Raw genomic sequence first — 144,179 nt, 5'->3', positions numbered from 1 at the left:
GTATCACATGAAAAAAGCACCACGTATGTTAAACGTACGTTTTCACACATATGAATATCATGCGTGACACGTATGTGAAACATACGTATTGACTACCATACGTTACACACATGTTGCACACGTACGTTATTCATATGGTTCACGTATGAATAACGTACGTGCAACATGTGTGTAACGTATGTTTTTAGAAACATGCGTTTAACATGTTTGTTAAATGCACTGCTCATATGATAAATGTATATTTAGTACCATACATGTGCCAAACCATGGTTAAACATATGTTTTGACCACCGAACATTCTTTTTCACATATATATTGTAAACATAGGTGAAACAAAAATGATGTGCAATTAAAATATTCATTTCATGCATTTGACATAATTTTCTTCAGGGGCTTATTTTCTTTTCATCTGTTGAATGATCCACATTTTGAAGGTACATATCTGGATATCCTTCATCTAAAATTTCCTGATCCTAATTGCTCTTTAGGCAATCACAACAAAAGACATATTCAAATTTAAGCCAAATTTAATGTTGAGATGTTAACATCAATTCATTCTTCTGCAATTCCCTTTCATCTGTAAAGAAAAAGAAAATATTAAATGAATTTGCATATGGAAAAACACATAGTTTTTTTCAGAACATTATTATTTTCTACATATAACTCCTGGTTGACTCCCTTTAGAACTAAACTGGAACTGTCCAATATGGACAAATACCCCCCACTGGGTTTTTCAGAGAAGATGCCAAGTCACTAATAATAGTATTTTAGGATCTAAAAGGTGTTCAAAAATTATGCTACACCGGTAATTGCTCATTATATTTTTTTAATGAATGAAACTTTGGCATAGCCTAGTAAAACAGCAATACTAATAATAATATTGTTATACCCGCACTTTCTAAAGAAAGTTCGGGTATATTGTTGTTACTCATGTCTGTCCGTCCGTCCGTCCGTCCGTCCGTCACACTCTTATTTCTCAAACTCCTCTTACATTTTACACAGTAGCCTAATCATCTTTTGGGGGATGTTTGGTGGTGTCATGTAGATGTGCAGTAAAGTTTCGGAATTTTCATTTTCACCCTGGGGGTCAAATGGGGGTCGAAAAATGACGTTTTTTATGCAAAAAGCCCCTGGTTCCCTGAACTCCTCTTACATTTTACACAGTAGCCTAATCATCTTTTGGGAGATGGTTAGTGCTGTCCTGTAGATGTGCAGTAAGGTTTCGGAATTTTCATTTTCACCCTGGGGGTCAAATGGGGGTCGAAAAATGACGTTTTTTATGCAAAAAGCCCCTGGTTCCCTGAACTCCTCTTACATTTTACACAGTAGCCTAATCATCTTTTGGGAGATGGTTGGTGGTGTTATGTAGATGTGCAGTAAGGTTTCGGAATTTTCATTTTCACCCTTGGGGTCAAATGGGGGTCGAAAAATGACGTTTTTTATGCAAAAAGCCCCTGGTTCCCAGAACTCCTCTTACAATTTACACAGTAGCCTAATCATCTTTTGGAGGATGGTTAGTGGTGTCCTGCAGATGTGCAGTAAGGTTTCTGAATTTTCATTTTCACCCTGGGGGTCAAATGGGGGTCGAAAAATGACGTTTTTTATGCAAAAAGTCCCTGGTTCCCTGAACTCCTCTTACATTTTACACAGTAGCCTAATCATCTTTTGGGAGATGGTTAGTGCTGTCCTGTAGATGTGCAGTAAGGTTTCGGAATTTTCATTTTCACCCTGGGGGTCAAATGGGGGTCGAAAAATGACGTTTTTTATGCAAAAAGCCCCTGGTTCCCTGAACTCCTCTTACATTTTACACAGTAGCATAAACGTCTTTTGGGAGATGGTTGGTGGTGTCATGTTGATGTGCAGTAAGGTTTCGGAATTTTCATTTTCACAATGGGGTCAAATGGGGTCGAAAAATGAGGTTTTTTATGCAAAAAGCCCCTGGTTCCCAGAACTCCTCTTACATTTTACACAGTAGCCTAATCATCTTTTGGGAGATGGTTGGTGGTGTCCTATAGATGTGCAGTAAGGTTTCGGAATTCTTATTTTCCCCCTGGGGGTCAAATGGGGGTCAATTTTTAAAAAAAAAATATTTAACATGTTTAAACATCCTGGTTCCCAGAACTTCCCTTATATTTTATGCACTAGCCTTAAATCATGATCATTTGGAAGATGATTGATTTTGTCCTGTGGATGTGTAAAATGGTTTTAAAATTTGCATTTCCATGTGGATAGCAAATAGGGGCAGGAAAAAAATGGCCCTTCCCAAACCCATGGGGTCATGACTTGTACAAACTTGAATCTACACTTCTTGGGAATGTTTCCATATTAATCATGCTTTAGTTGTTCTTAAAAAGAAGAATTTTGAAGATTTTTTTTCCTTTTAAATCTCTATAAAACTTTGATCCCTTATTGTGGCCTGACCCTATCCTCGGAGGTCATGATTTGAAAACTAGAAATATGTCCATAGGACATAAATGCCCCGCCGAATGTATATTACTAATGCAACATGAAAATTTGTATGAGTGTATGAAGTTTGATGAGAATATCTTGAACAGTTTCTTTAAAATTGAAACTAAAATCTAAAAAAAAAATGGATATAGATGATAATTTCTCACAAAATTATGTATAAGTGCATGCTTACATAAAAATATCTTAGATTGTTTCTTTAAAACTATTTAGTAAGCAAAATACAAATTAAAGAGAAGGGAGGTCAAGGTCACAGGAAAGTGCAAGGTGAAAAGTTTTTGATGCAGTTGTATAGCTCTCACTAATACATATCAGCATATTAGGTTTGATAAAAATATCTTGAATGATTTATTTAAAACTGAGCTTAACACTTATTTGAGAAAAGAGAGGTCAAGGTCTAAGGAAAAGTTGAGGACAAAATGCTGATGCAGTTGAAAAGCTTATATCAGTATGTATTTACTATTAGCATAGAAGTTCAATAAAAATATCAGAAATGGTTTATTTAAAACGTAGATAAACATTAATTTAAAAAAGTAAGGTCAAGGTCAAAGGAAAAGTCAAGGTCAAAAAAGTTGATGCAATTGATATCTCTCAGCAGTATATATCAGCATACGAAGTTTGATAAATATATCTTGAATTGTTTATTCAAAACTGATCTAGACACTAATTTAAGAAAAGTAAGGTCAAGGTCAAAGGAAAAGTCAAGGTCAAAAATTTTGATGCAGTTGAAAAGCTTACATCAGTATGTATCAGCATATGACGTTTTATTGAAGTCGGACATGACAAACACTATATGCCTCGGCCATATTCATGGCAGGGCATAAAAAACTTGAATCTACACTATATGAGGATGTTTCCATATCAAAATGACTAACAAGCAAATTCAAAGAATTGTGGTCCCCTGCTTTCCGTGTCCTAGTGGATGGGATGCCATTATTTATGACATATTGTTTCAAATATGCAGGCCTTATCATATGTCATTCAAAAGTAATCACCAAAGTTAAAGTTTTTGAAAATTAGGTAAAACATCAAGGTCAAGGGGTAAAAAAATCATAGCATGCTTGGAAACATCTTGTTACAGGTAATGTACATGTCAAATATAAAAGTCCTATCTCTTCTCAATCAAAAGTTATAAGGAAATATAACATTTTTGAAAAGTAGGTTAAACTTCAAGGTCAATGTCACAGAGTCAAAAGTCATGATATATTTAGAAAGGTCTTGTCACAGGTAATATACATGTATAACATGAACGCCCTATCTTTTCTCTTTCAAAATGATCATTTAAAATAATGTTAAATTTTTTGAAAAGTAGGTCAAACTTCAAGGTCAAGGTCATGGGTTCAAAAATCATGGTATGTTTAGAAAGTTCTTGTAGGTAATGTACATGTGAAATATGAAAGCACTATCTCTTATTATTCAGAAGTTATGACCAAGGTTAAATTTATTGTGACAGACGGACAGACTGACAAACGGACAGACTAACAGACAAATGAGATTTAATGTCCCCTAGGTCCCTTTTGTGAAAACAGATGACAATAATGCCCTTGCTGTTCATGAGAAGAAGATTTATGATGGAAAAATCCCCTGCATTTTTCTATGTAAATCATTGGATCCCCTTATGTGGCCCCACCCTACCCCAGTGGGTCATAATTTTAACAAATTTGAAGCTACACTAAGTCTATGTAAAGAAAGTTTCAACTTTTTGGGCCCAGTCAGTGGTTCTTGATATTAGACTTTTTTTAAAATGATACCACCAAATTTTCACTAATTCTTGATTATCCCCCCTTGAAAGAGGGTGTGACCCTTCACTTGAACAAACTTGAATCCCCTTTCCCCAAAGATGCTTTGTGGCAGGGTTGGTTGAAATTGCCCAGCGGTTCTAGTGAAGAAGACAAAAATGTGAAAAGTTTACAGGCAGACAGATGGATGACAAACAAAATGTGATCAGAAAACCAGAAAAACTCAAGTGAGCTAAAAACTGATGATCACAAGTACTTGGAAAGAGTTACAGTATTTGAAAAGCAGTTTTGTTTTCAGAAGCTGAAAATGTATGACTTGTATCCATGTTGAAAAAATTTCACATTTCAGAAAACAGTATGATTAAAAATAGTTAATCAAGGTGCGTTGAGTAGCAAAATAAGCTAAACTGGTATAGCTAATTCAACTACAGAGCTTAGTGAATTTTAAAATGCACAACCTTTTCAACTCTTAATCATTCTTAAAATATTTATATCATCATTTCTGATTCAAGGGAGAACTAGAGATATGATCAGAAGTATATCTGTTGACTAATAAACATGTACATGTATATTGTGTTTTTTAAGTCATTAATGTTTGTTTGTCGTTAAATGTCCCTCTTGGGAATTTTTCACTCATACGGAGACACCACCACTTAAAAATAATGAAGACGTACAAGTCGGATTTGAGGTTAACATTCATTTTAGGAATTTTCAACAATTAAGACATAAAGAGATAACTCCTTCCCCTTGCCCCTTCCCCTTCCCAGACCCCTGTTTGTTCATGTATGCTAACTAGTCTAATACTTTGGTTTGACATAAAAAAAAATGTGAATATATACAAATAGTTTAATGGTCCATCTCTTTGAATGATTTTCATTCCTAATTTTAGGAGGGTACATGGGTTGACCCAAATTCATGAATGAAATGTCAAGTAATCTTATCATTGATGCACTTTTATTTAATTTGATGTAGTCATATTATGAACATTTCCAGTTCATTAAGAGAGTGGGGATGACGTCCAGGGGTTCATAACCTTAAACCATTAGATGTACATAACATAATAACACAAGAAACAAAATTATGTATAGTCAAATGGAAAAGTTTTCTACTATTTAGGAGTCACATGATCATTTGTCATTTCAGGGACAGGGAGCGGCTAGGGAGATTGAACCCCCCCCCCCCCCCCCTGGAATTTGCAGAGTTATTTAAAAAGGACTATTAACTGATTTACAGAAGCAAATAAAAAATGACTTTGGATGCCCTCCCCCTTTAAAAACATGAACCCCACCATCATTGTTTTTATTTTGTTTGTTTGTTTGTTTTTTTTTTTTTTTTTGCTCCTCAGGAAATTCTGGGCTGGAATTTTTTTGGACCGAGGTGTGGACCCCCCCCCCCCCCCCGGAAAAAAATTCCCGGATCTGTGCCTGTAACTGAATGTAATGCCGACAACAGGAGATAACTCATTAGGATGTGAAATTTGTCTATTGTGGCATCCGATGATCCACTCTCTACCATCGGCTCATACATTCAGTGTCAGAGAGAAACGAACGACAACTCTGCATGGGAGATTGCCGATGATCTTTGATCCTTTTTAATCTTTAACCTAACCATTTGCATTTCGGTTTATTTTACCCCAATCTATACTTAAACTTGTACTTACTGTCATAGGTCCTGTCAACTTCATGAAATATAATCCAATTAAAACACAAAATGAATTAATTTCCACTGATATACATGTAACACTGCACCATGTCACATGGCATGTGCAATCTAAAAATGATAATGGTAAAACTAGTACTAGTACTGGTAGGGTGACGCAAGCCCAATGTGATGTAGAAATTTTCAAAAAGGTGTTCACATACATGTACAGTACAGGAACAAATTTTAAATTATCATAACAAACGATGTTTTAACATAACTTTGCCATCTAGGCCTATTTCCAAAAACAGGCAAATTGTGTGTGTGTGTTTGGGGGGGTGACAAAATTGATTGGGTATGGCTTTTCAAGGAGGTTTTTGCCTAATCAAATACTAAAAAAAGTTTGCACATTTTGATAAATTCATCAAAAACGCTTTGTACTAAAATAATATTATTTGTTGTTGAGAAAATAAATTTAAAAAGTTCCAATTATGGGCCAAAAATTTATATCCCCCCCCCCTTTTATCAAAACCTAATTTACATCATTAATTAAATTCTGTTATTTCAGACTGGTAATGAATTAAGTATATGAAATGCGTATAAGAGGTTCATGGGTCACATGGTCACCTGAGCATTTTATGCTCGATTTGACGAATACATGTACTGTGTAAATTATAGAATTATTTGGACTTTTTCCTTGGTAAGCCCAATATGAAGGAGTGTGCATTTAGAGGCAAACACCTTAGTGCGGGTATTACTGTCTCATGACAGCATCTAGTTTTTTATTACATTGAAAAATTAATAACAATTTTTCAAGTATTTCTCTGTTGGGAAGTATGGATGCATTATTTATCCATTTTTTCTACAGTATGTGACTATAGGTCAGGATCATGACACACCCTCAGGTCATAAACAATCTTTGTGTGAAGTGGATACTCCAAACATCCAAAATTATCCTCCATAGTAAAGATACAGACCGAACACAAATTATGAACTTTTTCTGTCAGTGACCTTGAACTTGTCCAAATGACCTTGGGTCAAGGTCATGACACACCTTCAGGTCATAAGCAATCTTTGTGTAAACACGAATTATGATTTTTTTCTGTCAGTGACCTTGAACTTGCCCAAATGACCTTGGGTCAAGGTGATGACACACCCGCAAGCCATAAGAAATATTAATATAACGTATGGTTTTGTTGTTCTTGAGCAGAAATCTTTTAAAGATTTTTCCCTACATATGCCTTTGTAAAAACTTGATCCCCAATTGTGGCCTCTCCCTACCCCAGGGTTCATGATTTGAACAAAATTGAATCTACACTACCTGATGATGCTTTCATATAAACATGACTAATCATGGCTTTTCTGTTCTTGAGAAGAAGATTTTTTCCTATATATTCTATGTAAAACTTTGATCTCCCATTATGGTCCAATCCTGTCCCCAGAGGATCATGATTTAAACAAACTTGAATCTACACAGTCTAAGGATGCTTCCATTTCAAAATGACTATTCATGGCTTTGCTATTCTTGAGAAGAAGAATTTTAAAGTTTTTTTCCTATGTACTCCTATGTAAAATATTGATCCCCCATTGTGGTCCCTCTCTACCCCTGGGGGGTCATGATTTGAACAAACTTGAATCTACACTACTTGATGATGCTTCCTTATCAATATGACTAAACAAGGCTTTGCTGTTCTTGAGAAGAAGATTTTTTAAGATTTTTTCTTATATATTCCTATGTAAAACTTTGATCCCCCATTGTGGCCCCAACCTACCCCCGGGGCTCATGATTTAAACAAATTTGAATTTACACTTTGACATACAAGGTTTCCTATAAGTTTCAACTTTTTTGGCCCAGAGGTTCTTGAGAAGAAGATTTTTAAAACATCCCACTAAATTTTCACTTTTTCTTAATTATCTCCCTTTTATTGAAGGTGTGGCCCTTTATTTGAACGCCAGTGGTTCTGGAGAAGAAGTTGAAAATGTCAAAGTTTACAGACAGACGGACAGCTAGACAGACAGACTACAGACAAAATGTGATCAGCAAAAGCTCACTTGAGCTTTCAGCTCAGGTGAGCTAAAAACAGATAGCAATAGGTCATGACTGACTCAGGTTATCTAATTAGTTGTAACATTTTTTTGTGATCACATGTAAGTCAGCTCAGGTGCAAAATATTGCTTATCACTGATATAAATACAACAGTAAAGTTTTAGACATAACCATATGTCTGACAATTAAATTCTATATAATAATAGAACTTACCCTCAGCATAAATCTTTCATAGCTTGGCATGGACCTATATGTTTTTGTGTCTGTTTGAAGTGTATACTTTTTGTCCTTGGGGTAAAAAAGAAAATATATGTTAACAAAAACTGCATTTTAGACTTGTAAAGCAAAACAAACAATATGAAAAATTACTTATTTTACTGATAACGTTTAACATTCCTCCTCTTGTGATTGAAATGTAATGCACATCATTACATGATATTATATGTATTAAATTGCAAGTCTAAAAGCAATGGGATCAGAAAATTTGATTTCTTTTTTAAGAGTATTACCATAATGCTGGTTAAACTTTCAGAATCTGTTTTTGAAGTCCAGACTTGGCATTTAGGTGTTTACATAGGAGATGAGCTTCAGCCACCATCCTGGAGTGTACATTTAAAATCACAATCTCAAAATACATTATTTATATTCATAAGGACTGTATGAAAAAGACATCTGAAAAATAAATGTTACACCCTTATTGCCCTAAAAGATAATTTATATTTCCTCTACATGTTTTGTAAAGAAATTGTGTGGGTGGAACTTTCTCCATCAAGGGTTTTATTGCATCTTATTGCATGGTAGGCTAAAAAAATCTTACAATAAATATTTTTTTATAACAGTATGTTTTATACCTCACCTTAATTTTGATATAATGTGCCAGTGTTGATTCACACCTGGGCTGGGGTGCTGACCAAGACAGTTGACTGCGTCAATATTTTCTTACTTATTTGGTAAACTAAGTTTACATTATGTTATACACTAAAATAAAAGAAACACACCCGTTAGTTTACATGCAACACAGTCTGAAATATAAAGTAATTAAATAACTGTTGATGTTATATATTCCTCACCGTTATTCCTAGCCTAACTCCAGACACTGTCTTGCAGACGTCAGACTTCTTACCAGTGACGTCACCCATTAACGTAAATAATAATCGGAGGTGAAAATTCCGGAACGTACATTTTACATATTTAGTGTTATACGGACGCTAACAACTGTATAATTATGTAATACCTATTTAGGTGAATTCCATTTGAGTTCTGTTGTGAAATTATCGTGATTTTCTTTTTTTTCAAATTCAGCTTTTGCTCCTGAATTCGGAATGATTATATCTACCGATGATCGAGTTCAATTTTATGTGCCTCTACCGATATCCGATATACACATTACGAGATTGGTTGGTGTATTTGTATGTACTAATGTAGGCTATGTTTTACTGCTCTAAGAGTAAATTATACACCAATGCGAACTGATTACTCCATGTCAGACATGCAAGTGGACGTAAGGTAAACAAATAAATTGGAACATTAAAGACGCAAAACACGCACAACAAGTCAACAATGCACACACCTGTGAGCTTTCAGAGGTGATTGGGTTTTAATCATCATTATCATAGATCATGATATGATATTATTTTATTGAAAAAAAAGTTAAATCTTTAAAATATATTTCAGTATAATGATTAAAATCCACGCAACTTATGATCTAGGGTCCCGTTTTAAGAGGGATTTTATACTTGGACCAAGTTGGTCGCAATACTCTGTTTCATGAATTACAGGTTATTGATCAGGTCCAGCACAATCTCTTGATTAAGCTATATAGCTTGATTTAGCTATATAGCTTTATTAAGCTATTCAGAATAGCTTGATTTAGCTATTTTATCACACTTTTTTCTCAAATGTGTTATTTTCCAAGTATGTACAAAAAGTCGCACCTTGGTGCAGTGATGATATTCAACCTTGAACTCTTATGAAAATAATGCATGTAAAAATCACTCATCAAATTGCGTCTCCTTAAGAGACTTTGTACTCAAAGTTCTAAAAGTTTTGGGGGCTATATAAAGCAATTGATACAGTTACCTCTTCAATGAAATTATAAAGGAGGCCAATTATGGTCAACAAGATAATTGATTGGTAATAATTCAGTACAATGAGAAGCAATCATACTTATCCATGCCTCAACTCACACAAGATAGTGTACAGTTACCCAAACAATGGAAATTCATCTTTTGCTTAAAAGTATTCAAATGCTGCAATGTTAGAACTATCTTTGATTTGGGTTGTTGATTTGATAACCCATATTACATATATGAATAGTCAAATACTTGTGACTTTTTGTCTATTTTGTACAAATAACATTTTTGTGAAAACCTGCATATAAATGGCTTTATCAAGCTATTTTGAATAGCTTAATAAAGCTATATAGCTATTTCAAGCTATAAAGCTTAATCAAGAGATTGTGCCGGACCTGTTGATTGTTAAACATTATCTTGATTAGTTCTCCGAATTCACTCTGAATTATTAAGTAAAAAAAAGTATTTGGTCTGAGGTGTACTTTTGTACAAAAAGTTCCTGTTACTGTATTTGAAAATGTCACCAATTTAAGAATATTATATAGTCCCAGCAACAATAAAACTTTTAGGGATTTTTTTCACTTGTTGGCAAAAATAAAATAATAATTTTACTAATTAATTAAACGAAATTGAAATAAAAAAAATTAAAAAGGATTGAATTTAATTATATATAGTTGACCTACATTTATCGTACATGTATGTAAAAGTACCATTAATATAGAGAATATACAGCCTTCTCAAACACAGCCAGCTTTTCACACACATGTAAAACAATTTTTAGTAATCTACATGTAACATAGCTGGTAACACTCATACTTGTCATTAACGTACAAGTAATGTGTGGTTTTTAATACATGTAAACCATGCATAAATTAACATATGTGTAACGTGTGGTTGATAATAAATGTAAACCCTGTGTGTGCAATATGTGTAATGTGTTGTTTATAATACACATGTAAACCGTGCGTTTATTAACGTATGTGTAACGTATGGTTGACAATACATATGTAAACCATGTGTTCATTAACGTATGTGTAACGTGTGGTTGACAATACACATGTAAACCATGCGTTTATAAACGTACGTGTAACGTGTGGTAGCACATACCATATGTAACACGTACGTGAAACGTACGTAACACGTATGTGTATTCCAACCGCACGTTTCACGTACGTTATGTGAAACGTATGTTGTCACACGCATGTTATCCATACGTTATACCACGTACATGTAACATGCGGTTGGAATACACGTATGTGTTACGTATGTTTCACATACGTGTAACATATGGTATGTGCTACCATACGTTACACGTACGTGGCACAATTAGCTGTGTAGACATAGAGCCAAAAAAAGAAATAATTCTAATGGTTACAAAATCTAAAACCTCAGATTTCATGAAAGAAGGGGAGAAGAACTAAAATCGACACTTCTACAGTTATGTTTAAGAGGATAAAATTCTCGGAGGCTCTATATAACGTAACGTATTCTCAATTTAGTGCAAAATTGGCCTGTGCAAAAGTAAAAAGAAAAAGAAAAAAGAAAAGAAAATGTTAATTAAAGTCAAAATTTTGATAGATCATTTGAAGAATGAAAGTGTATAGTTATTAAAAATCAGAATTTGAATTACATACTTCATGCTGTGTTTTGTTCACCTCCATTGAAATGAATGCGGTTAGTTAGCTAAATTTACACCAAGATATTTACGTGATGTTGATGGACTACAATCTGAAACAAAAGTGATTCAAAAATATAACATAATTAAGACACACATAAAATGTTATCAACTATAAACATTTACGAAACAATTTAAGCATATTTGTAAGAGGAATGTTGATTCTATGATTTGATTAATAGTAAAAACAAGACATTCTTACACGAAGGATTGAATTGAAAACTTAAGCTTTGAATTATCTAAACATAAACATTTAATTAATGATCCCCTTTTTTTCCACCATTTAAACGGTTGATTGTTCAAAGGATTAACTGCTTGTAAAAGCTTTATCGAAACACACACACACACACATACACACACACACACAAATCTAATCTATCAATATCTTTAACTGCATGTTACAAGTTTTGTTTTTATATATATAGAGCAATAAAATGTAACATACATATTTCATACCATAAAATCATAGACGCATTCCTTCTGTGTCTAAGCAGCAATTGTAATGGTAAAAACAGGTAAACATTTCTAGCAAGCAATAAAAGGAAATGGATTCAATTTTGTTCTGTTTCTCGGCATCCAACACCCAGAGCCGTCTTTTTTTTCAACCGACGTGGAAGTCCCCCCCCCCCCTCTCCATACAGTGCCAATTCTCTGGGACGATATTTCCTACTAATAATGATATGGAGATGTGAGTGATACTGAGCTGTCTGGAGCTTGTCTCTTTCCATAGTTTTGCTCTTGATTGTGCCATTCAATGCCTAATCGAGAATTTTGAAAAAAAAAAAAGTCTTAAACAAAAAGTATTCATTATGGTAACGTAAATAAGTATAAAGTCAATACCTATTCAAGAAGTTAATTTTTTTTATTTCTCGATTCTGGGTTATTAAAACAGTCATTTAATTGATATATGATTAACATTTAGAGGCGTTGAATGACACAATCATGGTATTTTGCCAATTCTTTCTAAAATATATGAAACTTCATTAACAAATACTTTGTTATATAACGATTCAAATAAAATTGTTTAAAGTTCTTTATATGTATAAAAAATTTCTTGGCATAATGAAGTTTTAAAATTTGCTTTCTAATATTACAAATGTTTAGCACGGTATACAGTGTTTTAATTAAAACTTAAGTGTATAACTATTTTTAAGTTGACGATACACTTTCAGATCAAACAAACAGCAAAATATTAGTTTTTTAATCACAATTCTATTTATGAATAATATGTAAATTCAATTTTTAAACCATACAATTGAAAAAAAACAATTAAGTAAAAATTGTTTTCAACTTTCACTTCCATTTGTATTTGTGCACTTTTGTTCCAGAGAAAAGCAAATACCCAGTGTAAGGAAACAATGTATTTCACCCGCAAATCTGTTCAACTTTAGAATTTAATTCTTATTTGAATTTAAATCAAGGTAATATAAATATCGGTATCGTAAATATTTTTATGAGCTTCATCATATCTTTTAATGTTGTTGTTTAAATTTTCACTGTTAATTAAAGGCATATTTACTGCTTGAGTGTAGGTCAATTTGAACCATAGAAAACAGTGTTGCTCTCTAACGTAATTGTGAATAAATATCATTGAAATCTATAACCTCTGGATTTTTATAATTTAAAGGGAGCAATATTTGATAAATACAGATAAACAGTGTCTTTTGTACCATTACATATACATGCAACAGCATTACTGTTCTTGATGTTAAAAATGTTTAACTTAATCATATCGCGTCATTTCAGCAAAGCTACAATTTCATTTCAGCTAGAAAAGTAATTTATTATGCCGCGACATCAAAATTCTATAATTATTTTAAAATTTTTACAAATTTGTGTCACGCATATCTGTGAAGGGTGTACTGTTCATAAAATATAGCTCAAATGTAGAAATACGTCTGTAATGATTTCAAGCTTCTTCACAGTTCAAAATAAAAACTACGCAACGACAGTAACGGAAATATATAATTTTCTGCTATAAAATGTGATATTCTTCTAAGACAATTGTTCTTAAAGTTACAACAAGCAAATGTTGCAATTTAATCAGCAACAAACAATGGTTCATATGACCATAAGAATGATGAAAATAAAAATTCTTTGAAATGTTATATTCCTTAAAACACCGTACATAGTTTAAAGCTTATTGAGACTATACTGAGAATCGGCGATAAACGAAAATGAAAGAAATAAATTAATGCAGTGTGCTCAAAAACCGGTAACTAAAATCAGCTTTGCACAAGAAAAAACTTTTATCATTTAGTAACCTTGACTCTCAGTGAAAAATATCACAAATAATTATTTCTTAATTATGTCAAATTCTCTGGTCCTTATCCAGAATGCAAGGGTCTCTCTGCCGGTCCTTACCATGGAAGCAAGATTCTCCTCTGGTCCTTAGGCCAAACAAAAAAATATGTGTGGTTCCGGTTACACCTTAAAAGAAATTAAGTAGGTAGGTAGGGATTTTTTTTTTTAAAACAAAATGATTTTCTTAATTTTTCTAAATAATACTTATCACTACTTTGCAAATGACATTTAGATGTGGTGTGATAATATACTAGTCAATATTGGTAGGGGACACCTACATGCTAGCTTGCTTTGGATTTAACACTAATAAACACTTGCACTATGTTGTGCAAGGGGGCCGTCATTGCTGAAACTAAAACTTAAACCGGAGCCATTGATGGAAATTGGGGAAAATTCCGGAAAAAATATGAAAATTGCCAAAAAAAAGTTTAGGGTCGGGGGTATAAAACAGGGACGGTCGGGTAACCGGAACCACACATATTTTTTTATTTGGCCTTACCAGGAATGCACGTGTCTCTCCTCTGGTCCTTGCCAAAAATGCAAATGTCTTTCCACCGTCAAGGTAGCTCAGTCAGTAGAGGGTTCGCTCCATGATCGGAAGGTCATAGGTTCAAGCCCCTGCCGCGACAAATCTAAGTCGATTAAAAAAATATAGGTAGTAACTTTTCCTTCGCGATGCGCTCTGCACGTGGTCTTTAAAGTTGTGACGATTCATATGGGTGAAATTATCTTGCAAGGAACGTTAAACAACAAACTATTTAACAATCAATCATCCAGTCCTTTTCCGGTATGCAAAGGTCTCTCCTCTGGTACTTATCAGGGATGCAAGTGCATCTACTTTGGTACTTAGCAGGGATGCAAGGGTCTCTCCTCTGGATCTTACAATGGATGCAAGTGCCATTCCTCTGATCCTTACCCAGGATGCAGTAGTCTCTCCTCTAGTCCTTACCATAGATGCAAGTGTCTCTTCCCTGCGCCTCACCTGAGATGCACGGGTCTTTCCTTTGGTTCTTACCCAGGATGCCAGGATTTCTCCTCTGATTATTTATCAACATATAAGGGGCTCTCCATGGTCTTTACGAGGGATACATGTGTCTCTCATCTGGTCTTTACCGAATATTTAAGTGTTTTCCTCTGGTCCTTACCCGGTATGCAACTACCTCATCTCTGGTTCTTACCCGCGATGCAAGTGTCTCTCCTCTATCCTTATAAGGGATGCAATTGTCCTTCCTCTGGTCCTTTCCAGAGATGCAAGGGTCTCTCCTCTGCATGGTCCTTACCATAGATGCAAGTGACTCTTCCCTGGGCCTCACCGTAGATGCAGGTGTCTTACCTTTGGTTCTTATCCAGGATGCCAGGATTTCTCCTCTGATTTTTAATCAGCATATTAGAGGCTTTCCTTGGTCTTTACAAGGGATACATGTGTCTCTTATCTGGTCTTTACCGAATACCGGTATTCTAGTGTTTTTTATCTGGTCCTTACCTGGTATGCAACTCTCTCTCCTCTGGTCCTTACTCGAGATGCAAGTGTCTCTCCTCTAGTCATTACCCGGGTAGAAAGTGCCCCTCCTCTGGTCCTTTCCAGGGATACAAGAGTCTCAGGGATACAGGTGTTTCTTATCTAGTCTTTACCGAGGATGCAAGTATTTTAGTCTGGTCCTTCACAGGAAAGCAAGTGTCTCTGAATTGGTCCTTTCCAAGGATGCAAATGTATCTCTCCTTTTGTCCATACCAGAAATCCAAGCGTCTTTCATCTGGTTCTTACCACGGCTGCAAGATTCGCCCTCTGTTCGATACCCGAGATGCAAGAGTCTCTCCTATGGTCCTTAGCATGGATGTAAGATTCTCTCCTCTGGTTCTTACCCAGAATGGAAGGGTCTTTCCTCTTATCCGTTCCCTGCATGCCATTGTCTCTCCTGTGGTTCATATCATGCATGGATGCCAGTGTCTCTCCTCTGGCCTATATCATGGATGCGAAAGTCTCTTCTTTGGTCCTTACCATGGAAGGAAAGGTCTCTACTCTGGTCTTTATCAGGGATGCAACTACCTCTCCTCTGATCCGTGCTAAGGATGCAAGTTCTCTCGTCTGGTCTTTAAAATGGAAGCAAGTGCTTCTCCTTTGGTCCTTAACCGAAATTCAATGGTCTCTTTTCTGTTCCTTACCAGGGATGCAAGTGTCTGTTCCCTGGTCCTCTTGACCCTAACAATGATGGAAGAGTCTATCTTCTGGTCTACACCATGGATGCAGATGTTTCTCCTCTGATCCTTATCAGGAATGCAAGTGTCTTTCCTCTGTTCCTTAGCTGGAATGCCAGTGTCTCTCTTCTGGGCCTAACCATGGATGCAAGTGTCTCTCCTCTGGTCCATGCCCAGGATGATAAAATGATGGGCAAAATATGAAGGGGAAAATTTGAACACTTCGTCAGACTGGATTAAGTCTTTTGAACATATATTAAGGAATCCTTTCTGAAAGTTAAAAAGCAATATGTAAACCCATCCTCACAATGTGAGGGGTTCTCCTTGCCGTTGGACTTCTGACAAATTTAATTTGATATCTTTCGGGCTGACTGCAGTGGCGCCGTTCGGGAAAAATACAAATCTTGATTGTTTTTCTTATCTCTCAACCAATCACATTAGGTCTTTCGGTGATAAATAATGCGTAACGCGTGCATTTTAAATGTCAACTGATTCCTTTCTGTTTATATAACTGTCTATTTCAATTTGATTGGTGCTTCTCAATGAGAAAAGCAAGCCCGAAGTTATCGAAAGAAATTTGTCAGGGGTCCAACAGCAACGAGTTGACATAAGACCCCTGACGGTTGGAGGATGTATATGAATCATATATCCTTCTGTTTTCAATAAATTGGAAGTGATAAAAGAATTAGAAAGATATATGAACAGTATGTTATGGTTCCAGCAGACAAGACTTGTAACCGAATCATCTTTGTTTGCAAAGCTCATCTTTACAAACTGTCTTTTAGAAGAACTATGTTTTAATTCTACTCTTTAATTCTGATTAAAACTTTTACTCTTTTTGCCTCTGAAATGCCCAGGTGCAGAGAAGATTTTTAAAGCATTAATGTATTTTCACTATATAATAAATAGAGCCCCACCCTAATATCAGAACCTCTGATCCAGGGGCCATGAAATTCACAATTTTGGAAGAGGCATCATTGCTTATCATAACCATGTATTTGTTTAAATAATACCCAGGAGAAGAGAAGAAGATTTTCAAAGAAATAATGCACTTTCACTATATGATCTATATAGCCCCGCCCTAGCACCAGAACCCCTGACCCTGGGGCCATGAATTTCATAATTTTGGTAGAGTCACTCTTGCTTATCATAACTATGTATTTAATTTGTTTAAATAATACCCAGGAGTAGAAAAGAAGATTTTCAAAGAAATAATACACTTTCACTATATGATCTATATAGCCCCGCCCTAGCATCAGAACCCCTGACCCTGGGGCTATGAATTTCACAATTTTGGTAGAGTCACTCTTGCTTATCATAACTATGTATTCAATTTGTTTAAATAATACCAAGGAGTAGAGAAGAAGATTTTCAAAGAAATAATGCACTTTCACTATATGATCTATATAGCCCCACCCTAGCACCAGAACCCCTGACCCTGGGGCCATGAATTTCACAATTTTGGTAGAGTCACCCTTGCTTATCATAACTATGTATTCAATTTGTTTCAATAATACCCGGGAGTAGAAGGAGTAGAGAAGAAGATTTTCAAAGAAATAATGCACTTTCACTATATGATCTATATAGCCCCGCCCTAGCACCAGAACCCCGGACCCTAGGGTCATGAATTTCACAATTTTGGTAGAGTCACTCTTGCTTATCATAACTATGTATTCAATTTGTTTCAATAATACCCAGGAGTAGAGAAGAAGAATTTCAAAGAAATAATGCACTTTCACTATATGATCTATATAGCCCTGCCCTAGCACCAGAACCCCTGACCCTGGGGCCATGAATTTCACAATTTTGGTAGAGTCACTCTTGCTTATCATAACTATGTATTCAATTTGTTTCAATAATACCCAGGAGTAGAGAAGAAGATTTTCAAAGAAATAATGCACTTTCATTATATGATCTATATAGTCCCGCCCTAGCACCAGAACCCCTGACCCTGGGGCCATGAATTTCACAATTTTTGTAGAGGGCTCAATGCTTATTACAATCATGCTAACAGTTTGACTGCTTGATGTCCAGGAGTAAAGAAGAAGATTTTTAAAGATTGCATTAATTTTGATGGTTTTGGCCCCACCCCTCAGGCCCCAGGGGGGCAGGGGCCACGAATTTCACAATTTTTGTTCCCCTTTACCCATAGATGCTATATGCCAAAATTGGTTGAAATTGGTCTGCTGGTTCCAGAGAAGAAGCTGAAAATGTTCAAAAGTTTACGACCGACGAACGACGGACAACGAACGACGGACGACGCACGACGACGGACGAAAAGAGATAGCAATAGGTCACCTGAGTGACTCAGGTGACCTAAAAAGGAACTCGGAAATTTTCATTCCTTGTGACTGGTCATCTAAAATTTTTTTTTTTTAAATCACTCAAATTTTACACTTCAGTAAATGTACTCTGATGTTGATGGAGTTACTCGTTGACAAATTCTATATAGTAGTCTCAGGAGACCAGTTCTTCTTCAAACAATTTATTGGAATTCTAACTGGCACTAACTGTGATCCTTTATTAGCCGTATTTTTTAATATTCCCATGAAGCAAAATTTATTCAAAAATTTCTACATGAGAAGGAAAAAACACTTGCTATGGCCTTATTACTCGACATTCAGACATATCGAAGACGCTTTTTAATTAACAATAGTAACTTCCATTCATATGTAGACTCGACATATCCCAGTGAATTCGAAATAAAAGGCACCATAGAGTCTGCCCCATTCATATATGGATGTTTTACTTGCTATAGCCAACTTAGAACTGACCTGTATGACAAACGAGATGACTTCAGCTTTTCCATCGTCAACTTTCCTTATTTTAGTAATATTCCACTATCACCTGCATATAGTGTTTATCTCCCAACTTTTTCGATACTCAGGAGCATTCTCTCATTCAATACAATCATTTTTTAAACCGAGACAGGTTACTGATAAATAAGTTGATGTTACATGGATTTCAACAATTTCGTTTAAAGTCAGCATTTCGTAAATTTTATGGTCGACCTTGTTTGCAAATGCAACCTATAATTGGATTGTATTTTAACTAACACAGTTCATAACAAATGTTAGGCCTTTGTTTTTATACTAAATTTGACTACTTATTATTCCGTCTACCTGATCAATACATACCGGTAAGGCTCATAGCGGGTGTGACCGGTCGACAGGGTATGCTCACTCCTCCGAGGCACGTGATCCGACTGTCTTACTTTTATTTCAGCCCCCTGTCTAATTTTTCGCGACTTACTTCGCACAGCTCTTCTGCGATTGGTTTTTTAAAGTTATATGTTATCTCCTTCTACAATTTTTCAATGGCCACGGGTAGTGCTTGGCATCAAACGGTTGCTGATATTAAGCTCCATTTTCCTGTACTTCATCATAATGTTATATAGAAAGTAGTTTAATATGATTATAAACTCGTTTGTGATGTATATGCGCGGACCCCCCCCCCCCTTTTTTTTTTTTGCTTGTCAAGAAATTTTTTTTACTGGGGTGGAACCCCCCCCCCCCCGGAAAAAATTCCTGGATCCGCGCATGATGTTACACATTCGTAGAAAAGTCAGTTTTAAATAATGGCTTAGTAATGTAGCGTTAGAAAAGCTTAACGCAAAGGCTAACGAAAGAGGTACATGTTAATCAAAGTCGCGGAAAAAGCAGAAAACATAATCCTTGAATAGCAGTACCATCTGAAAAGCAGGATATTTTCGTGGAAAACTATTGTCAGAGTTATTGTGTTTACAGACTTTAACAGATGACTTCCTCTTTTGGCCTTCTGTAGAAATTTGAAATAGTTGTCAATGTGGGAAATACTGGTTGAGTAATCGAGTTACGACTGATAGACATTCAGACATATACACAGCTAGACAGACAGAAAAAGTAATATGACTCCAAATTATATATATTTAATCCTCTTATAGTAAAGTACTTCTGTAGTACAAAATTTGAAAACTACATGTATCAAAACACATTTTATACAAACAGAAAAACGATATAACCCAAAAGCGTATTCTGTACAAAAACTGAAAATGTTACATTGAAAACTGTTTGAGTTAACGTGTTACAATGAAGATATTTATTGATTTACTATAGTACATTCGGACATACATACCGAGGGAGGCAGACTGTGCGATTCCTGTAGCGGCTCCCGCATAAATGAAGTCTATTATAATTCGAGTTATCTTTCTTATAACATGAAACTCTGATTTATAAGCATCTAAATTTAACAGTTATATATATATATATATATATATATATATATATATATATATATATATATATATATATATATATATATATATATATATATATATATATATATATATATATATATTAATTATGAAATATTAAGGTTCACTGATACTCTACTAAGAGAGATAACTCTTAATGACATAAATGTCTGTCATTCCTTCACAGATTTGTCATGTTGACATGTCTTTTTTGTTTAATTTTGCCCCGCAAGCTATGGTATAAGTGTTTGTATTTTACTTGTAAAATACGTTTCTTTCGGAAAATCATAAAAGTTAAAGCAACATTTTATACGAGTGCGCAGAGGGTTTATGAACCTTAAGTATACTGGAATTAAGCAAAAAAGAAATCAAAAGTATATATCAAAGTAAACTTATTCTTAGTAAAATTATGTTTCAAATCAACAATATTTTGCATTCAAACTTTAAAGCATCTGAAAAGTATCCTCTACGTGCAGGACAGCAGATAAGGCCGTCACCAGAAACTTCCATGTTGGTCTGTCCTGTGCCCACCTCTGGACCTGATCCCGGGTCCAGATGTTATCTTTCATTGCCTTCTCTACTGATCTCCCCGAAGTCACATCAGTCTGCCTCCTTTGGGTATGAGGTTGGGTGTAAAATGCGGCCGAAAAGTAGTTAGAAAATGAGAAACTGATATTTAATTTTGTGAAAAATGAAAAGCAGGCGCAGATCCAGGAATTTTTTCCAGGGGGGGGGGGGGGGTTCATCCCAGTCAAAAAATAAACTTTTAGTAACTCTGCAGAGGGGGTCCGGACCCCCCGACCCCCTCAGCGCATGAAAAGTATGTACTACTCTATTTCTACAATATTGCAAACTTTTAAACAAACACAGAAAAATTGCTACAGATAAAAACAGGGAATTGATTTAAACATAGAAAATTTATAAAAACTCGTTTGAAATAATATAGTATATCTCTGCCAATCCACTTGCGAAATCAGTGAAAAACGGCTTACATATTAAGAGATTCAGTTCATGAAAAAGACAAAAATTATCCTAAATCATGGGATTTCTCGAACTAGTATTTCAAACGAGTGACATTATTTCCAACTTTCATTTGGGCCTGTAGTTTCACCCAAATGTGTTATACTAATTTCTAATCTAAAATTGGAGCTTTACATTGAAAACAGAAAAGACACATCCATCAATCTGAATGAATAATGCAATATTTAATGCTGCAAAAGAAGTTCCATTTTTATCTTACAAGCAATTTTCGAGATTTTATCAAATAATTCAGCAAAAACTTGAGTGGGAAGTAAGAGTAATCTCTTATATATAAAGCTTATAACGCATTTGAGGATTCATTTTGAGATTTCTTATTTTAAGGGAAATGTTTCTCTATATAAGAGTTTATAATTTCACAGATAAATACAATTCGTTTTGTTATGGAGGTTTTCGTTAATTCATTTATTGTTGTTGACTCGAGCTTGGAAATATTTCCATTACTTCTGTTTATTTTATTTACTTATTTTGATATTTTCAAGATGATCTGCGCACAGTATCCGTAATACATGTATTCTACAGTCTATTGATGATTGAAAAAGATGGATGTCTTAATTATATTCCTAAAAATAAACTTTAACCAGTCGATATGTAATATCATCATTTATTCTTTTAAAAATAAGCTTATTAGTTAAGATATTTCAGACATGATTCTAACCTCATACGTTTAACAATCGTGCTTGTCAGTTAGGGTGATACTTCATACCGGGGTATAAACACTGAATCACATTTGTAGAATACAATCCCTCTACTGCAACAGTCTATTATTACACAGAAAATAATGACGAATCCAAAACGTCTTGATTTAATATTAGTGATATAGTTAGTTGACTTTGTGTTGCCAGAGTGAAGATGGAAGTGAAATTAATACCTGTAATCTGTTCTAAGTGGGGGCAATGAATTCTTAAAATAAGGGTTGTTGATTTTCCTCAGACTAACTTCCTTCATTTATCAGGTTCTTATTCTATAGGTCTAGACAGGTTCAATACGAAGTACGTGATATATTGTAGCTGAACTCAATCCCAGCCAGGCGCGTAGCTGCCTATACGCAAATACGCAAGTGCGTACACATCATTTTCAGAAAAAAAAGAAAAGAAAAAAGAGAGAATTATTCGGAGAAAAAAATCTCAGTACCATCCAACAAATAATTGTGTTTCAAATTATTCTGTGTCATACTGTGTCGATTTAAATTTTAAATTATCATGGCTGTATGATAAAATTTGAAATCTTTTATTAAATAACCGCCAAAACCATATAAATCATTCATTATTTTGTCATTGTTCTATCATACATTGATATTGTTTAAAAGATCTTTGAAAAATTAAATTTCAGCCACATCGTTGAATGCTATCATCTACTGACTAGTATGATTTACAATACGATATTTTTTGTTCATAATTAAAATTTTGTATACGTGTTTTTAAACGTTAGGAATGATTATATGATACCAATTAATATATCGGTTAAATTTTTAGCCTCAGTTATATGTACAATCAGTTTCCATGGAATATTAATTTTCGTTAAAACAAAAAATATTACTATGTCTTTAATTCCTAAACAAAAGCTAATTGGCGTAATTTTTATATTTCACGCAAATGAATGAAATATTTGGTAAAATTCCGGAGCTTCTGGGCCCTCACCAGCAGGCACCTAGTATCAGGGGAGCCTCCCCCTTCTTTTTCCCAAAACCTAACCTTTTACTATTGAAAATGTACATTGAAAGGGTGGGCCCCCACTGTTTGTTGCACCATTGTTAAATCATGGTAATTTGGTAATGTATTAATAAAAATTAGGTTTGGACACCCCCTTCCCCCTCAACAAACACACACAAGAAATAGGACTTCGCATTTTGACAATCTTCCTTTTTCCTCCTTCCTAGTCAAAATTTTTAAAGTTGTAATTTTTTCCTGGCTGGCAAAAACTGTATTACGTGCCTGACCAGCTAGAGCCCTTAAACACTGGAGGGGGGGGGGCTCAAGACCCCCCCACCCCCACCCAACCCCCTGCCGTTCTCTGCGTACACATCATTTCTATTCTGGCTACGCGCCTACCAGCCTTGGTTTAAAGAACAATTTGAGTTAGAAACAATTCTTTTCAAATTTTACCTCTCTCTCTCTCTTTCTCTCTCTCTCTCCTGGACGTCCAAGAATATGGTTAGTTTCACCACTGAATAAGTGTAATTGAAGCTGTATCTTAGTAATTTTTAACCATTAAATCTTTGTTTATTAATTTTCTTGCTGGTTTTATAAGGTCAGGAGAGGGGTACCATCCTCCCCCGCCTAACCCATCGTATCTTATTACTCGAAGTGTATTGTTCTAGTATGTATGTTTAATACAAGTTTGGGGATTTTTGATACACGACAATTAAGATGGATACTTCTTAATTTGTTTACATCTTGATTTTAAAAAATAAAGTGCCTCTTACTTCGAATCCTTTTCTTAAAGTGTTATTTAACGATCATTTGCTCAAAACAAGGCGGATTTCTGATAACTGCATCGATTTTTTCGTTACGAAAAACTGACAAACTGCCTATTGTGTCAATAAATGAGGCTACTTCCTTGTTAGATTTTTTTAAACCAGAATCAGCCACTTATAAATTGTGTCATATTTGTCACAATCGTGACATAGTCAATCACCAGAACGGAGAGGACTGGGCACACATCTCTCCTAAAATAATCAGTATTTATAGAAACAAGAAATGCACATATACCAGTATGTCTCCGTGTGGCAATAATAAAAAGGAAACAACTTTAAATTTAGAATGTCTGTATAATGATAGTGAATGAATTGGTTATCTACTAGTCAGAGGAAAACATAATATTAAGTTTGATCTCTATTAGACCTCAATATCAGGGGTAATTTACTTTTTAGAGGTTATCAGTGTACCAAATGTGATGTCTGAAAAGGAAATAGTTCTCAAGATACTAAGCTAACAATATCTTCCTATGTCTCGTGTCTATATGTTTGATTAATGACCCTTGATCTTGTGACCTCAAAAACAATAGGGATCATCTACTCCTTTAGGGGAACCAATGTACCAAGTTTGAAGTCTGTATAAGCAAAGGGTTCTCAAGGTAATAATGTCTTTCCATTCCTAGGATGTATGTCTATCTTTCAAAAGTTGGGCCTATATCGTGTTGCGATCCATCGTATAACGTTTTGCGTATAAGTATAAACTTACTAGTGCACGCAGTTATTTATTTATTTTTTTTATTTGGTTCCTTTATTTTTCTGATTTGTTAAAAAAATTATTTACTTATATTTATTTATTTTTTTTTTATTATTTATGAAGCATGTAACTTGCACATCATCTTTGACACGTTTTCTTAGAATTTTTTTCCCCCTCAACTGCAAAATTTTTTGTTATCAGAGATTGCATAACAGTATTAATCTTAAGGTTATGAAGACATGCAATTCAGTCGTGAATCCCTCTGTCTATTCCGTTTTATTGTTAATTCCAAACATTCAGGGTCAGTCACCCCAACTCTACATGTAGCAAACTTCAAAATTGGAGTCAACAACCTTACACGTCAAACACAAAATCTATTGCGCATTTAGTCGTGTTGTGATGTTGGAATACAAATGATTTGAAATGTTTTTGATGAACTTATCACGTAAATTAATAAACACAGGTAAATATCAAGTAATAAGAATATAATCGATCAACAAGGGGAAAGTATTGAATTGAAAGAAATTAAATGTATAGTTTGTTGTTGTTGTTGTTTTTTTTTCACCTTTTAACGGTTAGCCTCAGATACAAGGGATCTAGGTTCATATCAGATTCTTTTTACTTACAATTATCATTTTAAATCCTATTTTACTCCAGATAAGATTTCATTTGACAGATACTTTTTTTTTTAGAATAGCATGTTTTCTTCCGACAACAATACAGTAACATACATTATGAATAGAATAGAATAGAATAGGATTTATTACCAAATCAGGGCCCAATGGGCATAAACATATAACATAATTATATAATTACAGATAAGATAACAGACAGAATACAACATATAATGAAGAGCAATTCTTCCATTTAGTACATTATTCAAATTATAGTCGACTTATCCCTCATTCATTTATTTCGCAGTAATATATTTATTATCAACATCTAAATTCCCCAGGAAATCTTTACTTATTGTCATATTTTGGGTAAAGCTGATAAAAAGCGAAATTACGTCCCAACTTTTTAGATCATCAATCAACTAAAATTTATCCCTTCGAAAATGCCTACCTCTACAGTACGTGCAAGTGCACGAGAATCATCATATTTTGATGTCAATATTACAAGAGATAGGTGAACATGTTTGTAGTGTCATCATTTAGTGCAGCTGATATCTGCAGAGCTATATTTAGTGCCTGTTTTCATTAGCCAGCAAATTTTATCATGACATTATAAGATGCTGACGTCAGTCTCGAAATTATTCTATACATACATTATTCTTTACATACTTTTTTTCTTTTCAGACTTCTTACTTTGCACGTACATGTTAATTTCGCAATTCTCATGAAATATTCCATGGATGTATTAGGATAGTTTTATACAGTATATGGAAAACGTTTGACAAATGTAATGTACTAGTACATGAACCCTTGAAGCTCAGCACTGGACTTGACGTGTTCTTAATGACACGATGAAATTCTATTTCGCAACTGATTTTAGCAAGTGCTATATCATGACCTGCGTGACCAATTAGGACCACTGCGTAGTTTATTTTACGATCTCCATGCGTACAGGTGTGACGGCAATCCGCTGTAAAGCTCGGCAATCATATATATCTAAATCCTATTAGGAGTTCGCAGCAAATGTCTTCGTTATATGTCGTATTCAATGAGATTCAGTAGTAAACACGCTCCATGGATAAACATGTTTACGAGTAGAATGTTTACATCGATTTCCTATAGGAAATACGAAAAACGTTAATGACCACACACAAATGTAAATACTGGCTGTTCTACGCCGGACAAATTATTGGTATGTTGTAAACCGTGATCAGACATTCCGGGGTTGCGTAAGCTCACCTTTTGTCATACGGGATAGTCCGTCATGATCGGACCCGGAACAAAAAAATCTGGACACCTTGAGCATTCTTAACATTTTATTTATATGTGAACATCAACAGATTACCAAAGACAAAAATCTGATAGAAAACAAAGCCTTAATACAATGGAAAAACTCATAACACTCTAACATTTTGTTCATACATTTTTGACCACCGTCGTCTTTCCAAAGGATCTAAAATTTCCTCCCACACAATGATTAAACCCACTTTACAGTTTAATCAAATTAAATGGAGGGAGCAAAAATGCCAGATCCTGCAGAATTAAACGACATATAGCAGTCCGGTACTACATATATATTGCATCTTCTTTCTTAACCAAATACAAATAAATTAAATCACTAACACACTCATCTACATTACTATGTACTTATTGCCTGTGGAATGTAGTATTTCAACATACACAAGGCCCCCTTTTTCACAGTTAGCAACACAACACTTAACATATATATTTGTGCAACACCACATTTGCACCGTTTTGTAACCAATTAAGTCACAATCAAACATTCATTCCACACAGAAACTGGCCTATGTAGTTAAAGGAGATCTTACAATTGCGACTCCATACGCAATGTCATTCTATGGTGATTATGTAAGGTGATATCATTCACAACACAATTATAACTTCTCATTTGCGCATGACATGAACTTGGCACATATCTCTTCTTAATTTAAACTGTGTCAATTTGCAACTAGTTCACATGTCTAAAGCATTCTGTTGAATTTTTACAAATTTTCATTCCCATAACCAAACTGATATTTTGTTTCAACATGTTATACGCTGCAATAGTTCCTTTATAAGTCCTTCCAGAAAATACCATTAATACATCAAATAAAATGTTCAATATTGCATTCATGTGCTCTACCCGCTTTGAATGTTAGCTGATTTCTCAGTTATTTTATCAAGTCTGTTAAAAGGAAATTAAATAAAGAAATCATCTTCTGCCTCATGAACAAGCATACTGGGAACCATCTGATCCACATTTTTGTGGTCTATGATGGTCACAAAGCCGCCTGACATGGAGGAATCTGTGAACCAGGGGTGTTTAAGAATTTGATCTGCAGAGAGCCGCTCCTGCGGATCCCTCCTCAGCAGATTCTTGATTAAGCACCGAGCTTTAGGAGACAGAACAGGAGGAACAGAGAACTGCCCACGGCGGATTTTCCCAAACAGTGCACTTGGGTCGCAGTCATGAAATGGGTATCTTCCCACCATCATGGTATACAGCATGACACCGAGGCTCCAGACATCTGCAGAGCGTCCAGAATAAGTCTCGTTTGGGTTCAGAATTTCAGGGCTGACATAAGCTGGACAGCCGTGTTTGTCAGTTAGTCGATCATCATTGTCATCATTGAGAACATAGGCGTCCTCCAAACCATCCAGACGAAGCTCTGTCCTAAAAAGATAAATGAACAAATAATGAATAAAATATTGAATCTGTTCCAAGTTTTATGTAATATCTGTTGCAGCTTAGATAAGCTGTGTATGGGATAGGAAAAGTTACTATATATAGAAACTTTGAGATTATATCCAGTGAGGAAGAATCATCAGCAGATTACATGCTAGCATTCCAGCAATTCATTATTTGTGCACTTCAATGTTCTATTTAAGGAGTCCTACATCATTGAGAATTTCAAGCATTTTCATAATTCAGGTTGTTTATTGGGGCAGCGCACTGAAAGGTATTTAAACTTATATGGATAGGGCGTTATACAATCTGCCGACAGACGACCTACAATGGTAACCTTTAAGTTCAACATGCATGCGTCATTCTCCATACAGAGTATGGAAAGAGAAAAAAATTAATCAAAGAGACATGAAGCCAAATGACGTCAGTTCTTCCATTTTATCAATGGCTGGATTTATCTAGGGCAGGTACAATGTGCTACAAAGCAAAGATCGAAATAAAACTGTGAAATCCATTCTACATCAATCCAACCTCACTCCCATACTTTTATGTTATTAAAAACAATAAATGTGAATCCTGTACATGACCATAAACCACAATCCCAACACACCAAGGTCTATAAATAGACTAGCCTGGGGCTCAAGTAGTGCAAGGATCGATCCATTGACAGGCCTTTTTCATTTCCTTTATCAATATGTGACAAAAACATCATGCTTTTGCAGATACATACTCTCTACTTAATGAAATCTTCTGACAGAATAATTTACCATCAGCAAAAAAGGTGTATTCATTGTATGATAATTAACCAAAACAGTGATCTACTCTGTCTTATTCAATGACAGCAGAACCCTGGCACCTTCGTATTTCCTTCATGACTTAAAACAATTAAAGGAATTCACTACCATAACCTTCACCAGCAAACTACGCTTTAAACAACACAAACCATGTAAAAATTCACCACACCCTTTCTATAATAAGATAACACATTAACAAACTGACTGTCGATAACATTTCCAACAAGCTACAATTCAGGCACGCCTAATCAGATATATTCATTTCCCCCTTACTTTCTGGGTGCAACCAGTAAAAAACGCCTCAAGAAATGTATTCTAGTAGCTTGTTTGCAAATCGATTAGAACAACCTATTTAAATTACAAAAAAAATCTCAGCATGAGGCTTTATCTGTTTGAACAACTTATACCAAAAATCCAATTGAAATTTCAGTTTTTGTTTTGTTTTTGTTAAAGGCGTATTGTTTTTCTTTCAATGACCAACTGAAGTTAATTCAATGCTTCAAACTTCTATGCCTATGGCTAAACACTTGATAGGTATTTAACAAGGGCGTCTGCTTTTTACGGCAGACATTAAATTATTGGGCGGAGCTGATTTGACTTGCTATGCTTGGTGGAGCAATACATTTACATTGTGCTGACCTACATTCACCTACACTGTGTACTGAAGAGGCACAGGTCATTGAATAGTGAAAATACTGCATGATTCTACCAAGAGCATAATTTGCTAACATATATAGTTACCATGAATTAGGAAAAGTAAAAACCACAGGAAATAATCTCTCATACAAAATTAAATTCTAATATATGCCGTCTTTAAATGTTTCCTGACTTCCTTCAATTCATTTATGCTATCTGAAGATTCCCCATTTAGGAAGTTTAGCAATTCCAAAATCCTTATTGACATTTAACAATTCATATAAAAATGTTTTGGGTTTTCCTTTCCTGTTTTTTTTTTTAAATTACCAATAAAATGGTTCTGAATGTAACTTTTAGCGCCTATCTGTATAATACTTGTCTATTAGAATTGCAAAAGATACAAAATATTTTATACCTTTCCTGGTTTTTGAAGACAAATTTACGCAGCTTGAGATCCCGAAGAACCACCCCATTTTCATGACAATGCAACACAGCAGCAACAATCTGCTGCATCAGCTGTGAAGCTTCCTCTTCTCGTAATTTCTTCTTCTGTCTCACGTATGAATGCAAGTCTCCATAATGTCGCTCAAAAATGACGTAAGCTTTGGTCTCCCCAAGAATGATTTCAGAGATGGAGCTGATGTTCTCATGGTCATCCACTTGCCAATATGGAGCAAGATTGTCTCTGTAGGTATTTACGGGAAATACCTGAAAACATAAAAAGAAAATCTATGATTGCTACAAATAATCACTATATATATATATAATATAATATCTGCTTGATCTCATTTCTTCTTCCCCAATACACTTCTGATCAATGTAGCTCCCAATATTGTACTATGTTGTTGCATGATACAGCTGATAAGCGAAAAGCTCATTGCTGCTAAATATAACACACGGAATGGCGATTCAAATAGATGCAACATGATTAAGAATGATACAATGCTCTAAACACTGAGTAGCTGATTTCCTGTTGATGCAACATGACTGCTTAGTCTCCACCTGACCCAAATATTATTTAAACATGACTAATGGTGGTGTTGTAAATTATATGTTACTTTATGCCCCCAAAAGTCATATCAATAACAGTCCCTGCCTTTCATCAAAATGATATACAATTTTTATTATTTTCTGTAATGTATTCAAGTGTGGGTTCACTATTTAAATGCACACCAACTGTCATCCGCTATCAGGTAACCAAACTATGACTCACTTGAACAAGCCTACATATTTTTTTTCTCTTAATTCAAAAGTGAAAATGAAACAGAACAAAGAATTATGCAAAATTATTCACAGACATTTCAATTTTGCAAACAAATTTTTAACATAAACATCAACTTTAATTATAACATATTGATTGCAATAACATATTGATTGCAATAGAAATATTTGCAGTAAGTACCTTGCATATGTATTCTTCATAGGTCTGCCAGTTTATGGCCTTGTATGTTTCTCCCTCTTGTTGGTCAAGAAGTATGTATCTGCCAATTTTTGATGCCTTTTGTGCATCAGGCTTCTTTGGAAAATCTGGTGGTGGAAGCTGCACATCTGGACTGAGTGCTAAGTTTAGGTTTGGTTTTTGATTGTCAAATAAGTCTTCTTTCTTTTGGTGCCCATGCTTTGAGATTTGCAGCCTGGGCCTTACCCGCGTAATACTCATAAAGAAGGTGGACCCCTTCCTTTCCTGTAGAGCTTTCAAAAATCCAAACCGTCCACACAGGCTTCTTTAATCCTGTTTTATCAAGAATTTCTGTTGGGTTACCTATTTTGGGATATTCTTTCCAAACACAATAGATCTACTAAAAATGAATTAATAAATATTTGAATATTTATCACAATGAGTTTGTATCACAGTTACACAACGTTCAATGTGAACAATGAAATCTCGTGCAAGAGTTCTTTTATCACAGACTCAAATAAAATGGTCCACTATGGAATACAGTACTATAAAACTGTTCTTCTTTTGCGAGGAAATCTATTTTTGTGCCCTTACCCAACTTCTAACTTAAGGTGTGCAATAACTTCTTAATCACAGTTTCACTGTATGATGAAATTGCGTACAATAAATACTGGCCGGTCGATATACAGGGAAACTGCGTTTTTCTTCTTTAATCCGCTGTTAATTAGGTAATAACTTCTTCACACCGTTCTTTCTTGCTTCTGAAACACCAAACACTATTTTCTTTCACTTGGGAAGGGCACACTTTCCCCCCTCCCGTTTAGAGGCTCTCAGACATACTGCGTCTAGATTTATCCATTGTGCTGTTGGCAACGTGTATGAAAAGTAGGCTAATCTGAAGGAAGGTAATTTGATATTCATACGCAGATGAATTCTGCGCTTTATTTTAAAACTATTGAATAAAGTTTCTCATTAATCAAATCAAATTTTATTTCTACAAAATTCAATAAATTATCCATCTGCTAAGAACTAATCGTAGCTCGTATTTTAAAATTATTTTAAAATATATTAGAACTATTTTCTTTACTACAAACTGCCCGCTACACAATGAAATTCTTCCAGATCTAATTTTAGAAAGGGTGTCTCGGGATTTCTAAAATTAGTCCTAGAAATGAAAGTTGTACAAATGCTATTGGTTAAAAGACTTGATATTCTTTAAATATCTTAGGGGGAATCCTGAGAAGAACTCCATATATGGGAAGCCGGTATCGTAGAAATCCATGACGTTTTTACACGTCAGTCATTCAAGAACAAAGGAAACGAAAATAAAACAGCGTAGTATTAGTAAACAAAGGATTATGTTAGTATATACCTTGTATGTATTTTGAGTTTCTATTTCTTACATACATAACAACAAATAATCCTAATTATGTTTCTATAATATAATTTCATAATTAAAGTACATGTATTGCACAGACTTTTCTCCCTCAATTTTAGAATTTTTATTTATTTATTTATTTATTTATTTATTTATTTATTTATTTATTTATTTATTTATTTATTTATTTATTTATTTTATGTTTATTCTCTGCATTTTAATTAAAGGAAGATATATATCAAATTGATAGAAGGAGCTAGGTCATATATACATGTACGTATGTTAATACGACCCTGAAAAAAAGCATTTCACTCTCAATATATGACTGATGAGACTGAAGAGATATTAATTTAAGCATCTATCATTTTCACATACATTTACTTTAATTCTTCTGACAATAGTTTAATGTACGCTCCATACATGTTCAAAACCACGTACAGTATGACGAAGTATGATGCAATATATTTGCAAATCACGCCATGTGCCAGATCAGTGTCCCTTGGTGAGGACATGAAGCAATCTAGCTGACATGGCTATAATGTGGCGTGACACTATACATGGAGAAAATGGTCTTATCAATACTGATTATATAAATATATTTTGAAAATAATTCTTAATATCATTCACAAATAAGTTTGTTTTTTTTTTTTTTTTGGGGGGGGGGGGGGTATGCAAAGCCATGAAGTATATAATTAATGTATTATTGAAAGCCGGAAAGTCGTAATATTTAAAATATTAGATGACAACCATGCATCCCTGTGTATAATATTTTCAGTATTTTTCAAGACTATAGTCATAATCCCTGAGGCTTAGGGTAAGGCCACACAAGCGTGAGGTTTAACATTTTCAATGTGCAGAATATCGGTATTAGGTTCTTAAATTGATATGCAAGCAAGCTGGAAGAATATATATCTTGTGGCATCTTTTAACTACTTAACTAATTATTATGAGTAAACTAAAATATCGCTTGTTTTTTTATGCCCCGTAATCGAATATTCGGAGGCATATATAGTTGTCCCGTCCGAATGTTTGTCTATAGCTGTCTGTTAACAGTTTGTCCGCAAAACTTTATATAACTTTTGAATGGTTGGTTCAAGGACATTCATATGTAACAGGAAAGGAGAAAATGCATGGGTGGACCGGGAATCAAACCCGGGACCCCTGTATCATTAGTCAGGTGCCCTACCTACTGGGCTTCCAAGGCCGATATGCACGACCCAAACCTTCTTAAATTGTATTCACCCTCGAAAACAAAATCCAAGTTCTTAATTGCCCTTGGTAGGACTTTCACCTAGCTGCAAGTCCAGGGATGGTCAACGGCACCAAGCCTGTAACAGGAAAGGAGAAAATGCACGACTGGGCCGATATCCACGGCCTAAACTAAAGCATTACTCATATTTCACATGCGTATTCCTTATAAATGACACGACCTCTCTGTAGGTACCAACATTTTTTACCTTGGAGTCTGGCCCACATTTGACAAAAAATACCAAACTTTGACCTTGGCCGTAATTTTTGAAGTTGCTGCTGGGGCTTTCCAACTACATGTACTTGTTCATTATCTATCTTTAGGAAGAGGACTTGGTCATTTCTTCATTTGATTAATAATTAAAGCAGAGTTAAATTTTCAAAACGATTTGTGAGAACTTTGGTTAATATCGACGCTTCTGGAGGAAAAAATTGAAATGTAAACAAAAACAACATACAAAGACGGACAAACACGAGACTCTTTCTGATCACAGTACTTAGCTCGCCCTGTAATTTCAGGCTCACAAGAAATGGGAAATTAGATGAAACTAAACCAAAATAAACTGATTCACATAAATTCACATATCTTCGATTTGTTGATAATTAGAGCAGCACTCCTTAAATAAAAAATCTTATCGAAAAAATCCTTATTCTCACATTTTTCATGCAGTTTTCATTGATATTTTGATTTTACCTGTGTGTTTGTATGTAATCACATCCATCCAGACAAAAACATACATGTACTCTATTACATCTGGGTTAAGTGAGAGGAATTTTCATAGAAATAATTTTGATTTTGATTTTTGTTAGTAAACTTTCATACTATATACAGATTTACAGATTTCGACGACTATTTATTATATATATATGAAGCAGATCCAGAACCACATCCATACCACCTAAAATACTGTCTACCCCTAATCAGTAAACACCTCATCTTTTTTTTTTAAACATTGGCAGCTGCAAATCTACTATCCCTGTGTCATAATTATACCTTGTTTTATCTTAAGGTTATTTAGTTCTAAAATATAATAAATGCTGTTTATATTGAAAATATATTCCACTGCCTTTTTTGGTAATTCAACATTTTCGGTGTCGAACATGTAGTTAATCTAAAATTAGTTTTATTTCTTCAGAAGATTACTGAGACATTTTGTTAGAAAAAAGGTAAAATTTGAGAAGTAATATTAAGGATAACTGAATATTAACCATATTATATAGGTAACAATTAATGTTCGGATGTGGTGATAGTAATTATGGATGTAACATATAGTTAGTGTGCGCATGATGTTGGTTACACTTGCCCAACTCGAAGGTTTAAATTACTTTTAAAAATACTGATTTCTTTTCATTTAAATTCATATAGTGCTATATATTTAATTAACGTATTTATAAAGCAGAAAATATGCAGATAACCATTACAAACTATTTTATAACAGGCCAAAAATAAAGTTAACAAATATTTAAAAAAGAATGATGCAACTATCTATCGATGATGAAACTCAGGTAATACATGACGCAATAGTTGTGAGTAAACAGTCGGTTCTTGTTGGTTCTTTTACAGGAAAATTCGTCACCGAGGCCGTGAACCGTAACGAATGCATGGTCAGTTGCATATGTATACATGTAGATCGATTTAAAGGGCCTATATGCATTACCGATGACCTAATTTCTTCCCAGCTAGCACAAAAACATTTTTAAAATGTTTTAAAAACATTTTCAAAATGTTACAAAAACATTTTTAAAAATGTTTTAATCACGTGATTTTGTATGGTTTTTTAAACGTTTTAAAAACATTTTAGCACAATGTTTCAGCAAATGTTATCAGAACATTTCATTAAAATGTTACGAAAACATTTTTAAAAAATGTTTTAATCACGTGATTTTGTATGGTTTTTTAAACGTTTTTAAAACATTTTAACAAAATGTTTCAGCAAATGTTATCAGAACATTTTCCTTAAATGTTACTAAAACATTTTTGAAAATGTTTTATTCACGTGATTTTGTATGGTTTTTAAAAAGTTTTCAAAACATTTTACCCAAATGTCGAATGACATCTCTTTCCTGAAATGTCACTTCATTAAATGATATCAACATCATTTTGTATGATTTTAAAAGCGCTTTTCATACATTTCATCTTAATCATAACTCTCAAAGAATCACAACTGAATGAATTCACATTTTACAAACTTTAATACAAATCCTTATTTAATATGAAAAACATATTTTAGTTCCATTTCCGGTACAAGTTCTGAGTTACTGTATTCTGTTTTAACACAATAGGTATTTTTAAAGGGAAAAAAATCCATTCACTGAATTTAAAAACAACAGAATCACATATATAAATCCTTCCCACTAAAAAGAATAAACAGGCCTAGATCACTGTTATTGATTACGATCCCGCAAAAAGCATGTATCTGCATGAGTAGGATCCACAGAGCGGCAGATCTGTCTTATAAATGTAATCGCACATATTGATAAAGTTCAAGAAGTCAGTCCCCAGAAAGAATTAAACAAGAAGTTCTTTTCTGTAAAGCAGAACCTGTAAACATAGAGACAATAGTGTTTAGTCACCCGTCTACATCAGATCTTTAAATAATGAAAATATACAAGAACATTTTTGAAAATCATAAATCACATGAAATTTTCCCATTTGCATTAATGAAAAGAATTAGAATTGTTGAATGTTCATAACTAAAACACAAAAATATTATTGAAGAGCAATGATATTTACGTACAAAAAATTGTCTTTATCAGCTAGAGGCGGTTCTTCCAAATGTGACAATTTGAATGAAATTCAAGTCTGTTGATGGAACTGTCTTCTAACTGCAATATGATTACATGTTTCAATAAAAAGATATTTTGAGTTATGATCAACATAAGACAAGGAGGAATATTTATTGTTGCCTAAAGTATTCAATTCATATACATAAAAGCTTTGTTATTGCTACACATATGCATAAAAAAATACAATGATGTACTGGTAACAGAAAAGTCACTTTTAAAAATAATCTTTTGAAATTTCTGATGAAATTATACTCACAAAGCAGGTTTTAATAATCCAGCGCTAATTCTTTTGTCTTATATGATGCAAAAATCTTGTTTGAAAATCAGCAACAAGAAAACGCGCACAGCCTGTTTACCAGAATTCAAATTTTGTCCTAGATAAGCTGCAAACCACTAAACATTCTAACGCGCTGCCCAGCAGGAGAATTGCATAACAAGGTTACTGACCAGCGAGGCCACTCCTAATCTGCTGCATTGGCGTTTAAGTAATATGATGCAAACAGAGGAGATCGTCAAAAATCAGATTGTGTTAATTATTGTAATCAGTTTGCTTATTATTTTGTTTTTGTTTTTGTTTTGTTTTGTTTTTTTTGTTTTTTTGTTAAATTAAAGTATCTTTAGTTTATTCGGTGAATTTTGTATTGATTACATGTCTGTCAACTCAATAAGAATTTTTGAAAAAAGAAAGAAAAATACAGGCCTGGGATAATGTTTTCGGAATATTTTTTAAAAGCAATTCTTCATTTAATCTCAATCTTCTTTGGATATTCTCTATATTTTTTTTTTCAGAAAATTGGGTTAGTCATGAATATTTTTGAAACATTTTGAAAATTACATTACAAAATATTACATCAATGCGAAATAAAATGTTTTAGTCCTTAAAAGGATAAACGTTATAGTCAATGTTCTAAAAACATTTTTACAACATAATTTGAAAATAAACATATACATTAATATTACCAATGATATAAATGTTCTAACAACATTTTGAAAATGTTTCTATAGAATGTTGCATAAATTATAAATAAAATGTTTTAGTTGTCGGAGAAGAAAACGTTTTGTTCAATGTTTTAAAAACATTTTCACGACCAACAGTGAAACATTTAAATATCAAGTTATAAGCAATATTAAGAATGTTTTAAAAACATTCTGACAATGTTCCTTCGAAATGTTTTAGAAACGTAACACTACTATGTTTCATATATATATAGAAGAGGAATGTTTTATTTCATGTTTTAAAAACATTTTTATAACGTAATATGAAACTGTTTTATATATGCAAACAAGACATACCTTTGGAACCATTTTTAAAACGTTTCAAAAACATTTTCTAGAAATGTTCCGTGAAGATTTTACTTTAACCTTTTTGAAAACATTTTTAAAATGTTTTTTAAATGTTACAATGGGAATAAAATTGTTTCTAAAACATTTTAAAAATGTTTACTCTGAAATGTTTTGAAAAAACCTTTTTATAACTGCAATAAAATGTTTTGAAAATGTTTTGTGCTACCTGGGTTTAACACTACTACAAAGTTCCCATGCTTGTCTTTTCGTTCAAAACACCTAGCTACGTATCAGAGCCCATGTAATCCACAGATGTTTGTTTTCTAATTTATATACATGTAAATAAAAACAAACAAAAGATATATGAGTATTTCCGTTTATTTTTTTCCCCTAAGTACATAACGTGCTCTCGGTGTATTATCAAACATTCTGCTAACTCTGGCCTGATATTGCATTTGTAATCTAAAAGACTATAGTATTTTGCAGATAAACAAAAACAAATGGATTCGCTTTAAGTGCATATTGATGAACAATTGTACCTGTGAGGATGATTTTGTTGTTAAGCGTTTAAAAAAATGCCAATAAGTCATTGCTCCTAAGAAAATAAAGATTAAGTATAAATGACTTTTTTAAAATCTACCTAGATTATCTAAATGTCAGTGAAAACTAAGTCATTTTTTTAATCTAATACAGGTAGAGAAAACATCACCTGTCTAAGCATAAAATGTTAAGAATTTAATTTTTTATGTAATCAAAATTAAACTTTCAATCTAAAATATGTAACAGCAAAATATATGGTGCTTGTTTCACAACATAAACAACACATCCCTCAATCAGAAACAACCCACATTGACAATGTAGTAAAATAAAAATGGAAAATAAAATAAAATAAAATCTTTTTTGATGACCAAGCAAGACACACGATATTGCTATATGATATTGTTACTATAAATGCAATTACTGTTCTTAGATCCGTGGGGGGGGGGGGTATATTTTTGCCAATCTTCAATATAATACAAGTTAAAACAGGGACCTATATAGTATATAGGTCCCTGGTTAAACCAATGCATAATTTACGGTTGCGCCCCCTCAGTGATGTTTTCCTTTGGCACACAGCAATATAAATGTAACCCGATAAATGTGGTCAGCCTTTCATTTTACAACATAGACCTCCAACCCCAAACAATAAAGAACCTAACATATAACGACCTCCATCCATAAACGACACGTATTACCGAATTTAACTTATAACAAGCTGTATCTCCATCCGCAAATAACCATAAACAACAGGGACCTCCATAGTAAAACATCAACAAGCGTAGGCTTCCACCCATAAACAACATATAGGATCCAAGACGTGGACATCCATCCGTAAACGACATAGGACCCAACAGGCGGGAATATCCATCCATAAGCAACATAGGAACCAACATGCGTGGACACCCATCCATAAACAAAGTGCAGAATTTGACTTTACAAACTTGTTCTCCATCTATAAACAACAAAAATCTTCATAAGTGTAGACCTCCTTCCTTACACAACAAAAAACTTAACAAACATGGACCTCTATCCACAAAGAACAAAACAAACATGGACCTCTATCCACAAAGAACAAAACAAACATGGACCTCTATCCACAAAGAACAAAACAAACATGGACCTCTATCCACAAACAACAAAGCACCTAAGAAACATGGACCTCTATCCACAAACAACAAAGAACAAAACAAACATGGACCTCTATCCACAAACAACAAAGCACCTCACAAACATGGACCTCTATCCACAAACAACAAAGAACTAAACAAACATGGACCTCTACCCACAAACAACAAAGAGCCTAACAAACATGGACCTCTATCCACAAACAACAAAGAATCTAATAAACATGGACCTCTATCCACAAACAACAAAGAACCTAACAGACACGTAGTATATCGTTTTGGAAAAGGGGGGGGGGGGTTAGCCAGAAGAAAAAGACAATTTACCTGAAAAAAATATGACAAGCAAAAATTCCAATTTCTCTCACAACCAAACTATTCATACATTACCATATTACCCTGATTTGAATATCTGCAAGAAAAAGTAAGGTGCAAGAAAAAGTTGGGGGGGGGGGGCAGCCTTTCAATAAACAATTTCAACAGTAAAAGGTTACGTTTGGAAAAAGGGCACCCCATCCCCTACATGCCTGTTACAATCGTGGACCTCAATCCACAAACAACAAAGAACCTTTCAAGCGTGGACCTTAAATTCCTTTTAAAAAAAAAAATATATATATATATATATATATATATATATATATATATATATATATATATATATATATATATATATATATATATATATATATATATATATATATATATATATATATATTTATTTCTAAGAGCAACATGGAAGATAACAAGGATGGACCTTCATCCATATAGATAACACAGAACCTAACAAGAATGGACTACCACTCATAATCAACTATCATGTTCTAAAATTTGAAATAATTTACATGTTATACTGTATTCTAAATTTTGTATTTACTCCCACCCAGTAAATTCAAAATTGAAACAAATAAAGAACGTCACAAGCGTGGATGTCCGTCCACGAACAACAGAGGACCCAAATCCACAAAGAAGAAAGAACTTGGCGAGCTTTGACCTATATCAATATCAAAACGGACCGTGGCAAATATGGACTCCGTCAACAAATACTAAGTTGTATAAGCATAAACTCCACCCACAATTAACTATGAGCAAAGCAAGCGTTAACACGTTAACCTAACACTAACACCCACCAACAAACAACATAAATTCGACAAAGAACTAGTACTATAGACATCATGCAGACTGTTTCAGTTGAAGGTTTACCGAACAGATATACGTTGTCAAGCCAAAATAACAACAGCAACAACAACAGCAGCAATAATTATAATAAATAAATAAATAAAAACAAAAAGATTTTAAAAAGGTCATAAACGTTTTCATTAGCTCACCTGAACCGAAGGCTCAAGTAAACTTTTCTGTCGTTGTTGTAGATCGTAACCTTTTTTTTTTTAATTTTATCTTCCTTCGGATGAGACTGTATAAACAGAGGTCCCGTGTCGCAGTAGGTGCTGGCACGAAAAAGATCAAAAGATCCCTCACTGCTCAATGGCCCTAAGTGCGGAGCATAGGTCAAAATTTGTAGCTTTCCACCGGCAAGTGGTGGCGTCTCCATATGAGTGAAAAATTCTCGAGAGGGACGTTAAACAACAAACAAAACCTTCTTTGCAGAACCACTAAGCCAATTTCAAGCAAACTTGGCACAGAACATCTTTGGGTTAAGTGACTTCAGGTTTATTCAAGGGCCAGGCACTCTTTCAAGTGGGAGATAAATAAGAATTATAAGTGAAAGAAAATTTGATGGCATCTTTTAAAAATCTTTTCAAGAACAACTGGGCCAAAAAGATGAAACATGTGAAAGCTTCATTTCATAGTGTAGATTCAATTTTTTTTTTCAAATTATGAACCTTGGGGGTGGACGGGATCAAGGGAGCACTATAGGATAAAATAAAAAAAGTTGCAAGATCACATACCGGTACATAGCGGGTTCCAGTAATTGTTCTACCAAGCCTCTTTCTCTACTACTCACTAAAATATTTACGGTAATGAAGGAGAAACTTTAGGAGTACTGTACAACAGTATATTCGAGAACAGGTGTAAATCAGATGTGGATACTTAAAAATTCCAAGGAACTTTTAGAAAATTTGAAATCATAAAATTTTACTAAAATCAGTAACATCAAAACGTACGACTTTTCAACACTTTATACTACCATTCCCCACGATAAATTGAAGTCCAGACTTTTTGACATCATAGACAGCTGCTTTTTCAATAAAAATGGAACTCGTAAATATACTTACCTTGTCATTGGTCATTTGCATTTTGTTAAAAAGCATTTTGATTGTACACACAAGTACTCTGAAGTTGATATTAAAAAGATGCTTGCGTTTCTGATTGAAAATATCTATGTAGTTTTTAAAGATCAAGTCTTCCAACAATCTGTTGGAATTCCCATGGGTACCAATTGCGCCTCCTTATTAGCAGACCTATTTTTGTATTCACATGATGCAGAATTTATTCAAAAACTTCTACATGAGAAGAAGAAAACACTTGCTGTGGCCTTCAACTCGACATTTCGATATATCAAAGACGTATTATCAGTTAACAATAGTTACTTCCATTCTTATGTCGACTCGATATATTCCAGTGAGCTTGAAATAAAAGATACTACAGAGTCTGACACATCTGTTTCATATTTAGATATTTTACTAGAAAAAGACGTTAATGGTAACCTAACAAGAAAGCTTCATGATAAATGTGATGACTTCAACTTTTCAATCGTCAATTTCCCTTACTTATGTAGCAATACAAGCTATTGAAAAACAAGTTAATGAAACAAGGATATCAACAGCCTCGTTTGAAGTCATCATTTCGCAAGTTTTATGGTCGATACAATGACCTTGTCAGCACATACAACCTATCATTGAGTCAAATGCTGACTGACGTTTTTCATACTAATTGTTAGGCCATTATTTATATACACTGAACTGTCTACGGATTTTTCCGTTTTGTTTTCCGATCATGACAAGGAGCGCACGGCGGGTGTGGCCGGTCGACAGGGGATGCTCACTCCTCCATGGCACCTGATTCCACCTCTAAATTTTGAGGTCCGTGTTTTCTCTGCTCCAAATTTTATTGCTTCATTGGACTTTCGAAATTGAATACTGTTCGTTATCTTCATATTTCATCACACTAAATCGTATTAAGTAGCAAAACAAGACTTGTACAGTAGTCTTTTAAATTTATGAGCCCTCAGGTTAGAGTTAAGCCGAAATCAGAGATCCAAATGTTGCATATTGCATGTGTACAGGAAAAAGTCTCCAAAACAGCATGGCCATTTGTTGATCGTATTGATATTGAAGCATCCCAATGTTGTGTTAATTTGACTTTCAAAATCATTTATTAACTCCTTTAGGTCTGATTTTGGTCCACAAAACGGAGTCAAAATATTTATGTAATTAGAGAGGGGAAAAAATCTTCTGGGCTAAAGTGACTCAGATGAGCCTTTTGGCCCATGGGCCTCTTCTTTATGAGGCAGGGTATAATCGGGAATTTGCATCGGATTTTTGGATGTCTATTGTGTGCATCTGCAAAATCATAGGGGATATCTCCCCCATTTCTTCGGGCATGGCTTCCGTTAAACAACACTAATGACATACGGAGCTTTTTAAAGTTGGTTCATTTTAATTTTCAACATGAAACGACCATTTGAGTTCATTATTCCGGGAACTGTTTTCAAGTCACACAAAAATAATGCATGATACGTACTAGAAAATCGTATTCTTATTCAGGAAAATTTCATTATTTAACAAGTACAATATGCGTTAATACCCTTGTTGCGCTATTGTAAATTGGAATTCAGTTCTAGATATGTTTACAACCAGCCCCCCCCCCCTCCCACACACACACACGCGCAAGAAAATCTGACTTTAATAGTAGCCGTTGTTTGAATAAACTCTTTTATAACAGAATGTACTTTCCCTCATAGCAATTTAAAAAATTACTTAGTATTTTTCCAAAGTTGAAATAAACATCTGAGCACTTTTGTTTTGGGGAAGAATTTTATGCGGCCGGGTTGTGGTGAAATTTTCCTTTCCGCTGAACTTTTTGGAATTTTCTACGTAAAAGAAAATACATCTTCAAAGTAATTAAACTCCGTTACACACAATCCAAAAACCACATATGCCTGTGTATACGCAGTGCCGAGGAAAAATATCAAGATATACAAGGTCACCTGAGAATGACCAAGTACAAACACTTCATTTATCTTCACATTATATATATATATATATATATATATATATATATATATATATATATATATATATATATATATATATATATATATATATATATATATATATATATATATATATATAGTTCACATATAGTTATAGTTCACATATATTAATTGAAATACATTGTACCATAAATTTGTCTCATCCAGATGGCGTTAATTTTATTAAGCTGTTCCGATGAAAAAAAAAATTATATCTAAGAAGAGCCATGAAGCTGCTCGACATGTGAAAAATCAATGTTTTTGGAGAGAGAGAGAATGCTATAGTAGGGCTTGGAATTTATAACACATGTATACATGTGTGACAAGATTTTTGATATTTTCACGCTGGTGCAAAGCACGAGTACAAATATAAGAAAATGTCCATCTCACGAGTGATATAAATTCCATGTTAAACTACAAAATATATATATATATATATATATATATATATATATATATATATATATATATATATATATATATATATATATATATATATATATATATTTAACATGTTCTTCGGTTTATCTTTGCCCTTGAAACTCCTATTAGCTGTCTCTATTGACTGAAAGTAGTGCGACTTCAAAAACAGAATAATCCGCAGTACATATATATATAGCTTGTTACTTTTAGTGGAAGATCTCTTCTTCCTACATACAAAATTAATTTAAATGTCAAAATGTGATAAAATATGTCAACATGCGAGAAAGTGTGAAAAATATCTCTGCAAGTTACACTTTTTAAAAGAGAATCTGATTTTAATATGGGCGTTTTTTAATTAAATGAGTCGCATGTCAACATCAATATGTTGCATCTTGTCTGATTAAATCTACTCATATAAAAATCAAATTCTCTCATAGACTAGTAACTTTATGTAAATTTCACTTATTACCTTGCATGTAGGCATCGTTATATTGCATATTGACATACTCCTGCAGGTTGAACTTACTGATCTAGCATGTAAGGGACAGAATTTACAAACACGGAGAGTGTGATGTGGCTGTTTCAATGACATAGAGCGGGAACGCGAATTATTCTAATTTTAATTTATATAGCAAAGAAAAGTAAAGAAAAAAATTAGTTAAATTCCTTGTTCTGAATTTGAAAATTATAATTTTCCGTCTCAAAATTGCATTCATGGAAAAGATGACGTTGATTTTCTGGAGAAGGGTAAACCAAAAATAATAAATAAATAAATAAATACATAACTAACTAACTAAATAAATAAATAAATAATAAAAAATGAATGAAAAGCTTGTTATTGATAGTAATCCGAAAAAAAAAATTCCGCACGATAGGGGCTAGCTGGCCACAATAGAGTACATAAAGATGATGGAGTTATCTTTCATAACGTGATAGAATGTCATTTGTAAAAATGAAAAAAAAAGACTATAAATCAATAATTAATTTAAAAAAATACTTACAAAATTAAATGATATCACAGCAACTTTAGATAATATTTAATTAAGTTAAGTTATATATTAATGTTTTCAATTACGACGTTTCTTTTTAGCAGAGAACACTCAGATTACGAAGGAATATTTAATCCCTGTGGAAAGGACGAAGAAATTCTGGGATGAAACATTATTAACTACATAGTTCGCCAACTGTCATCAACAAATTAAATAAATTTCCTTCAGATTAGATCCCCGCGTGTTAAACATCATAGAACTAGACTGTGTGAGTGTATGAAATTCGGTCCGTCGTAAAATAAATTTCTTTCGTGTAGAAATGCAGACAAATATCAAAAGTGAATTAATCATTTGTTTATCTGTGTATTTGTATATTATGTAAAGAATTGATTATTATGAGTTTTATTCCTTGATATGCTTCTTTTTTTCTTTTATCTTGTTTATGTAACTTCTTTTTATACATTAATTTTGCGCGCATGTAACTAATAATTACGCTTTAAATCGGGGCTTCTTTCTTTCTCCCTCCATACATTTTAACGAACTGGTGGAATAAATATCAAACAGAGCTTCAAAATCTTCTTAATCTAGATAAAAGCAGGAATTATGCGACATACGACAAAAAAATCGTTATATTCTATATTTGTTTCAAGTGAGCTCTGATTTAACAGTCGCAGTTTTTAGGAGAAAAGTATTTTCAGCAGCGTATTTTGCGAACTTCTAAAAAATTGCGCACCGTGACAATATTCTTTAATTAATATTGACATCAAAGAATCATGTTTCATCTATATAAAATAATTACTGATTGACATGATTAATGCCATTACTGATATACTTTATTTTATGAAATAAAATATACAACTTGAGTTGTATATTTTATTTGATACAATAAAGTATATAAAGTATGATAAAATAAATTATATCAGGAAGGACAATAAACATAAAGAATCAGAATCAGTTAAACTTCAGATATTGATACGACTGCTCTCTCTCTCTCTATTTGCAATATACTGTGTGCATGATCCATGCATGCATAGTGTATTTGCAATATATACTATTTGTATGCATGATGCGCGCATGAGCTATTATTACACAGCATTGTTAGTGTAATCGTATTGTGGTGTATAAGGTATAGAGTTTAATAAGTTAACATGATATGCATCTGTAGAAAGTCGTGTATTTGAATTTATTTTTTTTCCAAAACTCGACAAACAAGACTGTGTCAAATTTGCTCCATAATCCTGATTGATACATGCATCATTGATCTTCTTCTACGGCTCTGTTTTCTCAACTTTTATGACATATGTTTGCATGGTCCTTATTGCTTTTCTTTTTCTTTTCTTTTTTTTGTTTTGTTCCACGTGTGCTGTCATTTTCTCTTTTTCTTTTGTGTGTGCATAAGTGTGCGGGGGGGGGGGGGGGGTTATATATGGAACTAAGGTCCTACCAACAAAGTTTAAGCTTATCTTTTTGCATTGATATGATAGAAATTTTGAAACAAATGATCATGTCAATAATATTTTTAAGATGGTTTCTTTTACTAAATTCAATCTCTGCTATTTTTTTTTAATATATAAATCGGGTTCGGGATGCTTATCAATTACGAAAAACAAAATAGAGGCCATTTTGAAAAGGCGACTGGTGGTAAAAAGAGGGAAACCTTCCGCTATCTGTTTCAAATAGATATGACAATATTTTAAGAGCAGGAAAATTAGGAAGGCAAGATGCCGGAGCAAATACCCTTGTCAGACTTCGTGAAGGATACGTGGGATGATTTCAAGTCCCCGACGACCTCTTCATTCACGAAAAACATGCCTAACTATAAGAACCTGGTGTCAACACTTGAGGAAGTGAGTAAAGATATAATTCCGTTTTGATTGTACTGTAAATATTTGGACTAGGATCTGTTGTAAAAACTGAAGCGCTGGTTTTCAGTCAAATTATTTTACGGAACATGCAATATATCAATATTTTTTTATCGTAAAGAACATGTTTATTTATTCACAATAGAAAACGCCCCCTTTGTGGTTTACAGTAAACATATAACTTCCATTATGAAACCTGTGTCTGAAAATTCAAATTTATAGGCCCTAATGTATTTCTTGACCAGATGTATATGTTCTTTATACTATTGAGCTACTATTCTTCAGCGAAATACATGCAAGTATAAGTAAGTGAACTGAACTCTTAAAAATGTTTCACAAACAAACATATTATCAACTCACTAAGACAGTCTCCCTGTAGATACATATATAGCTTATATTCCATTGAATAAGTGTGAAGTCTGTAGAGTGGTTGTCCAATATAAGTTTTGAAATCTGTAGAATGCAGGGTTGTCCCTAAGAATTGAAATAGCAGGGGACGTTAAAAAAGTAGAAGGAGGTCTGGGGTTCCTACCCCTAAAAAGCTTGAGGGATAATACCAGAATAATAGGGGGATTATGTCATTATAGGCGGGGAAATTCCCCGGCTCACGGGTCTTAGGGACAACCCTGAGAGTTGTTTTGTCTCATATAGTTCAAACTGAACGCTGTTGTAGAAAGCCCTTTTCAAGAATTGTGTTGAACACAAAATTTGTCGGACATGTTGGAAGTGGTCCATTTTTAGTCTTTAATAATTTAACCATGTTGAATATAATATGTGCAACAGTGAAACTGTTATGGTGAACAAAGTTTCCTTTTTATAATAATGAATTAGCAATGCAGTAGAGGTGTCTGGATAGCACTGTGGTTAGTGCACTCGTTTCTTATCACTGCAACCTGAGTTCGATCCCTGTGGTTGTATGCGAGAGGGTAAGGTGGTCTCCCACTTGGACATGGGTCTGGATACTCTGGTTTCCTCCCACAGAAATTACCTCTCTCGTGCCAAAATCCGTTCAGTAAAAGACCCCATTGGAAATAAGTTTTTGAGCTTTCATGTGCTATCCTTGTGTATGTATTTATGTACATATACTGAATAAAGATTTGTTTTATTTTCTACATCTCTCAAATATCATTTAGCATGCTGCTGATGGTGTTACAATTTTCAGTAACACCTGTAGCCTGCGTTTACCATGTGTACTGTGTCTCATAAGTTTTTTCCCAAACAATATAAATGACTAAAAGAAATTTTCCCAAACTTTGCAGATTTCCAGGGGTCGGGGATTCTTATATATTTTCAACAAAATCTGAAATACCTGAGCCATTTCAGTGGTGAAAATATTGTTTGAAAAAAAGTATAAACAAGGATTTAATGCAAATTCCATACACTAAAACTATCGTTTGCATCCTCACTAAACATAACTTTGCAATGAATGTTGTTGCTCTGTTTAAGCCACCATGTTGACTTGCTATATGGGCATGGGAATTGTAGAATTTTATTTTCACACTGTCCCATCAAAATTTCTTTGAAAAAGTGTGGATTATATCCAAATTTCCTCCATTCGCACACATTGTCCTAAGAGCTTGCAGTAAAAGCGCCGCTCACTGTGTTCTCTATAACACAGTCTTTGCATTGTCTTCATTAACCAGTAGATTCCTAAATGTTTGTGTGGAATTTAATATTTCATAATTTCACAAGAAGCACTAATGGCAATAAATTACTTGCTTATTTTTTTACATTGCTGAAAAACATCTATGAAGAGATGTGCGATTTTATTGGTATACCAGTATATCATTGTGATACGGAGACTAAAATATTGGTATTTAGTATGAAAAATTTTATAAATTCTGAGAATAATTAATTGTTTTATTCAAACTCTTGAATTACAATTACAGGAATTGTAAAAAAAATGTTGTAAGACAGTAAAACAACAGCATCTTAGCATCCAAACATGCTTTATCAACAGACTGATATATATTAAATAAAATAAAAAAAGTGAAGTTTATGTTTTCACACTATATTTGTTAGAAAAATGATGGAAATTCATTTAAAATCATAGTAAAAATTTATGTTGAAAATATCATGATATTATTGTGATATTTTTGGGAAAAATCGTGATAAATCATGATACAAAATTCTTGGTAATACCATCCCTACTCTTTATGAACAGTCCACTCGCAAATTTTTAAGGTTTGATGTCCACTAATCATTTCATGATATTAAGTACACATTTTCTATAAATATAACTCTATCAGTATTTCGGTAGTCTGAACTTGTGTTAATATTTTCATTTTTAAATTAGATCAGTCTCTTCAAACTGTAGGAGACATTTGGAACGTATAGACTGTGAAGTCACATGACCTTGTAGGTTACTTGCATTTCCATAACACTAACAGAGTCTAGAAAGTGCAATTATTTAAAAAAAAGAATGTTCAATCTACAATCTACTGTGGAATTCATTTAAATTTGTGGGGGTCAATGTTCAATGGTAAGCAAAATTTTGTTGGTTCATGGGGACGTAATTTCGTGGGAAACTTGTATATATACAGAAGATTTAGTTAATAAATATATTGACAAAATAGTTGTTTGTGGGGATGTAAATTCATGGATTAGGGTGACCCACGAAATCCTAGAATTGGTCCCCTATGAACATTGATGATTTCACTGTAATATGTAATTTCCGTTAAAGCAAGTTTAGATTCTTTTTTATTTGTCAATTTTTGGTTATTTATCATGAGAGCATTGTTTGGCAGCGATATGCATTTTATGAAGGATTGTGGGTAGAAACTACTGTGGAAAAAATTCTATTGGATGAATGTGCAGTAATCCGAATTTTCTCCTCACCCAGGCATTGTCTTAAGATCTTGCAGTGGGAGTAAAACGGGGTGAAAATTTCCCTGTATACAGTATATGGTATGTGGCATTTACCCCCAGGAAAAATGTTCAAACACAACCAAGTATCAGGAGACAAGAAATCACTGTTGTTTACTTAGTACTTCTGTGGAGAAAATACATGTAAATAAGGTGTTCAGTCAATTTATCTTGGCCTTTTAAAATGTTAAGAATACTTGAAATGATTACAAATTGAGTAATATACTGTAAATTTAAATTTATTGGAATTTAGTTCTAAGGGCAGATCACTCTAATTGCAAAAAAATCCTATAGAATCAGAAGTCTATAGTGTGCAGTTTAGGGAGGGTTCTTAAGAGATTTTTTTAATGCCTTATAAAAGAAAAAAATCCCAAAGTAATGTTGAGATATTAGTGTTTGAGATACAGTGCCCTGTTTTACAGATGAACTTACGACTAAGACAAAAATGTAATTTTGTGAATAATTTCCTTCTTTTCATTAATTTGAAAATAGTATTGATATATTTTTAAAAGGGTTTAACGTTTTAATAGATATTTTTAGCAAGCAAGTTTTAACAAAATTGAATATTTTGTAAGAGTTTACTTAAACAATAAAATGCTTTCTTTGGTTGTTAGTACGGGAATTAATGTCGCAGCTGTTGCAGAAAAAATACATAACCCGCGTAAGCGGGTTATGTAATTTTTTTCTGCAATTGCTGCGACGTTAATTCCCAAACTAACAACCAAAGAAAGACATTTTATTGTTTATATTTATATCTGTATAAATAATCATAAAAAGATTTGATTATTGTAATATTGATATGTTCGTCATGTAGTACGTTTCATTGAAGGAACAGTCACTGATCAAGAAATCTGTACAGGTGGTATGCCTAGTGTTGTTCATGAAGTGATAAACGGCAATGGTTTTCTTTAGAAAATAAGGAGAAAATATTCAGTGGTTGTAAATATATTTAGCTAAAGTTTTTGGTCTTAGTCTTAAGTTCTTTTGTTCTGTATAATTGAGATACAGTAGTTCAGTGTATAATTATAATGCATACATGTGGTTTTATATAATAAACTGTGCTTCTGGCTTCAAACTCCCACTCACCACTGAACATTTTTATCCTGAATGTGGACAATTTTGTAGATCTTAAATAAATTCATATTGCCTAAATCAAAACCTGGTGATGATTCAGGTAATGTTTAAGACTGGAAAAGGTGTCCACATTCAGGATTGTTCTTTTGGGGAGTGGGAGTTTGAAGCCAGAAGCTCTATTTATCATTCATGTAAACACTCATCATAGCATTCAGTATTAAACAATTTTAGTATGAGACTGCGAGTGTATTTGTAGCATTTTTTGTTTTTATTTCTCATTGTATTCAATGAGTATTAAGTGATTATCAGTTAAGTTTCCCCCAAATCCACTCTTGGTGACTTTTTGTATGAATGGCAGAAATGGATTAACTTTACTGAGAAAGTATTTATCCCAATATTGATGTTACCTCAATGGTCAAGCTGATCAATACACATAATCTGACTATGTATTACAGTAGGGAGGGGTACGGCAATTTCAATCCCATACAAATTGTTTTGATAGTATACAAGCTTTTGTATCATCATGACATTATAATCCAGCAGAGAAGTACAAGTGCTAGTCAATTACTATTGTACCACCAGGGTAGTGCTTTTAGATTGGAATGGTGTAGTATTTCATAAGGAAATTGTCAAATTTTCAAGCAGGTGTAGATAATTATGTTGAAATTAAAATAATACTTTTTTGTTACATGTAGTTTTGTAATTAGACAACTCACCCAGTAAACATTCTTGGTAAATAGGGTGGAATACAAGGGAACTGGCAATTTATGAAATACAATGCATGTATATTTGACAAAGGAGTATTGTAATTAAAAGATGTCTACAGGGTTTTGATTCAGAAAGTTTCACTTTAAGTCGAAAGAAATAAAGTTTCATTGTAGATGATGTAGAGTACAACTGTATTTAGCATTATAGTTTTTGAAAAAAAAAAAAGAAAATGATTTATGAAATCTACATTTGTACATAGAAAAACATTTTGTTTTGAACAGAAAAAGGCATTTGGTTAATTTCTATCAAAATCACAGTGATTGATGTTAAAAACCTTCCAGTTTTCTCAGCTATGAGAACAAAAGTGCACACCTGGACAAAGAAGTTAATAGGATTATAGATAGAGATGTACTTTGCTGCCATTGCATTTCAATTTTCAAAAACAAAGAAAAATTTGTCCTGCTGTTTCCAGAAGTTTTCTATTTTTCTCTCTTTGTTACAAAGGTGACTCATTCCCAATGTTTTATGCACAGAGAAATTGTTTTCCTTTTTAACATAACAGAAAATTCATGCATTAAGCCTTGTCAGAAAACATGCACTTGATGACGGAAAAGTCGGTAATGTGCATCAGTTTTGCACTTTGCCTTATAAGGATGCAAGCTGATATAACATGAGAAATTTTTTTTTTATTCTGAGATTCTCCCTGTTAAACCACAAGGGATTAACAAAGGGATGTACTGAATTCAGTATAAAGTTAGCCCTTCATCCCTTTGTTTTTCACACAAAAAGAAGAGAATTTTAGATTATACAAAACATTTTTAAATAGGTTGCCTCGGGTAGTGTTCTAGAAAAACCTAAACAAAGCAATATTATTTATAATAAAATGAAGAGATTTGCATTGTAAAAACTTCCTGAAATCCACATTTTAAAATCTTTTTAGGTCAAAGAAATGTTTGCCATTTGCTGTTTATTTGTCTAGACTATAAGTATGGACCTGTGAAATTTCAGAATTATCAAATAGAATATAAGCCAGTTATGTAGCATGTGATTTTTGCAAAGTTTTTCCTTCTAGTAAAAAAGCAAGTTAGAATCACAAGATAATGAAAGTGCATTAAAAATATTTCTCTTGTGACATCACTCACGATAAAATAAGGACGTTACTGTATTCTACGCACTTTGCTGCTTAAATAATTATGTTAATGTGTATTCCTTGCAAATTTGTATCGATTTATGAAAAAATGTTAATTTTACTCGCTGCTGGGACTTTCATCCTGTACTAAATACATCAAGAAAAAAAATGATAAACTATTGCACATTTATTTCTGTTTCCTGTGTTTCAAAAAAGCATTTTTTTTTTTCAATTTTATTCCTTTACTGGATGGGACAGTTGTTCAATCCTTTAACTGAGAAGGGTGTGTTAATGGGTATGTCCATGCAGACACTCAGATTTTTCTCTACACCCAAGTTCTGGTTATAGAATAATGTCAATGCTGGACTACTTTGTAACTAGCTTTTAATGTCAATTATCTTAATTCTTATCCTTGATAAATGAATTATGTATTTATCATGTTATTAATTTCAGAGACTGGATGCAGACCGCAGTGGATTAACAAAAATGAAGAAGTCGGTCAAGGCACTATATAACGCAGGCAAAAGTAAGACAATTTTCATGCCCTCATATGTAATACTAAAAAAAATAAAATAAAGATAGGAAATAATGCGATGAGATTCTTTGTGTCTAACATTTTTGTCTGCTTACACAACTCCTCATAAAAGATGCTACTGGGCAAGCATGCAGTGCTCAGTAAACTCTTTACAACAGATGTGTATGTACACTAAATTTCAGTGTATAACACATCAGATATTTGAAAAATCTAGAGTTTAAAATTCATAAGAAAGTAACAGAAAATGTTATAAAAATGATTATTTTTCCTTGAAATAGTTGTGTTTTCATATCAGATGATATTAAGTATTAGAGAGACAGAGAGGATATGGAGAACATGAAGAAAGGAAAAACATGAGAAAAGTTTATTTCCTTTAGGACTTGTACAGTGATATTTACGTGAATGTTTGTATGAAATACTTTGTCATTTCCCCCTTTGGCTTTCTGTTTTATCTATAATCTACATACAGAAGTGAAACGTACAACGCTATAACCACATTTTACAGCCTAACCCTAAACTGTTTATGATGTCTTTGTACAAGGGCATCTTTTCCTTGATGTAGAATATGATTATTGATAAATGTAACATGCGAGTGGAGTTTGACTTCCTGTAAGGAACAACGTGGCTGTCATTTCCATTAAGAGACTGGTATAAATAATGCATAATATTATAGAGCTCTTTGACTTAGTGTTTTATTTTAATGAAGGCCTTAATCATGTTTGATCTGACCCAGTTTTAATTAAAAGGAAGGGGAGGTGCTGATGATTGACTGAGGTCAAATGTTAGCTTATTTCTGGCAAACTTAGATTAAGATCATTAGGGATTTTTTATTATCAGTTTATCAGGTTAAGCAGCATGATTTTAAGAAATTGTTTTGATTAACCAAAAGCAGTGATTAATCTAGGGCATATTTACTACCAATATTCTGTATTTTTCCCCAAGAGAAAATTTCCCCTGAATATCCCATTTTCCTCTTTTGATGAGTAAAAAATTCCCCTCACAATAATAAAATCAAGGCTCAAATAATTTTTTTTTTCCTTCATAAAAACCGGAAATTGAAAGTAAAAATTTTCATCAGATGTGAAATATGGTTTTACTTTACTATTTATATGCACTCTAAATGGTCAGTAAAATGCTGAAATTTAATTGGGTCCCCCAGCAGGGCTTGCCCTGCACCCACAAGGGGTCTGGAGTGGCCCCCAGACCCCTGGCTGATTTTCCCAATTTCTCCAGAAAGCGTAGTTTCCCCCAAAACCTAGATTAATCCCTGAAAAGGCAATTCTTGAAAGGGTATGCACTAAATAAATACTCTGAACACTGTTCATGAAGGTGTTTATCACCTACAATTTTTGAAGCTTGTTTTAATGAAAATCAAAACATCTCTAATTAATGAGGGTTAAGAAAGAAAGAGATAGAGATAATTTAATGTGAACAGAGAGAGAGAGGAAAGAGAGATTTCTGCTTTCATTTATGACCAGAATGACATTTGACATCTTTTATAATGTAGGGCATGTTGAAAGTGATGTGACAATGGCAGAAAATCTAGACAATGTCAGTAACAGTAATGTGGAACAGGAGAATGAAGTAGGTAGGTAAACAAGTGTTAACTGAGTGGGAAGGTAGGAGAATGAAGTAGGTAGGTAAACAAGTGTTAACTGAGTGGGAAGGTAGGAGAATGAAGTAGGTAGGTAAACAAGTGGTAACTGAGTGGGAAGGTAGGAGAATGAAGTAGGTAGGTAAACAAGTGGTAACTGAGTGGGAAGGTAGGAGAATGAAGTAGGTAGGTAAACAAGTGTTAACTGAGTGAAGTAGATACCGTATATACTCGCCTATAAGTCGGTTTTTTGGGAGTTAAAATTTGGTCCAAAACTCTATGTCCAACTTATAGGCGAGTCATAAAAAGATTAGTATTTTTCTGGAGAGCGAAATGTAGTATTTTATAAACATTTCCAATGATTTTCGCTAAACATTGTCTGGATATATTATATCATTTATGTATTCTAAGATTACACATAAACACAAGTATTTACATATTTTAATAATTTTATTTTTATCTTTAAGTGTGTATTATATATTTTTCTTATGATTTAAAATTAAGTATCGGCGTCATTTCTGAAAATATTGATCAAAACCAAGTTAAAACATTACACCATTGATTTGAAATTGTCAACTGATTCTGGCAAAAAGTTGTACTGACTTATAAGCGGGTCAATGGTAAATCCCTCCAAAATAACCTCAAAAAATACAACCGACTTATAGCCGAGTATATACAGTAGGTATACATGTGTTAACTGAGTGGGAAGGTAGAAGAATGAAGTAGATAGGTATACATGTGTTAACTGATTTGGAAGGTACGAGAATGAAGTAGGTAGGTATACAAGTGGTAACTGAGTGGGAAGGTAGAAGAATGAAGTAGGTAGGTATACAAGTGTTAACTGAGTAGGAAGGTAGGAGAATGAAGTGGGTAGGTATACAAGTGGTAACTGAGTGGAAAGGTAGGAGAATGAAGTAGGTAGGTAAACAAGTGGTAACTGAGTGGGAAGGTAGGAGAATGAAGTAGGTAAGTATACAAGTGTTAACTGAGTGGGAAGGTAGGAGAATGAAGTAGGTAGGTATACATGTGTTAACTGAGTTGGAAGGTATGAGAAAATTTGGATAAGGAAGGTAGAACAAGCTACGATGAGGTAGGTTAATACTGTCGACAGAAAGACAGGGTAGATGTAACGTGGTAAGAATTAAATTGAACAGGTAAACTTCCATAAATTGAACAGGTGAACTTCCGTATCTCGAACACTGATATCTCGAATACCATGGATATGTCAAAGTGATTTGGAAGTCCCAACCACTTATTCTTCAAGTAATTTACCCCTGATATTTCGAATCCTCCGATATCTCAAACTTTTTTCTCGGTCCCATCGAGTTCGAGATAAGAAAGTTTGACTGTTTATTGCTCTGAAATGACCAAATCATGTTGTATACATTTAAGTGGCTTATAGCTTTCCATTCTCAAGCATACCTGTGTATTCTAATCCTGTCAGAAACAGATTTGTGGAGGTATACCTTAAATTTGGAATTTTGTTTCTATTTTCAAATACAAATGGTTCTTTCTTGGTGAATTTTTTTTTATCATTCTCATTTATCTGAGTTGCTGTTTTATATAGTCAAATCTTGTTATCTTGAACTCGAAGGGACCGAGAAATACTTCGAGATATCTGAGGATTCGGGATATCCAGGGTGAAATACTTAAGGAATAAGCAGTTGGGACTTCAAAATGATTTCAACATGTCCATGTTATTCAAGATATCCGCGTTCGAGATACCGAAGTTCAACTGTATACAGTGCACATTACATACTTATAAAATACTTGCTTATTAGATATATGCTACATGTCCCCTATTTGGTTTGCAAAATTTTGTTACCATAATTTCCACACAGTAACTATCAATATGAAGAATATACTCGTTTGTAAATATTTCTCATTTTCTTAATCATTTTTGAAAAAAAAGGAAAAATCTGAGGTAATTGTTTTTGTTTTGCTACAAACTGACCTGGATGGATGGTGCTTATTTGTTGAACCTCTCAGAGCAATCAATTCAGTATTGCCATATAGATGTGTCATTTGAGTTTGATAATGCCCAACTTCTAAATTTATAAATTCATTTCTATAAAAAAAAAAATCCATATTGAGATTATTGTTAAAGTTTGTAGACCATGTCTGCATGGTCTGGTCTTACATTGACAGTGGTTTTTGCTATCAGAAAGAAATACAGGGGTTTATCTAAAAATTTACTTCTCTTCTTCAATAAAATTAATTACTGGAAAGTTAGAAATACATGTACCATTTGAATTCCATGATTCAGTTATCTATTTATCTTTCTTTTTCAGTTGAAGGGTTTAAGCAGTTTTCAATGATAGCTAGAGAACTGTCAACCTCCTTAAATGACATGGTAGGTTCTGAAATTCATAGACCTTTGAACTTACCCAGGATTTTTGTTGCAATGTAGCATTTAAATCTCGAGATACCCTTTAAATGAACATAACTATGATCTGTTTCTTTACTTATTTGGTAATGGCAACTTTGTGTCAGTATGTATAGGTTACAATTACTAATCCCCACTTCTGGTGTTTTTGTTCTCCAACTGCCTCATTCTGGAGATCTCTTTATATAACCCCAGTTAGGGCCTCTCTGAAAACACCTTTACAAATCTGACATCTTCTAAATTACATCACAGATCTTTACAGACACTGAAAAAAATACCTTTGTAAATCTTACAATTATGGTGATAATTTTACTACATTTACTTTGAATTTTAAGTTTTCATTTTGGTATGAATATTATGGTTTAACCCAAAGTGCATGAAATAAAAGAAAATAAAGTACATATAACATTTGTTAAGAATAAATGGCATTTTTAATAAATCTGGAAAAATGATGATTTAAACCTTGATTATTTTAGACACTTTGTCATTCCACAAAAATAAAACTGAAATGAAATGTATAACTTAATTGAATCTTTGCTTAATAACTGCCATTCTTTGTTTAATATGTAAAACTGTTTCAACCAATCGGAAAGAATGATCTGTGAAATACAGTCATAATCATGACAGATGTGAAATTTTCTGATTTGAGCAGAAAAGATACATATGATTAACACTTATGATGTATTGTTTTGAAGAAAAAAAAACATATTTGTTTTTAAATCTTACAATTTTCTATGTAATGTTTGCTATCTAATATCGCATGCCAAAATAATTAACACTTGCTGAATCACCATCTTCCCTGGTTGGGTGCTTTTTTTCCCTGAATTCATGTGATGATGAAGTTTTCCTACTAAATGTGTATCATGATGTATGGTTGATGTGGCTAATAACTGATTATTGATAATTATTATGCTCCTTTTGAGATAAAATACTGAAGTTCAGAGGGTAGTTTTCATTCATGTTGAAATTTTTTTATTCATCTTACACATGCAAAACATCAACAAACATGACAAAATAATCATTAATTAATACAGTAACAAAACACTTATCCTTTGGCAATAATACAAAAACTAATATTTAAAAAGCACTTAATAAAAGTTTACATTAAAGAACACAGCATATACAATATCAGTTGATATTAACATTTTTATATGTTACAGGTAATTGTAAGTTATATAACATTTTTATATGTTGTAGGAGGTTATTGTAAGATATACAATGTATAACATTTTTATATGTTGTAGGTAATTCTAAGTTGTATAACATTTTTATATGTTGTACAGGTAACTAAGTTAAATGGTATGCTACTGTACCCACTGGAAGCTTTCCTCAAAGGGGATCTCAAGGGAGTAAAGGGGGACATGAAGAAACCTTTTGATAAAGCTGCTAAGGAATATGAAACCAAATTGTAAGTGTACTCCCATGACTTTTACATTTTAAGATGTGTACCATAAAAGGGCAGGTTTATTAATCAACCATTACAAGTTTGAAAGAAATAAAAGAATAAAATGGAGAAACAAGAGAATTTTTGAGAAGACATGAATTTGTTTGACCCTCCATTCATCTTGTAATGAAGGAGGATTATCGAGTTTTAGTACATGTGTCCCTTTGATTATTTCTGACAGTGCTAAGATAGAAAAAGAAAAGAAACAACAAGCCAAGGATGCTGGAATGACCAGGACTGAGGTGGATGGCTCAGAAGTATGTATTTATGTGTCAGTCATACTGGCCTTGTTGTTAACCTTGGAATACAACATGGCCTGACTGATGTAAAATCTAGGTTTACCAGGGATGGAGCACTGTGTCAGCTCTTCCTAGAAGATCATATGAAAATTTTGTCCAGAATAACATTATGTCTCATTTAATTAGAAAACCAGGAACCAAAAGAGGTTTTTTTGACCTATTAGCACATATTTTATGTGTTGACATTTAGAATGATGTTACGTAGTAATGCTGACTTGCATTGTGCTGATGAACTAGGTATTGATTTTACATAATGAAGGCCATTACCAAGGGAAAAAGAAACCAATTTCCTTCATTTCCAACTACTTAAGACCAGACCTGGTTCTGCATTAAAGCAAATGAAGCGTTTTATTGCAAAGTCATAGCTAACATTTCTCAAGTTTCCCTTAGCACAACACCTGCATCTCACATGTAATAGATTACACATAACCTTTCCTAACTTCTTCAAGATACTATCATGAAACTACAAAGAAATTTCAAGAGTTTTAAATAAAGCAGGGCTTCCCTCTGTAATTAAGATATGTACTTTTACAGATAGCTGAAGACATGCTGAAGGAAAGAAAGGTTTTTCAGTTACAACTTTGTGAGGTAAACTTAGTGAAATTTTAAGTTGCCAATTTATTTACATCAAAGGATTCTAGAGAGACACATTTTAGAATTTTTAATTTGAAATTTTGGGCAACTAACTGCGGATTAAATAATTTTTTTTAGTACCTCATTAAAGTAAATGATATAAAGACAAAGAAAGGGGTGGAATTACTGCTGCATTTAGTGGACTACTATAAAGCTTTGAAAGTGTAAGTAATTAATAGTTCTTACGTCTAAAGAATCTGTCATATTCAATAATAAAAATATTGTTTTAGATCTTTTAGTTCATTCAAATATTAGATTCATAGTTGATATTATATTTTACAATGTTAAAGACAGTTGTGGTCATTTTAATCTATAAAAACACCCCTTAATAGAAATTTAATAGCAGGAAAAATTATGTATGATTTTTTAATATGAACAGTTTTCACCAAGAAAGCCTGGAAACCATTGGAAAATTTGAGTCCTATATAGAGAAGTTGATAGCACAACTTCACAGCATCAAACAGAAACAATACACAGATCGACAACAGCTAGTGGAACTCAGGAATGCTCTTAAAAACTCAATGTCGTCTTATAAAGAGGTCAGTTCACAGGGTCACCCAGCCCTCTAAATATCTTTATAGTATTGTAACTCGGCTCCATTATGTTTGCTTAATTTGAATTGATCATCATTACACTCAAGAGTCGAAGGAACATAAAGCATTACAACCTAAGCTTCATCTAAGATGTCGCTTAAACATCAAGAAACATATTTATACTTGGGCCTTATCCGTGAAAGATGATGAAAGTTGAATTTCTGATAAAAATGTGATTAAGCCAAGTTTACCGTGGTCATGAAAGTCTTTCTAATTATAGTTAGTATGTGGTAAAATGATTATGAAAAATTGCAGCATAGGGGCGGATACATAAGGTTCAGAAAACAAATTTAATTCTGTTTATAAGACATTTAGGGTCCTAAAAATACGTAATTGTTTGAAATGTTGTACATTGTGCCCTGAGCTATATTCCAGTCATGCAGGATTACATTAAAGGGAGATTGCCTTTAAAATAATGAAGATGAAACCTATGATATACATTAGTATACATTTGTAATAATTTTATGCCTTGTTCACATGGAGAGTTTGATTCGAATTAAACGTAAGTTACTGTGAATTAAATTTGAACTGCGTTCACACTGGGATTTTAATGCGAATTAGTTTAATTCTAATTAATTTACTGCGCATTAAATTTCTTTGCATTAGCTCTGTGTGAACGCCAAGCGAAGCTAATTCAAATTAAATATTGACGCATGCGTAATGTCAAAATTAAGACACATGCCACATGTCAGTGATCAGACATAGGTACTCATGCTATTTTTTTGTGAAAACAAAGGAAAATAACGTTAATCACTGAAATGTGTGCAGACACTATATATATGTCTATGTCAAATGGATCTGTGCTCTGCATAAGGTGACGTGATTTAAAAATGACGTCATATTACCCTTACTGAATAGCCTTACTGTTGAAATAAAATTTTAATTCGCATTAGTTTACTTCGCATTAGCTGTTGTGTGAACGCAATTTAATTCACATTATTTTAATTCGAATTATTTTACTTCACATTAATTTACTGTGAATTAAACTCTCCGTGTGAACAGGGCATTAGAAGTATATTGAAATGGATTATAAATTCTTCATCTATATTAGGGATCTAGAAATACTATTTACACAGAAGAAATTGGAAAGGTAACCAGGAAACTCATCTGTAATTAACAAAACTAACAAATGAATGAGGCTTATTTTTACCAGTTACACAACCTTTTATTAATGACTAGTTACATGTAGTGAAAAAATGTCAATGTTATATGTTTTAAGTATTTTTCTTTAAAAGGAAAATTTTTTTTGGGGGGGGGGGGGGATTGGGTATTTTTTTCTTGCACAAATTACATCTTAGCTAAAAAACCTATCGTACAGGCATGTAGCATCCTGGGGGCCAGGAGGGGAGGGGGGTTGAGGGTTGCCTCCCTTTTTTCCAAACATGACTTTTTACTATTGAAAGTGTTATTTAAAAGGCCGGTCCCCCCTTTTTGTTGCAGTATGTTAAATAAGGGTATTGTAGTAGCGTATGAATAAAATTTGGTACTGAAAGAAGGTGGAACCAGCATCTACCACCACCACCACCAAGAAATAGGATTTTCGAGTTTGGACAATCCCCCCCCCCCCCCCCCCCCTTTTATTTTTTTGGTCAAGTTTATTTTTAGGTAGGTTGAAATTTTTTTTCTCTTTCTGCCCCCCCCCCCCCTTTCTCAAAAATGATGCTACGGCCCTGTTTTAGATTAGTCAAACAGCATGAAATTAAAGATTGTGCATTTAGAAATACATGTACATTTGTACATGTATATTGACAGCTTGTCTGTAAAAATTTGATATGTATTTCTAGTTCAATTGATAATTTCTGCATGCAGTTAATGATGTTCATAAGAATCATGCTAATAGTTCATTCCTTGTATCAGTGTCATATTCATTAAGTAAAACAATGGTACAAAAGAGAAATATATACTGGATGAGATACTGGATGCATAAAGTGCATAAAGTTTGGCTTTTCATGGATTTATGATTTATTGATGTTAAGTAAATCTGTACATTAACAGATGTCTACAAGAAAAATAAAATTTTCAGTTATTGAGCAAAATGAAATCTGCAAGACCTTTAATAAGAGTACAATGAAATTTCTCTCTTTCTATTCAGCATGCAAACAACAGGCTCTCAATACTAGGGAGGGTCAAGGTACCAGATTCATGTTGTGGCATGCTTCTTTTGGGTTATAATGAATGATTGTCTTACATTTTTTTCCTTATGTGTGGAAGGTTTTTGTATGGAATAATTTCCTGTATAAGATCTTTATTGGCTTCTTTCAGTGGTGCAGATATAAGGACTCTTGATTTAAGGACATGGCAGTTCCATAAATAAATATTATAGTATGGATGCTTCCATTTTTCTAGGGCTTAATTGATTTTAACAACAGTTTAACTGTAAACCTTTCAAAATTTGATGTAAAATTCAACTGCTATATGACTTAAGAAAATAATGATAAGGAAACTTTATCTTACTGCATCATATAGAAAGTATACTACTCTATTTATAGGTAGTGAAGACATTTATATATGTGAAAGGTTTGCATTATAGCTGCTTTCATTTTTTTTTTTTTTTGATTTGCAAAATTTTTGGGGTACTTTTGTTTTTTAGTTTAAAAATGTTCATAATTTCATTGATTAATTATAAATGAAACAGTTTTGGATAGAAGGATCAAGTGTATTTTGTGAAAATTACAAAAATTAAGCTTATAACTGTACAAATCTAGTCATAGAAATATATTAGCTCTTAATAATACTTGTAGTTGGAATTTATCATCTTTTTTAGGGATTAATACAAGGCTTTCATTGTAAAATCTTTTTCTTGTCGTCATTATCACTTTAATGCAATATACAAGTGTTAATTATTGAACATTTGTTTCCTACAGCCAGCTGCTGCTAGTAAAAGCCCAGCTGGGTATAGTCTACATCAGCTCCACGGAAACAAAGACCATGGAAGCCAGAAATCGGGCTACCTTCTAAAGAAGAGCGAAGGAAAAGTCCGTAAAGTGTGGCAGAGAAGAAAGTGTACCATCCAAGATGGCATCATGCTAGTCAGTCACTCTGATGTAAGGGAGATCACTCCAGAATTTTTTTGTCATTTAATTGAATTTTTTCTGGGAAAATATAAACCTTGCTGTGGTATATCTGTTTATTTTTCTTTTAGGAAACAAAGGAACCAGTAAAATTGAATCTCCTTACATGCCAAGTAAAGGTACATGTTTTTTAAAAATTTGATCTGTGATTATTTTCTTGAATTACATTAAGTTTTAATGGTAAGGTTAAATGATAACTTGTTTCAGAGTGTCTCCTGCTCTGTTTCACAAGATGGTGTATTTAATAAAGGGTTGCTTATTTTTTTTTTTTTTTTTTTTTTGATACCCTGTATTTTTTTTTACCTCCAGCTTGTTGCTGATGATGTTGGCAAGAAGTGCTTTGATCTAGTCTCTAGCTCCAGTGAGTATCTGAATTTATTTGAGTTGGACTTATTTTTTTTTTAACTTATTTTTTTTCTCACAAGTGACCTTTAATTCCTAGTTTAAATGTAAAAGGCTTTGACTCTTTAGAGAAAAAGGAATTTCAGTTTTAAAATCTTTTGTTTTTGTGTATGAAAAACAAACAAGAGAAATTAAGAGAAAGCAATATTCCCAGTAAAATGACACATTCTGTTTATCTTACAATCTCCCCCCCCCCCCCCCCATAACATATTCTAGTTATGTTACATTTTCTCATTATAATGACATGGTCTCTGTGTTACATTTTCCCTGAAATATAACAGTATTGTTATACATGTATTACAATTCCCCTGTAAAATAACATTCCCTTTATGTTACAGATAATAGAACATACCATTTCCAGGGGGAGGATATCCAGGATATGGAAGAGTAAGTTATTTTTAGGTGATCAATGATGTAGCCTCTAGCTGTCAGACTTTAGTACCTTCACACAGTATCAAATTATCTATGCTATGTAAAAATTGTGTTAGGTTACTTCACCTTCAGATTTAGTTATTTTATCTTCAACATTTGAAAAGATGGAGAACCCAATTTTGTACAGTTTATAATACTCAAGACTGCAGCTACAATGTGGCTTGAATGACAGTACTACCAGCACTGCAAATACAATGGGGAAGTTCACCACCATCAAAATGTTGATCATTCATACCTGATTTCAGGCTATTTTTCACCTGCATTGAAAATTTTTCACCTTAGACATAGATAAAAAGTTGGTGAATTTTTAGCTCAACTCAACGAAGTTGGGGGAGCTTATGTAATACCCTCGGCGTCGGCGTCCCAGGTTAAGGTTTTTGGAGCAGTTTTCTTTTCAAGTACTTCTATGGCCTATATTAGTCAGAGATGCATGGAGGATGCTTCTAGTATGTTTCAGTGTACCAGTCAAGGTTTCAGATGCTGCAATTTCAGCTAAAGAATGACCAGGTTAATGTTTTTGGAGCAGGTTAAAGTTGTTGGAGCAGGTCTCATTTCCAAGTAACTATAAGCCCTATATTGACCAAACTTGCATGGATGATACATCTAAGGTTGCACACTACTGGACTTGTTTCGGATGCTGGATCTGACCTACATTTTCTGGATGAGTGACCAGGTTAAGGTTTTTGAGCAGATGTCATTTCCAAGTATCTATAAACCCTATATTGACCGAACTTGCATGGATGATACATCTAAGGGTGTACACTACTGGACTTGCTTCGGATGCTGGATCTGACCTATATTTTCTGGATGAGTAACCAGGTTAAAGTTTTTGGAGCAGATCTCATTTCCAAATAACTATAAGCCCTATATTGACCAAACTTGCATGGATGATACATCTAAGGATGCACACTACTGGACTTGCTTTGGATGCTGGATCTGACCTATATTTTCCAGATGAGTGACCAAGTTAAGGTTTTTGGAGCAGATGTTATTTCCAAGTAACTAAAAGCCCTATATTGACCAAACTTGCATGGATGATACATTTAAGGATGCACACTACTGGACTTGCTTCGGATGCTGGATCTGACCTATATTTTCCGGATGAGTGACCAGGTTAAGGTTTTTGGAGCAGATGTCATTTCCAAGTATCTATAAACCCTATATTGACCAAACTTGCGTGGATGATACATCTAAAGATGTACACTACTGGACTTGCTTCTGATGCTGGATCTGACCTATATTTTCCAGATGAGTGACCAGGTTAAGGTTTTTGGAGCAGATGCCATTTCCAAGTTACTAAAAACCCTATATTGACCGAACTTGCATGGATGATACATCTAAGGATGTACACTACTGGACTTGCTTCTGATGCTGGATCTGACCTACATTTTCCGGATGAGTAACCAGATTAAAGTTTTTGGAGCAGATCTCATTTCCAAGTAACTATAAGGCCTTTCTGAACCAAACTTGCATGAATGATGCATCAAGGGACGAACAATCTCAAAACTTGCTTCGGATGCTGGATTTGACTTACATTTTCTGGATAAGTGACTAGTTTTAAGTTTTCAGATAAATCTGTTACCAAGTAACTGCAAGCCCTATCAGACCAAAATTGCATAAATGTTGCATCTAGGGATGCACACTCCTAGATTATTAGTTTAGTGTGGGACTTTGCCTTACTTAAAGACAACATTTGTTGAGGTGAGCTCTGTAATCTCTGATTACCTATGTTTTGGTTTGGATATGTTAGAGGTAGTTTATTCTTGATAAGTATTTGCCAGAAGAATTTTAATGTTTTATGCACTTACCGGTAATCAAATCATTCAAATGCATGCAGTAATTAAGAGTTTTGAATTTTAGGTGGATTTCAGTTTTGAACAATGCAAAAGAAGAAGTCCTTTTGAAAGCCTTCCAAGACAACACAAACTCCCCTGCTATAAATCAGAATGTTCGAGAACTTACCGCCAGTATTATTGACCGAATCAAACGGTTGCCAGGCAACCAAGTCTGTTGTGACTGTGGTGCAAAAGGTAAATTACGAGATGACATCATATTTGGTAAATTTTTAAACTTCATATGAGTCAGTATAATTTTCATTTAATTTTGAAACTTGAAGATGGTTCATGATAGATTTCCAAAGTTTTTTTTCTCTCTGATGTATAGTTTTGGAAAAAAAAGAAATGATAAAAAGTATATTTTGTTATGGGAAATGCACCAGTGAAATATCGTATGTGACTAAAATGTTTCTTAATTTAAACAATACTTTTATGAATTAAAGATAAAATGATTGGACAGCAGGTACTGCATTAATATAAATCCTCTCCAATGTTTTCTTTATTGTAGATCCTGAGTGGTTATCCACAAACTATGGTATCTTAATCTGTTTGGAGTGCTGTGGCATCCACAGGCAGCTAGGTGTTCACATTTCTAGAACCCAGAGTATAGTCATAGATGAATTAGGAACATCACAACTTCTAGTAAGACAGGGATTTTTTTATGTTTACTTTGAAAATATAATTCATCAAAAATTATTGAATTAAAACAATATCCAGAAATTTTGCAGACAAAAAAAAAAACATACTTGAAAGATGAGTTAGTACTCTGAAAATTAAAGATATATGTAACAATAACATTTAGACTTAATTAAATAAAAGAAAAAAATATGTAGTAGCAGAGTGCACTATTGAATGATAAGTTTCTTGTGTATTTTCAGTTAGCCCGAGTGGTAGGAAATGACTGTTTTAATGAAGTTTTTGAAGGCAAAATATATAATGAATTAGATGAAGGAAAAGTGGATGGATACAGAAAACTGAAATGTACAAGTCCTATGTAAGAGGCAACCATTCATGATTTGCTTTATAAAATAAAAACTCTGAATTCTTTCATTTTTAAAAAAGACAACAAGCAAAATTAATGTAAATTTATATGGATCTCTGGTGCATGTGAAAAAAAAACATATATTTTTCTCCAGTTGAAGTTTAATTTCAAAAGCAATCTTTTTCAAAAGAGAAAGTTTTGATTTTTAAATTTTTTTTAATAGGAAAGAAAGAGAGTCCTATATTTTTGACAAGTATGATAAAAAGAAATTTGTCATCAACACTAATGGAATGGAGGAGGAAATTCGATCTGACCTGAAACAGGCCATTCACAGCCGAGATTTCCAGACCTTGTTACAGTTACATGCAGAAGGAACTGATCTCATGAGCATCATGCCAGATATGGTAAGAATCTGTTAATTCTCCCACTCAGCAAAATTGGAGGAGATACAGTGATGCACATGTGAGTGTAGGGGTTAGTGGGTGGGTGAGTGAGTGCGTAATGGAAGTGATAATTTACATTGGGATCAAGGCATTTGTTGCCTTGCTGAATTGAATATTTGTTATTCTAACTTGTTTTTTGTAATTTTTATATTGCAATCATAGAAATATACTCATTTTAATAAAAACAAATTAGGGTAAGTCAGGGTAATTTTGACCACCGTTTAATTTCGACCACAGGAACACAACACCACACAAAGATCTACGGAAGTGTTGAGACAGGTTTAATTTATTCCGAATTATGGAATACTATTCCTCAAATTGTGTGTTCTAGTATAATTATTCATCGCAAATATGGCTTGATCAGAGATATAAATAATATTTTTACTATTATTTATGTCTCCAGTTGGATGTTCGATGTCTCCGTCTTCAGTGCGCTTGATTTGATCAAGGCAATGCAAGAGAGACAACTAGTACAACCTTTTTTTAAGTTTAACCTTGTTCAACAGTCTACAGCACGAATTAAATTAAAATTGTTTTATTTTTTCTTGGAATATCTTTAAGTTGCAGAATTTTACAAATTTATCTTGATTTTCTCTCAAAATGCACAAGAAATGTCTATTTGATTTTGGTCGAAATTACCCCTACTGATTTTAAGGACGCGGGTTAAATTCGACCACTTATTCTAAAATATGTGTAAGTTGTCTTTAACAGCTGTTTAATGCAATGCAGAGTAAGATCTTTAAAAAATAATTATACTGTATATGTACAATATTATCTTCATATAACCTTTTATATTTAAAAAAAATATGTCAGATTAATTAACATGCATGCCTGCTATATATATTGTCCGGGCCGTTCACGAGGGTGCGAGAGAACACGGAGGCGGCACTGGCTTTGAATTAACACATGACGAGAGCAATCCAAAAGTTTCCAAACCCGTCAAATTAACAAAAAAGAGGATGCAGGCAATATTGAATATAAGTTAAAAAAATCAGGTTTTTGTAATTTTTTTTTTCATTATTACAAATGAGTAAACTTGGACAGATAAGACTGAGGCTATTGAAAACCAACGAACCGGTCGTATTAAGATTGTATCACACAGTCCAGGTTCACCAATCCAAAGAGTACCCAAAATATCAGAACAATTTACCAAAAGAGCCACAACAATCTTGAAACAATAAAAAATTAAAAAAAAAAAAAAAAAAGAAAATGAAAAAAACAAAACACTATGATGTTATACGAAATAATTTTTTTGTTTGAGTTTGGTTTTTTTTTTGTTTTTTTTTTTTGGGGGGGGGGGGATTTCAGAGGACTTTGCTTCTGTAAATCTTTATTTAATTGACTTGATCGAATTTCTTAGGATCCATCTCTTTTAAGAATGAACAAAACAGGTAAAATACGTAATACAACGCATTCCAAATGAATGTGTATATGGTAAAAATTAGTGAATTAGTGAAGAAAAATATACGTAATTTTAATGTTATGCTCAAACCTTATACATATATATATACAATCTGAATGATTCTGTTGTGAAAAGACGATATAAGGCAATATAGTTTCTCGGACCTTAATATTTGAATAAAATGCGACAGGTAGAGTTTTAGAGTTATCTTTCTTTTTGATGTTTGTTGTGGTCGAAATTACCCCGAGTCTGGTCGAAATTAACCCATGCAACATGCTTATCCATTTTAAAACCAATTCATTATTTTTTATGCATTTTTAACTCCCAAAGCAGAAAAATATGAAGAAAAAATCAATCTCATTTATTTCAAATCTTTTTTAAACTAGTACATTTGAAAGCAGTCGTGTTTTGTGGATTGAAAGCCACAAATCAGCAAAAGTGGTCGAAATTACCCCACTCTACCCTAAATGTAAGATTTAGTATTTTAATGTTATTGTTCTCTTTTTTTAATGTGAAGGTTGAGTTGTATGCATTTAGGTTCGGAATTATTCTTTACTTGACTTGAACATGAACTCAACTGTTCTATACATTAATTGAAGTATGAGCAGTAAATATTTCATGAATTTTAAAAGTTTAAAAGATAATGTGATTTGTTTTGCTAAATATAAAGGATTTAGATGAACCAGACATTTACATTTTCACAATAACAACCAGGCATAGGCATTTATTTTCAGTAAATAAATAAGACCCATTTTGGCATGGTCCGGCCACCCAGTTTTTAGTTTTAGTTTTTAAGTGGACAAACCATATTGATCAACTTGTGCGAAAAAAAGACTATTGAATGTGGTTTTAATGCCCCCGGATCGAAAGATCCCGGGGTATATTGTTTTTGTCCTGTCTGTCTGTTTGTCCCTTTGTTTGTCTGTCTGTTGTCAACTTTAACCTTGCCCATAACTTTTGATTGGTTGGAACTATGACTTTCATATTTCACGTGTATTCCTTGTGACAAGACCTTTCCTTGGGTACCATCATATTTGACCTTTTTACCTTGACCTTGGAGTTTGACCCACTTCTGCAAAATTTTATGAGTCTTTAACCTTGGCCATAACTTCTGAACAGTTGGTGCTTGGGGTTTCAAACTTCAGATGTGTATTCCTTGTGACAAGACCTTCCTCTGGATATCAACCTCTTTGACCCTTTTACCTTGACCTAGGAGTTTGACCTACTTTTGAAAAACTTTAACCTTGGTCATATCTTTTGAATGGTTGGAGCTAGGGCTTTCATACTTCACATATATAATCCTTGTGACAAGACCTTTTTTCAGATACCAACAACTTTGACCTTTTGACCTTGACCTTGGAGTTTGACCTACTTTTGAAAAACTTTAACCTTCGCCATAACTTTTGAAAAGTTGGTGCTTGGGTTTTCAAACTTCACATGTGTATTCCTTGTGACAAGACCTTCCTCTGGATACCAACCACTTTGACCCTTTGACCTTGACATAGGAGTTTGACCTACTTTCGAAAAACTTTAACCTTGGCCATAACTTTTGAATGGTTGGTGCTAGGGCTTTCATACTTCACATATGTAATCCTTGTGACAAGACCTTCCTTTGGATACCAACCACTTTGACCCTTTGACCTTGATATAGGAGTTTGACCTACTTTCGTAAAACTTTAACCTTGGTCATAACTTTTGAATGGTTGGTGCTAGGGCTTTCATACTTCACATATGTAATCCTTGTGACAAGACCTTCCTTTGGATACCAACCACTTTGACCTTGACGTTTTACTTACTTTTAAAAAACTTTAACCTTCGCCATAACTTTTGAACAGTTGCAGCTAGGTCTTTCAAATTTCACAGGTATATTCCTCAAGACAAGACCTTTCTTTGGATACCAACATTTTTTATCTTTTGGCCTGGATTTTGACTTGCATTTGAGAAACTCTAACCTTCGCCATAAGCTGCCATACGGGGGCATCAGTTTCACAAACACATCTTGTTCTCTTTTATTTTTTTGTTTATTTTTTTTGATTGAATAGCATTCTTAATCACCAATAAAACATGTTTTGATTGTTATAATGATAATTAATTGTACAGATGTACTGATAGTGAATAGTATTATGTTCCAGTGTAAATAGAATCAGGATTCAACGGCAATTGATAAGAAATTTTGTATGATACTGCCTTTTACAAACAACAGTTTTTGTTTTGATGCGAGTGGTGAGTGTGTGGTATGAAGCAGGCCTCTTACAAATGTCTTCTTTTGCGACAGGATGCTCAGCTTTGTGGTGCCCTTGTTTTTAGAAAGTTTTGTAAAGTCTTATGTCTCTATAATGTTACATGTAAATGACACATGTTGTCAATTAACTATTATTGTTTTTGATGAGTAAATCAGATCTGTTTTAGAATGAACTGCAAATGAATTATTCCTCCTGAGTGCAGTTTCTCTGATAACAAATGTATTGATTTAATATTATCATTTTTCTGTTGACAGGAGAATGGTGAAACTGGTCTACATCTAGCTATCTTACTGGAGGACGGATACTCTCTGTACATCGTGGACTTCATCATCCAAAACAGCCTCATGTAAGGAATCACACGTACAGTATTTATAACTGTCAGTGAATAATGTTCAGTTGGAGAATTAAAGAATTTTGATTGTTTACTACATGTCTAGGAAAGACAGATATGTATTACTGTGTAATTAACAAAAGATATTAATTGTATGTGGTTACAACATAAACAAACATTTGCAATTTTTCGCTTATATTTCTTGCATGCATTTAGACAGTGTTGTTCAGATTACTGCCTGCAAACAAACATTGATACAATGTATGGGTTATCTACCCCTATTATTTTCACCCTGTTACACTTAGAAACAGTTTTTCCCCATTTTAAGTTGTGGTTTAAAGAAGCAAGTCTTTCCCTATTGAATTCTCCCCATTTTGAATTCATCCACTGATGTCGAGGGAAAAGGAGCAAAACGGGGACAAAATTTTTCTTGTATACAATAATAGATACTTGTTAAGCTTCTTGTTGAACATTGCATTTTCAAGCCCTTGAACTTTTGTATACAGGGAAATTTTTGCCCCTGCTTTATTTTTCCCCCTTTCAACCTAATCACAGGTGGGCGAATTTAAAATGGGGCGAATTCAAAGAAGACAGCATAATTTCTTAAACAAAACTGTGACTAGGAGTATTTAAAATGGGGCAAAATTATTTGCAAGGCAAAAATAACCCTGTATACAGTAACTACATATATCTTTCATAGAACAAATCTAGGAAACAAAACCAGAGATGGCAATACTCCATTACATCTTTGTGCAATAGAGGATAAAACAGAGTGTATGAAACTTTTGCTGAGAACTCGACCAGAACTAGCCAAGATTGAGAATGCTGAAGGGAAAACCTCGCTAGACATTGCCAAGGAAAAAAATCACCAGCTATGTGCTGAACTGGTAGGTATTCTTAAGGTCAGAGTTGAATTTCACTTATAAATCACATCATTTGATAATATACATGTAGTAGCTACATGTATATTCTCTGTGCATGCCGACCTGCATTAGAAAGGAAAAGACCTACATTGAAACATTGAAAATCAAACTGTTGTAATAGAATTTGTAAATAACCACACAAACGATTTTCTTTTCTAGTTGACTGCAGCATTAAGTGGAAGAAAAGATCTATTTGAGAATGTTAACATAGACTGGGATCTAATAGCTGTGAGTTAATGCTGCAACAGTTACAATTTCAAAAATTTCATTTAGATACTAGTACATTGTACTCTGGATATATTGAAATTAAAGGGAGCAACACATGCAGAGTTTAAAGTTGTAATGAGGATTGTTTTTTTTTTACCTGATTTTTTGAAATTCTTGACCACAGGGTCAGGGGTCCTGGTACTGCGCAGGGCTTTATTGATTATGTTGGTAAATTTTTACTTGTTCAGGTAGACACATATTTTACATTTTTTTTCAACTAACTGATTACAGATTTTGCAACCTATTACTATCATTCATGGAGTAACCGAATACTAACTGCCATACCTGATATTTAGAAAAAATCACCCTAGCATCAGCTTGTTTTTGCTCACAGCTTAATAATCAGGATTTTTTTCTTTTTTTAGGAAGACCATGAGCATGATGTTGATTACAGTGACGACGATTTAGAGGTAGGTAAATTAAAATAAAATCTGACATTCAGCTGTTTGCTATATGATCAATGCTTCAGATGATTTCTGAATGTCTCCTGGTGCTATGAGAATGAATGCAATTGAAGATTGCAGAATGGTGATTTGAACTGCTGTGCCTATATCTGTTGTTATTCTCATTAATTTGAGTCAGAGATTTTTGGTGAAGTAAATTTTAACAAAAATTATTAAATAAATTTGAATATTGAAATTTTATTTCTGTGTATAAGATTTTGTTAAAAATTTTATATTCATTTTGACTTGAGATTTATACTACTCTCTCATGCTACAGTTAAATGAAAAATTGCATATTTGAAAAAATAACATCTGCAAATAAGTAATAAAGACTAACAAAGTTTTTTTTCTTCAAAAATAACCATGTTTTAGGAAATGATGATTTAATAATGCATTTATAAAAAAAGTGATTATAGAACTGCTATAATATACATGTATTCCTCATCGGGCTTGAAATATTTGTGGAAGTTGGTCTAAGATAGATAAGAATATTTTATATATATATGTAAAAACAGTTATTTGTGTCCTATTTCAGTATGTTGTAATTGATAAGATATGGGCTGCTTATAAACAAATTAACGATCAGGTGAGCTGTTAATATCGTGGCTAGTGCTGTCTTTTTTCTCTTGACCTTGACCTTTACTCACGACACTGGCCTGGGCTTAATTCTTATTTTATGGTGCCAATGCCTTTAAATAAAGCAAATTGCTGCGCAAATACAACTGCAGGCGTCTAACAAATGTTTATGTTTATTTGTAGAGGATAAAAAATGACTTAGCTTTTTGTAATAAATTAGCTAGATAGGACATGTATTTAGCATCCTGTTTTATGAATAATATTAAAATAATTGCATCCATGTTTTAACAGCAAGAAAACATTTTCATATTTAAAATAGATTTGCATGATGATAATGCACTTATATTTTTCCTCCATTTTTTTTAAAAATGTTCATCAGTATTATAATGGTGTAGTAGACATGATTGTAAACCGATACTAATTTTGAAAGTTTTTCTTTAAACACAGAATGAAGTTAATTTTTGAAAATCTAGATCTTTTCTTCTCCTTTTTTCTATACTTGACTTCTTTGGTATTTGGTGTTTAAAAATCTGGAAAATTTTAACACACTAGAAAAACTTAAATTCTCTGCAAAACAAAATCTTTAGTCTATTATTGTTGTATTGCAATGTCTTTATAAAACAATGGTTTTTAAAGTGGTCTTGTGATTGTTGTGTTGCATTTCAGAACACTCCTGAGAGGAAGCGTGGGTCACGCCCCCAGAGCCTGGTAACTGGTATCCCCTCAGAGTTGGCAAGTTCCTTCTCTGTTCCAAAAGACAATTCTGAAACCAGAGGGCGATCTGATAGCAGTTCACTACAACCAGCGAAAAAAAGTAGGGCTTTGTTTTTAGTTGCTGAAAATATAGCACTTTAGAAATTTTCATGGCTTGTAATTATTTGTAGATTTGAAATTGGTGAGGAATTTTTATTAACAAAATACAGGCAGCTGAAATCAGTATTAATTCGAATTGAAGGTTTTGTCATTACTTGTTTATGGCTATTATTTTTAGAAATTATGGCTGTATATTTTATGTCCACATATATTTGTAAACAATTTAATATACAATTCCTGGGATATTTTGAAGTTTTTTCTCCACCCCCATTGAGTTCAAGATATTGAGGTTTGACTGTTTATTTAAACTGAACTTCCAAAGTACATAAGAAAAAAAAACCCATATACATGCACAGAATTTGAAGTTTAATGTTGTGTGTTGGAAATAGGATAGAAATCTTAGTATGTGATTTTGAATGACTTGCCTTAGGGAGGTGGAGGAATTTTAGTTACATGACTGTACGTTGTATTTTACCTAACCCTTTCAGACTTATCAATCTGAAACTTTTGAATTATGAAGTGTTAATAACACCTTGAAATTTACAGCGGAGTTTTTAAATAGACTGAGTCGTGTCATAAAAAGGAAAGCATCTTACGGGGAAATTTATCAGATTTCTTCAGCAGAAGGGGCCCCCATACAGGTTGTTCAGAAAAAGCCACCACCTTGGATTGTATCGGTCAAGAAAAAGCGACGTCAAAGACTCAGTAATCAGTGGCTCGATATATGCCATATATGATATACACAATATAACCATGCCCATTTTGTTGCATTTATCTGTATTTGAGTTCTGTTTGATACTGGACTTGAGTATGCTGTTTTTCTTACAGTGTATTGGAATTTTCTATTTTACATAAAAGTAAAAATATAATAACATATAGATATAGAACACAAATATTTATGAAGGGAAATTATGAAAGCACAAAATACACTTAATATGATCTTATTATCTTGATGACATAATTTAAGATATATATATATATATTTTTCATTTGCATTTGAAGCATAGCATTTCAAGATATAATTTAAATGGACTACATCAAAAATCATTAATATAATATCAAAATGATATGCACATTGCATGTTAATGAAGTAAATCAGTGGGATGGAAGAGGACAGCTGCAGTTTCAGAACTTTGTTTGTATTGGGAGAAGGATAGAACTCCTATTGAATTCTTATTGAATCTTTACAAAAGATGTTCACAATTTAGACATAGATATACATTACCCATAACAAGGTATGATAAGAAAAGTGAAGGCTTGGTTGGAGTTATTAAGCAGCAGTGGAATTGAACTGGATTGTTATTTTGCAAATAATGAATGATTTCTTCATCAGTTCGAATTTGGTTTTAGATGCTATACATAAAGGAAAGATAATAGTTAGTGATCAGGCACTGATTCATTTGTTACTTAATTTTTAAGCACCGGTAAGGTCTTTTTCTACGACTCAAAAATAGCCAGTGGGTTGTAGTGGAATATACTAAATTTTGTATGGAAACTAAATTGCCCTGTTTTCATCAGAGCCAGTATCTTTTGGGAGTGTCAAACAGAGAACAAGTCTACGTGGTTGTGAGTATTCAGCATGGAGAACTTCGCTCGTCACTTCTGTTGTTCTGTGCTGAATGGAACGCCTCGCTTCTCAGAACATCCACACCTCATTATACATTATATATACATGTATTCTTGCATACTCTTACATGTATACAGGTGTTATTCATATTGCAGGACACATTATACATTTGTACTCTATTTTCTTCATATTAAGTCTTATTTGGTTCTAGAATATGTTGTATTTTTATTTTTTAGTCAATGTTGGTATTTACTTGTGTTGATTTTCACGTGTTAGGCAGTGTTACAATTCTTTAGATCCACAATGGAACTGTGCAAATTTAAAACATTTTATTTATGAATTGACATTCTATTATCTATGTAATTCTCTGAAAGCTTTCATATGCTGTCATATCTTTTATTTTTGCATGGATAGATATTGAGTTATTCAAATCTGGTGATGGTCTGATGGATAGATTCCCCATCGGCATTATTAAGCATCACTTCATAAATAGTTCATTACAGACATCTGAAGCAGCATTTCAGCATAACTTTTAATATATAACCAAGTTCTGTACATAAAGATGGCTGCCAGAGCATTAGCATGTTATACTCAAAATGCATCGATTCAAAATTACATTGATAAATAATATGGCGTTGTTGTACAATAGATTAGCATGTCATTATTCCCTGTGGTTAAGATTTTTAGGTTAAATGGCTGCATGTGTGATATAATTACTCTTAATAAACATGTAATAGGTTATGTATGATTCAAGTAAATCTATATTGATTATTTTGTGTTATTATTTTCAATTTTAAATGATTAGAAAATTACACTAAGAAGTGTAGCCTTTCACAGCAGAATTTTTTTTTTTTTGGCTGCATGTCTGTAACAAATAAAGCTTTTTGAAGAAATGCTTTTCCTGAGACTCTTGAATTTATTCAGCTTAAGCTAATTGATCTCTAATTTTCATTGTTTAAAGGCCAGGGATAGTGTACAGTGGTTTTGAGGACAGTTTATATTTCTTGCCAGCAATATGTTTTGATAAAAAAGGTCTTGTTTAATCAACTTGAAGTCTGTTGATGTTCTGTAGCAGCATTTCTGATTATTTTTGACAGTGCACCACAATCAGTCACCTTCAAATGGAGGCTCATTTCCAAGGGATTCTACTGCCCCACAGGGGCAACTGGGACCAGGACCCCCTCTCCCACCAAGGAGAAAACCCCCACCACCCCCTCCCACCACAGCACCTGGCCATAGTAGAAATAAGTAAGTGGTTCATGCATTTATGATTTTATCCTGAATTTAGTACAGTCCTTACAGATGAAGTAATGTACACTATTATCAAATTTTGCAGGTCAGAGGGGAGTGGTATTGGAGTTTTCCACAGAAGAAGTCCTTCAGACCCACCCCCAAGACCAGCCCCACCAGATGCCAGGAACACTATTCACTTAACTGGGAATCGTTTGCCAGGTGAAACTGTCAATAGTAACAGGTAAGTGGACTCCTTAAGAAGGGATAATTTAGGTTAGTCTTAATTTACAAAACAGAAATTTCTTCAAAAATTTCTCAATTGAAGACAATGTACATGTGACTATGCATCTTTTTAATGCATACCTCTACTAAGCATTCTTTTAAAATATGAAAAGGAGGTAGTACACATAAATTTTTAAAGCATCGTTAAGATCAAAGAACATATTGGGATTATGAATGATTTCTGAACAGTTGCTGCAATTTGTACTTCAAAGAATGAATATTTTATTTTGTGAAGGTGGACTAAAAATTGGCACTAACTCATCTATTTAATAGATTTTGTATCAGTGTTGTAACAAATTCTTTTAAAAAATTTCCAAGTAAGCCAAAAAAAAAATTACTGAAAAGTAATTTCTATACCATTAATTGTAGGTCATCCCGGCCCAGAATTGGATCATCTGGATCTGGCTCAGCTGGTAAGTACACGTACTTAATAAACAATTAAGAGAGAATATGTGGAATCAGCATGGGGGACCAATATTTGTGGATTTCATGGGTCACCCTTACCTTTGAATTTACATCCCCACAAATGATAACTTTGTTTAACATATCGGTTCATGGAATCTTCTGTATATACATGTACAGGAAGTCCCCACAAAATTGCCTGCCAACATTGACCCCCACAAATTTAAATGTAATAGAATTCATACCTGATTTTCATGTACATCTAAATATAGAAATATAAGCTTAACTTTTCCATCTTATAATCAGAGATATGTTTCGAAGTAGATATACCACTTTGGGTTTGAACCCTGGAAAAGGTAACATATCAGAAATTTACTTTTATTCAGATGGTAGCCCTGCACAGCCTAACTCTCCTACTACTGAAAATGAATCACCACCATTACCAGCCCCAAGGGTCAAGGTAAATATTGATCATTGAAGAGAATCTGTATAAATTTAGTTTTAAGAACATGCCTTCCACTGTCTTTGTTGCCTGTTGTCTTGGCTGATACTATGATTATTCTGAATCTGTTGGTCTACATTGTTTAAGGATTCACAGTCTTCAAAAAATGGACAGAATGCATGTTATACATCTTCCGTAGGCATTTTAATTATCTTTCCAGAGCAAAGGAAGTTCAGTTTCTTTTAAAAGCTAGATAGTTGAGGGGAAAAATATAAATGTTACTTTAATTTTACCTGATGCATTTCGTCTAAGTAAATGATATTGATGTTGAATACACAGAAGAAGTTGCCGATAGGACAGAAGTGTCAAGCAATATATGACTGTGATGCTGACAATGATGACGAGTTGACATTCAGGGAAGGGGAGATAATCATTATTACGGGGGAAGAGGAAGATGAATGGTGGGTAAGTATGCACTTAATTTATAGTACATGTACCATGTGATCTGCAGTAAATTGTGGTATCCATTGATTTTTACTTGTAAGTGTAACTGTGTTTAAGTTCTGTTTTTGTAAATTTTTAACACTTAAGCTAACTTGCTAAAGAATGAAACAGAATTACATAGAAGCATTTATTAGGAAAACAGATGTGCTTAACTTTTAAGGTTTTCTTTCTTTTGAGTTTTCACATTGTGTAGATTTCAGAACAAGGAATTCAGCTTGTTAGCTGTGTGGAATATTAGCTCATCTAAGTCTAAGGTTCAAGTGAATCGTTCTGATCAGAGTGTCTGGTGTCCATCTGTCATTAAGTATCTGTAAACTTTTCACATTTTCAAATTCTTCTCCAGAACTACTGTACCAGTTTCCAACTTTGTGTTTAGCATCCTTAGGTGATGAGTATTTAAATTTGTTCAAATGAAGAACCATGTCCCATGTTTGGGGGGGGGGGGGGGGGTCAATTAAGAAAAGACTGGTAAAAATAAGATCATTTTAAAAAAAAATCCAGTAAAACCATTAAATCATGGAAGACAAAGCAGAAGTAAAAGTTGTTTTATTGAAGGTTCAAGTTTATGCTACCACACTAATTATACTATAAACATACTGTGTCTGATTTTCCCTGTAAGTAATGAAATGCATAAATACATTTTGGATGAATATTCATATGATGTGTATATATAAACAGTTTCCAGTAAAGAGATGACTAAATTTGGAAAAGGGGGGGGGGGGATAGCACACAATATTATATAGTACACAGATGTACTCTCTAGAAAGGAGCTTAAATATATTTTGGTTATAATATTCTCACTTAACATATTAACATATGTAACACTTGTATTTTTATTTTTATTTTCTCAAATGTTTGTTTACAGGAAGGTGAGATTGATGGAGAGCCAGGTAGACGGGGGGTTTTCCCCAAAACTTTTGTCACCATAATCACATGACAAGAGCTTGGGTAGTTACCAAGTCAGACAGTATTCACAGAAGTCTACCAAATAAGGGTCTTCCCAAGTTTTTGTTGACTTTTTTTTTTAAAGTGGGCCTCCATAATAGTTGCTCAGATCACATTATATGTCTCATATTATTTAAAGCCAGTTCTGTTTATTTTAATCCATTTCAATCAAGTACATGTACAGTAATTGTAATTTATATCTTCCTCTATATATAACAGTAGCTATTTTGCAGATGTCAAAACCTAATTGCTGATATTTTGGTATAAAATACACAGCACAGATATTAATATTTGTACACACATGTACTCTATGGATTCATTGTTTTTTTTTTCCTTTTTATTTCTTAGGAGGTCTTAGATGTTTTCATCTTCTTAAATATTTGTGAAATACATTATTTGATAAAACCTAACTTGCTTTGAATAATAAATCATGTTAACTAATGTTATCACACCTTAAAAGTGCAATTAAAACCAGATGTTTTTTGAGATAGTGCTGTTCTGCTGTTGAAAGATCTACCTTTTTGTAATGTTTAATGTGTACCAGTATTGAAAACCTTAGATTGATCGATCCGTACATTTTATTGTCTTTAGATCTTGAACAATGTTTTTTTGATTGTTACGAGAATGTTTACTGTTGATACAACTTGTCATTGTTAATAATCACGTTATAATATTGTGATTTTGTCTCATTCCCAGTGCATTTAGATATTCCATGTATTTAAATGTTACCTACAGTCAGTTGTATGAATTTTGTGTATAGATATATGTATATACATGTACAGTATATAATTTTTTTGCCTACTAAATATTAGTGCATTTTCAAAATGGACAGTCATCCGAGATGACATATGAGAAATGGGACATTCCATTAAATATTCATATGAGATTGGTAAAATTGCACAAGAGATTTTTTCCCCCGCAGGAATATGTGTTGTAGAATGATGATCATTTGAAATGAGATATGGGAAAGTTTGTATGGTTCTGCCTTTCATTAGTTGGTTACCTATTATCTTAGCATTCAGGTACAAAGATTTGATGACATACTGTAACTGCTCTTCCATAAGAATTGACTAATTGTAAGAATATTATGAAACATATGTAAGAAGCAACTGATCTGCAGTACACATATAATTAGTTATAATTAAACATTGTAGCATTCTTTTTAACAGTACGTTAAGTAACAATATACATGTACCAATGAGGTAATGACATTAAAAAGTTTTAGATTATTGATGTTATACTGTAGATTCCTTATATTGTGAGTAATTAACTTGGCAATATGGCAGATTTGATTTTATTTGCAAGAATATTGCAAGCATTCCAGTTTCTGAGAATTAAATAAGGTTTGTGACCTCTGATGCATGAGCTCATTGTTATAAAAATTGTCATCATCAGTATCACCTGTTTTAAAGGTCCAGACTTTTACCTAGGGTACATGTAAATTAATATCCCCACGAAATAAAATGTACTTCTCATTATTATGTGGCACTTTCTTCATTGGTGATCTATTCAATAACTACTGGTAGTCCAAACATAAAGAAGTTTTTTTTCTTACCCTAAAAAAACTTGCTGCTTGTTGTTACTTCACTTGTGCAGGAAACCGTGAAAAAAAATGTTGACTTGGCTACAATGCCAAATGTTCTAAAATGTGGAAATGGTATCAAGATTCTCATAGAAGTTAGGGCAAAAATAGTAAAATATGGAAATGGTATGAAGATATGGAAATGGTATGAAGATTACTCGTGGAAGTTGTAAAATATTCATTAGGACATGGATACACAGTCCTCCAACAAAAAAAATAAATAAAAAAAATCAAATCAGAGGGAAGGAATGAAATCATCTTTCAAAGGTAAAATTATTGAGAAACTAAATTTATCAATAAAAATTTCTGATAAAAAAATGAGAGTAATTACTGAGAATCATTTCTTTCTGAAAAATTAGCTCACATGCATGTATTTATTTTTCACTAATTCAAATTATGTACTAAATGTTGATGATGGAAATAAAAGTGAGATTTAAGATTTTTCTGCCACTTATTCCTCATAATAAGGAATCTACAGTATGTCATTCAGGGGAGAGTGATGGTAGAGTTAAAGAATTATAAATGATGTTATTTCATGTACCATTAATAAAACCAGTGTCAGCTGTTGTTGACTGGAGATTAAAAACTATGCTTAGGCCTTACTTAAATCATTGCCATTTTCTTTTCTTGCTATGCATGTACATGTATAACATATAAGCCAAAGAAATTGTGTGTTCAATCTGCTTGTGGATTTATATATTTGGTACCTATGGCACTAAAGAATTTGTATTACCCTAATTCTAACCAAATTTTGACTTGGTATAAACCTCACTTTATCGATTAGATATATTTGATTATGTGTTTAGTACTTGAAACTTTTTACTTTAGAATGACTAATTGTTTGCACTGTAATTATTATGCACTGACCTAGACACATCTTACTATTATAGATGTGTATGCAATATGTAGTTTTCTTTGAGATTTGAATTGCTGTTAATATTTTTACGCCATTTGTGAATCAAACGGGTATAAATTGTTTACACATTTTCAACATCTAATAATGATTTTATCTTGTAGCCAATTAACAATTTTTGTGTATGGAGTTTGAAATGCAGTAATTTAACAATGCTTGAAACATTTCTTAAAATTACTTAACTATATACATGTATATAATGATCTGTCATATTGATTTAATTATAAGTAAAGTTTAAATATTCTTAAACCCATTAGGGACTTTTTTTATTGTCTTAATTTTCTAGATTTGCTGGGAGCAGTTCACTGCAGTTCTTTGATTACTGATACAGGTCCAGTAAATTCTATCATTGTTAGGTATTTAACTGATTTATGTTGAGGATGACAAGATTGAAGTAAGTCGGGCAGCAGTTCTGTATAAAAGTGTATGCCATTCTCAGTGCAATGTAATATTTTAATAAGATATGGAGGTCAGTTTATGGAATTTCCGAATGAGTATGAAAGATTAAAAACAAAACACCTCTACCTCTGTGTAAATTTGCCTTTAGTCCCAATGTTAATATTTCCAGCAAGATTCAACATTTACAGAATGCAATAATTAATCTGCTCTTAACATTAATGAAGTTTTATCTCTGCTAGAAATCCATATCTTATTTGTAAATTATAAATGCTGTTGGAATATCTGATGTGTTTTGAGATTCTGAAAAAAAATAACTTATGGTTAACTCGTTGCGTCACTTGTAACTATTTTTTTAATATTTAAATTTTTTGAAATGTTTAGTACAAATGGCATACATGTACATTTGTACTTGGTTAAGGTATTTTTCTGAGCTACACATTCTATTTTCTGTATTTTTTTCCCCATAAAAGGGGAGTGTTTTGGATAATTTTCAAGTTACTGTCATTTACAACATTTTGAGATGGTACATGTGTACTGCATTTTCTAAATAATTTGAGCATGCGTAGGCATATTTTAAGAATTATTATGATTTCATGTGAGTCCAGGCACACAGAAACACTGTTGTTGGACAGTAAATTAAAGTTAAGAATTGGGGTACATCTAGCTTCAGTTGATTTTATTACAGTAGTACAGATTGAGTATTTCTTTCAAGCACAACCATCAAATGAGAAGTTTTTTTTTTATGGGTAAGGTGAACCTCTTTAATGTTTGAGTCTCATATGAATGGATTGAACATTCATACAAATACAGAATCTCTAGCAAATTTGTATTTTGTGCAATAGTGCAAAAATTTAAAAAAGAAAATGCTCAGGTGAACAGTCATGTAATCGTACATTTATTTAACAGATTATTGAGTATAGGTAAGTTCACATTCTGTTACATAATACAATAGTTCCACTGCATGCTTTATATTATGCTATGGTTAACTCGTAATTTATATACTGATATTATTTGTCAGTAATAGGAGTCACAGCCAAAAGCATTTGCATATTCAAAATCTTAATAAACTATTTCAACTCATTTTGTGTTGCTCTTTTCATTCCATTGAATAATCTGACTGCTGACTGCAAGTTTATGGATTATGTTGCTGCTGTTGTCCTTAGATAGGACCCTAAAATGAGTGTACTTGAATTTACATTCATTCTGAGAAAGGACTTTTAAAAATTGTTGCCCAGTAACCTTGACCATTGAAACATAATGAGTCAGATTATCACATAGCTGTGGATCAAACACCAACAATACATAGTAATCTTTTATGCCAATAATTTGGATGCTTCACCATGCAGACAAAATCTAAGGGGTACAGAATTTACATTTATTTCTACCAATTATACAAAGCGGGATGTTTCTGTAAACTGGAAGCTTAATTCATCTGGACACTTTGCTTGGAAACACAATTGTCCTGATGAACGAAGTTTGACTGGTACTTAAGTCTGTGTTCATTCCAATTAAGCATTCTAGAAGTGTTGGCAGACACCCATTTTACAATCTGGGTATCTCGCTGTCCAGTATCATTCACAAAGATGAGACTTTTGAGTTGAGATCATGACACATCTCAAGGTCTTAGGAAATGTGAATCCATTCCAGTCAAAGGTTAAAGAGTTAGTCCTGAGCATGACTGATGATGACTCCCAAGACAGTCAAGCCAAACCAATATGTGTATATTTCCTCCCAGTGTTGCAGGCATAATGAATAGGCATGTTACTTGCTTTATACAATTTACATCAGGGGAATTTATCATTTATAAGGACATACACAACAATTTTGAACTTCATTTTTCTTATTCCCTGTATATTTTAAGAGTTCCAATAAGTGAAAGACCTTTGTGCGATTTTATGATGCCTCTTAATGCTGTTGACCTCCTTTGAATCAAATTATGAGGAAATACCAGCTAAAACTATATTTTTAAAATCTTTTTGTTTTAAAAACAAAGAAATTTTCATCATTTGATATCTGTTCAAAACTCCTAGTAATGAATGCTGATTTTTAGCTCTTATGAGCCAAAGGCTCAAAGAGCTAAGGCTATGGCCATTTGTGCAATGTGCGTAAACTTTTTAGATTATGGGCCACAGCCCAAGAACCCCATGGCCGATTTTTGTCAAATTTGTCACAGAGTATTCGTGGCCCAAGGGCTCTATTTTATACTAAAACTAGGGATGTGACCCATAAACAAAGGGAGATAATTAGGAAAATAAAAACAAAAGTTCTGGTTGCTAAAAAATCTTCTTCTCAATAACCACTGGGCAGATTATCACCAAACTTACACACAAGGATGAAGACATGTTGTACATTAAATATTGTTCAAGGCATCACCGTGTGACAAAGGGTGTGGTCTCAAGGTCACTTCAAAGTTGACCACAAATTATGTTTTGTTAAATAAACTTTGATATTTTGCTTACTATAAAGACAAGGATCATCAAGCTTTTGTCAGTTGATGCATCTTAGGACCTCATATCATGTTGACTCAAAAGAAGGTCACAGTGACCTACTTTCTGATTTTGCATATCCCTTTTCAATTTAATTTTGATGCATACATTGGACATTTTAAAGCCTAAGATCATCAACACTCGTCAGATTATGTATTATAGAGAGCCTTAAAGTGTGTCAACAAAAAAGTAGGTCACTGTGACCTACTTTAGGAATTTTTTGGCTAATCATTTTCAAAACATTTAAGGTCATTATTTCAGATACTCAGAGAGGTAAAGAGTTATATTTATTAAAAAGTAGGTTACAGTGACCTACTTCTTCAACTGCAGGCATTCATATTCAATTAAAGGCATATTTTGGACACTTTGAGGCCTATGGTCATCAAACTTTGTCAGTTAATGCATCTTTGGTCCTCAGAGTATGTCAACTGAAAAGAAGGTCACTGTGACCTACATGTACTTTTGGAATTTCATGGCTATATAACAATGTTTCAGATACTAATTGGCTTTGAATCATCAAACTTTGTCAGTTGATACATCTTGGGTCCTTGGAGTATGTCAACTGAAAAGTAGGTCAGCATGACCTACTTTTGAAATTTTATGGCTATATTTAAATATTTTGGGTACTAATTAGCTTAGAATCATCAAGCTTTGACAGTTGATGCATCTTGGGTCAAATGTCAACTAAAAAGTGGGTCACAGTGACCTACTTTTTGAATTTTTTAAGGAAATATCTAAATATTTCAAGTAATAAGAGACTTAGAAACATCAAACTTTGTCAGCTGATGCATTTTGGGTCTGCTCACAAACTTGAGTGTCAATTCTCTAGAAAATATATGCTTATATCTGAAAAGCATAAAGGTTAGTATAACATTCTACATGCATCATCCCTACATGTCTTGTCCAGAAAGGGCTTATCAATTCTATGGAAATGGTCTTCCTTTAAAAAACTTAAACTTTGGGAATGTAAACTCAAGTGAGCTAAACTTATTTTTTCCAAGATTTCACAGCAAATCCTGGTTCTTGGGTTGATGAGGTCAGTCTGTCCATACCACTACAATTTAGCTGTTGCATTTTTGTTGTTGTGGGTAACCTATTTTGACTATCATCTAAAATTGATCAAGATACATCATTTTCCATTGCAATGACTTTAGAATTGATCATCTTGTTTTTTGACCTTCAATTCACTACATTTATACACCTATTTATACGTCTTGTTACTTGTAACAAAGGTCTCTTCTGAAAGAGCCATGATTCTTATTTTGCACGAGTTACAACTGGATAACTTAACAAAATGCCAAGAACTTTACCAGGTCTGGGGGTCGTATTTGCAAGAAAAGCTGGCAACATGCTTTGAATCTTCAAACAGCATGACCAATTTACCTTTAAAAATGTGCTCTGAATTGATTTTTTAAAGCTTTGTTTACATGGAATTAATACATACTCAATATCTCCACTGACTTAAAAAATACATATAAGTCGTGCAATATTCAAAATATATTTTTAAAACTTAACTATCAGTTGTACAAGAACTGAAATTAACAACCTTAGCATCATTACAGAATATGAGCTAAGTCTGTTTTTTTTTGTTCATAATAAGTAAGAATGTATTTAGATACAACAGACTTATTGTTACATTGCCATTGTTAATTAGCACCTTTGTAACACAATTTTTGTAACATTTTTAGGGTATTAGATCACGGTATGTGTCAACTCAGTGGATCATCAAATATATCTGTAACATCTGTAGCTGTCTTCTTGGGTGCTTCTGTCTTCTTCTCCTTCTTGGCTTTTGGTTTGCTAGGTGTGGTTGCAAAAATGTCATCTACAAAACAAAGATGAGTTGGTGTGAAAATACAATTTGAATGCAAGGACAAAGAAGGTTGTGGTCACTTTTCAACCTTAAAGTTTACTGAGTGAACCAATGCTACAGTTTCAAAATTATAGATTTTAAAATTGGTGACAAAACACACAAAGGTTACAGGAAGGTCACAAACTTGTTTAATCTCTAAATTTTTATCGATTTTTCCTTCATTTAATTGTATATTTTGTTAAAAAAACACTACATAATAGTCTACCTTAATCATTTACTTATATATTCAATATTCGGAAGCACATTATGTGTCCTTTAAATAAAAGTTAAGCTGTATGTTTCCAAAAGAAAATAATAAATGTAACAAAACTTTGATGAAAATCAAAGATGATGTAATCTTTCCATTTCTAGTGTCTTTATTGTATTAATTATCTTCCTTTAATCTGATCCCTGTACTATTTGGTGCTGTAGATTAATATTACTTCTGGCTTTGAACCAGACATCATCCCTCATTTTTGATGAACATGAATTTAAAAAGATCATGATTTCAAATACATGTATGTTGATTTTTTTGTCAAATGAGGGGCCAGATTTGGGCCTCACCATACCCCTTTAAGATTTGATATGGCATTTTAGAGTCTTCTTTTTTTATTAAAGGAAAGGAAAATATGCACATGGAAGAATATTCTAGGTTTTAAAAACCTCCCAAATTCATTGAAGTATATGTTAGTCATCATGCTGATGAAAACGTACTACAGAACAAAAAATGTATTTCAATATGTGTTATTTTCTGTGTTTGATATTTTTTGACTAAACAGAATATAAGCAAGAAGATCAGGGAACCAATGACTCCTGGGTGGCACAAATTACAAAATAAGGCGTACTTGAAATAATGCATGTTATTCAGGAAAAATTACATTATTAAACAATTTTGAACTGACACTGTTCTGTCTGCACTACGTAAATATTTACATGTATACTGTATGTACTATACGATTCTGACATTACAAAGTCATGACTCCGAACAAAAATTATCTCCCCCCCCCACCCCCGATCAGAATGAGCTTAGCTCATGATACATTCTTTAACAACTTTTTGGCCTAGAATAATAATGCTTACCCATTAAAGTAATAGACAGAAGCAAATGATGTGGTAAAATCTCAGAACTGTGAGGTTTAAAATTGTAACAAAAAATATAAAACCTACCATCATCGTCTTTAAAAACACTCTTCTTTTCTGTGGCTTTTTTCTTCTTTTTCTCCCTTGGTTTTGCTGCTGGGACATCAGCAAAAATGTCTGTGTTGTCCTTAAATAAGTCCTCATCCTTTGTTTTAGGCCGAGCTTTGCTTGGCTTTTTACCTTTCTGAGTAGGTTTACCAAATAGTTCATCATCCTAAAACAAACAATGGTGTTTGTATGTACTTACTGGGGTTATAGCAATCTGTTTCATTACTGACACCAATAAACACAATCATGGTTAATGTCTTAAACATACACATGACTTGCAAAAACTTTAAATGGCCTAAAATATTAATTGTAGTTGTAAGAAATTTTTAAAGATAGGATAAATATATGGCTAAAATTGATATTGATATATATGATATGTCTAAAATTCAGTGTCAAACAACATCTACATACCCAGTAAATTTACACATGGCTGTATAATGTTCTCTTTTAAAAACCAGATAAGTCATCCAAAAGTTTTTCAACATTGTTTAATATTGTGATTTGAATAATATAATCAAATTTGAAGGAGATTAAAGATCTAACCTCATTTACATTTTTCTCTTCAGTTTTTGCTTTGGAAGCTTTTTTGTTCAATGAGGAATCAGCAAAAATGTCATCATCTGCTGCTTCTGGCATCTTTGGTTTGCTCTCTTTAAAAACAAGTAATAAGTTGATTTTATTATGCATATGCCCAAACAAAACACTGGATTATGCAGCAAAAAAAAAAAAAAAAAAAAAAAAAAAAAAAAAAAAACAAGGACAAAACTTGTATGGTTTGCAACATATATGTACATCATACTACAAACGAGTGACTAAATGCAAGTATTAAACACAAGTGTTCTGTATATACACAAATATGCTTCTCTACTGAAAATGTCTTCAACAATTTTGTACATTTAATAAGATGAATAACAGTCTTGCTCTCTTACCAGGTTTCTTGTTCTGAGTGGAATCAGGGAACAGGTCCTCCTCCAAAGAAGGTTTGGATTCAGTTTTAGTTTCCTCTGGTTTGTCATCTAGTAACTTTTCAAAATCAGTCTGTTTCTTCACCTTTGGTTTCGCAGCAAAAAGGTCCTCATCCTCTGGCTCTATGACTTTAGAAGTTTGGGTCTTGTCTGATAACACATCTTCAACTCCATTCACTAATGCATCTTTTGTATCATTTTCAACTTTCCTTTTACTGACAAATTTTGAAGTAGTTTTTACTGTACTTGAAGAACCAAAAATGTCATCTCCATCATCATCATTCATGGAGTTTATCACATTTTTTGGCTTGGAAGTAGAAGAAATCACAGGGTTAAACAGGTCTTCATCTGACATTATAGTGTTCTTTTTCCTAGTTGATGAAAATAAATCATTGTTTTCCTCCTCATAGCTATCAGGTACAGGGGGTGGGGCCATGAAATCATTTTTTGTGTCCTCCTCCCCGAGTAAATCATCATTACCAAATAAATCAGATGTGGGTTGAGGTACTCGGCTTTCCACTGGAGGTGTCTCCACTTGAGGAGATGGAGAAGCCTCAGAAGGGGCAGAATCTCCACCAGGACCTCCTCCCTGTCGGCCTTTACGACTTGGGGGACGTCTCTTTGCCTGGATTTTGGCACGACTCTACCAGAAAGACAGAAAACAAATAAATTAAATATAATTTATCTCATTAAAATGAAATTTTAAAGTAATCTTCGCTTCAGACCTTAGGTAGAAATGTCAGTATATGTTTGTGGACTATTTTTGGAACCATATAAATGTAAAAATGATGATATGTGCCCAGTTAACTTCAATTATACAAAAATAAAACTGAAAATGGGACTTTCTAAACAACAATCTAAATCTACTTTAAGGTATAGATAATCGATACTTTATTGGCACTATGAAGAGTGTTAGGCCTACTTTATTGGCACCATGGAGAGTGATAAGTCTACTTTATTGGCACTACCGAGTGTTCGGCTTACTTTATTGGCACAATGGGGAGTGTTTGACTTACTTTACTGGCACTATGGAGAGTTTTTGACTTACTTTATTGGCACTATGGAGAGTGACTTATTTAATTGGTGCTATGGAGAGTGACTTATTTTATTTGTACTATGGAGAGCATTTGACTTACTTTACTGTCACTATGAAGAGTGTTTGACTTACTTTATTGGCACTATGGAGAGTGTTAGCCTGGGCAGGAGTATCAAATCCTACTGCAACCACCTCTGGTTCCTTGATAGGTGGTGTCGCCCCTGGTAACATGGCTGCTGGATTTATTCCTAAGTTCATCTGGTTAAAAAAAAATGTGTGGCAAAAGTTTCAATTTAGTTATACATATACATGTATATGCAATAAATTTCAATACCTTGCAATTGATTTCAACTCCTCATTTTCTCCCTTATCAAAATTATTAAATGTTATATATATGATGTTGCCCCATATGTATAATTCAATTCAGTACACTCTTTATACTGGTACTTCGAAAATTTTCAGGAGTTGAATGTCAAATTGTTTAAATGTGATTTTAAATTAAAAATCAAGTCCTGGAAAAAAAAGTGCATGCACTCTGTAGTATTTCAACACAGATTTGTACCTGTAACTTGCCAATTTTACCAGGCATTTTCTTCCCAACAGAAACTGGGGAGACTGCTTCAGGTTTTTTCTAGTAGAACAAACAAGTGGTACAAGCAGTTAAAAGCATGCACAAGTTACTACCACACAGTACTAGTCAAACAAAGTGTAAGATAAGGACTAAAACTATGAAAATAAAAGCAGTCTACAGAAAAAAATCTACATCAAATATTGAACAGCATTATAAAAAATGAACAAAAATCATACAACACAACTTATTTAAAATCAAGAGTGCACAAACTCCAAATAAGCAGAATGTTGCTTCTTTTTTAATCAATGGAAAAAATCCCACAGCAAAAAAAGAAAAAAAAATCACACAATAGCACACTTTGAGTATATTTGAATTATTGAATATCAAGTACTTACATCCCCTTCTCCTGTTGTAGGTGAACCTGAATTTTAAGAAAAAACAGCAACAGTTACAGTAACTGTACATGCACATATTCACGTAAACAGATGTATTTTTTTAGGGAAAAAAAATTATGAAAAAAAAAAGAAGAAAATTATGTCTTTCAAACTTTCCATGTTCAAGAGTTGATTTTTCTTTAACATGCAAATGAAATAGAAAGCTAAATCCATCTGCACTTTGAATATTGAGCTTTCAATAATCTGGTAATGAGGGGGATGAAAAATTTACTGACCTGGAGATAAGTCTGACTTCTTTGACACTCCAAATGGATCCACCCCACCAAACATGGAAACTCCACCTGCTGGTTTACGTGGGGACTGGCCAAGTGGTGAAGTTGGGGGTTCTTTAAAGGGAGGCTTTGCAGATGATGAAAATAAATCATCTTCATCTGACTTGGGGGATCCAAATAGATTTGCTTTTTTGGAGGTCTCTGGTTTGGAATTCTGGAAAAAGCCTCTTTTTATTAGGAAAAACATAAAAGAATGAAATACATAATTATGTATATGATTTTTGCATTTACTACTACCTAGAGAACTAAGTGAAAAATTTAAGCAAACAGGTTGACTACACAAGACAGGTAAGTTTTAAGACTACACAAGACAGGTAAGTTTTAAGACCTGAAAGACAATATATACACAAAAAAAAGTGAAGTGTTTTTCAGTTTCTGTTTGGGGTTACAAATTTCTTAATTTTTGGTTTTGGACTAGAACTGTGATTTAAGGTACCAGGGAACAGTGCCAGAAAAGTACCTTGGATTTGGAGGGAATGATAGGTTTTGGGGTGGTTGATGGTTTGGATGGACCAGCTGTGCTGATATTCTTTACAGGAGATACCTTAAACAGGTCATCATCTTCATAATCTCCAAATAATGGATCCACTTCAAAAAGTAAACAAATACATGTTATAACATTATATAGCCATTATGTAAGCTTTATAAATTCCACTCAGAATTACTTTCAATCAAGTATTCATAATTAATGGCTGCATTCAACTATAAAAATTGCAAATAAGTATCAAATATTTAAAATATACTTTCAAATGACAATCTTTTTTTTCATTTCTTTCATGTAATAATTATTTATTCAACTCCTTTCCCAAGACAATTTTAAAGTATGTGCTAGCAATGAAGGAACTTGCAAGTGTACCTGCTTTTGTCTTTTTACTTGGCTCTGGTAAATCCAAAGGAGGAGGCTCTATCCTATCCTCGTCCTCAGACTCCTTGACCTTTTCAGGAGGAAGGTTTCCATCCTTGACCTCGTTTGGTGGAGGGGTCTCATCCTTGACCTCTTTTTCTTTCTTTTCTTTATTTTTCAGGGCAGCAGATGGATCAAATGCACCAAACATGGACATGCCTCCTATTGGTTTTCTGGGTTTGGCCTCTTCTTTTTCTTCAGGTTCACTCTACATATTTGAAAAAAAAAATGATGTGTCTGTGAAATGTTAAACCCACTGCTGACACCAAATCTAATGATATTATTTTTATCAAACTTATTAATTTCCTTAGCCTTGGACTTATTTGAAAAGCTACATGTACAAAATCTGTACCTTTTGTGAAGATCCAAACAAATCACCATTTTCATCATCCTCTCCTCCAAACAGAGGATCAGCTACAAAATACATTACATAATCATAAATTATTATGAATATCAAACAGAGATTATAAATATACACATACATACCAATAACATATCTTATACTTTCATGTAAATTAGTTGCATCTGATTCATCGAGAAACATTTGTTAAAAAACACTATTACTTGCTGAATAATGAAGCCACATCCTCCAGTATAGCAACAGTCAACATTGCTTGACAACGGGTGATATTCCAAAAAATAGTGACTGCACAGAATTTATGTGCGCAAGGTTCACTGTTACATGTATTTGTATAAAACATTCAGTATAATATAATAAATATTGCACGTAGTTGAGTGTAACATTGAAAATTTTCACCCAAGAAAACCATTGTCAACTGATCAGGAGCAGCCAAGGTTGACAATGGTTTTCTTGGGTAAAAATTTTCAATGTTACACTCAACTACATGCAGTATTTATATAATATCACCTTGGTTGGTCCAAATAAACATGATTCATATTATCTTAAAATTTTTTAACAAATCATACTGTAAATACTGCATGTACATATTAATTTTAAAATAATACAAAATGAATACCAGATTTGGTAACACATTTCAAAGTTCAGTTATTTCGGGTAACATTTGGGTATATCCAGGTATCAAAATCACTTGCCAGATTTTGTTGTTTCTTCTGTTTTGGGTTCATCCAGAGGAGGGGGTTCTGGTTTATCTGATGTATCCTCCTCTTCAGAATCTCCTTTTGGTGGAGGGGTCTTGTCCTTGACCTCTTTTTCTTTCTTTCCTTTGTTTTTCAGGGCAGCAGATGGATCAAATGCACCAAACATGGACACACCTCCAACTGGTTTTCTGGGTTTGGTTTCCTTAGTCTGCAAGATTTTAAGGGATTTACATGTACATATGAATTTAAAAGTTCAATTTAACATCTCTCTACTTAAGAAAGAAAATCAAAAGAAAGAAGTTGGATGTATACAGCATAGCTAAAACAAATTAACCAACAACACTGTAATTTGTAAGTTACTCCAAAATACAGTACATATTAAATTATTACAAAAGATCATAATTATCCTGTCTTGCCATAATTTCCATAGGTCATAATTGTAGGAGGAAAAAAGCAAGTTTAACTGAATTTGGAAGATTTGCTTTATTTATTCCCCGCTTTAAAAAAAAACATCTCTCACAATATAAGGATACATAGTAGAAATTCATATAGATTCCTCAATAGACATAACACAGGCAAGCTAGATTAAACCTTTTATCAAATGATTTAATGTATGTATTAACTACATATATGTACATGATTATTTACATTTAAAATTACAATGCACCATCATAAATCATACAAGACGTGCATAAAAAAATGTTGTAACTAACATTTATTTGCTTTATATAATTGTTTTCAAAGAGAAAAGGTTTCTTGTCATACAAAATAAATTCATGAGTTTTGTGAAGGAAGAGAAATCCAAAGTTTTTTTTTTCACTGCAAACCAACTATTATGTGACATCTTTTATTTGCAATTCTTCAGTGTGGAATCCATCTGCCACTATTAATTTAAAATATAAAGTTATTTTTCAAGATTCTTTGATATGTACATAAATATTGTTTTTCATTTTGGTGTTGTTCCTGCTGGCCCTGATAACGATCTCCTTTTAGTGGAAGCCATTTTATAATGACTTCAAACTCTGATTTGTCAAAACTTCTCCCAGATAATTGTTAACACCTGCAGTGATAATTTACCGATACACAGCCTACCAACATAGCAATTGGTATTGTTTACGTAGATCCAAGCCTGGCTAAATAACTGGAAACTACATGTGTGAACTAAATTACAAACCAAATCTGGGAATCAGGTGTTTTTCTGGTTGTTAAGCAAAAATCAGGTGAAAAGCATGAAAAATTAAAAAAAAATTGGGTTACAGATTGAAAAATCAGGTGTTACTCAATGAAACTGGGTTAGTTGGCAGCTATGTTCATAATTGGTTCGTGACGAGAAATATTTGCAAATGAAAGAAAGTCATAAAATTCAGGGGTATTTCTCCCACATGAATAAAAGTTGGTTTACAGTTTTTTCCCCCATTTTTAAAGAAAAGATGGTTTGAGACAGGAATCACTGAAGAAAATTGATGCCTATATCTGGATGTTTGAACTGAAAATCATGAAAATAGTATCCACTAAGTAAAGTGATTGGATAGTGTTTGTACTGGCCTTATCTGGGGTATCAGTAGATTCTTCTGTTGTCACTCCTCCAACATCTACAGAATCAGTCTTTGTGGTCTAAAATTAACACAATCATCAGTAATTGGTTCTCTTTCTTTTATACACTATGGAACTTTAAATATCGAAATTTCTTTTGAGTTTTTACGTCTCCGATGACCTTTTAACTGAAATAGTAAGTTTCTGATCTCAGTGAGTGAGGAAGATTCTAATACTTTATCCCAATTTAGACGAAACATGCCAAAAAGATCATTCTTCATTAAATTTGTTTTATGTTTGTACCTGGGTGGTACCAAAGAGACCCACATCATCCTCATCAAATAGATTTGGAGCAGAGGATTTAGCAACTGGCACAGCTGAGTCTTTGTTCTGGAAAACAAAAGGAACACTAGTATAATTGATACTGGCAAAACAATAAAAGATTACCTGGGTCAAAAAAAAAAATACACAAAAAACTATAGAAAAAAATAAGCAAAATTAAAAAGAAAAAAACCCCGGTTTTTTTTTTTTTTTTTTTGCTAAAAATGACTTTGCTTTGCTCAATACATGTAGATGGCTTATAGTTTCAACTCAATTCAACCAATTTTGGTGTAGACATACCATTTTTAGTGAAGACTTACAAATTTTAATGTAGACTTACCATCTTAGGTGTAGACTTACCATTTTAGCTGTAGACTTTTGGTGTAGACCTACCATTTTTAGTGTAGACCTACCAATTTTGGTGTAGACCTACCATTTTGGCTTAGACCTACCGTTTTTGGTGTAGACCTACCATTTTGGTTTAGACCTACCGTTTTTGGTGTAGACCTATCATTTTGGTGTAGACCTACCATTTTCATGTAGACCTGCCATTTTTGGTGTAGAGCTACCATTTTTGGTGTAGACCTACCATTTTTGGTGAAGACCTACCATTTTGGTGTAGACCTACCATTTTGGTGTAGACCTACTATTTTAGGTGCTACCATTTTTGGTGTAGACCTACCATTTTTTGTGTAGACCTACCATTTTAGGTGCTACCATTTTTGGTGTAGACCTACTATTTTTGGTGTAGGCCTATCATTTTTGGTGTAGACCTACCATTTTTGGTGTAGACCTACCATTTTCATGTAGACCTACCATTTTTGGTGCTGTCTTTTGTTGATTAAAGATGTCCACTCCTGGAGACTCTTCCTCTCCAAACATGTCATTTCCATCAGTAAACAAATCCTTGGCCTGTATCATAAATCAAAACCTACTATTAGTTCATTTTTACTGCTTAATCTTTTTAATAATTACCTATAACTGCATACATGTAGATTAAAATACATGTACATGTACCACAGTAAAATATGATTACAGTGAATATGCTTATAATGAATTCACACTTACAGTGAAGTGATTTTCATTCCCTGTATTAAAAGTTATTGTGACCTTACAGGGTATAACAAATTATGTTTATCATAAATCATGGCACTTTGCTATACAAAGTAAATTTTACTGTACAAGGAAAGCACTCTCAATAGAATTTTACATTTGCTAATGAAATCAACTCAACATTATGATACAATATACAATGCATATGTCAGATGCAAACAAATTACTGAGAGATGCTAAAAATACTAAGTCAGACAAAATCTACATGTACAAGATTAAGTGTGTTTCCTAACCTTGCTTGCACCAGTAGGCCTAGGTGGCGCTGTCTTACTTGAGGGGGCCCCAAATATATCCCCCTCCTCTTCCTCCTCCTCCTCATCAAACAAGGACACAGTCTTCTTGGCAGGTTTACTGGTTTTTGCTGGCTCTACCTTCTTCTCGGTCTCCTGAAATATTTTTAATTATTGATTTTTTTCAAGTATTTTTTTTTTCCAATTTGATTTAAATACATGTACACGTAGCTATAGAACTTAGAAGTCAGGAAATAGCCAGTGTCAATCTTTGTTCCTCTACACACTGTGAGCAACACTTGTGTTCAATAAATATTTATGAAAGTATTTGTAAAAATAAGACTGCATTAAGCATTCACACAAATAAATTATTGTCAGCATAAAATTAAAATAAGTAAAGCTGACATCCAACAATAATTACACTGATTATTTACAACACCTTCATTGTCATAGGAGATTTCAAGTTTCATCAAAGACAGTTTTGTATATCAGTGTCATAGTAAAGCTGTACCTTTTCGACTGGTTTGTCTTTCTTTGGCAAGATATCATCTCCAAACAGAGCCACTCCTCCTACAGGCTTCTTCTTTCCACTGAAACATAAAATAATTTCTTCCATTATTGATACAAAATATACATGTGTATTTAAAAATCTGTTTAATGTAAACTATTCTAACAGAACGAAAATTAGGTGCTTTAGCAAGTTCTGTATGTGAAGTCAATTATTTGTCCAATGCATAATGTGCACCAATATTGTATATCTGGTTTAAGAAAACAAAAACAAAAAAAACTCCAAAATACAAACAAATATGTACGAAGTATACATGCAACAATATACATTTTTAGATTTTTTCTATATACCCCTATGTTAAACTTTGACCATCCATTGTGGCTCCACCCTACCCCCAGGGGTCATGATTTGAACAAACTTTAATTTACACTTCCTGCAGATGCTTCCATATAAATATGACCAATCATGGCTTTGCTCTTCTTGAGAAGAAGAGCTTTTAAGATTTTTCCTATATACTCCTATGTTAAACTTTGACCATTCATTGTGCTTCCACCCTACCCCCGGGGGGTCATGATTTGAACAAACTTGAATCTACACCTCCTGCAGATGCTTCCATATAAATATGACCAATCATGGCTTTGCTCTTCTTGAGAAGAAAATTTTTTAAAGATTTTTCCTATAAATTTCTATGTTAAACTTTGATCATCCATTGTGGACCCGCCCTATCCCTGGGGGTCATGATTTGTTCAAACTTGAATCTACACTTCCTGCAGATGCTTCCATATAAATATTACCAATCATTACTTTGCTCTACTTGAGAAGAAGAATTTTTAAGATTTTTCCTATATACTCCTGTGTTAAACTTTGATCGTCCATTGTGGCCCCACCCTACCCCCGGGGTCATGATTTGAACAAACTTGATTGTACACCACCTGAGGATGCTTCCATATAAATATGACCAATCATTGCTTTTCTGCTCTTGAGAAGAAGATTTTTTAAAGATTTTTCCTATGTATTCCTATGTAAAACTTTTATCGTTCACTGTGGCCCCACCCTACCCCCAGGGGTCATGATTTGAACAAACTTGAATCTACACTACCTGACAATGATTACACATGAGTTTTATCTTTCCTGGTTCATTGGTTCTTGAGAAGAAGATTTTTTCAATGATGCCATTAATTCTTCATTATTTTGTAATTATCTCCCCTTGGAAGAGGGTGTGGCCCTTCCTTTGGACAAACTTGAATCCCCTTTACCCAAAAATACTCTGTGCCAAGTTTGGTTGAAATTGGTCCAGTAGTTCTGGAGAAGAAGATGAAAATGTGAAAAGTTTACAACGACAATGACAGACAACGGACAAATTTGGATAAGAAAAGCTCACTTGAGCCTTCGGCTCAGGTGAGCTAAAAAAGTTATATACACTGATTTGAGCAATGGCAAAATTCCAGTTTCATTTTTTTAAGACAAGCACCTGTCTTTTGGCTTAGCAAATAAATCATCTTCTTCATCATCAAACAAGCCACCTGATGGCTGAGTTTTCTACAAAAATAATGAAAAAAAAAATGAATTAGTTTAAAGTCATTCTTAAATGTGTATGAATATTGCACTAAAATTAAAAATCTCCATAATCTTATAAAAATGTTTAAAATAAAACAAAATTATAAAAGTTTTGTACTGCTACTCATAACTTTAAATCATTCATAAATTTCATAATACACAACATTTCAAATTCCATAAAATTCCTTCAGGGGTGCTGTCAACTAACCTTTTCTGCTGTTTTCTTTGTTGGTTTTGAGGAAAACAAGTCCCCATCATCATCATCAAACAAGGACTTTGTAGGTTTAGTCTTTGATTTACTGCAAAAAAGTATTTCACTTAAAACTACATCATGATGCCAATTGTTTTCTTTCATAACATAAATTATGATTAATACATGTACTTCTCTGTATAACCAAACCAAACATGCAAACTATTGATTTTAATATACATGTTCACATATATATGGAAAGAAAGTCCAAGTACTTTTAAAAAGCCTTACATGGCAAATCTTACTGCATTATCTACCCTAATACATTTGTGTGTATATGAACAGTTACAGACCTGTCTGCCCTTGGTTTGGCTGGAGCTGCAAACAAAGCATTATCATCACCCTCATCATCAAACAAGCTATTACTGGAAGGACTGGGACTGGGCTTGCTAGCATTACTGACCCCTATGACCTTGGATGCCGAATTAATAGAAGTCACTGATTGGCTGGATTTAACACTGGCAGTCCTTGGTTTCTCCTCCTCTGACCACTCATTATCTTCCTAAAAAGAAAGCAAGCAAATATTAGCTCTCTTTTCAGTGATACTAAAAATAACTTAATGGTTCCTAAACTGAATGATTGCTGGGGTATCTACAGATGTACAAGGAATATTGTAAATGTACATTTTTCCATGGGGTCACAATTCTGCGAAATCTCAATTTCTGTTCAATCTGTGAGTATAAAATTATGCAGATTTCTTGAATTGTCAGTGACAAATTTCTGTGGAAAAATTGTGATCGCAGACATAGTGGAAATTAATCTCAGATGGAAAAAAAATTCCAACCACATCCTTCCACAATTTTTCAAACAACATAACATTTTATTTTTATGTCAAATTTGCTTTACTAACCTCATCAGATTCTTGTTTTCTTTGTTTCTTGATGGCAGCAGCCAGTGGATTTCCTCCACCTCCACCAAACATAGGAACAGCTCCTGGAGGAAGCTGACAAAATGCAACCACATACTGTCATTTACCAAAGATGCACCAGTTAAAAAAATATTAAATACATTTTCTTTTTTGGCAGGAAATTGATACAAATTTATTTATTTATTTGATAATTTGGTTTTCACAGCAATTCTCAAAAGATTGTTTCTTAAAGAAAAAAATCACCTGATCTGAACCAGCAATCATGTAAATCATTAACTGAATGCTTACTTTCTTTTTGTTTTCCTGTTTGACTGGAGGGGCTGTATCCTCTTTCTTTGGTTCCTCCTTCTTGTTTTCAGAGAATAAATCTTCCTCCTCCTCCTCTTCATCAAACAGGCCTCCACCTCCAACAATTTCTACAGGGAAATGAAGTTCTCATACTGAGTATTTCTTGCATAGTAATACATATATGTATTATGTGAGTACACTGTTTCTACATGTATAATTTCCACAGAAGCTCAGCATTCATATGAACATACATGTAATTACGCAGAATACTAAGTATGCAATTTATATCCCTGGGCAGCTTACAGCATGAGTATTAACAAACAGTCCTATTGGCAGAATCATTTTATATATCCTCTCTACAACATATCAAATGTACATGTATATTATCCATAACTTCAGTATAAATATTTTTCTTAGTTTGCACATTTTCCCTACCTTTTTTCTTGGGTTTTTCTGTTGTTGCTTTCGGAGCAGCTGAAGAAAACAGGTCATCATCTTCATCTTCATTGTCAAACAGACCTCCTTCTCCTGAAGGGGCTACAGATGAAGGCTTCTTTTTCTCTGTTGTTTTCTTTTCATTGAACATATCATCTTCATCATCTTCAAGTAAAAAAGAACCTCAATATTTGCAGGAATTGCTTCCTTATGTATTGCTTCATTCTTGCAAATATAATATATACGACTCTGCATTATAAATTGGAATTCTACGTTTCTGTTCAAACTCCAACATGTTTAATTTAACATCCAAATCCACTCCATTTAGAAGAACCCTACTTTATCTTTAAGGACATACGCAACATACCTTACCTACTGATAATTTTTCAAGACATCTTAATTTAAGATTATAGTGCCATCAGATGTTTGTTGACAAAAAATCAGCATGTATATTACCAGGGGTTTTGAAAAGATATCAATTGATGAAAATTCTTGTATAATTCAAAGAAAAATATACAAAAATTACTAAACATCTACTCTAGATGTTTTGTTATCCAAACTTGTTATAGAAGAAGTGTACAACAGCATATATAGACATTAAAATGTAGCACACAGTTCCTTTAAGTATTGGAACTCTTCAACTCCAGGGAAAAAGACAATAAAGTTCAATCTATGTTGCATATGTCCTTAAATTTCATGATAAATTGATCATCATCTTAAAATGTTCTTCCCTATATATTTTAAGTCTGTCTTAAAATAACAAGAGGCCCATGGGCCACAACGCTCACCTGAGTAACTTTGGCCCTGCTGTTCTTCACCTAATTTCCTACCTTGTAATACCTATTGTGGCCCCGTTCTACCCCCCCCCCCCCCCTTGGGGTCATGATATGAACAATTTAAAATCTACACTACCCCAGAATGCTTCCACATAAGTTTCAGCTTTTCTGGCCCAGTGGTTCCTGAGAAGAAGATTTTTCCTATATATTTCAATGTAAACCTTGGATTCCCTATTGTGGCCCCGCCCTACCCCGGCGGTCAAGATTTGAACAATTTAGAATCTACACTACCCCAGGATGCTTCCACATAAGTTTCAGCTTTTCTGGCCCTGTTATTCTGAGAAGAAGATTTTTAAAGATATTTTCTACATATTTCAATGTAAAACTTGGTTTCTCTATTGTGGCCCCACCCTTCCCCCGGGGTGATGATTTGAACAATTTAGAATCTAGACTATCCCAGGATGCTTCCACATAAGTTTCAGCTTTTCTGGCCCTGTTATTCTGAGAAGAAGATTTTTAAAGATATTTTCTACATATTTCAATGTAAAACTTGGTTTCTCTATTGTGGCCCCACCCTTCCCCCGGGGTGATGATTTGAACAATTTAGAATCTAGACTATCCCAGGATGCTTCCACATAAGTTTCAGCTTTTCTGGCCCTGTTATTCTGAGAAGAAGATTTTTAAAGATTTTTCCTATATATTTCAATGTAAAACTTGGTTTCTCTATTGTGGTCCCACCCTTCCCCCGGGGTGATGATTTGAACAATTTAGAATCTAGACTATCCCAGGATGCTTCCACATAAGTTTCAGCTTTTCTGGCCCAGTGGTTCTTGAGAAGAAGATTTTTAAAGATATTTTCTACATATTTCAATGTATAACTTGGATTCCCTATTGTGGCCCCGCCCTACCCCCGGGGGTGATGATTTGAACAATTTAGAATCTACACTACCCCAGGCTGTTTCCATATAAGTTTCAGCTTTTCTGGCCCAGTGGTTTTTGAGAAGAAGATTTATAAAAATATTTTCTACATATTTCAATGTATAACTTGGATTCCCTGGGGGTCATGATATGAACAATTTAGAATCTACACTACCCCAGGATGCTTCCACATAAGTTTCAGCTTTTCTGGCCCATTGGTTCTTGAGAAGAAGATTTTTAAAGATTTTTCCTATATATTTCAATGTAAAACTTGGATTTCCTATTGTGGCCCCGCCCTACCCCCTTTGGGTCATGATATGAACAATTTAGAATCTACAATACCCCAGGATGCTTCCACATAAGTTTCAGCTTTTCTGGCCCAGTGGTTCTTGAGAAGAAGATTTTTTAAAGACCCCACCCAATTTTTGTCTTTTCTTGATTATCTCCCCTTTGAAGGGGGCTTAGCCCTTCATTTTAACAATTTAAACTCCCCTTCACCCAAGGATGCTTTGTACCAAGTTTGGTTAAAATTGGTCCAGTGGTTCTTGAGAAGAAGATGAAAATGTGAAAAGTTTACAGACGGACGGATGGACGGACGGACAACGGGTGATCAGAAAAGCTCACTTGAGCTTTCAGCTCAGGTGAGCTAAAAAATAAATAACTTTGATTTTTTACCCTCTCCAAACATAGGAACTCCTCCTTTAGGCTTCTTACTGCTGGTGGATTTCTTTCTTTCCTTGGGTTTTTCTACATAAATAACGAGATTCAAACATTTTCTGGCAAATCTAGTTCTGCAATGTAACGTTTGATATCGTTTTTTGCTTAAGCATAAAATGATGTTATTCCAAACACATATTCATGTACAATATTTTATGACAGGCATTTTCCACATATTTTTAAAACTCTAAAGCCTTTAAGGTTACACATGCACCAAGTTTGTAAAGTTATGACATTGAAATATCAAGAAAAGAATTCCACTGATGATTGCAAAAATTACTTTAATACTACATAGTTTTACAATCAATGCAAATTTAACAAGAGGCCCAAGGGCCAGATCGCTCACCTGAGCACTGTGGCTAGGAAAAAAGGAAAAATCAGTTTAGTATTGAAAAGCATAAATGCATAAGTGGTCCCAACCTACCCCTAAAAAGGGAGGGGGGGGGGGGGTCATGATTTGAACAAACTTGAATCTACACTATCTGAGGATGCTTCCGTATAAATATGACAAACTGTGGCTTTGCTGTTCTTGAGATTTTTAAAGATTTTTCCTATATATTCCTATGCAAAACTTTGATCATACATTGTTGCCCCACCCTACCCCCGGGGGTCATGATTTGAACAAACTTGAATCTACACCACCTGAGGATGCTTCCACATAAATATGACCAATAATAGCTTTGCTGTTCTTGAGAAGAAGATTTTTGAAGATTTTTCCTATATATTCCTATGTAAAACTTTGATCGTCCATTGTGGCCCCACCCTACCCCCGGGGGTCATAATTTGAACTAATTTGAATCTACACCACCTGAGGATGCTTCCACATAAATGTGACCAATCATAGCTTTGCTGTTCTTGAGAAGAAGATTTTTGAAGATTTTTCCTATGTACACCTATGTTAAACATTGATCGTCCATTTTGGCCCCACCCTACCCCTGGGGGTCATGATTTGAACAAACTTGAATCTATACCACCTGAGGATGCTTCCACATAAATATGACCAATAATAGCTTTGCTGTTCTTGAGAAGAAGATTTTTCCTATATATTCCTATGCAAAACTTTGATCGTCCAATGTGGCCCCACCCTACCCCCGGGGGTCATGATTTGTACAAACTTGAATCTGCACCACCTGAGGATGCTTCCAAATAAATATGACCAATCATAGCTTTGCTGTTCTTGAGAAGAAGATTTTTGAAGATTTTTCCTATATATTCCTATGTAAAACTTTGATCGTCCATTGTGGCCCCACCCTATCCCCAGGGGTCATGATTTGAACAAACTTGAATCTACACTACCTGACAATAATTCCACATGAGTTTCATCTTTCCTGGCCCACTGGTTCTTGAGAAGAAGATTTTTCAATAATGCCATTAATTTTTTGCTATTTCGTAATTATCTCCCCTTGGAGGAGGGCGTGGCCCTTCATTTGAACAAACTTGAAACCCCTTCACCCAAGGATACTTTGTGCCAAGTTTGATTGAAATTGGCCCAGTAGTTCTGGAGAAGAAGATGAAAATGTGAAAAGTTTACGACAACAACGACGCAGACGACGACAGACAACAGACAAATTTTGATCAGAAAAGCTCATTTGAGCCTTCGGCTCAGGTGAGCTAAAAACTGAGCATAATGTGAAAGTCACCATTGATATTTTGAAAAAGATAACACTTCATATAAAGCACGTGTTAAGAGGGTTTATTTAGTCATATGTTTATCTACCTTCTTCTTCCTCCTTGTCTGATTCTATGGTTTTCTTGGATGTCTTTTTCTCAGAAACACTTTGTGTAAACAAATCTCCCTGAAGAGAAAAACAATTATGAAATCACTTGTTCTGATTAGAACAAGTACATGTATTTTGTGCTTTATTAATTAAGATAAAAAACTTAATGAGGATACTTTACCTCCTCCTCACTGTCATCAAAAAGCCCTTTACTGGTCCCCGAGAAAAGTCCCCCTTTGTTTCCAAATGGAGAATCATCTTCTTCTTCTGCAGGGAATGGCTCCTCTTCTACAACCATGTTCATTTTTAAAATATCTAGGTTTACTATTCCATACTTTATAATTATATCAGGATTACATATTGAATTATGTTTTCTTTATGTCTTGAACATTTTCTTTTCTGTGGTTATGAAAAAATAACATGGGGGTATGACTTTTATAATTTTTGTATTAGTTGCTTTGCCACTAATGTGAATTATCGTGTGTGTTCTATGTTCAATGACTTATGGACACCAAATATAGACACTAATTCCTTAGATAAATATTTTACAAAAATACTCACCAATTTTTCCCTTCTTTTTAGATTTTGTTTTAGAACTACTTGTTGATTCTTTCTTTTCTCGCTTTTTCTTTTCTGTTAATACAACAGACAGTAAACATTAAATCACTTTTTACAAAGCTGACAAATGAACACTATCTAAATATACATTTATCAACAACAAATGGATTTATAAATAGTAATACCCAGGAAAATGACCACCTTTTGGTTTGGTTTCTTTGCTCTCCTTTACTGGTTCTCCTTCCTCGTCACTCTCTTGTGCTGGTGTTGAGCCAGGAGCCCCTAATTTTTTGGCTAATTCTGAAGCAAAATCCATAGGTGCTGAGGGTTTCTGTAAATGTTGAAAAGATACAACTGTATAAGGAATTTCTAAAGGACTTTGTATCTCCTAAAATTCATAATCCTAAGATGTAAACTCCACTAAAAATCCTACATGTAACCATAAATTTATCTCCTAAACTATCTTGAAAAAAAAAAGAAAAACATAATAAATTTGTCTTAAGTATACATGTATATAATATGACATCTAAATTAAACCTCTTATCTCATATAAACAAATCTCTTATCACAATTTTTCATTAAATGACATGTATTTATTCAAACCAAATACATGAAAGACTTCAACAATAAGTACATTGAAAGTGATTCTTCCTCATATAATGCAAAGATATGACAGTTGTTATTTATTTTAGTCTATATTAGTCCACTAGTTACTTAGTACTGGTATGTAATTCTTCCTTTTAGAAGATTGTTTTCCTTGTATATTACTTAAAAAGAAACATACTGGTATGTGCATTCTCAAAACCAATTATATTTTCTACATGTACAAGTTTCTTCACAAAAGCTGATATATCCCTAATTTGTGTGTAAAATAAAACATATCAGAAGCATATTCCATATAAAATCACAAGTTCAATGTCACTGTGTTGACCATAAAGTCCATTAACTTACATCACTGAGTTCATTAACTTACATCACTGAATCCATTAACTTACACCAGTGAGTTCATTAACTTATGTCACTGAGTCCATTGATAAGTCATTAACTTAACTTAGATCATTATATGCATTAACTTATATCATTGAGCCATTAACTTACATCAATGAGCCAATAACTTGCATCACTGAGTGCAGAAACTGTCCTTTACACACCTCCAAACATACAGAGTATGTATCTTTGAATAACACTTCCACTGACTTTCACCACCAAATAAACTTGATATTCCTCTCTGAATTTTAAGTCCCCTAACTTTTGTCTCCATCTTGCTTATTTTGACTTAGGATTGCCTTTCACTAAGTCCACAACCTTTGATCTATGGATCTCCTAATAAATTGATTTTTGTCTCCACCTTCTCTATTTTGACTGAGGATTGCCCTTCACTACAACCTTTGACCAATGGATCTCCTTACTTACTTCTGTCTCCATCTTCCCTATTTTGACTGAGGATTGCCCTTCACTACAACCTTTGACCTATGGATCTCCTTACTTACTTTTGTCTCCACCTTCCCTATTTTGACTGAGGATTGCCCTTCACTACAACCTTTGACCTATGGATCTCCTTACTTACTTCTGTCTCCATCTTCCCTATTTTGACTGAGGATTGCCCTTCACTACAACCTTTGACCTATGGATCTCCTTACTTACTTTTGTCTCCACCTTCCCTATTTTGACTGAGGATTGCCCTTCACTACAACCTTTGACCTATGGATCTCCTTACTTACTTTTGGGGTAGGTTCCTCTTCTTCCTCCTCATCAGATCCTGACACACTTTCCTTTTCATCCTCCTCCCCAAACAAATCACTGCCTTCTGACTCAGACTCCTATAAGAAAAGATACCAAATCTCTGATGTACCAACTAATGTTATCATCAAATACACAGTCACCTCTATTGACACACCTTTAATCAAATCAGGAAATAGGCAAAAGAGTATGATTTGAAAATTCATAACTTTGTAAAATGATACAGTGCCATGATAGTATATCTCTACCATATCACAATTACCAGTAGTTAATTTATTTATTAAATACTTTACACTTTTTTTTCAAATCTTTGCAAATCTAAATTTTTAAACAAATTTTAATGATAGCTGGTTGTTTATAAAAAAAATCTTTCAAGTCATTTTCTTCATGTTCAGCTCCAGAACTTGGCTTTAAATATTTACAATGATTGAATGTGTTTTTCCTCATCTAAAGACAAATAAAGCTAAAAAGAAACCAAATGAAAGGTCTAATTCTTGACATTTCTGTTTTTCTTCTTTTATTATTAACTTACAATGACAATTTTCCCTTTGCTATTTTTTTCTTAGTACTACTTATCCTTAAGATGATATGCACTTAAAAATAATTGCCTGGAACTTATTACTTAAAACAAGTATGTCAAGAACTGTTACATACAAGGGAGGGGCAGACCAGGGAACTCAAGAGATTTAGAATCTCTTCAAATATGCTTAACACATTGTGAGAATGATTTTGTTTTTGAATAGTGTGAATTGAAACTGGAGTCAGGTGAATTTGACATGGATCAAATTATCATACCATAAAATAGGTTAATTGATATCACCAATCTAACATGCAGAAAACTCCAGCATAGTTAAAGATGTACTCTGTTTCCTTTGAATATAAAACAAAGGCTCTCATGCTTACACATTATTTGGGAAGTAAAAGAATTGTAATATTCTTTATGAAAAGGTGCTTTGTTAGTGCAAAACAATACAAATGTATGAGAGTGACAAAAAAGATGTGAAAGCATATTGAAGCAACTGTAGAAAGATTGTGATTTTCTTTCAAGTTGAAAGTTTTTCAACTAAATATCCTGTTTATAAGACTTGTGCAATACAAAGGCAGTTTTATGACAGGCAATCAAATTGATAGTAAAGGTTTAGGTGAAAATTATGTGTGGTTGATTAATGTCTTTATTCAAAAGATAATGTTAGGCTTTGACAAAATGCTGGGTGGGGGAGGTGTAGCTTTACCATAAGAGATTTCACAGGTTGGAAGGAGCTCGAGGTTTTAAAATTACCAACCTGAGAGTACTGATTTTTGACAGGTTTTTCTGAACTAGATTCTTCCCCACTCTCTGAGGACTAAAAATTACATCAGACACAGTGTTAACAGCAGACAACTACAGTATGTCAACAAATCACTGTGAATTTATAGCAAACTTAATTTCTTTTTGTCCATGGTGTTTAATTTTTTCTACAAAAATTTTGACTACAGCGAATAATTCAAGGCAAACTCATTTCCAGCAACATCATATCTTAAAAAAAAATGATTTCAAATATTGCAAGTTTTTGCAGCAAAAAATGTAAATAAAACAAAATACCCAAAGGCCTTAAGGGTCATCTGAGTATAATACAAGCCTGTAAAGGATCCATATAATGGCAATTCAATAATTATACATGTATAACAAGCATTCTGAGAGTATTGCATTAGCAATACTAGTCCCCTACCAGCAAGTGTAATCTGGTTCCTGTAAAAATTGAAAATGCCATAATTTCGTCAAAAATCAATGAAGCAGAACGAAATGCAAACTTGATCAATAACTCATCAAGGTAAAGTCACATACCAAAAATCAGCTCAATATCTGCAAGCGTTTAGAAGACAATTGTGGAAAACCCTTAAAAATTGAAGAGGTCGTAATTCCGTCAAAAATCAATGAATCGGAACGAAATGCAAACTTGATCTGTATCTCATCAAGATACACTAACATACTAAAATTCAGCTCAATATCTGCAAGCCCTTAGGAAATAGTGCAGAAAACCAAGTGGGACAGACTGACAGACAGACAGAGGGACAGACAGACAGACAGACGGATGGACAGACTCAGAAGAAACCTGTAGTCCCCTCCGGTTTCACCGGTAGGGGACTAATAATTAGTATGGTAATCTGCAATAACCCTGAAGTACATCTACAGTCAAAGCTCATTATCTCGAACTTGAAGGGACCAAGAAAATACTTCGAGATAACTGAGGATTCGAGATATCCAGGGTAAAATACTTAAAGAATAAACAGTTGGGACTTCAAAATGACTTCGATATATCCATGGAATTCGAGATATCTGTGTTCGAGACACCGAAGTTCAACTGTACTTATAAAAATGATGTGTATATGTCAGTGCTATTACTATACTCCCATTTGTCACTATACCACCAATTAGCCAAAACAGAGAAATTCAGAATGATTGTCTAGCCTTTGCCTATCCTGGTCCTTAAATGATATTTTCAGTATTCAATACAAGGTGTTTTGTTTAATGTTTTTTTAATATTTAAATTATTATTTACTAGTATCTGACCAAACAATAAAAGTACTTTAAATATTATACATTGAAAATACTTGAATAATTCTTTTATTTAAGTGACCTACCAATTACATTTTATTAACATATATGAACTAGAAAACTGACCAGTCAGCAAGGGCCCCACTGAGGGGTAGAAATATAAGAGTGCAGCTTACAGAATGAGAATTTTAATTGATTACAAAAATTTAAAAATATATGAAGAAGAATATGCAATAACAACTGTATTTATAAAATTTCAAGATAATTCCTAAATATCCAACAACCTGTAAAGAGTTTCCCTGTATTTACATAAGGCAGTAAAAAACATCATTCTATAATAACTCAATTAAATGTATATTCAAACAAGAATGAAGCATGTGTTTTCAAATATCACCCAGGCTTGACCTTAACTTCAAAACAAACATCAGTTGCAGACAAAGGTTCATTTATCTTAAAGTGACAAATAAAGATAAGCCTGGAAAATTTTCTGCCCAAGACAAGATAATTAATCCCAAGGGATTCATTGTACTGCTCTCTTATCCTTTTCTTCCAAGTTTACAATAAGAACTCTTTCAGTAATGATAGAATGAGTTTATTATTGGACTACCCGTTAAAATTAATAGTATTCTTGAATTTACATACGGCAGCCCAAAAAAAAAAATGAATAAATAAATAAAATAAATAAAAACAAAAAAATTAAAAAAAAAAACATATCTTGATGTATATCTTGTTTTTAGAATTCAATAAAATCATAACTCATTGTATATTTTACCAATATAAAGTATGAACATTATTTAAATCCACATTTCAGAGAATGTAAACATCATTCAGAATTGACCTTAACTTCAAAACAAACTTCATTTGCAGACAGAGGTGTTAATTAATCTCAATTTGACAGAAACAGATAATGCTTTGGATTTTCTTCAAGAGGAAAGTTAATTAATCCCATGGGACTAGTTGCAGCTTTCATAGTTTACAATTGGAACATTCTCAGCAGTTATCTCTCTTTGCCCTGGCATTCATTCTAATGTAAAATTAAGGAATCTACCCCACCACCCAAGCTCCAAACTGGATGACATAGAGGACCAAACTTAGCATCAAAATATGTCTTACTGCCTCTTCAACCAACATACCAAATTTGAACTTAATTGGTCAACTACAAAAAGAGTTATTAGAAAAAAACAGAAAATTTGTGGACAGAAGAATGACAGACAGACGGACAGACAGACAGAGTGATTACTATAGGGCACCCGCAAAGGGGAATAACTTCTCTCAAACTAGAGTAAAGATCACTCTATATGATCAATAGATCCTTGCTCTACACAGGAAGCCCCGACTCAGGGATTGTGGAAGAGGCACCCTTGCTCACTATAATCATGTACTTATTACTTTGCTAAATATACAAGCACAAAGAAGAAGAGTTATAAAGAATTTTTGAGATTTCAATAAGCGATCAATAGAGCCCCACCCTATCACCAAAATCTCTGACCCTGGGGCCATAAATTTCATAATTTTTGAAGAAGTACCCTTGCTCATCATAACCATGCACTTTGTATGTCTGCTTAATACTTTATACAGGGTTATTTTCGCCCCGTGTTATTTTCACTCAAGCAATTTTGCCCCATTTTAAATTCGCTCAGTCACAGTTCTGTTTAAGAAATTATACTGTGTTCTTTGAATTCGCCTCGTATTATATTCACCCACCTGTGAGTAGGGCGAAAGGAGCGAAAATAAAACGGTGGCCAAAATTTTCCTGTGTACACTATACTAGAGAAGAAAAGAAGATTTTTAATGAATTCATGCATTTTCACCATAGAGTCAAAAGAGCCCCACCTAGAACCCCTGACCCAGATGACAATTTTGGTAAAGGACTCTTTGCTTATTAGTCCCCTACTGGTGAAACCGGAGGGGACTATAGGTTTCCTCTGAGTCTGTCTGTCCATCTGTCTGTCTGTCCCTCTGTCTGTCTGTCAGTCTGTCCCACTTGGTTTTCTGCACTTTTTTCTAAACGCTTGCAGATGTTAGGCTGATTTTTGGTATGTGAGTGTATCTTGATGAGTTACAGATCAAGTTTGCATTTCGTTCTGCTTCAATGATTTCTAATGGAATTATGACCTTTTCAATTTTTCAGGGTTTTCCACAATTGTCTTCTAAACGCTTGCAGATATTGAGCTAATTTTTGGTATGTGACTTTACCTTGATGAGTTATAGATCAAGTTTGCATTTCATTCCACTTCACTGATTTTTGACGAAATTATGGCATTTTCAATTTTTAACGGGAACCAGATTACACTTGCCGGTAGGGGATTAGTATTGCTAATGCAATACTCTCAGAATGCTTGTTATCATTATGTTATCAGTATGATTGCTTCATGTTCAAGAGTAAAGAGGATTTTTGAAGATTGCATTAATTTCGATTGTTTTGACCCCACCCCTCAGGCCCTAGGGAGGCAGAGACCATGAATTTCACGTTTTTGTTTCCCCTTTACCAATAGGTGCTATATACCCAAACTGGTTAGAACTGTTTAGCTGATCAAGAGAAGAGGCTGAAAATGTTCAAAAATTTATTATCGGCGCATGTCAATGGACGAAAACAGATAGAATAGGTCACCTGACTGCCTCAGATGACCTAAAAATTAAACGCTTCTGTGTAGAGCCCCAGTTATGCTCTACCCCTTTAAAATCTATTTTAACAAAAGACAGTACATATATGCAGACTTCCTCACCTCCTCTGAGGACTCTGTCTTCTCCTCTTCCTCCTCCTCTTTCTCAGATTCACTCTCACTTAGGCTGCCATGGTCACTCTCCTCTTCTTCTACAAACAAAGACAAAAACATATGCTGAAGGACTATATCATACAACAAGTACTAGTAATAATTACCTCAGAGAAAGCTCAGTGTGTTACTCAGACGCAGCATGAAACAAAAATTTATTCACATGCAAAAATATAACAAGAATTAATCTATGATCAAAGTAAAAAAATGGGCTTTTAATGTAAAATCTTGATCTTACTAGTTTAAAAGTAAAAACAGATTAAGTACAGATGTACCTGATTCCTCCTCAGCCAAGCCAACAGAATCATCCTCCATAAATTTGGGTGTTCCAATCATTAAGGGAAGTAATCGGTTAATATATGGATCCTGCAAAAAAAGGGAGGTAAATGAATCAAATACACTGACCCAGAGATCTATAACAATTGTTACTACATGTAGTTGCTACACACATAATAAATTACTAGGATGTTCAAGTATTGTGGCAAGAAATTGACACATTTTCTCTTCCTCATTTTGCATCCAAGTATCATATATAAAAAAAATCTAAGCATAACCACGGAGTCCTTGCAAAATGACTAAAATAATGAGTTGTCAGGGGAAAACAGAACTTGCTAAGCAAGGTCTTCCAGTGGTGAATTGAACTTATGAATTGTAAAGTCATACTATAGACATTTAGAGCTAATTTGACTTAGAAAATTTAATAAAGAATTGTATTTTTGATGTACAGTTTACAATCTATTGATCCAGTGTCACCCTGATTAGCTCTTTAGCTGTGTCTATGATGAGCCTCATTTGTATTCTATTAAAAAAAAATCATCCAGTTGTGAACAATGTGTCTAATATATAAATTGAAAAAAGGTAAAGGAATAAAAAAACAAACTCTTGAATTATAAACAAGTCAAAAACAAAATTTGCAATGTCTAAGATCAATTGGCTCAGCAAAGGTTCTGAAAGATATTCCAGTAAGAACTACTACCAATTGTGAAAAAAATTGATTTAAAACATCAATTTAAGAGTCACCAAAAGTTATGTTAAAACTCTGAGCAAAACTTAGTTTTCCTACATGTATGTATAGTTTTGATATTGACACAAGACAGCCAGATGGATATGGGTGATGAATCTGAAAAACATTTCAGTTCAGAATGACATCCAGGAATAGACACTAATGGTTTTCAGGTTGTCTATGGGAAATAAAATGATCACAGTTCTAGCAGGTGAACTATTTATGTACTGGTATTTGTTCAATCAGACAAGTATACATTTGATAATTAAAGCCTACAGTAGAGTACTACAGAATCATTATATTTTGTGGAGATACAACACTCCTGGATCTCATGGATACCCCTTTCCCCTTGAATTTAAAACCTATGCAAATATCAAAATAAAGGTGGTGTCATTTATAACATGAAGTATGACCATGAAATTCTGTCACTATGAACCTGTAATTTTTAGCACTCCATGAAAATGACAAATAAAAGATTCTACAATAAGGCACTCTGATACTGCATACCTTAGCTTCCAGTAGAGGGTCAGCTCTGTATCCGGTCTCCTCCTCCTCTGAGTCAGAATCTGCCACATGACTGTCCAACTGTTCAAAGGCCTGGTCAATGACATTGATTCCGAGTTCCAGGGCCTCCTTGACCTTGGGAATCAATTCTGACTCCCGTTGTTCTTTTGTCTTCTCTTTCTCATCATTTCCTTCCCCAGCTTTTGCTGTTTCCTCTTGACTGACATCTTCATCATAAACTCTCTATGTTTCCAGAAAAAAAAAAATTCTTAAAAATGGAAGACTTAAACAATTTTAAAAAATGCATTTTAACATACATGTATATTTAATTTCAATTCATGGTGCACACAGAAATCTTTGCACAGTATGTTTATGCTATAGGCACCAAGCTTGACTGATTGTTCCAATGGTACATATATAACAGTTTATTCTCAATATCCTAAACACAGCGGGACTATCAAAAAACTTCCAGATATCTCCTCATTTGAGATATCGAAAAGAAAAGTTGAATCAAAGGCCTGAAGGCCTGAGAGGCGCATCGCACTGAAGGTAGAAAACTCAATTCTTTTTTTTTTCTCAGAAAAATTCATCATACATGTTGAGGGAATGAAAAAATCTGGAATGAAAATAAAAATAAAAATATTGTTTCTTTGAGGTTAAAAAAAGTTTTGAGTCATGGCATTTTTAACCAGTCGGTCGGGAGAGGGCAAACAAACATTTCTTTAAATATATCTGATATATCAATTATAATTCATTGATATTAAAATTAATCTGTAATTCATATCAATTAAATTTTTATTTTTTTTTTTAATTTTTATTCTTTGATTATTATCACAGTAGGAAGATGAAATAATGAATGAGAATTTAGAAATGATTGATTATTGAGTAATTCTATAATTTCATATCTGAATTTTTTTCTTTCCTTATGTGCACTTTTTTAAATATCAATACTTTGTCTTAGACTAGTTTTCTCAATCAAAATGGCATAATACTATGAGTACATAAACCATAGTGATTCATGAAATGTTCATATAGATAACACGGGACTGTAAAAAGCAATTGGGCGTGGTATACGGTATACTATTAAACCCCTTATATTTCGACCGATTTCCGATATTTTCGATAAAATTAGCTATAAAACCTTGGTGGTAAGTATTGAACTCTAAAAGTCTAAGTTTATAAGGTGAAATTCACAGTCATTGCAGTTTTTTAATCAGTCATATCATGATATTCAACCAACATTTCACCAAAAACCGATCATTTCACCGTTTCATGTCACACGTGGAATTTTTTTCCCGAAAGGTGGCGCTTGTTGCAAAAAATTTATTCAGTTGGACATCTTACTATTCTTTTCATCAATTGAAAAAATAATGATATTCCTTCTATTTCTATAAAAACAACCATCCCATTCCTATTGTTAGTGATGCTTTATCAAATAAAATTATTGTACATTTTTCTAAGATATTCATACAAGCAATGTCGGCTTACAAGGCCTAATAATTTATAGTACAAGCTGTTGTTATGCAAATAGATCTTACTCCGCGTAGCGCACATGTTTGTTTGTTGTTGTTTTCTCTCTTTCTTGGGTTTTATTTCTTTTTTTTCTTTTTTTATCTTTGTTGCTTTCAAAGTGTAAACAACGTATACATGTGAGATTTTATGTTATTTAATATTTTAAAAAAGACAATGAATATCACCAACTTGTCAATATACATTTGCACTATTTTCAATAGCGTATTTAGAATCAATATTGTGGAGTCCTTTGTCACCGCAGTAATTGAAAGAAAGAGTGGGGGTTGTCAGCAATGAGGCCACATCGCTGATAGCGATGAGCCTCAATAAAAAAAATAAGACAAGGTTTACTGACACACTTCCACATATTCCTGGTATTCCACACATCATTGTTCCAGATACAGTAAAACCTCGTTATCTCGAACTCGATGGGACCGAGAAAATACTTTGAGGTATCCAAGAATTTGAGATATCGAGGGTAAAATACTTAAAGAATAAGTACTGAAAGTAAACTAAGGTGTCTCAAAATTTTCTATGATTACTTAATGGTAAAAGGTGAGATGGATAATTTCGATAGGTTTCACAGTGTGAAATTGGATGAAACTCTATAGTCCAGATGTTGGAACTCTCAACAGAATTGAAATATGTTGCATTCAATCATCTTAATCATTACTTCTTGCTGGTTTTTTGTACAAGGGGTTTTGGAGTGGGATGAGGTGGGATGGGGTGGAGGTTCCCACTGTTTTTATTAAGGATAGTCTTTTGGTGTATATTCTATAATACTGTAAACATACTTTTTTCCATGGGGTCAAAATCCCCTGGAATCAAAATTTCTTTTCAATAGCGGGTAGAAAATTAAGCGGATTTCTTAGATTGCAACTAAATACCTTACATGTACTTTCAGTACGCTGGGACAAATTTCCGCGGAAAATTTGTGACAGTGTACAATAGCGTAAATTAATACCACGTGGAAAAAAGTACTTCTACAGTGTTCAAATTCCTCATACAAACACAATTTTGTTGCAGCGAGATGCAAAGTGTGCCATCCTATTGGATTAAAGAATTGCCAAAAATTTAGAGGAAGATCTACCCCCTCTCGAGTTTTGACAATTAAAATTTTTCCCTTGCTAGTCAATTTTGTCCCCCCTCCCTTCATTGGTAAACATTACATCTGGCTTAGTTGTCTTGTGTTTGTCTCTCACACTATGATCCTTGAGAAAATAAATCACTTATTAGGTTTGTTACTGAGTTACTGCATGTCTATAGAAATATATCAGGTTGATCAATTTCATAGACAGCTCGGCTCAGCTTCTCCATCTATGCCGATATGTTTCTCTAGACAGCCAATGACAAACCTAATAATTAATAGTAGTTGGCAACTGATAGATCTTAAAATTACTAACAAAGAAGGCCTTACATTTTCTACAAACTGGGTGTTTGCCAGCATAATGAAGTCATTGAAGACATTGTTAGCTCTTACACCAGTCATCTGAAACAAAACATTATAAATTTAATCATTTTAGTTACCTAAACAAACAACATCTTCATTACATTGAAACAAGAATGCATGATATTGTAACTGGAAAGGGAAAATGCAATAGACCAGACCAGGATTTGAACAATGGCTGCCAGATCTCTAGACGGGTGCTCTACCAACAAAGCTATCTGGTCACCGTTGATCAAACCTGTCTGACTGCCACAATACTTTTCTGACCTTAGAATCATGCATCAATCCATCTACTTCTTTTTCAATTTCATGTACACGTGAAATCATCTTCTGTGAAAAATCTTTTAAATACAGCAACAACTGCAAAGAAAATACTACATGTATTCAATGTCTAAATTCTTTAGATACAAAAAAAAAAAAACAACTCAAAAATCAAAAACATGTATAGCATATATACATTTATCTAAAATCAATAATTACTTCAAATATGGTGAAACTCCCTCTAAAGCTTTGAAAATATGTTTCATGCATATGTTTTTGGAATGAATGCATTTGTGTCATCACAATATTCTACTAATTCATAATTGCAGTCATTAATGTGTAATATGATGTTAACTAACAGACACTTAATTCTTTTATCAGTCACACAATTTGAGCAAATTCTTTTGATCAATTTGTATATATAAACATGCAGTCAAACAGAAGGAAAAATTTACCCCTGCATCTCCAGACAGTGACCAGTTAGTTGCCTCCTTTCTCATCTCCTCAACAGTCCATGGCCTCTCCCATGGTTTGTTCCCATCTGCAGCCATCTGTGAAAAACATATATTTCAAGTAATGTATTCTGATCTCGTTTTATTCTTTCTGATGTTTCTGCAGTTCTATTAAAACACCGAAAGTAAACAACTAAAGTCATTGGACAAAAGTATTTGTCACTGAAAATGCTAGAGTTGCTGAGAATTTGTCGTGGATATTTTTGCATTACACTATTTAAAGAAAGCATGTTATGCTTGGAAATTTTGCATACATATGCACCAAAGCTTTCAGCATGATGACATTCGTACATGTATTATAGGGTTACTGGACTTATATTGGTGAATATTAGCAAGAGTTGGCTGTATAAATGCACGAGCTTGTGAGTGCATTTGTACAGCCAAAGAGTGCCAATATTCACCAATGTAAGTTCAATAACTCCTTTATTATATAGATAAAACATCTCGAATTGATTTATATTAATTATTTTAACTAAATAACTGAAATTAATAAGAATTTTCAGTATTGGTATTTAAATTAAGTGCAGTACACAGAGCTAGTAACTGCACCTCTCAATATCATCTATTTAAATCCTGTTACAGAAATCTAAAAATAGGTTTTCATTTCTCAGAATTCCTGGAAGGTGTCATGCAAAAATTTGCCTGACAAAATATGAATGTTGCAGATTTTTTTCTGAATTTCCTCTGTTCTTACATGCTAGACTACAGAGCTTGCTTTTTGATCAGCAATTTGCTTTCACTATTAATTCTAATTCCAAAGATCAGCTGACAGAGGAAGTAACAATTTTTTTCTCTTCAGAATCTACCTGTAAATTAAATCAGCCAGTTGTATGCTACATTTCCAACAATGAGGATATGAAGGGTCAGCTCACCAAATATTAAGGTAAGACAAACAATATTAAAATCTGGAGGGTAGTTTTAAATGAGTTGTTAATGAGAAAAAATACTGCCATTTTGAAGTTTTGTCCAGTTAGTGTAGTTAAACATAGCAAAATTTAAAAGATAAAATGTCCAATTTATAGAAATATGTGTTATGATTCAGATGTCAGATCACACAGTATAGACATCATCATAAGAGAAAATGTTTTATGAGACTCATGCCTTTAGTGATCAACATAAACCACCATTGTAACGATTGTTTCAATTTGTTAACTTGGATAAATACATACAATTAACTTAACTATTAACATGATTAAGCTCACTTCACAGAATACCTAAACAATATAGTTAATGTTTATATGCTTATACAGAGACATATATATGTCTCTGGCTTATATCGTGCTAGAAGTTAAAATGAAAAACCATCTTAAACTGAATATCAATATTTGAAAACTTAATGCCAAGCATTTGTTTGAACTGGAATAAAAGTTTTGTAATTCTTATTAACACGACACATCAAGTTTGAGGAAATTCGAAATACAGAGTTTTCCAAGCTCAAGATTAGAATAATTTAAAGGACAGAAAAATCGTATAGGAACTTTGTCTTGGCTCAATTAAATATACATATATGTGTATAAATTTTACGTTTACTTTAAATTTGAAATTGTTACCGAGGCAGAATTCGACGTCGTCTGCGATGTATCTGCTGGGGGAGGTTCTACGTCCGCCATTGTTTATGTGTAGGTGTCACATGATATTGACTTCCGCTTTCTTTTTATAACATCCTCGATAGGCGGATCAATATAATTTTGGGGGAACACTCTCTGATACTAAAAGAGAACAGTTTTAGTATCAGAGAGTGTGAATTTTTTATAAAAGGCTAGTTATGCCCCCGTATCGAAGATTCGGGGGTATATAGTTTTTGCCTGTCCGTCCGTCTAGCTGTCTGTTTGTCCGCGAAAACTTTAACATTGCTCATAACTTTTGATTGGTTGGACCTATGGCTTTCATATTTCACATGTGTATTCCTTGTGATAAGACCTTCCTTTGGATACCAACCACTTTGACCCTTTCACCTTGACCTTGGAGTTTGACCTACTTTAACCTTGGCCATAACTTTTGAACAGTTGGCACTAGGGCTTTCATTCTTCACATGCTTGTGAGAAGCCCTTCTTTTAGATAACAAAAATTATAGCCCTTTGACCTTGACCTTGGAGTTTGACCTACTTTTGAAAAACTTTAACCTTGGCCATAACTTTTGAACTTTTGGTGCTAAGGCTTTCATACTTCACACATGTAATCCTTGAGACAAGACCTTCCTTTGGATACCAACAACTTTGACCCTTTCACCTTGACCTTGGAGTTTGACCTACTTTTGGAAAACTTAAACCTTCACCATTTCTTTTGAACAGTTGGTTCTAGGGCTTTCATACCTCACACGTGTAATCCTTGTGACAAGACCTTCCTTTGGATACCAACAACTTTGACCCTTTGACCGTGACTTTGGAGTTTGACGTACTTTTGAACAACTTTAACCTTGGCCATATCTTTTAAATGGTTGGTGCTAGGGCTTTTATATTTCACATGTGTATTTCTTGTGAAAAGGCTATCCTTGGGCACCATTAATTTGACCATTTGACTTTGACCTTGATGTTTGACTTACTTTTGAAAAACTTTGACCTTTTCCATATCTTTTCAATGATTGCTGCTGGGGCTTTCATATTTCACAGGTATATTCCTTGGTACAAGACCTGACTTTGGGTACAAGCATATTTAATTTGCATTTGAGGAAGTGTAACCTTTGCTATAAGTTTCCATACAAGGGCATCATGCAGTGTTTCACAAACACATCTTGTTTTAGATTATATTTCCGATTTTTCAGTTGTAATACTTTGTGAATATGTCCTAGAAAAATATTTTAAAAAAGTCGAAGAACCCTTGGGGTACGGAACACGGGGATGGGGATTGGGGGGGTCCCGTCCCCAAGCACCTGTGTTTCAAAAGGGAGCTGGTGGAGGACAGGGTAGTCATTGTAATTCTCTGTCAATTTTATAAGAATAAAATGGGGGTAGGGGTCAATGTTTGCCTATGCATGCACAAAGTATCATTTTTGAAAGGGGAGGGCAGCCAGAGAAAAAGTTTCAACTTGCATGAAAAAAATATTAAGCAAAAAACATATAAACAAAAACAAAAAACAAGAGGCCCATGGGCCACATCGCTCATCTCAGCACATTGGCCAGGATAAAGCACAAATCAGTATTGAAAAGTTTACATTGGGGTGAGGGGTGGGGGCAAACTTAAATTTTACACGTAACCTAAGGATGCTTCAATGTCGATATAACTAATAAATGGCTTTGCTTTTCTACAGCAGAAGATCTTTTAAGATTTTTTTCTTATTCCTTTATAAAACTCTTTGATACCCAATTGTGGCTCCTCCCTATGCCCGGGGATCATAATTTGAACAAACTTGAATCTATACACTACCTGAGGATGCTACCCTATTAATATGACTAATCATGGCTCTGTTGTTTTTGAGATTTTTAAAGATTTTTTCCTATATATTCCTCAGTAAAACTTTGATACTCCATTGTGGCCCCACCCTACCCTGGGGGTCATCATTTGAACAAATTTGAATCTACACTACCTGAGGATGCGTTCATATCAATATGACTAATCCTGGCTTTGCTGTTGTTGATAAGATTTTTTCCAATATACTCCTATGTAAAATTTTGGTCCTCCACTATGCCCCTCCCTACCCCAAAGGATCATCATTTGAAAAAATTGAATCTTTACACCTGAGGATGCTTCCATATCAATATGACTAAACATGGCTCTGCATGTTGTTCTTGAGAAGAAGATTTTTAAAGATATTTTCCAACATAATGTAAAACTTTGAATCCACACTTTGGCCCCTCCCTACCCCGGGGGTCATCATTTGAACAAATTTGAATCTACACTGCCTGAGGATGCTTTCATATTGATATGACTTATCCTGGCTTTGCTGTTCTTGAGAAGAAGATTTTTAAAGATTTTTTCCGAATATACTCCTATGTAAAATTTTGGTCCCCCACTAGGCCCCTCCCTACCCCGAAGGATCATCATTTGAACAAATTTGAATCTACACTGCCTGAGGATGCTTCCATATTAATATAACTAAACATTGCTTTGTTGTTCTTGAGAAGAAGATTTTTAAAGATGTTTTCCTATGTACTCCTATGGAAAACTTTGATCCCCTATTATGGCCCCACCTTACCCCCAGTGGTCATCATTTGAACAAATTTCATTCTAGACTATGTAAAGAAGCTGTCACATAAGTTAAAATTGAGAAGAAGATTTTTAAAAGATATCACCAGATTTCAATATTTCTGAATTATCTCCCCTTGAACGAAGGCCCTACGGTGGCCCTACATTTGAAGAAACATGAATCTCCTTCACCCAAGGATGCTTTGTGGCAAGTTTGGTTGAAATTGACTCAGTGGTTCTAGAGAAAAAGTTGAAAATGTGAAAAGTTTACAGACGGAAAAACGCATGGACAGATAGACAGCTAGACAGGCGGACTACAGACAAAATGTAATCAGAAAAGCTCACTTGAGCTTTCATCTCAGGTGAGCTAAAAAAGGTGGGAAAATGTCCAAACCCGAAAATCCTATTTCATGTGTGTGTGTGTGTGTGTGTGTGCGTGTGTGGGAAGGCCATATTGGGGACCTTCGACAGATACGCAAGTCGTAAATTGGGGACATAAAAAACATTGGGGACTTGAATCAAGTCCCCAAACTTTTTTATCGTTTAAAACGAAAAATTGACATGTCTTAATCCTAAAAAAGTAAAAAAAATAACGTGTCCCAGTTTCGGGGTTTCATCGAACACATGATTACACAGATATCGTGCGGATTGAAGTTGCCATCTTCACTTACACACCTCTGACGTTACACACATCTACAATGCGCATGCGCGTGTGTAAAGAGAGCGGAAGTCCAATTGTTTTGAAGCGGGATATAATAAACATGTCGAAAAAAAGACGCAGAGGAAAGCCTGGGCAGAGAATCCCAGATTCTTTTGATGAGGATGGATTCTATGTTAAAGAAACGCTGGAAAACGGTATGTTTTATTACTTGTTCGATGAAATATGGTGTATAGAAACTTACATCAAAGTGTAAGGGGGGGGGGGGGCAGTGACGATTGCTGCATATCGTGTACTCTGTTGAAATGAAAAGACAGTTCGTATTTATGTGATAATTTTCTTTCTTGGAATAGTACACAATTTATGCTATTCATTTCACAATGATTTAAAATTCATCAAATGAAAGGTATAATCGAATGTGTTGTGTGTGTCATTTCAACATGAAATGAACTTCACTTATTTTTGTAAGATTCAACATAACTAAATTTGGTCCGTGTTAATTGGAGATTTTGGAAACGTAGTTCACATATATGCCTTTTTAGCCAATAGTGAGATCAGATTGTAACACCCCCCCCCCCTTTCTTCTTGAAATCTGTAACCTCTTACTTGGTTTTTTAGCCAAACGTGAGATCGGATTGTAACCATCACCCCCTCCCCCCCATCCCCCTTCTTCTTTAGCTCAGCAACCTATTTCTTTTTTTTTTTTTTTTGGTTTTTGTTTTTAATTTTTTAGCCAAAAGTGAGATCTGATTGTAAACACCCCCCCCCTTCTTCTTGAGAGCTGCAATCTATTACTTCCTCTTATTTCGTGTTATGCTTAGAATATAATATGATTATCAATTTAACTTAAATTTAACTGATGCCTATAATATATAGACATCATTTCATTTGTTTTCAATTGAATATTAATGGTTTCATAACTCATTAAATTTAGCTTAAAGCCTTAAGGAGGATATTCGTGGAGCCAGCTTGAATATATTCTGATCTGCTCTAATGCCCTGTTCACATGGAAAGTTTTATTTGCAGCAAAATAATGCGAATTAAACTAATACAATTAAACTAATGCAAATTAAATTGCATTCAAATGACAGCTAATGCGAACTAAACTAATGCAAATTAAAATTCAATTTCTACAAGTAAGGCTATTTAGTCAGACTATTATGACATTATTTTCAAATCATGTCACCTTATGCAAAGAAGATCCATTTGACAGAATGTAATAGGCTAATACCTGTACACATTTCATTCACATAATTTTCCTTTGTTTTTCACTAAAAAAATAGCACAAGTATCTATAATAGCTGACCACCCACATGTGCATTTACCTTACATTTGCCATTACACTGTCATGCATCAAGTCACCCACGTGGCTTTTGCTCTAGAGTCATGGAGTAAGGAGTTGATCCTTATGTCGCGGGTTCGAATCCAACTGTGGGACATGGAGACCGGTCCTTCGGATGAGACCTTATAAACCGAGGTCCCGTGACACAGTAGTAAGTACCATAAGTACCTAGTATATGACAAAATTTGCAGCTCTCCACCAGCAAGTGGTGGTGTCTCCATATGTTTGTTTGTTTGTGTGTTGTTTAACATCCCTCTCAAGAATTTTTCACTCATATGATGACGCCGCCACTTGCCGGTGGGGAGCTGCAAATTTTGTCCTATACTCGGCACTTACGGCCATTGAGCAGTGAGGGATCTTTTTCGTGCCAGCACCTACTGTGACACGGGACCTCGGTCTATACAGTCTCATCCGAAGGACCGGTTTCCACGTCCCACAGTGGGATTCAAACCCACAACGTAAGGATCAACTCCTTACTTCGCGACTCTAGAGCAGACGCTCTAACCACTGCATCACGCGGTGTCTCCATATGAGTGAAAAATTCTCAAGAGGAACGTTAACAACATACAAAAAAACAAACACATGCATCAAAATTTAATTCGAATTAGATTAGCTTGAAGCGTTCACGCAGAGCTAATGCGAAGTAATTTAATGTGCAGTAAATTAACTTACGTTTAATTTAAATTAAACTCTCCATGTGAACAGAGCATATAATGATGCCCTGTTCACAAGGAGAGTTTAATTTGAATTAAACACGTCAAGTTACTGCGAACTAAATTTGAAGTGCATTCACATGGAGAATTTAGTGTGAATTAGTTTAATTCGAATTAATTTACTGCACATTAAATTACATTGCATTAGCTCCATGTGAACGCTAAGCGAAGCTAACTCGAATTAAATTTTGATGCATGCGTAGGCCAGAATTAAGGCACAGGCCACATGTCAGTGGTTAGATTTATGTATCTGTGATATTTTTGGTTGAAAAAAAGGAAAGTAATGTAAATCACTAAAATGTATACAGTCACTATGATTATATATATTATGTCAAATGATCTGCTCTGCATACATGACATGATTTACAAATGATGTCATAATAGCCTTACTGAAAAGCTATTGTAGCCTAGAAACAAAATCTTAATTCGCATCAGCTTTCTTCGCTTTTGCTGTTGTCCGAATGCATTCTTATTCGCATTATTTTAATTCACATTATTTCACTTCGCATTAATTTACTGCGAATTAAACTCTCTGTGTGAACAGGGCATTAGACATATAGCAAAAGGGATTTACTTAATAATGACCTACCTCAATGTTACTCAAAATGCACTTATTATCTAGTGTTAAAGAGCAAAATAATTGAATATTAAGTTATTGTTTTCATCATTGTTTATATACATTGTATATAAAAGAAACTCAGGGTGAAGCATCCATTGATTAAAAAAAGCTACCACATTACTGATATGACAGTTCAATTCATTAAGTGACAATTATGTTTTCCACATTTTTTCTTAATTATTATCATTTTACAGCATTCCTTAAAAAATGACATTGCATGGTCTCTCTAAGGTTATGTGTTAGGAATAAAAAATTTCATTCAAAAAGATAATATGGATGAAAACATCTTGTACAAAATTTATTAATGATAAAGTAAACATTTATCACATTTTCACTGTCAAACCAGCCTTATTTGTCATTTTTTCCAAATTGTGAGCCTTTATAGATCTCTACTGACATCCAGTACAAAAAGATGAAAAATGAAATTCCCAAGAATAAATATATATTTATCCCAATTTTTATGTGAACACATTAATTTCAATCTTAAAAAATCTTATGAAAAAAACAAAACAAAACAAAACAGAATATAAATATAAATACCAATTTAAATTGTTATGAAGGACATATCAAATCAGGTCATTATACCCCAAATCAGGACATTATACATGTACTCCTGTCATTTTTATTATGTCCAATAAAAAATTTATATATTTTATTTTGCATTTCGCCATGATTCTTATAGAGAATAATAATTTTATTATTATTTCCAATAAAAATGATATTGTTTGTGCACCTAAAAACTATCCAGTACAATCAGTCAGGACATTGTACTATAAGGGCATTATACACATCCGATGTAAACAGCTTACTCAGGTAAGGCATAATTTTGGGCAAGAAAAAATCGCATCCTTGTTTGATTCCTTGAAATGAATGTGTAATTATGTTCTGCAGACTTGAAGTCTTTCTAAAGACACACTACATCTGCGCAATTTCTTGTCGAATGTTTTATATCTGTTATTACGACAGATAAGACTTTCCGAATTGCCTAGGTTTCTTATTTCAGCTGTTTAGCATGTTTGGTGTGTTTGTTTATATCACAAGATGAAACACTTCCTTTAAGTTTGGCTTAATGGTGGCTTATAGGTCCTTAATGATGGTTTAATGGTTGTCTTTAAGTCACCATTAAGCACCTTTAAGCTACATTTAAGTAATAAATACACAACCATTAAGTTACCATTAAGCCATCTCAAAGTCCTTAATGGATGCTTAAAGGTAGCTTAATGGTGGCTTAATGGTGGCTTATAGGTGCTTAATGGTACCTTCTAGACAATCATTAAGTCACCATTAAGCCACCATTAAGCCAGACTTATAGGTGCTTAATGTCCAAACTCCATTAAGCTACCATTAAACCACCTTTAAGCCACCATTAAGTCACCTTTACGCAGTCGATAAAACTGCTTTTATGGGTTAAATATTACTTTTAAAATGATTTCTTCACAAAATTATAAATGTCGAGTTTATACATTTGTTAATTCGGCGAAAATAATGTAAAAGAAAGAAAATTAAAAAAAAAATAAATGAAAAAAAGCATTCCCAACAGGATTCGATCCCACAACCTTTAGATTGGAGGGCGAACGCTTTAACCACTGAGCTATCGAGGCTGTTGAAATCGACTTGAAATATAACAACTTTATTTTTAACAAAACTTGTTTGTAATACCTGTACAAGTATTTTTTTTCTGATGTTTATATTTATTAATCAATAATACAAATAATTATATTTATATATAATACAAAAAAGAAACTTTTATAAAGTTTTATATTACGTTAAAATTTCAGAACCGTGGACCGGAGTTCGGTGTGATCGTGTGAAACAACTTTTTGATTTTTAAGTAACTGAATTCCTCGTTCTGTTATTCGCACATTTATAAGCATGAAAAGATTGAAATTCAACAGATAAAACAAAATTTTGTAATTAAAAAGGAATATATCATCGAAAGAGAACGATGGGGGGGGGGGGAACAGATTATAGCTCTTATAAATATGCTGCGGATATTTACGATTTTTGACAATCTTTGCGTAACAAGTAAGTTATAAAATATTTTTGTAACATATCTTCAGTTTTAATTCTTTTTATATCATTATGGGTATCAAAATAATTGTCGTTTTGTGTACAATCATAATTTCTAATTTGTTATATGCTTGCGTGAATTTTAAGTTTTGTAAAAATAATATATCATCAAAATCTGTCACTGTATGTTCCCGTGTAATAGTTTCCTGTTAATTGACCGGGAACTGGTGGGGACACCTAATTAAGGTCTATTGTCTAACTAGTCGATATACTGTACACTGATTATTTTACCCAGCTTCTCAATGTGTATAAATCTGGTCGGATGCCCTGTTTAATCTGATCGGCTGTTCTTCTGAAAATTGATTTTGAAATAACAATCATTGAAGACCGACTATATTTTGATCAATTCTTACTGCTGCATTATTTTAAATAAATTCTTACTTCTGCATTATTTTAAATAAATTCTTACTTCTGCAGTATTTTAAAAGAAAGGAAAAAATAATGGCACTTAACCACGAATTAATTCAAATTATTCATGAATTTATTCAATGATGGGCAATATAATCTTTACCTATATTTTTTTTATATCTTAAACATTTCTCTACCCAAAGAAAAATTAAGAGACTTTGAGATATTCCAGTAGAAAATGACTCTAATTACAACATTTCCTATGAATTCGGCAACGGAACGTGGCTCTCCAAACACGAAAGAAAAATATGTGATTTTTAAAAAAAAATTAATATACATGTATATTATGTATTTATGGATAAAAATAATTTTAATACAAGTATTCAAACAAACTGATTTTAGGGAGCGAAAATTTTAAGGCATTTGGTGAAGCTGTTCTCAGTTCCTGAGTTTATACGCATTGACATGTTAGAAATAGCGAGAAAAAAATTATGAATTGAATAAGTATTTGCGTAAATGATTCTGAAACAACTTCAAACTTAACAAGTTAGTTTAAAGACTTGTAACTGGATGCGTTAAGGTGGTTTAATTAAGTTTGGACATTAAGCCACCATTAAGCTGCAGCTTAAAGGTGGCTTAATGGTAGCTTAATGAAGTTTGGACATTAAGCACCTAGAAGCTGCAGCTTAATGGTGGCTTAATGGTGGCTTAAAGGAATTAACTTCTATAAGCCACCATTAAGCTACCATTAAGCCACCATTAAGCGATTGCTTAAAGATGATCTTTCGTCCTGTGTATACGAACAATTTTTAAATTCAGTTCTGCAAAGTTCATTATAATTGCATATCATATGATATGATTCTTTTTAAAGCAGGCCGGGTGCAATGTATTTAATTTTTGTATCCTAATCTTTTCAATCAGACATTTGACATGTATTGTGGCAGATGTAGTTTATTTACGTTTTCTTAAATCATTTCATTTCGATCCCGATGTAAATTATTTATCTTATATGTGGAAACGCCCACTTTTGTCCAGTAAGTTCTTTGACAGTTCCTTTTGTTCTCATTTCCATATAAAGCTATGCAGCTAGCTATCAGATCATCGGGGAGGGAGACAGCTGACTTTGCTAGCTACACTCTTCATATACTCGAATCATTTTCTTTTTTGTCTGTTTATATTGCTTTTGTAGTGTAACATGACTGTCTAGGGGTCAGTCCCGTACATAATCTGAGTTCGGAAGGATGAAAGAAAACAAGAATTTCAGTGTTTAAAGACTGAAGAATTAGATTCTATATTCTGTTAAAATAACAATCATGTAAATCAAACGTAAAACATATTAAACAATATCACCTACGATCCAAGAGTGTGATAATTACCATTATAATAATTGTAGATAGAAATTTAGCCTCGATCCTCGAAATATGTCTAATCGATAATCAATAATAATATCGACTGCTGCTGATTATACACAAATGCATGTATAATATGACAACAATAAATCCCGGCCGGGTACTATAGACCTGGGCGTGCCTAATCCGGACGGGTTATAAACAAGGGGAATAACTCCATATAACAAGTTAAGACAAATAGGGGAAATATGAATGAAATATGTCACATACAGATAAATAAATATATACACACATAATAAATACACTTCAAACCATCACAATAGATTAATATTTGGGTTAAGTTAGGCAATATTTTGGTTGGGGAAATTAGGTTTCCACATTGTACATTAATTATAACAGTTTTCTGTTTTCTGTAAGACTAGTAATAAATTTGTAAGGTCGGTATACCAATATCGAATATTGAACTAACAGAACAATACATAGAATCACGAGTACCTCGCAGTTATCTTACTTACTACTGCTCTTTTGTGGGGGAGTCAGGGAAGCTCTAAATCTCGCAAGATTTCTGGGGCATAACATTGGGCGCACTTGTTTCATAAGCCGGGTCAGGCCGGTTGATACTTCCGGAAGCGGGCAAGTAACTTGTTTCAAATATTTTTAAGCCGCCGGGCGGTCAGAAAGTAGCCCGGATCGCCCGAAAAATTTCGAGCGGGCAGATGAAAAGCAATATGGCGGAAAACGGAGGTAGAAATGTTCTTGATGGTGAAATATTCGTTTTTTATTCATTTGCAGTAGTTTCAGTTTCAATAAACATACAGTACTGAGATAATAAGTAACTTTTACAACATGTTTGTTTATATTTGCATGACCAACACTTTTCTTTTAATTTTAAAAGTTACTTTTCAGTTCTGTTTGTAACGAGGCTCTGTGCTCCAAATTCACAGATTGTGCATTGAATAGATCTAATAAATATTAAAATGCAAATATATCCACAAAATCGTTGTCTTCATGCGTTAAAAGAAAATTATTTATTACAGCAACAGCACCGATAACAGTATCAGCCATTTTCCGGCTGAATTTTCACTCGTTTCAGCGACATTAACCGGGTCAATATGTCATGTGATGAAAGTGAACCGGGTCATCGCCAGGATGTCTGAAACAAGTGCGCCCATTGTTTACAGCAGTGACAATCAAATGATTCGAACAATAAGCAGTGATGAGTATGCAGAAAGTACAATGTATTGCCAAAGATTGAACTCGAAATAGTAGCTATTTTGTCAAATAAGGAAAGTTTAAAGTATTTTATGAACTATAAAAAGTAACGATTTTCAATGAGAATTTCATGAGAAGAGTCCGCTTAGTGAAGAGTTTCGCTAAAAATGTAACATTTGAGGATTAGCTCCTCTCTCAGATTTATTAGGCTGGTTCAGCATATGTTTAGCAAGATATTTCACCAGGATTTCTTTCTTATAAATTCCACAATGATCGATCTTGCATTGTATTCAATAGCACATTTGCCCCAATCCAACAGGCGTTTCCCACCTCCACCGCAAAAGAGTTCTGCTAAGTTAAGTATATGCAAAATCAAGTATTGACTTTTTCATAAAGTTGTGTGCAATAATCATTGAGGATTTGTTAAAGAAAATTTTTGTTTGTTCCCTATAAATCCTACAAACTGAGACCCTTTTCGATGTAAATTGTAAGTAAACAGTTATGATAACAATAATCATTGCGAGTACAGGGAGTGGCGCAAAGCCCCACTCATCACTGGGAGCTCTTAATACAATGCGTGGGTGAAGAGAAAATTTGGACATTGCACATTGATCCAAACAAATTTTTTTTCCTCAGTAACTTCTGGACCCACAATGCATTGCTTGTTAAATTACCTTCTCACAAGAATAACAACAAAAGTTCAACAAATAATAAACTCGCCTTTATTTAATGGATATATTGCAGATAAATAGTCAATGAAACATTCTTCATTAAAATAAGCACTGTTCTTTCTTCAGTTTAATGGTAACGAAACTTACATACTACATCATGTGCCGTCAGAGTCTAGACGCACCAAATGTCACGTGCGGTTTATAGAGACAGGCCTAAATACAATGATAAACAGTACACTGAAAAGGTATCTGCGCTTGCCCTAACGGTCGCACGATTAACATTTTATGATTGAATAATTCTCAGGTTTTTGATTGTCTGATAGCCAACATTTTAGAAATCAAAAAATGTTATACTGTAGACGTATTACATTTGGATGTGTATTTTTTTTAGTGCCTTTGGCTGAAAGAATCTTCTGTTAATTCAAGTACAATGCTAAATGTCTTGCAGCACATAATTATTCATGATTAAGAACATAAAGAAATGTGCTAAATCAAATCTATGCTAACTTGCTCAAAAGTTAATTTCCCTCAAATATCGTACATGTACACGCTATATAGAATACATTTACAGTATTCACCTGCATGTTATCTTCCAGATGAATATTATTGAATTCATGTACAATTATTGACTTTCGATGAGGTCTACTCATTACTATACAGACCTGGTCAGGTATTAGTTGACTGAGACCGAAAGCTATATTCAAAAGTCAAGAGCCGTTTTATCAAAAGATCTGGAATTTACTACATTTTTGACACTTTAGTTCTTGTCTCCAACAAATATAAACACTCATGATATAATGCATAGTGTAACTTAACACATTATAATTGTAATTGATCAATAGCTTAACAAATGTTTAAAAGTGGAAAAAAAATATTAAACAACAGATACTCAACTATTTACTAAGAAATTAGCTTAGTGTCTCTGCATCTAGCATGTTAACATTTAAAACGACACATGTTTTAAAAACATGCACTTTGATTGGTCAAAAATGTTAGCAAATCTATGAATAAATAAATTCAGAATTAAATTTATGAAATTTTTTTGTTAGAATGTTTGAGGCAAACGGAAGATGCATGGAATCCCCCCTGAACATGGAGACAGTACAGTTACATGCATTATCAAAGCTGGATTATTAGGTGCTACATTTAAACTCAACCATAAATATTTGCTTATTTTTAAGGTAATGAAATATTTCAAACCGAATTTGTTGTATCATTCAACATTTAATGTCCTGTATTGCTTTTTGTTAGTGTAGTATGTATGTATGTTGTTCACCATATACCTGTGAAGGGCTTCAAATTTTGACCTTTACTCGGCACTCGGGGCCATTGAACAGTGAGGGATCTTTATCGTGCCAACGCCTGCTGTGACACGGGGCCTCGGTTTTTAAGGTCTCATCCGAAGAACCCGCAACTTTCACTTCAAAGTGCCGAGCGCATGGCGAAGAAACAGTTGCTACCCATTTTTTATCGACTTAGGTCAGTCGCGGCTGAGATTCGAACTCACAACCTCCTGATCACAAAGTGAGCGCTCTATCAACTGAGCTACCGTGAACGGTCTTTTGGTGTAGTAGTTATAAGCTTCTAAAGCATATTGTTTTCAAAGAAACGAAAAGAAATTAAAACATGAAATGTAATTTATGCTAATTTTAATAGCCTACACTTTAAAAAGATTTCTGTATTTCCCCCTCTGAACTGTAGAGATTAGACATGTCAATTGATATACTCTATGTTATACAATTCAGTGGTTAACGATGCAACATAAGAATTCAAGTGCATAGTGTTGCCAAAGTACCTGCAGAAGTTGTAGTAAAACCTTCAGGGGTAAAAATATCATTTTCATCCTCTTATTTTCATACTTGATTGCCAAAGCTTAATTATGACTTTTATGAAGTTTTTCTTTCCAATTTAGGTATACAGAGATCCCTTGAAGAAATAAAGAACAGCTTTTAATTAGAGAATTCTCTTTTAATACAGTTACAAAGCTGTCAAACCATGGTGAGTAAAAAAGATGCTAGGAAATTTGTTTACAGCCTTCCAGGTAATAATAAAATAATTCAATCTTCCAAAAGAGATTTTATCTCACTCAAGCAGAAGACTCAAGTGAGCTTTTCTGATCAAAAAGTGTCCGATGTCTGCCTATCTAGCTGTCCGTCAACCTTCTGTCCATCTGTCTGTCGTGTTGCTGCAGAACTGTAGCTCTCCGAAAAAAATATATTTATTCTGCCATCCTTGGTGGCAAGGTAATTCGGTCCAACGCGCTTCTTGCAGATGTCAACTACAAGAGTTGTTGGTAGAGGTCTAAGGAAAATTTTGAAATCCAGGTTTTGTGCAGTTGAGGTAAAAATTTAGAGAAATTAATTCAGAACCGAGCGCAACTTTTTGTGTGCAATAAATATACACTTTTTTTCTATGGGTGGCACTGTAGCTCTCTGGTCGTCTATCCCAATTTTTTTCAAACCAGCAAGTTACAGATCAGCAGCTTTCTGTCATGTTGTCTGTAAACTTAATTTTTACATTTTCAACTTCTTCAGAACCACTGGGCCAATTTCAACCAAACTTACCTCAAAGCATTCTTGGGTGAAAGGAATTTAAGATTGTTTAGAGGAAGTGCCATGCCCCCTTTCAAGGGGAGATAACAAGGAACTCATGAAAATTTGAATTTTAAAAATTTTCTGCTCAATAACCACTTGACCAGAAACGATGAAATTTATGTGAAAGCTTCTATTAAAGTTTGTTCAAATCATGACTCCCAGGGGTAGGATGGGATCATAAGAAGGGATCAGAGAATTACATAGGAATATGTAGGAATTATCCTCAAAAATCTTCCTCCAAAGCCATTATTAGTCATTTTTTATACAGAGGCATCCTCAGGTAGTGAAGATTCAAATTTGTTTAAATCATAACCTCCGGGACTAGCATCGGGCCACAACAGGGGATCAGGGTAATGCATTGGAATATATAGAAAATATTTTTTAAAAATCTTCTTCTCAAGAACAACAAAGCCATAATTTCATATTTTTTAAAGAAACTTTAAAGGTATTGTAGACACAAATTTGCTAAAATCATGCCTGGGGAGAGGGGGGTGGTTAAGGTGGGACCACAATAGGCAGTAAAAGTTTTATAATGGAAAACATATGGAAAATGTCTTTAAAAATCTTCTTCTTAAGAAGAGGAAAATTTATATGAAGTCATATTTATATGGAAGCATTCTCAGGTAGAGTAGATTGAAGGTTACATGTATTCAAATGATGACCCCCTATGGTAGGGTGGGGCTATAATATGTGATCAGTTTTACACAAGAATAAATAGGAAAAGAAAGCATCTGCTGACGGAGAACAGAAGGGCCCTAGTTAATCAGGTGAGCATTATGGCCCATGGGCCTCTTGTTTGTTCAATATTTACATTAAGAATGGTTGTGTAGAAATCATCAAGATTCACTTATTATGTGTCATATTTTTTAAGTTAAAAGTTAACAGTATACACTTATTTCATGACTACGAGGGGAACAGTCAAACTGTTGTCCCGAGGTAATGGGGAAGACCTGGGAAACTGTTGCCCGAGGCCGCAGGCCGAGGGCAACAGTTTCCCAGGTCTTCCCCATTATCGAGGGACAACAGTTTGACTGTTTCCCGAGTTGTCATGAAATAAGTGTTTTATTACCTAACCTACTATATAATATCTTAAAGTAATGATATAGACACATCGACAAAAGTTTGCATTATTTCTTAGTGTTATCATTTCCTAAATAATATTGATGTATACATGTATTGTTTAGTAAAAGACATAAGATGACTTGAAGGTTTGAATATAACACGATGAGTCGGACGTTTTAAAAGGCAAAGATCTATAGTGAGTGAAAGGAGCCTACATTTTTCGAAAATTTCCCTCAGAAAAGGTATTTTTGGCCTCTTCTTTCAAATGATATTAAATTTAATATATATTTATATGGGTATTAGGATTACTCTTCAAATGATAATTTCAAATCTATTGCCATGAAAATGCTTCAATTTATACAATATTATAGCTGTAAAGTACTGGAAACTACTTATGACGTCATAATGGATTAGTTCAGCCATGCAACAGTTCATTCTGTGACCAGGTAAACAGTTTTGACTGTTTCATGATGTGCAAAAAAGTTAAAATGAATCAGGAAACAGTTCAAAATGCCCAATTACAATTTATATAGTAGGTTAGGTAATAATAAATATTGTTTGTTTATCAACAGATTCAGCAAATAATGCTAGAGAATTAGTTAATGCAAGACCTAATGATGGAAATGTACCAGGTTCCATGGCTAGGAGAATGTCAGAAAGCCTCATCATTTGTGTGTTACAGGTAAAAAAATTTTTAGGAATTTAAGAAATAAATAACAGCTAGTGTTAAAAATTCACTAGGAAATGAATTTGGTTGCTTCACGATCACATCTCTTGAGAAGCCTGAAAGTCTCATTATTGAAAGTGTTACCATGCTGGTTTCCCAGGTGCCTATAACACTGATATCCTACATGTAGGTCCCAGTCAAGCATCTGCTCTGCTCAAGGTTCCAGGAGTGAAAAATGTTGGTTAGGAATAAAGTGGCATCAGGTATTGCTTCTGTCATAGAATCTTCTTTTTAAGAATTAATTAACCCCTTAGTTAGTATTGGGGTATATAATTTTTGCCCTGCTTATCGATCTTGTTTGTCTGCAAAAATTTAACCTTGCCCATAACTTTTTTAGTAGATGGAACTATGGCATTCATATTTCACAGGTCACTTGTGACAATACCTTTCTTTGGGTATCACTTAATTTGACCTCTTGACCTTGGAATTTGACCCACTTACACAAAAAATTACCAAATTTTAACCTTTGCAATAACATTTGAACGGTTGTGCTAGGGCTTTCATCCTTCACTTGTATATTCATTGTGGTAAGACCTTTTAATGGGCATAAATATTTTTGACCTTTTGACCTTGACCTTAGAGTTTGACCCACTTTTTGAAAACTTTAACCTCGGCTATAATTTTCAACAGTTAGCACAAGGGCTTTCATATTTCACAGGTGTATTCCTTGTGACAACACCTTCCTTTGGATACCAACAGTTTGACCTTTTCACCTTGACCTTAGAGTTTGACATGTATTTGAGAAACTTTAACCCTCGCCCTACAGGGGGCATCAGTGTTTCACAAACACATCTTGTTTCACATAAATTGTAGCTTTAACAAAGACAAAGACACACTGTTGATAATTTTTTAAGATGACATTTTATTTACAAGTTATGCTGGGGGGTTCTGTTAAAATATTCTGTTTACATGAGGTCATAATGAACAAAAGAAGGTAGTACACAGTGTTTAGACTGGCAGAAGAAGTGATATGGTATCATTATTTTCTTATACATATACAGTAAAACAGGCTTTAGCTTAATGAATTTAAGCTAATAGCAAAGTGATTTTTATTCTCTGTTTTTTTTTTAAACATATTACAACTCAATGTATACATGAATAATGATTTACCTTAAGTTTTTAACAAAGCAAAATTGTCTGTCCCTAGCACTTTGATATAGGCTTGTTTTTCTGACAAACTGTTCAAGTATTTATTCCACCAGTTTAAATTTTAATATGAATTGTATACCTTTTATGCTTTTGATAACTGTGATTTAATGTAGAATTATGTCCACAGCATTTTTTAATCTTTGCAAAAACTATTAAAATTATTATTAGTCCCCCACCTGTGAAACCAGAGGTGACAATAGGTTTCACCATGTCTGTGCGTCTGTCTGTACATTTCTCTGTCTGTCCATATGTATGTCTATCAGTCTGTCCCACTTGGTTTACCACACTTTTTTTCTAAACGCTTGCAGATATTGAGATGTTTTTTGGTATGCGAGTCTAACTTGATGAATTATAGATTAAGTTTGCATTATGATTTTTTGACGGAATTATGGCATTTTCAATTTTAAATGGGAACCAGATTATACTTGCTGGTAGGGGACTAGCATTGCAATGGCAAAACTCTCAGAATGCTTGTTCTGGTTGAAATGTTTGTGTTTTTAGTCCCCTGCCAGTGAAACCAGAGGGGACTATAGGTTTCCTCTGAGTCTGTCTGTCTGTCTGTCCCTCTGTCTGTCTGTCCCACTTGGTTTTCCGCACTTTTTCCTAAACGCTTGCAGATATTGAGCTGATTTTTGGTATTGAGTGTATCTTGATGAGTTACAGATCAAGTTTGCATTTCGTTCCGCTTCATTGATTTTTGAATTACGACCTCTTCAATTTCTAAGGGTTTTCCGCAATTTTCTTCTAAACGCTTGCAGATATTGAGCTGATTTTTGGTATGTGACTTTACCTTGATGAGTTATAGATCAAGTATGCATTTCGTTCCGCTTCATTGATTTTTGACGAAATTATGGCATTTTCAATTTTTAACGGGAACCAGATTACACTTGCCGGTAGGGGACTAGTATTGCTAATGCAATACTCTCAGAATGTTTGTTACAATTAAGTTGCATTTTTTTCAGAGGCAGTAAAGGAAATCGATGGTGATGTTTCTTGTGTTGGTGATGAGAATCAGAGTGAGGAGGAAATGGATGACAGTCAAGACAATCATGATTTCCACACTTTAACTCCAGGTACTGTATACACACTACATTACTGCATTACCCATCTTTAAGCAATAACTTCCTTCTCTTGATATTATAAGCAGAAGCCCTGAATGCGCAGCATTGTTAAGGCTGCATAAAGGGGGTGGGGCCTAATTTTTACGGAAAAGTTTACTATGACATCACACAAAAATAGTTATTCCTCATAATACCAGAAAATGAAATAATTAGCAATTTTAAAGTATCTTAACATAATAAACAACATGAAAACCACCAATGCATTAGTTTTTGTTGCTAGTTAAATCCCACAGAGCAGGTTATTAACAAATTACTGATTGCAGTGAACTTGTCGACATGACATCAATTTTGGTAAAAATGATATATTTCATGTGCTGTGAGAGACAGAGCGAAGATTTTTTTTACAGTGAAAAATGTATTTTATTATTAAACAGAATATTATTTACAGATTTCAGACAGGCAAGTGATACAAATGTAAAACCTTTGTTTAGTGCGATTATTCAATACTTATACAGAAAATGTATTTAATAAATTCTTCCGTGTTTTTATGTACAAGATTCCGGACCCATGTTTAACATCGAGGTGCCTAATTAAATCATTTTTTTGCAAGGGGATACACTTAATAGATCTGAACCGTTTTTTGAATGTAAATAAAGGATATTTTCCATAACTTGAAAAGTGCTGCTGCTTTCCCGAAATCAAGAGCATTATTTAATAAATGCATAAAACACTTTGTAAAGGTCACACATATTTCAACTGGAGCTACATAACATGAATTTTTCCATATAAAATGCAAATTCTAAAGCAGCAGAACTTTTCAGAAAGTACAAGGTATATAGAAATAATTTATAACTTAGATTTTTTAATGGAACTAGGATATGCCCTTGCGATATTGAAATTTGTGTATGACCTATATGTAGTACACATTATATGCAATTATCATGTGACTTCTTAATAAGGTTACCAAACTAGTTCAATATTGAGTGGGGTAGAGGCCTACAATATTATTTTTATTAATTTTTAAGTCATCTGGGAATATAATAGCTTTACAAAAATAAATCAGCATTAAAAAGTTATCTATTTGTACATGCCTATTTTCCATTGATTTCTTCATAGTATGCCTTAACAGTGCTGCGTGGTCTACATGCATGAAAAATGTGTAGTTCTCAATACTGGATATTGAGTATGAACAGAAGAGCTTCAGTATAAGTGACAAAAAGAGTGGTTATATATTCAAGGGTAGAGCAAGGTATATTCTGAAATAAGTTATTTGCGTTGGTGGAACTTTACCAATATGAGAGTCATCGCATTTCACACAGATGTCTTCTGAATGGAGATGGAAGAGTGAGATTAAATTCCAAATAGAACAAAATATTGATCTAAAACTGAATGTAAATTTAAGTAGCCAAGCACGCAAGTTCACAGATCATTCAAATAATGAATGTACCTATTTAATACATGTATATTAGTGAACAATCATTCTCCTACCAAATTGTATTTCAGATGCTGAAAAGTTCTTCACTTTTCACAAAATACTTAGCCAGTCATGATAAGCCACTTTCAGAGCTATTTGCTTTATTTTTATACAGAAAAAAGTATAAACAGAAGAAAAACTATATTCTGAAAATTTGATTTTAAGGAAAAGGAAGCCACTTTCTGATCACAGGTCCACAACAGAAACGGAAGATTCTGCATGCAAGTGACAGAAGATACAAAAAATCCCATGGACATCATGTGAAATGATTTTAATCAAAAAACATTTCAGAAAAGATTAGAAAAATGTAATAAGAACTTAGATAAGTGTTAAAGACCAAGCATATAATCTAGTTTTAAAAAAAAAACAGAGAAAATCTTGATTTACAAACTAATTTCAATTGATATATTTTTGAGAAAATGATAAACACTGTGTTTTGGAGCCACAATTAGCAGTATTGGGGGTTAAATTGTTTGCAGCAGTTTTATCATTATGAAACCTGCATGGACCATGATACTTGCATGACTGAAGAGTGCAGAAGAAACTGCATGATGTTTGTAGCAAATGATTTTGAAGTACATGTATTAAATATTCTGTGCAGAAGGAAATTTTTTCCTTTTTTCATGAACATGTTTTCAAGTATTGCATGACCTTTCTGAAAGTGAAAAAAATGTGCATGTCCCAATTAAGTTTGATCAAGTCTCCAAATAAAGTTATATGCAGAAATTCTTTTTTTATTTATCCACTATGGTATTGTTTATGAAATCTACAGTGAAATGTACTTTTAAGTGAGTTGAATTGAATATAAAGAGTTGGGTTCACTTTATGCATAAGATAGCCCTGTCCTTATATCAGTTAATTGTCCATCACCCTCTGTCCCATTTCTAACATCCAAATAAAGCAGAGAGTGCCTTTCATTCCTTTAACAAAGTTTCTTAAAGAGTCCAGAGATTGGAAATTAAACAAGCTTTGTAAAATTGCAAAGTTCTTGAACTTTTGCAGAAAACAGGCTTATTTGAAAGAAAACTAAATACAAGCTTACTCCTCAACCCAAAATATAAAACATGTTTTTCAGAAACAGATCCTTAATTATTAAATATCCTCTGCATGGATTAGAGATTGCACTCTATATGAAATATTTTTGAAAAATGCTAAAACTTTTGTCCGTTGTTGAAGCAATTTTCAGGATATGGGGAAAATCTTTCCTTTATATTGATGTTTGAAATAGGACCCTGGGACTTTGTCAGTTAATTGGTATGTATGAAGGGCCATTTTATGGATAAAGTGAACCCAGCTCTTTACATCATTTTTAATAGATACAGTCACCAAAGGTCCAAAAGATAATTTAATGCACATGATACCAAAACTGAGTAGTTTTGATTTCTCACAATTCAAAGGACCATAAAAGCCCTAAGTTAACCTTGCTTTTTTTATAATGTTTATGTCTACAAACTTTTACCATATGTATCAGGTCCTTAGTTTCTAAAAATACCATTATCTTGTGTAAGTCCCCAGAGTTTTACCATCGTGTATAAGGTCCTCGGTTTCTATAAATACCCTTATCTTGTGTAAGCCCCCAAACTTTTACCATGTGTATAAGGTCCTCAGTTTCTATACATACCCTTATCTTGTGTAAGTCCCCAAACTTTTACCATGTGTACAGTTCCTCAGTTTCTATTAATACCCTTATCTTGTGTAAGTCCCCAAAGTTTTATGATTGTGTATAAGGTCCTCAGTTTCTATAAATACCCTTATCTTGTGTAAGTCCCCAAACTTTTACCATGTGTATAAGGTCCTCAGTTTCTTTAAATACCCTTTATCTTGAGTAAGTCCCCAATTTTTTGCCGTGTGTATAAGGTCCTCAGTTTCTATACTTTCATTATGTGTAAGTCCCCAAAGTATTACCATGTGTATAAAGTCCTCAGTTTCTATAAATACCCTTATCTTGTGTAAGTCCCTAAACTTTTATCATGTGTATAAGGTCCTCAGTGTCTATAAATACCCCTATCTTGTGTAAGTCCCAAAACTTTGCATGTGTATAAAGTCCTCAGTTTCTATAAATACCCTTGTCTTGTGTAAGCCCCCAAACTTTTACCATGTGTATAAGGTCCTCAGTTTCCTTACATACCCTTATCTTGTGTAAGTCCCCAAACTTTTACCATGTGTATCAGTTCCTCCTTTTCTATTAATACCCTTATCTTGTGTAAGTCCCCAAAGTTTTACCATTGTGTATAAGGTCCTCAGTTTCTATAAATACCCTTATCTTGTGTAAGCCCCCAAACTTTTATCATGTGTATAAGGTCCTCAGTTCCTATACATACCCTTATCTTGTGTAAGTCCCCAAACTTTTACCATGTGTATCAGGTCATCAGTTTCTTTAAATACCCTTATCTTGTGTAAGTTCCCAATTTTTTACCATGTGTATAAGGTCCTAAGTTTCTATACTTTCATTATGTGTAAGTCCCCAAACTTTTACCATGTGTATAAGGTCCTCAGTTTCTATAAATACCCTTATTTTGTGTAAGTCCCTAAACTTTTATCATGTGTATAAGGTCCTTAGTGTCTATAAATACCCTTATCTTGTGTAAATCCCAAAACTTTGCATGTGTATAAAGTCCTCAGTTTCTATAAATACCCTTGTCTTGCGTAAGTCCCTGAACTTTTACAATGTGTGTAAGGTCCTTAGTTTCTATACTTTCATTATGTGTAAGTTCCCAAACTTTTATTATGTGTATAAAGTGATCAGTTTCTATACATTTATTATGCATAACTTTAACTATGTGTATAAAGTACTCAGTTTTATAAATACCTGTATCTTGTGTAATACCCAGTTACTATAAATACCCTTATGTTATGTAAGTCCCTTAACTTTTATCATGTGTATAAGGTCCTCAATTTCTATAAATACCATTATATTGTGTAAGTCCTCAGTATCTATAAATACCCATATCTTGTGTAAGTCCCCAAACTTTTACCATGCTTATAAGGTCCTCAGTTTCTATAAATACCCTTATCTTGTGTAAGTCCCAAAACTTTTACCTTATGTATAAGGTCCTCAGTTTCTATATATACCCTTATCTTGTGTAAGTCCCAAAACTTTTACCATGTGTATAAGGTCCTCAGTTTCTATATATACCCTTATCTTGTGTAAGTCACCAAACTTTTACCATGTGTATAAGGTCCTCAGTTTCTATAAATACCCTTATCTTGTGTAAGTCCCCAAACTTTTACCATGTGTATAAGGTCCTCAGTTTCTTTAAATACCCTTTATTTTGTGTAAGTCCCCAAACTTTTACTGTGTGTATAAGGTCCTCAGTTTCTTTAAATACCCTTTATCTTGTGTAAGTCAAACTTTTACTGTGTGTATAAGGTCCTCAGTTTCTTTTAATGCCCTTATCTTGTGTAAGTCCCCAAACTTTTACCATGTGTTTAAGGTCTTCAGTTTCTTTAAATACCCTTTATCTTGTGTAAGTCCCCAAACTTTTATCATGTGTATAAGGTCCTCAGTTTCTATAAATACCCTTATCTTGTGTAAGTCCCCAAACTTTTACCATGTGTTTAAGGTCCTCAGTTTCTATAAATACCCTTATCTTGTGTAAATCCCCAAACTTTTACCATGTGTATAAGGTCCTCAGTTTCTTTAAATACACTTTATCTTGTGTAAGTCCCCAAACTTTTACTATGTATATAAGGTCATCAGTTTCTATAAATACCCTTATCTTGTGTAAGTCCCCAAACTTTAACCGTGTGTATAAGGTCCTTAAGGTCCTCAACCTGATACATCGAAAGAAGACGGTTGTTCATGATCAAAATACATTGTGATTTATTTTAAAAGAAATCACCAAGACTAATTGCCCATGTGTTACTAAATTCAAACGCAAACAGATCTGAAATGCCTTAAATATTTCTTGTTTTTTCGCCTGACACTGTAGCTCTCTGGTCATCCATCCCAATTTTTTCTGACCAGCGAGCTACAGATCTGCAGCTAGTCTTATGCATGTATAAGCTGCAGATCTGTAGCTCGCTGGTCTGAAAAAATTGGGATGACCAGAGAGCTACAGCGCCACCCTAAGAAAAAAAAACTGTATATTTATTGCGCACAAAAAGTTGCACTCATTTTTAGAAAAATACACTATTATACCGTATACGTCCTTTCTCTAAACGTGAGAAAAAGTGCAATCTGCTTGCATAGAACGACATATAGATGTGATTGACTGAAAAATTATGTATTTTTGAGATATACGCTCTTACATTTTTTTTTTTTAATTAAGAAGGGAGGGGGGGGGGTATCGATCCACACTTCAGGCGCCTGTATTTACAAGGGTTATAAGGAATGTATTGCTGTGGAAATAGTACAGGAATATGTTAGGAACACACAGTTAGTTATATTTTGAAACGGCGGTTTGAAAAACACGGAAAAATAAATCGAGAAACAGCGCACGTTTTTGTGCGCAATAAATATCCACTTTTTTCAATGGGTGGCACTGTAGCTCTCCGGTCTGTCAATATTTTTTTTCGGAGAGCTTCAGTTCTGCAGCTAATGCATGTATATGCATTATTTTGTACTTTTAATCAACCTGTACGTACATAAGCCGCTGACTAATGAAAGAGGCAATGTAGCAAATGCACTTGTTTCTGCAATGAATTTTTAACCCTTTGCATAATGATTATTATAATATGGGTTAAAAATTTATTACAGAAACAAGTGCCTGTGACCTCAATATGTAACCTCGCCACTTTTGCTCCTTACTCCAACGCGAATTCCGGCTGAATGTACATCTATAGTCGACACTACTTTTTAAAATAAATGTAATAATGAATATTATTCGTGTATTTTTTCTTATATTAAAAGCTTTACATTCAAGAATATAGTGATACTCATCAGCAACTTGGGCAATATTACAGGCTGTACAGGGTTTTTTTCCCTATGTGGTATACCATGCTATCGTCTGGCTTCTACTGGTAGACGACGATTTTATTTATGAAATTTTAAAAGTATTTTTCTAAATGAAAGAAAAGTTACCAATGTAATTTTCAGATCCCATGCTTTGCTTAAAGAGTCTATAAACTTATCACTGAACAACTTTTGAATAATTTGATGTAACATTTGCATTATAATGAAGATTACATGTTGTATCCTTCATTAAGAATTCATATTGACACCTTGTTTATATTTGATACATCTCGGCATGCAGTATGGGGGGGGGGGGCCCTCAATTTTTTACAAACGTAACTTTTTACTGTTGAAAATGTTCCTAGAAAAGATTGTCACGCCACTTTTGTTCCAGTATATTTAAATCATGGGTAATGCATTGATAACGTTTGACTGTGATCCCCCTTTCCAACGACATAGGATTTTAGAGTGTGGACAATTTATTTTTTTTTTCTTGTCACATTATTTTTTTCAGGTAGGTTGTCATCCCACCCCCACCCCTTTCAGGCTCAACTTTCAGAAACGATACTACGTGTCTGACAGCACACACATTTACAGATTTTCTGTAAAATATGCAATTCTAACCACGGGTTTAATAATTTTTCATCACTATACAGTTTAAGCGTTTTGTACAATACATTTACAATTTTATTTGTGGACTTAAAAAAAGCTTTGGCCAATTATGAAATAATTATGTACTATACAGTAATACATAGATTGGAATATTGATTTTGCAATGGGGTGACTTTATAAACATTGATCACATGACAGTTACTGGTGTTGTAATTGGCCATGATAGAAAAATTATTGCAATGTATATTAGCTATGAGAGGAAACGGGTTGCACACCACCAGACATTCTTCGGATGCAACTTCTGACCTACAAGGATGATCTGACGTACATTTTCTAGGCGATTGAAATTGTCAAAGTTTTTAGCGGGTTTATTCTTAAGAAATACAAATCACT

At 33.6% G+C, this 144,179-nt stretch overlaps 3 protein-coding genes and 1 long non-coding RNA gene across 10 annotated transcripts; 1 reads left to right on the top strand and 3 right to left on the bottom strand.

Moving 5' to 3' along the window:
* Positions 1-509: 509 nt before the first annotated feature.
* LOC133190030 (uncharacterized) lies at positions 510-9,008 on the bottom strand. Its single transcript, XR_009721553.1, has 5 exons — positions 8,961-9,008; positions 8,747-8,868; positions 8,400-8,489; positions 8,104-8,178; positions 510-577 (listed from the first exon to the last, which is right to left on the bottom strand). It is a non-coding gene; the product is annotated as an uncharacterized LOC133190030 (long non-coding RNA).
* A 17,480-nt stretch (positions 9,009-26,488) lies between these two features.
* LOC133189876 (tribbles homolog 2-like) lies at positions 26,489-31,614 on the bottom strand. 2 transcript variants are annotated; one of them, XM_061325276.1, is made up of 4 exons: positions 31,300-31,614; positions 30,709-31,105; positions 29,722-30,014; positions 26,489-27,864 (listed from the first exon to the last, which is right to left on the bottom strand). In XM_061325276.1, exons 2-4 carry the CDS (start codon positions 30,964-30,966, stop codon positions 27,390-27,392), a joined length of 1,026 nt encoding a protein of 341 aa, XP_061181260.1. In that variant the 5' UTR covers positions 30,967-31,105; positions 31,300-31,614; the 3' UTR covers positions 26,489-27,389. The 2 variants fall into 2 exon arrangements, with proteins under 2 accessions (XP_061181260.1, XP_061181261.1); XM_061325277.1 differs by having other exon boundaries at positions 30,709-31,038.
* A 14,691-nt stretch (positions 31,615-46,305) lies between these two features.
* Positions 46,306-83,322, top strand: LOC133189875 (arf-GAP with SH3 domain, ANK repeat and PH domain-containing protein 2-like). 3 transcript variants are annotated; one of them, XM_061325273.1, is made up of 30 exons: positions 46,306-46,535; positions 52,780-52,852; positions 54,369-54,449; positions 56,747-56,808; positions 58,125-58,249; positions 58,467-58,542; positions 59,119-59,172; positions 59,296-59,381; positions 59,597-59,756; positions 60,862-60,900; positions 62,675-62,854; positions 62,953-63,000; positions 63,191-63,242; positions 63,622-63,670; positions 65,576-65,745; positions 66,059-66,192; positions 66,429-66,544; positions 66,756-66,936; positions 70,875-70,966; positions 71,652-71,838; positions 72,034-72,102; positions 72,507-72,551; positions 73,827-73,974; positions 75,492-75,539; positions 76,638-76,788; positions 76,877-77,014; positions 77,425-77,468; positions 77,844-77,917; positions 78,239-78,364; positions 79,269-83,322. In XM_061325273.1, exons 1-30 carry the CDS (start codon positions 46,410-46,412, stop codon positions 79,338-79,340), a joined length of 3,006 nt encoding a protein of 1,001 aa, XP_061181257.1. In that variant the 5' UTR covers positions 46,306-46,409; the 3' UTR covers positions 79,341-83,322. The 3 variants fall into 3 exon arrangements, with proteins under 3 accessions (XP_061181257.1, XP_061181256.1, XP_061181259.1); XM_061325272.1 differs by lacking the exon at positions 75,492-75,539 and adding an exon at positions 74,520-74,678; XM_061325275.1 differs by lacking the exon at positions 75,492-75,539.
* A 2,891-nt stretch (positions 83,323-86,213) lies between these two features.
* On the bottom strand, positions 86,214-118,788 carry LOC133189889 (WASH complex subunit 2-like). 4 transcript variants are annotated; one of them, XM_061325296.1, is made up of 37 exons: positions 118,660-118,788; positions 117,053-117,148; positions 116,604-116,696; positions 116,307-116,378; positions 113,381-113,620; positions 112,146-112,236; positions 111,823-111,911; positions 107,844-107,903; positions 106,542-106,640; positions 105,019-105,151; positions 104,824-104,895; positions 104,444-104,550; positions 104,262-104,340; positions 102,503-102,574; positions 100,134-100,298; positions 99,699-99,826; positions 99,393-99,485; positions 98,836-99,044; positions 98,501-98,591; positions 98,207-98,274; positions 96,739-96,817; positions 96,231-96,383; positions 95,701-95,796; positions 94,867-94,953; positions 94,576-94,644; positions 93,025-93,238; positions 92,324-92,385; positions 91,924-92,179; positions 91,528-91,655; positions 91,011-91,221; positions 90,736-90,761; positions 90,332-90,400; positions 89,902-90,027; positions 88,698-89,376; positions 88,312-88,418; positions 87,748-87,934; positions 86,214-86,553 (listed from the first exon to the last, which is right to left on the bottom strand). In XM_061325296.1, the coding sequence occupies exons 1-37, from the start codon at positions 118,717-118,719 to the stop codon at positions 86,438-86,440; spliced, it is 4,782 nt and encodes a 1,593-aa protein (XP_061181280.1). In that variant the 5' UTR covers positions 118,720-118,788; the 3' UTR covers positions 86,214-86,437. The 4 variants fall into 4 exon arrangements, with proteins under 4 accessions (XP_061181280.1, XP_061181281.1, XP_061181283.1 ...); XM_061325297.1 differs by having other exon boundaries at positions 105,022-105,151; XM_061325299.1 differs by lacking the exon at positions 90,332-90,400.
* Positions 118,789-144,179: the final 25,391 nt, after the last annotated feature.

The sequence above is a fragment of the Saccostrea echinata genome, unplaced genomic scaffold (assembly GCF_033153115.1).
Source record: "Saccostrea echinata isolate AGI-Se365-2 ecotype Australia unplaced genomic scaffold, CSIRO_AGI_Sech_v1 ptg000020l, whole genome shotgun sequence".
Taxonomy (NCBI): Eukaryota; Metazoa; Mollusca; class Bivalvia; order Ostreida; family Ostreidae; genus Saccostrea; species Saccostrea echinata.
Note: the sequence above shows the minus strand (reverse complement) of the source record. Positions and strands in the feature narration are given on the sequence as shown.

Bases quoted from the DNA above. Each gene is read 5' to 3' on its own strand.
- LOC133189875 (XM_061325272.1), top strand. From the start codon at position 46,410: ATGCCGGAGCAAATACCCTTGTCAGACTTCGTGAAGGATACGTGGGAT. The intron at 63,243-63,621 runs GTGAGTATCTGA...TTTATGTTACAG, and splicing joins TGATCTAGTCTCTAGCTCCA to ATAATAGAACATACCATTTC. The intron at 66,545-66,755 runs GTAAGAGGCAAC...TTTTTTTAATAG, and splicing joins CTGAAATGTACAAGTCCTAT to GAAAGAAAGAGAGTCCTATA.
- LOC133189876 (XM_061325276.1), bottom strand. From the start codon at position 30,966: ATGAGTATTACGCGGGTAAGGCCCAGGCTGCAAATCTCAAAGCATGGG. The intron at 30,015-30,708 runs GTACTTACTGCA...TTATGTTTTCAG, and splicing joins ATGAAGAATACATATGCAAG to GTATTTCCCGTAAATACCTA. The intron at 27,865-29,721 runs GTATAAAATATT...TTATCTTTTTAG, and splicing joins GTCTTCAAAAACCAGGAAAG to GACAGAGCTTCGTCTGGATG.
- LOC133189889 (XM_061325296.1), bottom strand. From the start codon at position 118,719: ATGGCGGACGTAGAACCTCCCCCAGCAGATACATCGCAGACGACGTCG. The intron at 104,551-104,823 runs GTGAGTATTTTT...ACATGGTTGTAG, and splicing joins TAAAAAGAAGGGAAAAATTG to AAGAGGAGCCATTCCCTGCA. The intron at 93,239-94,575 runs GCCAGTACAAAC...AAAATCTTGCAG, and splicing joins CTACTGATACCCCAGATAAG to ACTAAGGAAACCAAACCCAG.